This window comes from Lampris incognitus, chromosome 3, assembly GCF_029633865.1.
Source record: "Lampris incognitus isolate fLamInc1 chromosome 3, fLamInc1.hap2, whole genome shotgun sequence".
Taxonomy (NCBI): Eukaryota; Metazoa; Chordata; class Actinopteri; order Lampriformes; family Lampridae; genus Lampris; species Lampris incognitus.
Window position 1 is genome coordinate 117,558,400 of NC_079213.1, and position 144,052 is coordinate 117,702,451.

The window sequence follows — 144,052 nt, forward strand, 5'->3', positions numbered from 1 at the left end:
AGGAAGGAGTTTCCAATTCAAATCTATCCATAAGAAAGTTTCAGTGGGAAGCAGAAGCCATCCATCAAAGCCAGGAAGAACCACCACCTCAGCAGTGTCTTTTTAAGACCCCCTACCCCACCAGCCCTCCCAGGATTTTTCCTTTACAATCTCTGGCCTATTCCCACCCCTACTCTCAGTAATGATTAACATGAGTTCCTTTAATGAAATATCAACTACAGCTGCTTACAGAACTTGACTTGACCTTCACCACATGAATTGTTATCTGCAGTGGCTTCCCAGCCTCAAAATACCGGTCTGCAATTCTGTCAACAAATCTGTGTACACTTCTTCACTTCAGCTGAATAACTATGTTCATGTCCAGTACAACTGAAAATTTGCTCCAGACATCTTCATCTTCCTAAATGTTATTATGACTTGTATTGATGCATGCTCAGTAATCCAGGTAAGGAAATCACAGAGGGTGAATCAGATCATCTGGACACAAGGTTTACTGACAGAAACGTTTCATCATCATCTGAGTGTCACCACCATCATCTTCAGTCCCTGAGCATATCTTTTAATATTCTGTGCCAGTGCATTGTTTGATCCACTCCTACCGCTGCACGTGTGCCACAGTACACGCTTGCATGTAGTGATAGAATGCTTTCACTGACGCGCTTGAGAGACCGTTCCCTGTTCTGCAATGTACCGTCCGAGCAGCGCCCCTCTTCAGACGGAGTATTCATTATGGCTTACCGCTCAGCTGCTGGATGATACACGGTTGACTGAAGCTGTTCACTGAATGTTAGGCTAAATGAAGCATGTGAAGTGGACATATTTAGACTTAAATTAAATGATCTCATGGTGCCTATCTGGAAAGATTCAGTACTCACCTGTCAGGACCAGCTCCACAACAAAAAACAAAGATGATTGATTTGTCCACCACAGATCACTTTTATTTTTCTGTAAGCTAACAGTTGCTTTTATAAATCTGCTTCTGTACTGCAGTAGGTCAGTCAGTACCCCTCAGTGAAACCAGATCCTGGGGAATCTAATTTTAGTCCAGGGGAACCAAGTGGAGAGAACAGTGGTGATCACATGACTTAAGAATGTCCACTTGAACAACACAGTGGTAAGGAGAGGACAAACGTTTAGTAGTGGAAAAAACTCAGCTGATCTCCCTTCTCGGGTTATTTTCAAAGAATTGTTCAAACACAAACTAAAAGTCAAAACCTTGTTTACGTTCCAGGCGGGACAAGGAACTGCACCTACTTACTTGCAAACCCATGTTAGCATGGACACTCCTGCTTGCTCTCGTTGCTGTGCCCCTGGAAAGTCTTTGTAGGTCTGTCTCAGTCATGCAGGTCATATGACGTCGAGTAAAGAAGGAATAAAAAGCCAGCCACTCCCCCCTCCCCACTGAACCCCCACCCGTGCTCAAGATCGGTGTTGAGGACATGTGCCAGCTCTTCCAGAGACAGAAGACCGGGAAGGCACCGGGCCCGGATGGCATGTCACCCTCCTGTCTTAATGTCTGTGCTGACCAGGTGGTCCCCATTTTCACACTGATCTTTAACAGATCGGTGTAGCTGTGTGAGGTCCCCTCCTGCTTCAAGAGCTCCACTATCGTCCCAGTTCCCAAGAATCCCCGTATCACTGGATTAAATGACTACAGGCCCGTTGCCCTAAACTCTGTGCTCATGAAACCCTGTGACAGACTGGTGTTGACCCACCTGAAGGAAATCACAGGCCCGCTGCTCGACCCCCTGCAGTTTGCCTACCAAGCAAACAGGTCAGTGGGGGACGCAGTCAACATGGGATTGCACTACATCTTTTAACACTTTGACTCCCCAGGGACACATGCACGGGTCCGGTTTGTGGACTTCAGCTGACAGACAGGAGGCAGCTGGTGAGGCTGGGGAAAATCCCATCCAGCACCTGAACAATAGGCACTGGCGCCCCCCAGGGATGTGTGCTCTCCCCTCTACTCTTCTGCCTCTACACAAATGACTGCACCTCAGGTGACCGACTGTCTGTTAAACTCCTGAAGTTTGTGGATGACACAACCATCATCACTGGCCTTATCCAGGATGGTGACGAGTCTGCATATAGACGGGAGGTTGATCAGCTGGCCCTCTGGTGTGGCCATAACAACCTGGAGCTGAACACGCTCAGAACAGTGGAGATGACAGTGGACTTCAGGAGGAGTCCCTTAACACTGCCCCCCCCCTCACCATACTCAACAACACAGTGTCTACAGTGAAAACCTACAGATTTCTGGGTTCCACAATCTCCCAGGACCTACGGTGGGCATCCAACATAGACACTATCATCAAAACGGCCCAGCAGAGGATGTTCTTTCTCCACCAGCTCAAGAAATGCAACCTGTCTCAGGAACTGCTGATTCAGTCCTACACTGCAATAATCCAGTCTGTCCTCTGCACATCCATCACTGTCCGGTTTGGATCGGCCACCAAACATGACAGGGACAGAATACAACAGAGTTACGTATGCAGACAAAATCATTGGTGCCAACCTGCCCTCCATTCAGGATTTATACACCTCCAGATTCAGGAAATGGACAGGCAACATCATTGCAGACCCATCAGACCCTGGTCACAACCTGTTCCAACTCCTCCCCTCTGGTAGGCGCTACAGAGCACTGTACTGTACATGTTGTACATACTTTACTGTATATGTTGTACATACTGTACACTACATTGTACGTATACTGGTACACTCTGTCATGTCCGTCTACCTCAGGCATGTATGTAAGTAAGCTGCTAACATCTGTTTCAGCATCTCTGATATATTCTCTGCACTTTACCACCTCTTATTTCACATATATATAAGTCAATCCTTGTGTATAGTATATGTGAAGATTGTTGTGTAGTAGTGTTGTTATTCTATGTTAAGTACACTGAGAGAGTCACGAGACCAGAGCCACAGTCCATGCATGTGCAAACCTACATGGCCAGTAAAGATGGTTCTGAAAAAATGTCCTCTGAACCAGGAGTTGGAGGACAGTAACACCAATGTTGACAGTGCTGCTAAAGAGCAGCGTCACCTGGAAGAGGGACATCACATTCAGAGAGTGTCAAAGGTTTGAGGACTGCAGAGCAGTTGTCGTCAATACTGTGTTCATCCAGTGGGGAGTGGCATCTCCACAGCTGTGATGCTGGGTCACCCCACAGCTGGATCTCCCCACAGCTGTGATGCTGGGTCTCTCCACAGCTGTCATGCTGGGTCACCCCACAGCTGTCATGCTGGGTCTCTCCACAGCTGTCATGCTGGGTCACCCCACAGCTGTCATGCTGGGTCTCCCCACAGCTGTCATGCTGGGTCACCCCACAGCTGTGATGCTGGGTCTCTCCACGGATGTGATGCTGGGTCACCCCACAGCTGGATCTCCCCACAGCTGTGATGCTGGGTCTCTCCACAGCTGTGATGCTGGGTCACCCCACAGCTGGATCTCCCCACAGCTGTGATGCTGGGTCTCTCCACAGCTGTGATGCTGGGTTTCTCCACAGCTGTGATGCTGGGTCACCCCACAGCTGTCATGCTGGGTAACCCCACAGCTGTGATGCTGGGTCTCTCCACAGCTGTCATGCTGGGTCCACCCACAGCTGTGATGCTGGGTCTCTCCACAGCTGTGATGCTGGGTCTCTCCACAGCTGTGATGCTGGGTCACCCCACAGCCGGATCTCCCGACAGCTGTGATGCTGGGTCACCCCACAGCTGTGATGCTGGGTCTCTCCACAGCTGTGATGCTGGGTCACCCCACAGCTGTGATGCTGGGTCTCTCCACAGCTGTGATGCTGGGTCACCCAACAGCCGGATCTCCCGACAGCTGTGATGCTGGGTCACCCCACAGCTGTGATGCTGGGTCACCCCACAGCTGGATCTCCCCACAGCTGTGATGCTGGGTCACCCCACAGCTGGATCTCCCCACAGCTGTGATGCTGGGTCTCTCCACAGCTGTGATGCTGGGTCTCTCCACAGCTGTGATGCTGGGTCTCCCCACAGCTGTGATACTGGGTCTCTCCACAGATGTGATGCTGGGTCACCCCACAGCTAGATCTCCCCACAGCTGGATCTCCCCACAGCTGTGATCCTGGGTCTCCCCACAGCTGTCATGCTGGGTCACCCCACAGCTGTGATGCTGGGGAACCCCACAGCTGTGATGCTGGGTCTTTCCACAGCTGTGATGCTGGGTCACCCCACAGCTGTGACGCTGGATCTCCCCACAGCTGTGATGCTGGGTCACCCCACAGCTGTGATGCTGGGTCTCTCCACAGCTGTCATGCTGGGTCACCCCACAGCTGTGATGCTGGGTCACCCCACAGCTGAATCTCCCCACAGCTGTGATGCTGGGTCTCTCCACAGCTGTCATGCTGGGTCACCCCACAGCTGTGATGCTGGGTCACCCCACAGCTGAATCTCCCCACAGCTGTGATGCTGGGTCTCCCCACAGCTGGGTCTCTCCACAGCTGTGATGCTGGGTCACCCCACAGCTGGATCTTCCCACAGCTGGATCTTCCCACAGCTGTGATAATGGGTCACCCCACAGCTGGATCTCCCCACAGCTGTGATGCTGGGTCACCCCACAGCTGTGATGCTGGGTCTCTCCACAGCTGTCATGCTGGGTCACCCCACAGCTGTGATGCTGGGTCTCCCCACAGCTGGGTCTCTCCACAGCTGTGATGCTGGGTCACCCCACAGCTGCATCTTCCCACAGCTGGATCTTCCCACAGCTGTGATAATGGGTCTCCCCACAGCTGGATCTCCCCACAGCTGTGATGCTGGGTCTCCCCAAAGCTGGGTCTCTCCACAGTTGTGATGCTAGGTCTCCCCACAGCTGTGATGCTGGGTCACCCCACAGCTGGATCTCCCCACAGCTGTGATGCTGGGTCTCTCCACAGCTGTGATGCGGTGTCTCCCCACAGCTGGATCTTCCCACACCTGGATCTTCCCACAGCTGTGATGCTGGATCTCCCCACAGCTGTGATGCTGGGTCTCCCCAAGCTGGGTTTCTCCACAGCTGAGATGCTGGGTCACCCCACAGCTGGATCCTCCCACAGCTGTGATGCTGGGTCACCCCACAGCTGGATCTTCCCACAGCTGTGATGCTGGGTCACCCCACAGCTGGATCTTCCCACAGCTGGGATGCTGGGTCTCCCCACAGCTGTGATGCTGCGGTCTCTCCCCAGCTGTGATGCTGGGTCTCCCCACAGCTGGGTCTCCCCACAGCTGTGATGCTGGGTCTCCCCACAGCTGGATCTCCCCACAGCTGTGATGCTGGGTCACCCCACAGCTGTGATGCTGGGTCTCTCCACAGCTGTGATGCTGGGTCACCCCACAGCTGTGATGCTGGGTCTCTCCACAGCTGTGATGCTGGGTCACCCCACAGCCGGATCTCCCGACAGCTGTGATGCTGGGTCACCCCACAGCTGTGATGCTGGGTCTCTCCACAGCTGTGATGCTGGGTCACCCCACACCTGTGATGCTGGGTCTCTCCACAGCTGTGATGCTGGGTCACCCCACAGCCGGATCTCCCGACAGCTGTGATGCTGGGTCACCCCACAGCTGTGATGCTGGGTCACCCCACAGCTGGATCTCCCCACAGCTGTGATGCTGGGTCACCCCACAGCTGTGATGCTGGGTCTCTCCACAACTGTGATGCTGGGTCTCCCCACAGCTGTGATACTGGGTCTTTCCACAGATGTGATGCTGGGTCACCCCACAGCTAGATCTCCCCACAGCTGGATCTCCCCACAGCTGTGATGCTGGATCTCCCCACAGCTGTGATGCTGGGTCACCCCACAGCTGTGATGCTGGGGAACCCCACAGCTGTGATGCTGGGTCTTTCCACAGCTGTGATGCTGGGTCACCCCACAGCTGTGACGCTGGATCTCCCCACAGCTGTGATGCTGGGTCACCCCACAGCTGTGACGCTGGGTCTCTCCACAGCCGTCATGCTGGGTCACCCCACAGCTGTGATGCTGGGTCACCCCACAGCTGAATCTCCCCACAGCTGTGATGCTGGGTCTCCCCACAGCTGGGTCTCTCCACAGCTGTGGTGCTGGGTCACCCCACAGCTGGATCTTCCCACAGCTGGATCTTCCCACAGCTGTGATAATGGGTCACCCCACAGCTGGATCTCCCCACAGCTGTGATGCTGGGTCACCCCACAGCTGTGATGCTGGGTCTCTCCACAGCTGTCATGCTGGGTCACCCCACAGCTGTGATGCTGGGTCTCCCCACAGCTGGGTCTCTCCACAGCTGTGATGCTGGGTCACCCCACAGCTGCATCTTCCCACAGCTGTGATAATGGGTCTCCCCACAGCTGGATCTCCCCACAGCTGTGATGCTGGGTCTCCCCAAAGCTGGGTCTCTCCACAGTTGTGATGCTAGGTCTCCCCACAGCTGTGATGCTGGGTCACCCCACAGCTGGATCTCCCCACAGCTGTGATGCTGGGTCTCTCCACAGCTGTGATGCGGTGTCTCCCCACAGCCGGATCTTCCCACAGCTGGATCTTCCCACAGCTGTGATGCTGGATCTCCCCACAGCTGTGATGCTGGGTCTCCCCAAGCTGGGTTTCTCCACAGCTGAGATGCTGGGTCACCCCACAGCTGGATCTTCCCACAGCTGGGATGCTGGGTCACCCCACAGCTGGATCTTCCAACAGCTGTGATGCTGGGTCACCCCACAGCTGGATCTTCCCACAGCTGGGATGCTGGGTCTCCCCACAGCTGTGATGCTGCGGTCTCTCCACAGCTGTGATGCTGGGTCTCCCCACAGCTGGGTCTCCCCACAGCTGTGATGCTGGGTCTCCCCACAGCTGGATCTCCCCACAACTGTGATGCTGGGTCTCTCCACAGCTGTGATGCCGGGTCTCCCCACAGCTGGGTCTCCCCACAGCTGGGTCTCCCCACAGCTGTGATGCTGGGTTTCCCCACAGCTGTGATGCTGGGTCTCTCCACAGCTGTTATGCTGGGTCTCCCCACAGCTGTGATGCTGGGTCTCCCCACAGCTGGGTCTACCCACAGCTGTGATGCTGGGTCTCCCCACAGCTGTGATGCTGGGTCCCTCCACAGCTGTGATGCTGGGTCCCTCCACAGCTGTGATGCTGGGTCTCCCCACAGCTGTGATGCCCACAGCTGTGATGCTGGGTCTCCCCACAGCTGTGATGCTGGGTCCCTCCACAGCTGTGATGCTGGGTCTCCCCACAGCTGGGTCTCTCCACAGCTGTGATGCTGGGTCTCCCCACAGCTGTGATGCTGGGTCTCCCCACAGCTGGGTCTACCCACAGCTGTGATGCTGGGTCTCCCCACAGCTGTGATGCTGGGTCCCTCCACAGCTGTGATGCTGGGTCCCTCCACAGCTGTGATGCTGGGTCTCCCCACAGCTGTGATGCCCACAGCTGTGATGCTGGGTCTCCCCACAGCTGTGATGCTGGGTCCCTCCACAGCTGTGATGCTGGGTCTCCCCACAGCTGTGATGCTGGGTCCCTCCACAGCTGTGATGCTGGGTCTCCCCACAGCTGTGATGCTGGGTCCCTCCACAGCTGTGATGCTGGGTCCCTCCACAGCTGTGATGCTGGGTCTCCCCACAGCTGTGATGCTGGGTCTCCCCACAGCTGGGTCTCTCCACAGCTGTGATGCTGGGTCTCCCCACAGGCGTCAACGCTGCAGCACACATTTGAACAGCAACATTTTCAAGTCTTTATAACTATTCTCGGTGTGTGTGTGTGTGTGTGTGTGTGTGTGTGTGTGTGTGTGTGTGTGTGTGTGTGTGTGTGTGTGTGTGTGTGTGTGTATGTGTTTATTCCCGCTGTTTTTGGTTTTGTTTTTTTGTACTCTTGATAAAGAGTAAACCAGAAGAAAAACCTCTGTGTTTACAAGATGGTAGTGAGACCAGCTATGTTGTATGGTTTGGAGACAGTGGCACTGATGAAAAGACAGGAGGAGGAGCTGGAGGTGGCAGAGATGAAGATGATAAGATTTTCACTGGGAGTGATGAAGGACGACAGGATTAGGAAGGAGTATATTAGAGGGACAGCTCAGGTTGGACGGTTTGGAGACAAAGCAAGAGAGACAAGATGGAGATGGTGTGGACATGTGTGGAGGAGAGATGCTGGGTATATTGGGAGAAGGATGCTGAATATGGAGCTGCCAGGGAAGAGGAGAAGAGGAAGGCCAAAGAGGAGGTTTATGGAGGTGGTGAGGGAGGACATGCAGGTGGCTGGTGTGACAGAGGAAGATGCAGAGGACAGGAAGACATGGAAACAGATGATCCGCTGTGGTGACTCTTAACGAGAGCAGCTGAAAGTAGTAGTAGTAGTAGTAGTGGTAGCGGTAGTGCTAGTGGTAGTAGTAGTAATGGTGGTAGTAGTAGTGGTGGTGGTGGTAGTAATAGTAATAGTGGTAGTAGTAGTGGTAGTAGTGGTAGTAGTAGTGATGGTGGTGATAGTAGTAGTAGTCGTAGTAGTGGTAGTAATAGAAGTAGTAGTGGTAGTGGTAATAGTGGTAGTAGTAGTAGTGGTAGTAGTAGTAGTGGTGGTGGTGGTAATAGTAGTAGTAGTGGTGGTGGTAGTAGTCGTAGTGGTGGTAGTAGTGGTGGTGGTAGTAGTGGTGGTGGTGGTGGTGGTAATAGTGGTGGCGGTGGTAGTAGTAGTAGTGGTGGTGGAAGTTGTTGTAGTTGTGCTGGTGGTAGTGATAGTAGTAGTAGTGGTGGTGGTAGTGGTAGTAGTAGTAGTGGTGGTGGTGGTAGTTGTAGTAGTAGTGGGTGGTGGTCACCCCACAGCTAGATCTCCCCACAGCTGTGATGCTGGGTCTCCCCACAGCTGTCATGCTGGGTCACCCCACAGCTGTGATGCTGGGGAACCCCACAGCTGTGATGCTGGGTCTTTCCACAGCTGTGATGCTGGGTCACCCCACAGCTGTGACGCTGGATCTCCCCACAGCTGTGATGCCGGGTCACCCCACAGCTGTGATGCTGGGTCTCTCCACAGCTGTCATGCTGGGTCACCCCACAGCTGTGATGCTGGGTCACCCCACAGCTGAATCTCCCCACAGCTGTGATGCTGGGTCTCCCCACAGCTGGGTCTCTCCACAGCTGTGATGCTGGGTCACCCCACAGCTGGATCTTCCCACAGCTGGATCTTCCCACAGCTGTGATAATGGGTCACCCCACAGCTGGATCTCCCCACAGCTGTGATGCTGGGTCACCCCACAGCTGTGATGCTGGGTCTCTCCACAGCTGTCATGCTGGGTCACCCCACAGCTGTGATGCTGGGTCTCCCCACAGCTGGGTCTCTCCACAGCTGTGATGCTGGGTCACCCCACAGCTGCATCTTCCCACAGCTGGATCTTCCCACAGCTGTGATAATGGGTCTCCCCACAGCTGGATCTCCCCACAGCTGTGATGCTGGGTCTCCCCAAAGCTGGGTCTCTCCACAGTTGTGATGCTAGGTCTCCCCACAGCTGTGATGCTGGGTCACCCCACAGCTGGATCTCCCCACAGCTGTGATGCTGGGTCTCTCCACAGCTGTGATGCGGTGTCTCCCCACAGCTGGATCTTCCCACAGCTGGATCTTCCCACAGCTGTGATGCTGGATCTCCCCACAGCTGTGATGCTGGGTCTCCCCAAGCTGGGTTTCTCCACAGCTGAGATGCTGGGTCACCCCACAGCTGGATCTTCCCACAGCTGTGATGCTGGGTCACCCCACAGCTGGATCTTCCCACAGCTGTGATGCTGGGTCACCCCACAGCTGGATCTTCCCACAGCTGGGATGCTGGGTCACCCCACAGCTGTGATGCTGGGTCTCTCCACAGCTGTGATGCTGGGTCACCCCACAGCCGGATCTCCCGACAGCTGTGATGCTGGGTCACCCCACAGCTGTGATGCTGGGTCTCTCCACAGCTGTGATGCTGGGTCACCCCACAGCTGTGATGCTGGGTCTCTCCACAGCTGTGATGCTGGGTCACCCCACAGCTGTGATGCTGGGTCACCCCACAGCTGGATCTCCCCACAGCTGTGATGCTGGGTCACCCCACAGCTGGATCTCCCCACAGCTGTGATGCTGGGTCTCTCCACAGCTGTGATGCTGGGTCTCTCCACAGCTGTGATGCTGGGTCTCCCCACAGCTGTGATACTGGGTCTCTCCACAGATGTGATGCTGGGTCACCCCACAGCTAGATCTCCCCACAGCTGGATCTCCCCACAGCTGTGATGCTGGATCTCCCCACAGCTGTCATGCTGGGTCACCCCACAGCTGTGATGCTGGGGAACCCCACAGCTGTGATGCTGGGTCTTTCCACAGCTGTGATGCTGGGTCACCCCACAGCTGTGACGCTGGATCTCCCCACAGCTGTGATGCTGGGTCACCCCACAGCTGTGATGCTGGGTCTCTCCACAGCTGTCATGCTGGGTCACCCCACAGCTGTGATGCTGGGTCACCCCACAGCTGAATCTCCCCACAGCTGTGATGCTGGGTCTCCCCACAGCTGGGTCTCTCCACAGCTGTGGTGCTGGGTCACCCCACAGCTGGATCTTCCCACAGCTGGATCTTCCCACAGCTGTGATAATGGGTCACCCCAAAGCTGTGATGCTGGGTCTCTCCACAGCTGTCATGCTGGGTCACCCCACAGCTGTGATGCTGGGTCTCCCCACAGCTGGGTCTCTCCACAGCTGTGATGCTGGGTCACCCCACAGCTGGATCTTCCCACAGCTGTGATAATGGGTCTCCCCACAGCTGGATCTCCCCACAGCTGTGATGCTGGGTCTCCCCAAAGCTGGGTCTCTCCACAGTTGTGATGCTAGGTCTCCCCACAGCTGTGATGCTGGGTCACCCCACAGCTGGATCTCCCCACAGCTGTGATGCTGGGTCTCTCCACAGCTGTGATGCGGTGTCTCCCCACAGCTGTGATGCTGGGTCTCTCCACAGCTGTGATGCGGTGTCTCCCCACAGCTGGATCTTCCCACAGCTGGATCTTCCCACAGCTGTGATGCTGGATCTCCCCACAGCTGTGATGCTGGGTCTCCCCAAGCTGGGTTTCTCCACAGCTGAGATGCTGGGTCACCCCACAGCTGGATCTTCCCACAGCTGTGATGCTGGGTCACCCCACAGCTGGATCTTCCCACAGCTGTGATGCTGGGTCACCCCACAGCTGGATCTTCCCACAGCTGGGATGCTGGGTCTCCCCACAGCTGTGATGCTGCGGTCTCTCCACAGCTGTGATGCTGGGTCTCCCCACAGCTGGATCTCCCCACAGCTGTGATGCTGGGTCTCTCCACAGCTATGATGCTGGGTCTCCCCACAGCTGGGTCTCCCCACAGCTGGGTCTCCCCACAGCTGTGATGCTGGGTTTCCCCACAGCTGTGATGCTGGGTCTCCCCACAGCTGGGTCTACCCACAGCTGTGATGCTGGGTCTCTCCACAGCTGTTATGCTGGGTCTCCCCACAGCTGTGATGCTGGGTCTCCCCACAGCTGGGTCTACCCACAGCTGTGATGCTGGGTCTCCCCACAGCTGGGTCTCTCCACAGCTGTGATGCTGGGTCTCCCCACAGCTGTGATGCTGGGTCTCCCCACAGCTGTGATGCTGGGTCCCTCCACAGCTGTGATGCTGGGTCTCCCCACAGCTGTGATGCTGGGTCTCCCCACAGCTGTGATGCTGGGTCCCTCCACAGCTGTGATGCTGGGTCTCCCCACAGCTGGGTCTCTCCACAGCTGTGATGCTGGGTCTCCCCACAGGCGTCAACGCTGCAGCACACATTTGAACAGCAACATTTTCAAGTCTTTATAACTATTCTCGGTGTGTGTGTGTGTGTGTGTGTGTGTGTGTGTGTGTGTGTGTATGTGTATGTGTTTATTCCCGCTGTTTTTGGTTTTGTTTTTTTGTACTCTTGATAAAGAGTAAACCAGAAGAAAAACCTCTGTGTTTACAAGATGGTAGTGAGACCAGCTATGTTGTATGGTTTGGAGACAGTGGCACTGATGAAAAGACAGGAGGAGGAGCTGGAGGTGGCAGAGATGAAGATGATAAGATTTTCACTGGGAGTGATGAAGGACGACAGGATTAGGAAGGAGTATATTAGAGGGACAGCTCAGGTTGGACGGTTTGGAGACAAAGCAAGAGAGACAAGATGGAGATGGTGTGGACATGTGTGGAGGAGAGATGCTGGGTATACTGGGAGAAGGATGCTGAATATGGAGCTGCCAGGGAAGAGGAGAAGAGGAAGGCCAAAGAGGAGGTTTATGGAGGTGGTGAGGGAGGACATGCAGGTGGCTGGTGTGACAGAGGAAGATGCAGAGGACAGGAAGACATGGAAACAGATGATCCGCTGTGGTGACTCCTAACGAGAGCAGCTGAAAGTAGTAGTAGTAGTAGTAGTGGTAGCGGTAGTGCTAGTGGTAGTAGTAGTAATGGTGGTAGTAGTAGTGGTGGTGGTGGTAGTAATAGTAATAGTGGTAGTAGTAGTGGTAGTAGTGGTAGTAGTAGTGATGGTGGTGATAGTAGTAGTAGTCGTAGTAGTGGTAGTAATAGAAGTAGTAGTGGTAGTGGTAATAGTGGTAGTAGTAGTAGTGGTAGTAGTAGTGGTGGTGGTGGTAATAGTAGTAGTAGTGGTGGTGGTAGTAGTCGTAGTGGTGGTAGTAGTGGTGGTGGTAGTAGTAGTAGTGGTGGTGGTGGTGGTGGTAATAGTGGTGGCGGTGGTAGTAGTAGTAGTGGTGGTGGAAGTTGTTGTAGTTGTGCTGGTGGTAGTGATAGTAGTAGTAGTGGTGGTGGTAGTGGTAGTAGTAGTAGTGGTGGTGGTGGTAGTTGTAGTAGTAGTGGGTGGTGGTAGTGGTAGTAGTCGTAGTGGTGGTGGTAGTTGTAGTAGTAGTGGTGGTGGTGGTGGTGGTAGTTGTAGTAGTAGTGGGTGGTGGTAGTGGTAGTGGTAGTAGTCGTAGTGGTGGTAGTAGTGGTGGTGGTGGTAGTTGTAGTAGTAGTAGTGGTGGTAGTAGTAGTAGTGGTGGTGGTGGTAGTGGTGGTGGTGGTGGTAGTTGTAGTAGTAGTGGGTGGTGGTAGTAGTCGTAGTGGTGGTAGTAGTGGTGGTGGTGGTAGTTGTAGTAGTAGTAGTGGTGGTAGTAGTAGTAGTGGTGGTGGTGGTGGTGGTAGTGGTGGTGGTGGTGGTAGTTGTAGTAGTAGTGGGTGGTGGTAGTGGTAGTGGTAGTAGTCGTAGTGGTGGTGGTGGTGGTGGTGGTGGTAGTTGTAGTAGTAGTGGTGGTAGTAGTAGTAGTAGTACTGGTAGTAGTAGTTAGTTGTTTGTTAACCAGGGAGGGAACGCTGGCCAGTAGTATTGTACCAGGGAGCGGTGGGCGGTGTTTAGGGCGGTGCAGCTGAAGCAGTTCAGTTCGCTCCTCCTCCAGCACTTGTTGTGCCGCAGGTGTTGGTGGCCGCTGCTGACCACGCTGCTGACCCCGCTGCTGACCCCGTCCCTTCACGTCGCGTCTGCGGGAAAGTCACTGCAGCAGTATTCTCGGCTGGACTTTACTCATGGGATGTCGAATATATAGCAATTCAACCCTGTCATATTTGATTTGGCAGTCGACACATTCAATCCATCCATCCATCCCTCCATCCATCCATCCATCCATCCGTCCATCCATCCATTGTCCGAGCTGCTGTGCTGCCGTCAGGGGCGCGGGGATGCTGGAGCCTACGCCAGCAGTCGCTGGGCGGCAGGCGGCATCAATCCGCAAAAACAAGAACAAATAGACTGGTCGAGCACAGTGCTGTCTTCATCTGGGCCTGGACCTCCTCCCTCTTTTTTTTTGTTTGTTTGGTTTTTGTTTTTTGTTTTTTTTTGTAATCAGCCTTCTTAATTTATTACAAAAACACGATTAAATTCATATTCTGTAGGCAGCAGTGGCAGTTACCTGGGTAGGACTATTATCTACCTTTTTATAGAATATTATAATATTCTTGTTATTTGCCTTTAAAAACTGTACTATGTTTTGATATGCATGTGATTAAGTGTGAAGCAAAAAATCTTTCAAATCATAGATCAAAAAATCATCTAGTGGCCATGAAAATGTATTCAGATTTAGCCTATTGATGATTCATTCGCCTCATAATCATGACACACTCCTCTCCACTACATGAAAGTACGTAAGCCGCTTTAAGAAAACAAAAATCGGTATCGGGATACTGGCCCTGTATTTACTTGGTATCAGATCAAAACCAAATTTTGCAGTATCGCACTTCTGATACCAATGAAGCAAATCCAGGGGGCAGCCAAGAACCGCCGCGGCTGGGACGCGAACCCGGGGCTCCCGCACTACGGGCGACTATGTTAACTAGTCGAATAAAGGCTCCGGCCCGTTAGCCCAGGGCTAGCGAGTCTACTATTCCGTGCACGTTACAATGCTTAGTGTAAACGACAAAAAAACCTCACTGGCCGATTGTTCCGGAGGTCGGCCTCTGGTAGTCGAGCAGTTAGCAACGTGGTGCAGTTCAATCCGGGTCCAATCCCACAGCGGGGGGAAATTGGCTCCGTAGCCCATGGGACTGGCGATCGGCCAGTGAGTTTAGGTTACAGTAGTCACCCTCTCCCGGAAGCGCACCCTCGCGTTTTGTTATTCCCGCGCTCCGAAGAGATTTCTGGGGATCGTCCGGATCCCACCGCTGCCACCGATGTAACCGAGCATATTTCCGCTCGCTGCGGGACTGGATCCGTGGTTGTGTAAACCACAAAAGACTCACTGGCCGGTCGGTCGGTCGGCTGGTGGGGTGGCAGCGGTAGGATCCGGAAGTGTCCGGAAGCCCGCAGATCCTCATAGAGTCTTCGGGGCGGCCCCTTTAGCCGAGCGGTCAGAGACGTCGCCTTGTGGTGCGGTGCGCCTCGATTCGAATCCCACAGCGGGCTTGACTGAGCTACGCTACAGTTGTACTGCACCACGAGGCGACATCGGTAACTGCTCAATTACCGATGTTGGGGGTAACAGTCGACCCCCCGACGATTACCGATGTCTATTATATCGCTCGACCATTACCCCCGACACCGGTAATCGGATGTAAAGGGGGCCGACCCCCTGGCTGATCGGCCAGTGTGTCTTTTCTAGTTTACATTAGCATTCATTGCCGTACTCTTTCTGTCCAGATTTGCTGCTCTTTGTCAGCCAGTCGTATGACGGTTGGTCTTAGTTTTGATCTTATTTCTGTCAAGACGAGAACGTGCATTGATCAAGAATAACACCTCAAGTTTGTCTCATCAATCCTGCGCTCAGAGCCGTTACACGCCGTCTGATCTCGTATTAGTTTAGCAATGAATGACGAATGGAGCCCTGCTTAAACTACATCTGGGTGTTTTGATAATGCAAACAACGATTATCTCACAATTTTTTTACTATATTTTGTTTTATTTTAGAAGAACATCAAGAAGCAATAATGTAATGGAACGGGTTCCTTTGTTTTTAGAGCCTCCCTGCTACTAGGGGCATAGTTCCATTATCTTTAGAGTCTTTGCCTTCTAGTGGCATAGTTAAGTACTGCAGTTTCAGCTACTTCCTTTTCCTGTAACAACAAAGAAAATTGTGTCTCTTCAGTGCAGCAATATTTATGCTCCGTCATTAGCCATCACCTACCCTTTGAGTGGCAATATAGGTAAGTAAAACTATTGTCAATCATTGCTAGAATCTTTATTTTGAAGTATTTTGACATATTTGCTAGTTTGTATAATTTTGGTAACATGTATGACAGCACATTTAATGAGGGCATTCAGGCTATACTTTTGATGCTAGCGTAAATACAGTGTTCAATGCTATACGTGATTAGTTACAACTTACATTTTATTCCTGCAAAGACAATGTTAGTGTTATACTTACATTTGTTTCCTGAAAAATAGAGGATTAGTTATCCTAACTAACACTAGATTGAGTAAGCTATTTTGTATTGTATACTGATGTATGCTTTTCTGTATGTTTCTTTTCCGTTTCACACTTCTTTGTTATTAAATCCCGTCCATATACAACACTGGTCTGTTCCTTGGAGGATATGATGCAAGGGAGAGTTTAGCTGGCTGTAAAAACCTAATATAGGACAAGGCTCACATTGGGTGTAGCAGTACAGTGAAGCTGTCGGACTCTGACATGGCAGCCAGAGGTCAGTAACTGATAAAGCCTTTTCAAGTCAAGCACTCATCGACATAATGGAAAATTTAGAGGCTAAAGGTCAAGACAGTGAGGAGAATAAGGCACTCTCCTCTCACTGCGTCTCTTTTGTTTTATTTTATTATACATTTTAAAAAAATTTAACGTTCGAAATAAACAAATGTACTATACTACTACTACTCCTTAAAGTTCTCAACATCTTCAAGAAAGCTGAGTGTTGGATCGTCATCAGGATCTCCGAAAAGATCGTCTGCGTCAACTAGAGCCAGTATGGCAGCAGCACTAGCACTGGCTAAAGCACAGGCTGCTAAAGCCAGAGCAGCCTACGCTGACAAAGAAATCAACATTAAATTAGAGAAAACTCGCTTAGAAGCTAATGCAAATGTTGAAAAGGTCCGCTTCGATGCAACTCTTTATGCACTTCAAGCCAAGAAAGAAGCTGACGCTTTCATGGCCAAAGCAGAGGTAATGCAGTCTGCTGCTGCTCAGCTTATTGCAGAGCGAAGTGAGGAGTTAGAGTTCTTGCCCATCCATGTAACCCCAGAGCAGAAAGTGAGTGAGTACATAAATAAACACTCAAGCAACTACACTGAGCTCACTCAAAGACAGAAAGACATGTCCACTCAGCATTATGACGTCACCCCTCAGCAAAAACAAGCGAAACCTTCACCAGAGTTCACATCTTACTTCAGACAAGATCCAAATCGATACCACTCATCACCACCAGAGAGCAGTAAACCGGCGCCGCAAAGAGATACACTTCAACAATGTCTTTCCTACAGCGAGCCACAACCACAGTGGAGGTGTAACCCAAACCTTGCATTAACTGACAACACCACCAGTGACCTCGCCAGGTTCCTAGCAAAGAGCCAGCTGGTAACTGGAGGACTGACTAAGTTTGATGACAAGCCGGAGAATTATCTCAGCTGGAAGGCTACCTTTCAGAGTACCATTGCAGACCTTGGTCTTACTGCCAGTGAAGAAGTAAACCTGCTCATCCAGTGGCTGGGCCCAGAGTCTTCAGAACATGCAAGAAGGGTCAAAGCAGTCAACATTCGTCATCCATCTGTTGGTCTAGGTATGATCTGGACAAGACTCGAAGAATGCTATGGCTCAACAGAGGCAATAGAAAGAGCCTTGTTCTCTAAAATATAGAACTTCCCCAAAGCTGTCCAGCAAAGAACCTGACCAGCTCCACAAGGCAACATTCCGGAACAAACCCATACCAAAATCTATCACGGCCAAAGCAGTTCAAGATCGACACCAGGTAGACCTTGTTGACATGGGTAAATCGAGGGTCAAGTATGGCCAAGTCACATATAGGTACATCCTGACTGTAATAGATGTGTTTAGTAGATATATATGGCTTAGACCACTGAAAGGTAAACACAGTGCGGATATTGCTAGACACCTTGAAGACATTTACAATGAGCATGGTTCACCAAAAGTCATACAGCATGACCAAGGGAAGGAGTTCAAAGGTGCTGTAAAAAAAACTTACGGAGTCCTTACAAGTAAAAATAATTCAGAGCTCTCCATACCATCCCCAGAGCTAAGGGAAAGTGGAGAGAAGCCACCGTGTCCTAAGGAAAAAAAAACAATGTACTACTTAGTCCGATATCAAGAAGGAGGAGTGAACTAGGTTAAGCATTTGCCAATTTACGCAAAGATAATGAATGAAGACCCAAAGGAAGTTTTGAGTTGGATGTCTTCTTTTCGGATTTTTTATGGAAGACAAAGTCATGCATTATCCAATCGCTTAACTTCTTCACGAGAAGATCTTGAAGAACACTGTCCACCAGGCAACAAAACACTGCCCACCCAAAAGCAGAGGCTTTTGTTTGAGGATGAACGAAATAGGATCAGGAAAAGGGCACAAAAAGCAACACAACGTTGCATACGCCGACGGACTCAATCTGGGAATTTTAATGTCTCTATGTATAGGCTACATGATAATGTGTTGGTCAGGGTCAAGAGTGGTCATCACTTTGTCTCACAGAAACAATTTGCGATACCAGGTGTTGTGGCAAGAAACCTTAAGTTGCACAAATACAAGGTTGAGTTTCAAATGCCAAATAGCCCCACTCCAACACAAAAGTGGTTCTCAGTTTCTGATGTGACCAGTATGACAAGACTAGAAGAAAGGCAGCGCTCAAAGTCTCAGCCCAAATCAGTTCAACAAATGGACCTGCGAATACCTTTGTAGCTCCTCTAGCAATGAACACGATGAGGCATGAGTTCTCGGTTTAGAATACTGACTCTGACTAGGCTGACTCTGTGCCTTGCAGGAAGTAGCTCTCTATGGCCTTCTTGGCGGGTCCGCCCACATACTTTCATAGATAATATATCTTTTCTTCAGCTGGTAGGTTTTTCCTGTCAATGAGTGTTTGAAATGAAACTTTCCAATCATTGAATCTAAGTGTGTCGCCGTTGAATATTGTAGATTCAGGCACGGGAAGACGACTCGCACTGATGGACTCTGCGAACACTCTGATAATAGCTGCTGTGCTGTCTGCTTGCATTGAATGTGTCACAGTTTGTGGCGAAGACTGGTGCTGTAGATTACTTTCCTCCTTGACCTTCACTTTCTCCTTCAGAGTTTCGTCCTTGACTTTCACTTTCTCCTTCAGAGTGGCACGTTGATGGAGCAGCTCAGATATTTCTTCGTCTGAGCTGATACTCTGGTCATATACTTGCTGTCGCGCCTGGGCAGCCCTTAGCTTCTTAATGGTCTCCAGGCACTCTATTTCTCTGCGCTTAGCTTCTAGTGCTCTTTGTCTCTGGGAGGCTTCAGCTTCGAGTTCGTGAAGTTCTTCGATCTTACGCTCTTGCTCTTGCAGTACTTGTAAAAGGACTTTATTGGCAGCAACCTCAGCAGCAGCGTCTTGTACTTTAGTAGAGGACCGGCTTGAATGTCTCGATATGACCCTTGAGTTTCTTTGAGAATGAGCCGAGGACTTGGTGCGGTGAGACGAGCTGCTTTCAGAACGGGCGGAGGACCCGGTATGGTAAGGGCTGGCGCTTAATTTGTCTGCAGCCGCAGCCTTGGATTCGGACGTTTCCTCTTTCATGCCCTGTCCTTCGTCCTCTTGTCCTTCTTGCAGTCTCAATGAGCATCCTTGTGACTGCTTCGCACTTGTCTATTCTGTGGCATGTGTCATGGTCGGGCCTGTCCATACGCCTTAACTCATCATAGACAACGTTTAGATCCTTTGAGGCTTTACTTATCTTTGTGATGTGCGCATGCAGCAGGTCATTTGAGCATTGTTCAATCTGCACTTCTTTGGCATCTTTAGTGATAGCCTTCCTCTTATCATAGCTCACACTAAAACGGTGTTCAAGTCTTCTTACTTGCACATCGTGTAGTTCTTGGCCCCTTTCTGTTAACTTCCGGACTCTTTGGCTTCTTTGTGGCTCTTGTGCGGAATCATGGTTATCAGCTCTTGTGCCTTCAACTTCCTTTTCTATGTCTGTGTCTTGCTGCGGCACATCTTCACCTACACCCTCTCTGCCACCCTCGGCACCTTCTCTATTATTGTCAGAGTACGACTTAAGCTCTGCCATTGTACTTGATATGCTTTAGTTATGTGCTTTAGCTCTAATCTTGTGTTAAACTGAGTGACTTGGTCTATAGTAGATAGATGTTTAGTTGAGTAGCTATCTTCAATAACTGATCTAGCTATTTTAACATATTTGTAGAATAAACAGCCTTACTCAAACCATCAAAACTGACTGTTAAACTTTAAAGAAAGAAAAGCCATTAATGATAACCTGTTGTGCAACAATATATAACGTCTGGAGTAGAATGCTTAGTCTCTTGGTTACAGCACGCTACCATTTAACTTAAATCACAAATGACAAAAGAAAATGAATGCACCTTTCAATATTAGTATGCAAATGTGTCAGTCTCTTGTGTAGAGCCTTACAATGTCTCTTAGTTGCAGCTTGCAACACAATGGTAACACAGAACCTTTTCCCGTGGGCGCTGCTGTGTAGAGGGCCGCGCGCGCACTGCGAGTTCGCTCGTGTGTGGAATGCTGTGGAACGCTGCTCTCGGTACAGGTGCCGTCTTCGTCTGACGTTTCTCATGCAGAGCAGTCGAGCTTTGTACTGTAGCTCCTCTAGCAATGAACACGATGAGGCATGAGTTCTCGGTTTAGAATACTGGGCTTTATTGACTTGGTTGGACAAACCCGTAAAAAACTGCGTACAAAGGAAAAGATGTGAATGAGTGAATGAATAACGTTACATCATGTGTTCTATACACAGTAGTATACAGCCGAAGGCTAGCTACCATTAGCTATTAAGCTAGTTAACACAGTCAACATTACTGTCAAATGTAAACAATGAACATACCTCGTAGGCTGCCTATGACACTAGAGGGGCTAGTAGGTCTTGTTTTGCTTGTAAGCTAACTTTTTCTTTCTTCTTTACAATTCGATCATGAAATAATAAATATCTTAATATTTATTTGCGCTTGAAATATGACCTCGTTTTTTGCGCTTTTCCGTGTTTACATTAATCAATCCCCTGGTAACACATGTCATGAAGATTAGTTCCGGCCCGGTGAACGCCTACTAAATGTGAGGTAAGGTAGGAACCAAAAACCGATGCTGTGCTCAACTGATGTGAAGCAGTTACAACCTTACTCACATCAGGACAGATTGGAGGAGTTTGAATCATCAAACCTGAACATTTGCTTTGACCTGATCCCTGATGGCAACTGCCAATTTGCTGTTATTTCTGATAAATTGGCCATCATTGGAATTTTCCGTTCTGCAGAAACATTGCGTAAAGAAATAGTGGCCAACCTAATATTTAATCCATATGGAGTGGATGTATGTCTTTCGGAGTATGTTGAGGAGACATGGGGGGAATATTTACAGAGGATGGCACAACATGGCACATATGGTGACCACCTAACTCTTCAGAGAGCGTCCCAGATCTTTAATGTTCAGTTCCTTATTGTGTCGACTCTTGGTTTGGATGCCACCTCTGTAATATCACCATCTGGTGATTACTGTGAAAGCCTGCCTCTTTTGGTTCTTGGACATTTCGCTGAGGGACAGGGGGAACATTATATAAGTTTAGATGGACCTATTCCCGCTTACATTCAGGCCATTCAGGAGGCAGAGATGCATAGAGTGCCCCAACCTGCCCCTCTGTCTGACACTGAACTTGGTGCTCTGTCTAATGCCAAACCTGCTTCTATGCCTGTTGTCAAACCTGCCCTGCCTGATGATTAACCTGGCTTTCTGTCTCAGCCTGAACCTGGGTTTCTACCTAATGCTGATGTTCAGTCTATAGCTAACCCTTTGCTTGACATGGTTGAGGATGCTGGCAATGAGCCTGAAGTTCAATGCCTACCTTCAGAGATCTTATCAAGAATTATTGAATTTTTTCTCAAGCAACATATGTCAATGCTTGGGACATTCAATCAAGTCTCACTCTTATTCCGTGAGCTGTCTGCACCATTCCATCCCAACCTATATATAAGAGAAGCACTTGCAGAGAGCCTAGAACTGGACAAAGAAGATGACTGTTCCATTAGTATTATGAAGCTCTACAAGGCTGCTGGACGCAACAGTGGTCTAAGCTTACGCATAAAACAGTTATTTGGCAAGGACAGCCGATGGATGAAAGCCTGGATTCTTCTCAGTAATGTAGCTTTTGGGCGGTACAAAGTTAAAGACATTTACTGGAAGAAGTAATGCCAATTTTATGTTGATGTTTTCCCCTTAGTTTAACTCTCTTCAGTTTTGTTTTTGTTTTACATTTGTAAATGGGTGTTCATGTTCTATGTTGTATATTGGAGTTGAGTGCCAGTCCAGTTATTCAAATACAGTTTTAAGTGAGGACTGAATCGTTTTAACAATTTCCTTGAGAAATGTTTGAAAAAAGTTTTAATTAAATGTTTTCCAAGAAAAAAATGTGGTAAATTTATTTGACAATGCAACATCCAACAGAGACACTGACATGAAATTATGAATTTACATATCTAAGCAAATAAACAATATTCTAAATAAAGATTTTGTACAAAAAAATTAATTCTCAAATTGGCTCTTACAACCATAATTAAGGAGAGCGAGTGCTGCATAGTACGTATCCTCGATGAATGAATATGACGACTATGCCATCCACTATACCTATTTTTGATGAGCAAACTGCACAAAAACTGCAAAAAAAACCTTTTATTTCCAAGAAATTCAGTCCTATTTATGTATTATTACATTATCGGCTGCAGTTATTACATTTTCAAAGGATTTTTTTAATGCTAGGCCAATAACGTAATAACCAGCCAATAACGTAATAACTTATTACATTATTGGCAAAATGTTTTTACGTCATTGGCTCAAAAACCTTATTGGCAAGTTATTATGTTATTTGCTTTATTACATTTAAAATGGCCAAAATTATTACGTTATTGGCAGGTATTATGTTATTGGCAGGTATTACATTATTGGTTGCTACAAGAGGCTTTGAAAGTCCTACAAGCGAGGTATGGAAACCCCTTCGTTGTACAGAAAGCCTTTCGAGACAAGCTAATGAAATGGCCCAAGGTTAGTGCAAATGACCCTCTTGCACTTAAAGAGTTTGCAGACTTCCTGCAAGGCTGCGTTGAGGCAATGCCCCACGTTCGAGGATTTCCATTCTAAATGATTGCGAAGAAAATCACAAGATGCTTAAAAAATTACCAGAGTGGATCGTGCGTAGATGGAGCCGAGTTGTTGTGAAAGAATTGGACGCATCTGGAGATTACCCGAGCTTTTCGTGTTTCACAGAGTTCATTCAAACAGAAGCCCGCATAGCCTGTAACGCCATTGCCTCTCGATTCCTAATCAATAACAAGCCCACGGATGAAAGCGTACCTAAGAGAGCTAGAGCACTCAACACTAGTGCTCATAAGAACAGTCCACTTCAGAGATTCAAGAATCATCCATTTCCAAGCCAAAACCACTTTGCCCCATCTGCGAAGATGAAACGCACAGTGTCACCAAGTGCCACACCTTTGCAGCAAAAACTATGCAAGACAAGAAGGTTTTCATTCATGAAAATCACCTCTGCATCGGATGTCTGAGAAACACAGCAGCAAAGACTGCAAAAGACGACATACTTGTGGCACATGCAACCGACGTCACCCTACCTGCTTGCATGAAGAGAGAGATAAAAGGCCTGTGGAAGCATTAGAGAAACATTCCACTTCCACAGACAATGCAAGCAAGGAAATCCACGCTCACATCGAACACAGTGATCCAACGCTCCTCTGCCACTTCAAGCATTGTCCCAGTTCTCATGTCATCAACAGAAGAGCCCCAAAGAGAAGTTCTCACTTACGCTCTGCTCGACACACAGTGACTCAACGTTCATCTTGGAAGATCTACTTGAAGAGCTAAAAGTAGACACTCAACCAGTACAACTGAAACTTAGCACAATGACGGCTGTTGACACAGTCATAGCAAGCAAAAGTGTTCGTGGTCTACAAGTTAGAGGGCTACACTCTGAAAAACAGATCCAGCTACGCCAAGCCTACACCCGCAACTTCATTCCAGTAGACAAGTCCTACATTCCAACTAAGAAGACTGCGCTGCAATGGCCTCATCTCAAACATCTAGCAAACAAGCTACCTCCACTACAAGGCTGTGAAGTGGGATTGTTAATCGGAAATGACTGTCCATTAGCATTAGCCCCCCTTGAGGTCATCACAGGAAGTGATAACGATCCCTTTGCGCAAAGAACTGAACTCGGATGGAGTATAGTAGGCTCATCCAACCCACATTTGAATCAACAGGGTGCACATTGCAACACGATGGAGTGTGCAGTGTGCAACCCTCACTGCAACACAATGCACAAATACCAGCTCCATCTACCATTGATGTGTTGAAGGTCTTGGAATCAGACTTCAATGAAAGGAGATTTGAAGACAAGGACAAGTATGTATACCAAGATGACATCCACTTTGTACTGCTTTTTAGCGACAATATCAGTCAGAGGGAAGACGGACACTATGACATTGCCTCTCCCTTTCAAGAGCAACAGTCCACCTTCACTACCAAACAACAAAAAGCTGGCTACAGTCCGACTGCAATACTTAAAGAAAAAGTTGAAGGCCAACAAACAGTATCGCGACCAGTACACCGCCTTCATGGAGGACATGATGATCAAAGGTGACGCGGAGCCAGCCCCTAAAACACCTGAAGGACAGACTCTGTGGTACATACCCCACCATGGGGTGTACCACCACAAGAAGCCAGAAAAGATAAGACACTGACCTGATCAACTCCCTGTTGGGAGTGCTCTGTCACTTCAGGAAAGAAGCTGTCGAAGTGATCTGCGACATTGAGAAGATGTTCCACCAATTCTGTCTCTCCTGAATTACTGAGCTACCTAAGGTTCCTCTGGTGGGAGACCGGAGATTTGGAAGGACAACCACAAGAGTATCAGATGGCTGTCCACCTTTTCGGCGCTGTTTCGTCCCCCGGATGTGCCAACTTTGGCCTGAAGTACCTAGCTCGACAACACAAAGAGAATATCCAACAGCATCTGTTGTAGGGTAATGTTATGCAGCCAACAGCGCCCCCTGGGGGCACTGATTGATGTATACTTGCCTTGTGTAACATGCCTCAGTTCTGTTATGGGCACAGCCGGTGAATACACATTACTAAGAGACACAGCCCGACTCTGTTATTTATATGCACCTACACCTGCAACATGGTGTCAGAAGCTGTATTGGAACCCAACGTGAGTCTTACGTTGCCTGTTGCTTGAACAGTGTGCGTTTATTGTTTTACTAAGCGTAGCTAGAAGTTTCAGTTAGCCTGCTAGCATTAGCATCGAGCCAAGACGATGGCTTCCAATATTCTGCCGCCGGAGCCCATGAAGATGACTGGGGATCTTCACAGCAACTGGGCTAGCTTTCCATCGGAGTTTGAGGATTATTTGCTTGCGACCGGGATCGACAAGGCAGAGAAGCCGGTGCAGGCAGCGACGCTCCGGAGGCTAATGGGGAAGGAAGCCTCCATGTTTACCTGCACAACCTGGGACTCACAGCGGAAGAGCAGGAAGACGCGGGAGCGATACTCGACAAACTGGGGGAATACTTCACACCTACCAAAAACGTCATCTTTGAGAGGTATGTTTTTGGCAACCTTAAACAAGAGGAAGGAGAACCTGTGGATGCTGAGACTGAGAGAAAAAGCTGCCACATGTGAATATGGAGCTATAAGAGACGAGCTTATAAGGGACAGGCTTGTTCTGGGAACAACTGATGAGGGCGCCAGACGACGCATGCTAAGAGAAAAGGAGGTGAAGTTGGAGGGAGCTATTGACATTTGCCGTGCAGCGGAGGTGTTGGACAATAAGTTAAAATTCATGTCACTTAGCAGCTCTGTGCCTGGGGAGAGCATCAATGTAGCACATGGACAGCGACCGGAATGGAGACCTACCAGCAGGCCATCCGAGCCCACCAACACATCTGCACAGCCACAGAGAGGCACAGGTGAATGCAAGTACTGTGGCACACCGCACAGACGGGGGCGAGACCTGTGCCCCGCATTTGGAAAGTCATATCGCTTGTGTGGCACCGCTAATCACTTTGCCAAAGTATGCATGAAAAGAGGCCAGCAAGCACGTCAGTTGAACGCTGTGGATGACCCGCCGCTAGGGGACCCGGAGGACAGCGACCGCGATGAGAGGGATGTGTACACGGCTGAGAGCGTGGGGGCTGTGAACACTCAAAGGAAGAAGTGGTTTGTAAACCTGCCACTGCACAGAGGGGTCCAGAGGTGCCAGCTTGACTCTGGAGCCACCTGCAACGTGATGAGCTTGAAAGACAATATGAGACTGGCGCCTAGAGTGCCTCTTCAGAAAAGTCTCACCAGGCTGAGACTCTACAACAGTGAATGGATGAGCTCAATGGGCGTGTACAGCACACAGTGTGTCATCAGGGGCAAGACGCACAGACTGGACTTTGAGGTCGTGTGCACCAGCCAGAAGCCCTTGCTTTCAGGGAAGACATGCGAGAGACTTGGCTTGATACGCTTCACCATTCCCGAAGAGCTGAATAAAGTGGAGCACTGCAAGACAGGTGAGCTAACCAAAGGCTGTCTCATTAACACTTACAATGACGTGTTCACCAGCCCAGTCGAGTCGCTGCCGGGTGATGTTCACTTCGAGTTGGATAGCACTGTGGCCCCTGTCCAGTGCGCACCAAGAAATGTCCCGGTGGCCCTCAAGGCAGCTGTTAAGGCGCAGCTGGACCAATATGAAAAGGATGGACACTTAACCACAGTCACTCAGCCCACAGACTGGATTAGCAATCTGGTCATAGTGAAGAAGCCAGACAAATTGAGGCTTTGCATCGACCCCAAGCCACTTAACCGAGCCCTGAAAAGGTCCCATTACCTCATGCCCACTTTAGATGACGTGCTGTACAAGCTGCCTAAGGCACGTATCTTCACCCTGGTGGATGCGCGCGACGCATTCTTGCAGTGTCGCCTTGATGAGGAGAGCAGCCTGATGACAACGTTCTGGACGCCGTGGGGTAGAAAGCGATGGCTGAAGCTCCCTTTCGGCGTGTCAGTCGCACCGGGGCTGTACCAGAGGAAACAACATGAGCTGCTGGCCGGTTTGAAAGGAATTGAGCCCATAGCCGATGACATCCTCATAGTCGGCTGTGGGGACATGGAGGAGGAGGCCGTTTGCAACCACGACGCAAACCTCATTGCTCTGATGGACAGATGCAGGGAAGTGAAGCTGAGGCTGAGCATAAAAAAGCTACAGTTTCGTGTGAGGGAGGTCCGCTTCCACGGCCACATACTGTCGGCGGAGGGCCTCAAAGCTGATCCCGAGAAGGTCAGGGCAGTCCTGGACATGCCAAACCCCACGGATGCAAAAGGCGTTCAGCTGTGTGTCGGCTTTGTTAACTATTTATCGAGGTTCATGCCCCGCTTGTCAGAGGTGTGTGAACCGCTGAGAAGGTTGCTGGACAAAGGTGTGCTGTGGCACTGGTTGCCCAAACATGATGCTGCTATGAAAGAAATCAAGACGCTGGTCACGGCGGTGCCAGTACTACGTTACTATGATGTCAGCAAGCCAGTCACCATACAGAGCGACTCCAGTCAGACCGGTTTGGGCTGCTGCCTGCTTCAGGGGGGACAGCCGGTCGCATTCGCCTCCCGCGCTGAACCAGACGGAGCAGCCTGTGGGCGCGTGTGCAGCTGAAGGGGGCCATGTGAGCGGGGGCAGCACAGAGGAAGTCGTCAGCAGCCCTGCGATGTCTCCAAGGTCATCAGCCCCGTGGTTGCCGCCATCTCCCCCACAGGCTGTGACCACACCATGCCGTGAGTTACAGGGCCGGTCCTTCTCCCAGCGCGGAAGGCAGATTAAGCCTCCAGAAAGACTTGACCGCTAGGTCATACACTGTGCTGAGATTGACACACACACGCACACACACACACACACACACACACACACACACACACACACACACACACACACACTCACACACACTCACACTCACACGCGGGACAGTGGACATTTAATTAAAAAAAACGAAACAAAAACTGTGATGTTCACTTCTAATGTTCTTATTCAGTGGTCTTCAAGGTTTTGGTTGATATTGACTTGCTGTCTCTTCTTGATGCACTATTTCCATTGCACTATTTTAATATTGGGATATGAGCACTAATGTTCTAATGGCTAATACTATCCATTATATTGTTTGGTATTATATTCTACGAAAGGAAGGGAGATGTTGTAGTGTAATGTTATGCAGCCAACAGCTCCCCCTGGGGGCACTGATTTATGTATACTTGCCTTGTGTAATGTGCCTCAGTTCTGTTATGGCCACAGACGGTGAATACACGTTACTAAGAGACACAGCCCGACTCTGTCTGTTATTTATATGCACCTACACTTGCAACAGCATCAGCCTTTATTGAGAAGAACTTCTATGTGGATGATGGTCTAACCAGCGTCCCCTCAATAGAAGAGGCCAAGAAGCTGGTCATTGAGGCACAAGTGTTGTGCAAAAGAGGAGGTCTACGCCTTCACAAATTCAACTCGAATGAAAGAGAAGTCCTGAACTTCGTGGACCTATCAGAAATAGCAGTAACAACCAAACCACTCAATCTTGGCCTGAAAGCTACACCAGCAGAACGTGACCAGTGGTCACTAGAATACGACACCTTCAGCTTCAATGTCAACTTACCGGATAGGCCCTCAACACGCCGGGGTATATTGTCAGTCATCGCCTCCTTGTACGATCCGCTGGGGTTTTTCACTCCATTCAAAGTGCATCTTTCAGGAGTTGTGCCATAGAGGTATCGGATGGGATGACCCACTCCCTGACGACTTAAACCCACGATGGGAGGAATGGAAGAACGGTCTCCAGAAGCTGAAGGAAGTCTCAATACCGAGATGCTACCGCGCACAAGACTTAGGCAAAACTGTCAATACGGAACTGCACCACTTCTCGGATGCTAGTAATGTGGGATATGGGACATGTTCCTATCTAAGGTCAAAAATGAAAGGGGTGAAGTCCACTGCTGTCTTGTAATGGCCAAAGCAAGAGTTGCACCGACAAAGCTCACAAGCATTCCAAGACTGGAACTTTCAGCAGCCGTGGTCTCCGCAAGATTAAGTGTCATGCTGAAAAATGAACTTGAAATGCAGATTGACGAAGAGTTCTGCTGAACAGACTCTCGGGTTGTCCTGGCGTATATCAACAATGAAGCACGAAGATTTCATGTCTTTGTTGCAAATCGTGTGCAACTGATAAGAGCAAATACAGACACCCTTCCTAGAAACCGGTGGCATCTAGGACGCGTAGTTGAAACCACGGAAGACAGTGATGGTTTAGTACGCCATGTAAAGGTGCTAGTAGAAAAACAAGATCATCCATCTAAACCTTCGATCATAGAAAGGCCCATTCAGAAATTGGTTCTTCTCCTAGAGAGTGAGTGATTAGCGGAGTGACACCTCAACCACTCAGACATGACTATTCATTAGCAATCTAGTATACTATAGCCGTGAAACTTAAAATGGTTAGCCTATATGGAATCATGTATGTTTCCTTTAATATGGTTCATCTGTATTTTCACTCATCATAACATGATTGGTGGGAGCGTAAGTGACCGCAACCCTAATGTCATTTTTTACCTCCGGGTACTTTCCATTTGAGATAGCTTTACCTATGTATGGGGACTTTTATTTTGAAGAATGTTTTCCTTGTCGTCCAACTAGCGGAAGTTCATGTTGGCTCAACGATGGAAGCAGGTGAAGGCATGTACACGTGAGATCACAATATGAAAAGGATCATAGTGTTCACTGCATAACTCGAGAATTAGCCTAAATGTTTATGATTACTGAACAACAATTGATTCGAAACTATTGATAAGCAGTTTAAAACGTTTGAGACCAGAAGACTGTCAGAGATGAAGAGCAAGTTGCAGAGTTTCTGGCAAGTTGCTAGCTGTTCCAAGACATGTCTAAAGATGGCGTTCTAATATTTTCCTAGCCCCTTGATAAGCGGAGTGAGGTACATCATGTTTTACGTTAAGTGTAGCCTACTATTGCTAATGTGTTTTCTTTTGTGGTACATTCCTCTAAATGTATATTATTTTGTGAAGCTATGAAGTAGTTAGCCTGATTGTGTTGTGACTGTCATTCTATTCTTTATAATTTTCATGGTGCTCGACAAGAATGTACCTGTGTGGTGTTTGAAACAATAAATGCACCCGTTGAGACTCACCACGTTTCGTCTTTATTAAAAATATTGAGGGCAGCTACAGACCCTATGCCTACAAACGGCTTATGTCTCTTCAACGCCAGCTGGACAAGAAGGAAGACATAAGAACACACTTTGTCGAGTTCATGCAGAAAATGCTCGATAACAATCATGCAGAGCTGGCACCACCTTGTGACAAAGATACAGAGAGATGGTATCTTCCCACTTTCGGTGTCTACCACCCACAGAAGCCTGGTAAAGTTCGTGTGGTCTTTTGACTCGAGTGCACAGTTTAATGGAGTGTCTCTTAATGACGTGCTGCTTTCGCGGCCAGACCTCTACAACACCCTTTTGGGTGTGCTTCTCAGCTTCCGAAAGGAACCTGTTGCTGTCACAGCAGACATAGAACAGATGTTCTACTGTTTTGTCGTTCAGGAAGATTACAGAGATTTTCTTTGCTTTTTCTGGTATCAGGACAGCGACCTAGCAAAGATGTGATAGACTACCGCATGAGAGTCCATGTCTTCGGCAATAGTCCCCCCCCCCCCCACCCCAGCAGTGGCAATCTTCGGGCTGATAATGGGAGCAAGGAAGGTGGAAGATGAATACGGTAGTGAGGCACGACAATTCATAGAACGGGACTTCTATGTCGACGACGCACTGAAATCCTTTCCTACTGAAGCTAAGGCCATTGATGTCCTACAGAGAGCTCAAAACATGCTTGCACTCTCCAATCTGCGTCTCCATAAGATCGCCTCCAACAGAGTGGAAGTGGTGAATGCTTTCCCCCCAGAAAACAGAGCTAAGGAAATCAAAGACCTGGATCTCTCTGCAGACGAGCTTCCTCTCCAGCGCAGCTTTGGGAGTGAGTTGGAACATGATGTCTGATATCCAAAGGAGTTGAATCAAGTGCAACTGGACTTGGTATATATCCGTCAAGATGTTTTGCCTCTCATCCAAGAGGCTTCCTCAGTTCGTGCCTTTCTGACTAGACCAAGCTAGTCTGACTAGCTTGGTCTAGTGGTGGCTTTCAGGCCAAGATTGAGTGGTTCGGTTGTTACTGCTATTTCTGATGGGTCCACAAAGTTCAGGACTTCTCTTTCATTCGAGTTGAATTTGTGAAGGCGTAGACCTCCTCTTTTGCACAACTCTTGCGCCTCAACGACCACCTTCTTGGCCTCTTCTATTGAGGGGACGCTGGTTAGACCATCATCCACATAGAAGTTCTTCTCAATAAAGGCTGATGCTGTTGCAAGTGTAGGTGCATATAAATAACAGAGTCGGGCTGTGTCTCTTAGTAACGTGTATTCACCGGCTGTGCCCATAACAGAACTGAGGCATGTTACACAAGGCAAGTATACATAAATCAGTGCCCCCAGGGGGAGCTGTTGGCTGCATAACGTCTTCACGGATATACTATACCAAGTCCAGTTGCACTTGATTCAACTCCTTTGGATAACCATGACCTGGATGAATGAGAACATTCACAGACATGATGTCTGATACGTTCACTTTCCACGTTCCTCGGAGCCAGGAGCCCCTCACTTGCCATGGGGTGCTATCAATAGTCAACAGTCTATTCGATCCTCTAGGCTACCTTGCCCCTGTGACTATCAAAGGAAGACCCCTTCTCAGAGAGCTTTCCAACAGTGACCTTGAGTGGGATAGCCCCCTACCCCAGGACACGTATGATGACTGGAGAAGATGGCAAGTTTCGCTACAGGATCTTCAGGTGCTGCGTGTTCCTCACACTTATGTCTCCTTCGCCATCTCACAAGCCAAGGCTACTGAGCTTTGTATATTTCCAGATGCCTCAGTCAAGGGAATAGCTGCAGTGGCTTACCTGAAAGTCACACATCAAGGTGGTCACAGTGAAGTCGGCTTTGTTCTGGGTAAGACCAAGCTGGCTTTAGTACCAGAGCTCACCATTTCCAGACTGGAGCTCTGTGCTGCTGTGCTTGCTGTGGAATTGTCAGAGCTCCTCACAGAAGAACTCGACATGAAGGTAGACAGAACTACATTCTACACTGACAGCAAAGTGGTGTTAGGATACATCAACAATCAAAATAGGAGAGTCTATGTATATGTCAGTAATCGTGTATAGAGAATTAAGGAATATTCTCTACCAGACCAGTGGAGATACGTTTCAACGGCGCACAACCCCACTGATCATGGCTTTCAGTCTGTGACAGCTGGGAACCTTGCGGGTACCACATGGTTGTATGGTCCAACATTCCTTCTACATACAGCCTGAGAGCCTAACACCCCTGAAGAAGGCCCATTTGAACTATTGACCCAGAGTCAGATGTTGAAATTCACCCTAAGGTGACAGTGCTTGCCACTACAGTGTCTACAAGTCATTTGGGTTCAGCACGCTTTGAGCGCTTCTCACAGTGGACCACCCTCATCAAAGCTGTAACCCACCTTCATCACATTTCTTGCGGCTTCATCAAGTCCAAAGAGGACATCAGTTGTGCAGGCTGGCACCTCTGTAAGACAAGTCTCACAGATGAAGACTTGACCCAAGCAGAACACACAGTCACTAGATGTGTCCAACGTGACGCATATGCAAAAGAACTCAAATGCATCATGGCAAAACGAGACTTACCATCTAACAGTTCCCTCCACAAGCTTCACCCAATCATTGATGACAACGGCCTACTATGGGTAGGAGGACACCTTACAGAGTCGAAGTTTCTGTAACATGAAGTCAACCCTCTTCTAATCCCAGGGAAGCATCACATCGCTACACTGCTCATCCGTCACCATCATGCAGCCGTAAAGCATCAGGGAAGACACCTAACCGAGGGAGCTGTAAGAGCAAGTGGTTTATGGGTAGTAGGAGCAAAGAGAGCTATCAGCAGCATCATCCACAGATGCATGACTTGCAGGAGGCTACGAGGCAGAACGGAGCAGCAAATCACGGCAGACTTACCTGCTGAGCGCTTACAGATTGAGCCTCCATTTTCTTATGTTGGGCTTGATGTATTCGGACCATGGGAGGTTATTGCATGCCGTACGAAAGGTGGACAAGCCAACAGTAAGAGCTGGGCGGCTCTGTTTACGTGCATGTCCACTAGAGCTGTTCATATGGAGGTGATTGAAACTATGAGCTCCTCTAGCTTCATCAATGTTCTTCACAGATTCTTCGCGATCAGAGGTCCTGCTAAGCAGCTGTGGTCTGACTGTGTGACCAACTTTGTCGGTGCATCCAGGGAACTGAAACTGGATCCTCCGAGTCCTGGTGAGATGAGTTTGGAAGACTACCTACTCGACCAGAGATGTTTTTGGGTGTTCAACCCACCCCACTCATCTCACATGGGTGGCACGTGGGAGCGCATGATAGGTATTGCACGGTGCATCCTTGACTCAGTGCTCCTACAGGCTGGACACTCTAGGCTGACTTATGAGGTTCTGACAACGTTAATGGCTGAAGTCACAGCTATTATTAATGCAAGACCTCTAGTGCCTGTCTCCTCTGACCCCTCTGATCCTGACGCCTGCAGCTCTCCTCACCCACAAGTTCGGTGTAGCCTTACCTCACCCTGGAGACTTCACCAAGTGCGACATGTTTAAGCATCAATGGAAGAGTGTTCAAGTTCTTGCTGACACCTTCTGGGCTCGATGGCAGAAAGAGTATCTTAACACACTTCAGAGACGTCAAAAGTAGCAGCTAAACAGGCCAAACCTGAAGGAGGGGGACATTGTTCTTCTGAAGGATAAGCAAATAAGAAGAAATTAATGGCCAACGGGTGTCATTGTGAAGGCTCTCCCAAGCAAAGATTGAGTAGTCAGGAAAGTGGAGGTCAAGCTTACCCGTCACAAGATTACTAAGACTTTATCCAGACCCATCTCAGAGTGTATTCTTCTCTTGTCTCCAGAAGATTATAGATTATGTAAATGTTTATTGTGGCATTTTAAATAATGCCAGATAGGGAATGGAATGGAACTGTTTCCTTTATTTTTTAGAGCCTCCTTGTCACTAAGGGCATAGTTCCATTATCTTTAGAGTCTTTAACTTCTAGTGGCATAGTTAAGTACTGCAGTTTCAGCTACTTTTTCTTGTGACAACAAAGAAAATGGTGTGTCTTCAGTGCAGTAATATGCATGCTCCATCATTAGCCATCACCTACTTTCTACCCCTTTGAGTGGCAATATCTGTAAGCAAAACTATTATAAATCATTGCTAGAATTTTATTTTGAAGTATTTTTACATATTTGCTACAGTTTGTATAATTTTGGTAACATGTATGACAGCACATTTTAATGATGGGATTCAGGCTGCTCGCGTAAATATAGTGTTCAGTGCTATACGTGATTAGTTACAACTTACATTTTATTCCTGCAAAGACAATGTTAGTGTTATACTTACATTTGTTTCCTGAAAAATAGAGGATTAGTTATCCTAACTAACACTAGATTGAGTAAGCTATTTTTTATTGTATACTGATGTATGCTTTTCTGTATGTTTATTTTCAGTTTCACACCTCTTTGTTATTAAATCCCGTCCATCTACAACACTGTTCTGTACCTTGGAGGTTATGATGCAAGGGAGAGTTTAGCTGGCTGTAGAAACCTAATACAGGACAAGACTCACACTGGGTACAAATAAAAAGTAAGACACTTGCACGCTGTTCAAAGTGAAAGTGGAGTAGGGAAGACATTGGAGAGGAGTAGGAAAGAGGAAAGTGATGTAGGAGGATGAAGCTGGGACAAACAAAAACTGAATTTATCTTTGTACTTCGTCGGAAAGCATCCGAATGGAAACTCTGATGACTGTAGTCAAAATGTGGAACATGTCAATTTGTTTAGCTAAAATAATCAAGTCTATGACAAATGTTAAATATTGAGCAGTAACTCCGTGATTAAAAATATGGATTTTAACATTATTTTCAAAATCAGTATAAACAGTAGGTGACGCTGAAGCCTCGTCTTACCGTATTGCCTCGGCGTATTTTGAACAGAACGAGACGAGGAAGACGAATGGAGGAACCTGATTGGCTGTTGAAAGGGGCGTGTAGCAACGTCATCCTGGCAGCAGCAAGGAAGCAAGATGGCAGCGGTCACTAGGTGTTCCTTTACTTTGGTGAGACGTTTGGTAAGTGAAAGTGTCGGGCTAAATAAATGTTTTTATCTTTGTCTCTGTCAGGAAAATATGCTGATAAACGTCAACTGTCTCCACGGTAAGAGAAGCTGAGGATGTGAATTGTTGCTTAGCAGCAGGATGTTGAAAGCTAGTATGAGCTGAGGTGGTGAGAAGCTGCTGAGTGGAGGTGAGGCTTTAAATGCAGGAATCAGCCGCTTGCACCGATACACACACACACACACACACACACACACACACACATTGGGTTCATGATGCTAGGTTACAGTCTGTCGCACGGAGCACTGTGGTGCTTAATCTGCCAAAATCACCACCACAAACATATTTGCTTTGGGCTGAATGTGTTATGCGTTAGTTCCAGGAAAGTGCAGCAGCGTCGTAACGTCAAATGGCTTCAGGGACTGCACGCAGTCCAGCAGGAGTTCATGGTGCAGATAACAACAGTTGTGTGACAGCGTTGAGAAGCCACTTGTACTTTCGTTTTGGGTTTGTTAGGGACATTTCACTTTTCGCTATAACTTTTTTCACGTCTCCAAATATGCGTTTTCCGCTCTTCCAAACTTGTTGCTGACCCCCTGTTTGCGAGAGGACGCACTTCAAACCGTGCAAGAGACTATTCAGAGCGATAAAAGAAAGTCGCGTCATCAACATGTTTTGCAGCAACTTACAGCAAAAGAAACTGCAGAAATGTAGCAACATTCTTACATCGACAAAATACGAGCACCTCTGTCTCGTTTTTGAAGGATGGTGTGCTCGGGCGTTTGTGGAGAGGGTAGCATGATCTAAAGGATCTCAGCCTGAAAGACTGACTAGTGGCTTGATAACGTATTGTGAACCTCACAGGGGACATTATTTTAAGTACGAACCAGAGAGCTTTTCTTTGCTCTTAGCATTTTGAAATTTTATCCACAATGTTCCAACTTAGGATAAAATTTGGATACCATGGCAAGGTTTTCCATTTACCATCATTGGTAGTTGGTGCAGTTGACGCATTTCTTTAATAGCAACCAGCATGGCTTTTTTTTATATACAGCCAACTTGTGAACGCAGCATTAGACCCAGAATTAGAATCATATATTTATTGCCAAGTATAAGAACATACAAGGAATTTGTCACGGTATGTTGGTGCAAGAGGAAAAAATTAACAGTGAATAGCAAAGATAAAAGTCAAAAACAATAATAAATAAGGTATGTATACAAGATAAAATAAAATATAAAAAGTAAAGTGCAATAAGGTGCAATCAACACTGGTTCAGAGTTGAACATGAAACCACGTGGCAGCCCCTGATGCCTGGCACTGGGTGGCATGAGCTGTAGTTATAAAAAAGTTACGTGATAATTTTAAGAAGTTATTTACAGAATAATAGTTATGTACAGTGTAGTGCAGGATGATGGTAAAACTGCATCAGCTGGACACGTATATGCCATGACTGCTAGCTAGGTCACATTTTTTGCAGCAAGAGTAGGAAAGATAAAAGGGGGTGGGGGTGGCAGTGTCAGGATCTGTGGGTGTCTCTGGGCTTGTTACAGAAGTCCGCTGCTGTAGGCAAGAAGATGTTATTATGGCCTGAAGTTCTGGTTATAGACCTTAGCCTCTTGTCAGAGGGGTGTGTTTTGAAGAGATCGTGGCCTGGGTGGGAAGGGTCGGCCATGATCTTTCCTGCTCACCTCACTGTCTAAGAGGCGCACAGGTCCTGGAGGGATGGCAGGTTGCAGACAATCTCCCACTCAGCAGAGCTAATGATACGCTACAGTCTGCCCTTGTCCTTTGCAGTGGTAGCAATTCCCAGATAGTAATGGAGGAGGTGAAGATGGACTCGATGGTGGTGTAAAAGTACACCATCATTGGTTTTGGCAAGTTGAACTTTTTCAGCTGCTGCAGGAAGAACATCCTCTGCTGTTCTTTCTTGGTGATTAGCTCCCACTTGAGGTCCTGGGTGATGATGGTGCCCAAGAAGCAAAAGTATTCCACAGTGTTGACTGGGGAGCCACACAGGGTGATGAGGGTGGGTGGGGCTGGGTACTTTCCGAAGTCCAACACCATCTCCACTGTCTTTAGAGCATTGAGGTCCAAGTTGTTTTGGCCGCACTAGGACACCAGCTGGTCAATCTCCCACCTGTCTCACATTGACTCACTTAACCCACCTGGCTCACATTAATTAAGTTCGCTGATGCCGCAGTAAATGGTGATGAATTTCACGTGTTATCGCATGTTCACTGAGACAGGAGTAGCTGCAATCAGAAACCTGTGTAGTGCCAACCAATTTTCAGGGAAGTAAATCTTCAAAGCTCCAAAGGCTTGAATCACATGATATCCAAAATATGTCCTCTTCTTCTCAAAGTCCAACTTAGTTTCACAGAAAATTGAATGTGTTCATCTGGACACAACATTTATTGGGAGAAGTGTTTCATCACTATCTAAGTGACTTCTTCAGTCTGAACTGACTGCAGATACCTCCACCTTTGTAAACAGCACAGTTATATAACGAATGAACCAATGATCAGTTTCATGGGCAAATTTCTGTGACCATTAACTAGAGTTACAATGGCCATGTGTACTATTCACAGAGGATTGGGGAATCTGCAATCACAACATTGTCAAGTCAAGTCAAGTCAGTTCAAGTAAAGTCAAGTCAAGTCAAGTCAGTTATATTTGTATAGCCCAATATCAAAAATTACAAATTTGCCTCAGAGGGCTTTACAGTAACACAACATCATGTCCTTAGACCCTCACATCGGATAAAAGAAACCTCAGGGAGAGCAAAGGGGGGGGATCTCTCTCTGGACAATGTGCAACGATGTTGTGTTTACACAATTTACACAATACAACATTGAAAGAGGGTAACACAATTATAATTGAATTATAAGATATATGAAGAATATGATGAGGAGGATGCAAGCAGTGTCCAGACGCCACGGGAACAGCTCAAGACCCGAGCCACGCAGTCACCATCACCATGTTAAAAAAAAAGAGAGAGAGAGAGAGAGAAAGAAAACAATTAGTCACACATCTTAGTGAGAGGATATAACATTGAAACAGGATAACAAAATTATATGGATTTATGAGATATATAAAAAGAAAATGTGATGAGGGGGATGCCAAGCAGGCGAGTGCTGTGGCAAGGCAGTGACATCAGCTCTGAGAATGGATTTCCTTGCCAGCTCAGGACAATGAAGACTTCCAGAGCGTCTGATCACAGCCTCTTTCAGGATCTTCTGACGGGAAGAGGAGGTCATTACCCAGGATGAGAGCTGCTTCTTTTAACTTCACAGTGGGATGGCAAGCTGCCTGAACACTGCAGGCACTAGTTGTGGGGAAACTGCGGTGTTGGCATGCATCATTTTCATAGAGGAGTCTAGATTGGGGTGAGTCTGAACCACAGGAATATCAGCTGGTTGGATTGGAGTGTGGTCAGATAGGGTCACGTAGCAATTGGAGAGGCTTAGGCGAGGGGGTATGGCAGTGCCGTCCGAGTTTCTCTTGCAACCGTGGACCACCACTTCGGCCCAGGACAACTGGTGGTTAGGTGTCGAGCAGGAAGAAAGCCATGGATGGGCGGATGGGTTCCACAGAACTATGTCCTGGATGGTTGCACTGAGAGGGGCAATCCCTTTGGACTGCCCAGAAGCCACGTCCATGAAGCTGGTCAAAAGGGAGTCTTTCTTATGCAATTTGTTAGACAGCTGTCGAATATCCTCATTAAGGTCAGCGATCTTTCTGTTTGCTTTCTTGAGTAACACATAATCCTCACAGGGGAAAGTTAGCATAATTGTTTTGGTTAGTTTACCCATCAGGCTAAAAACAAGCCTAACCAAGCAAGTAGACGGGAAGGAAATTGTAATCAGCGGGAAGGAAATTGTAATCAATGGGAATGCAAGCCGAGATGTCTTGTAATACCAACAGAGCTGAGATAAAACGGTAAAAGACTAAGAAAACTCCAGGGGCATCCAGGTAGTGTAGCGGTCTATTCCGTTGACTACCAACATGGGGTTCGGCAGTTCAAGTCCCTGTGTTACTGCCAGCTTGGTCGGGCATCCCTACAGACACAATTGGGCGTGTCTGTGGGTGGGAAGCCGGATGTGGGTATGCGCACAATTGGGCGTGTCTGCGGGTGGGAAGCGAGATGTGGGTATGTGTCCTGGTTGCTGCACTAGCGCCTCCTCTGGTCTGTCGGGTCACCTGTTTGGGGGGAGGGGGAACTGGGGGGAATAGCATGATCCTCCCACGTGCTGTGTCCCCCTGGTGAAACTCCTCACTGCCAGGTGAAAAGAAGCAGCTGGCGACTCCACATGCATTGGAGGAAGCATGTGGTAGTCTGCAGCCCTCCCTGGATCAGCAGAGGGGGTGGAGCAATGACCAGGATGGCTCGGAAAAGTGGGGTAATTGGCCAAGTACAATTGGGGAGAAAAGGGGGGGGGACTAGTAAAACTCCTAAAATCAAATCAGATCAATGGGTTAAAATGTCAAAAAATAACTAAGAAGCAGCTAAACAATGCTAAATACAAGCCATTTGCGCTGAGGGTTGAATCCGTACAGTTCTCATTACATACAGCTCCAGCACTACAGAATCGGAGGCTTCAGTGCAGTCAAGTCAGTGCAGGAGTCGATGATCGAATAAAATCTATAAAATAATAGAGGCAAACCATAAAATCAATTAAAATAATCCAATGGTCCCATGGGGTTATTAAAAAAATGTAAAGTTAAAAGCAAGCAGAACAACAAACAAACAAACCATCAACTGGGAACCGGAAGTGGCTATGTAGGAGGATTAAATGCCCAACCAGGGAGAACACTTTAGATCACTGTTACACTACAACCAGTAGTGCCTATCACGCAGCCCCCGTGCTTCACAGGGACACTCTGACTATGTCTTGGCCCACACCTTATTCCTGCATACAGGCAGAAATTAAAACTGACGAAACCTGTTGTGAGGACATCTAAGAATTGGACCAGTGAAGCTATGGAGGATCTTCGCATGTCCATGGACTGCACTGACTGAAATGTTTTCAGGACTCCCACTAATTGTCTGGATGAGTACACTGAGGCTGTGACATCTTACATCAGCTTCTGTGAGGACAGATGTGTACCATCACACACTAGGGTTAGTTACAGCAATGACAAACCCTCGTTTACAGCTAAACTGAGACACCTAAGGTTAGAAGAGGAGGAAACGTTTAGGAGTGGGGTCAATGTCTAGTTTAGAGAGTCTAAATACAGGTTTAGCAAGGCTGTGAAACATGCTAAACAACTACTCTGAAAAACTTCAACAGCAGTTCTCAGGACAAAACAGCCCCTGTCTGGAAGGGCCTCAGACAGATCACCAACTACAAACCAAAAGCCACCCACTCCACTAATGACTTGTGCCTGGCCAACATCTGAATGAGTATTATTGTCGATTTTAAAGATAATCGGTCAGTCCTGACAGCATCCACCAGCTCCTCTTCTCCTGCCTCAGCAGGAGCCTAGGCTTCTCAACAACTTCCCACCTTGAAGGCCCCCCTCCTCCGCTTCTCCAATGAAAACTCTCCATCCTGGAGAGGGATGTTAACAGGCTGTTCAAGAGACAAAACCCCTGCAAAGTAGCTGGACCAGATTCTGTCTCTCCCTCCACCCTGAAGCACTTTGCCTATCAGCTGTCTCCGGTATTCACTTGCATTTTTAGCACCTCACTGAAGACATGCCGTATACCAGGCTGCTTCAAGACCTCCACCATCATCCCTGACCCCAAAAACACCAAGGCCCACAAGACTCGATGACTACAGACCCATTGTCCGGACCTCTGTGGTAACGAAGTCTTTTGAGCGCCTTGTATTGTCCCACCTTAAAACCATCACCAACCAACTACTGGACCCGCTGTAGTTCACCTACAGAGCTAACAGGTCAGTGGACGATGTAGTAAACATGACACTCCACTTCATCCTCCAGCAACTGGACTCTGCAGGAACCTATGCCAGGATCCTGTTTGTGGCTTTTAGCTCCACCTTCAACACCATAATCCCGGATCTCCTGCAGGACAAGCTCTCCCAACTGCGCGTGTCTGACTCCGCCTGTAAGCTGGTCACCGACTTCCTATCTGACAGCACTGGTTCCCTTCAAGGCTGTGTCCGTTCCCCTCTACTCTTCTCCCTGTATACAAACTGGATAACGACACCTCCAGTATACAGTACGTCAAGCTCCTGATGTTTGCAGACAACATCACTCTCATTGGGCTCATCTCTGGTGGGGATGAGTCCATCTACAGGTGGGAGATGGACCATCTAGTGTCCTGGTGTGACCAAAGCAACTTGGAGCTCAATGCTTTAACGTCAATGGAAATGGTTGTGAACTTAAGAAAGAACACCCCCCTACCCATCCACCCCCATCACTGTGTGTAGCTCCCCAGTCGAGACTGTGGAATCCTCATGCTTCCTAGGCACCATTATCACCCAGGACCTTAAGTGGGAGCTAAGTATCAGCTCCCTCATCCAAAAAGGCACAGCAAAGGTTGAACTTCTGCGGTAACTGAAAAAGTTCAACCTGCCAAAGCCAATGATGGGCAACTTTTGTACTGCCATCATTGAGTCCACCGTCATCTCCTCCATCACTATGAGGAATTTGACTCTGGTTTTGTGGATCTTTCAGTGTATTTAACAGAATAACGACACAACACAACAAACTTCAGATATATACACAAGGATTGACTTATGCTGGCGAAATCAGAGGTGATAAAGTGCAGTGGTGCAGAGAATATATCAGAGATGCTGAAATAGATGTTAGCAGGTTACTTACATACATGCCTGAGGTAGATGTATATGACAGAGCATACTGGTGTATGTACGATGTACAGTACAGTATATACACATGGTTGGATTTATTTGACAGTGTTAAGTGTGCATTTGAAAGACAGCCTGCAGAGAGAAATTGTTTTTGTATGTGGTTGTTTTGGGGTACAGTGCCCTGTAGCACCTACCAGAGGGGAGAATTGGAACAGGTTGTGACCAGGGTCTGATCGATCTGCAGTGATGTTGCCTTCCTGTTTCCTGAGTCTGGAGGTGTATAAGTCCTGAATGGAGGGCAGGTTGGCACCAATGATTTTCTCTGCAGACGTAACTGTCCATTGTAGTCTGTCCCTGTCCTGTTTGGTGGCCGATCCAAACCGGACAGTGATGGATGTGGAGAGAACAGACTGGATTATTGCAGTGTAGAACTGAATCAGCAGTTCCTGAGGCAGGTTGAATATCTTGAGCTGGCGGAGAAAGAACATCCTCTCCTGGGCCGTTTTGATGATTGTGTCTATGTTGGATGCCCACTTTAGGTCCTGGGAGATTGTGGAACTTAGAAATCTCTAGGTTTTCACCACAGACACCATGCTGTAGAGTACTGTTGAGGGGGGCAGTATTGGGGTACTCCTCCTGAAGTCCACTGTCATCTACACTGTTTTGAGCATATTCAGCTCCTGGTTGTTATGGCCACACCAGTGGGCCAGCTAATCAACCTCCCATCTATATGCAGACTCATCACCATCACAGATAAGGCCAATGATGGTTTTGTCATCTGCAAACTTAAGGAGTTTAACAGATGGGTTACCTGAGGTACAGTCATTTGTATAGAGGGAGAAAAGTAGAGGGGAGAGCACACATCCCTGGGGGGCACCAGTGCTGATTGTCTGGGTGCTGAATGTGGTTTTCCCCATCCTCACCAGCTGCCTCCTGTCTGTCAGGAAGTTTTGTTTTTGGACCCCCCCCCCCTCTTTTCTCCCCAATTGCACTTGGCCAATTACCTCACTCTTCTGAGCCGTCCGTCCCGGTCTCTGCTCCACCCCCTCTGCTGATCCGGGGAGGGCTGCAGACTACCACATGCCTCCTCCAATACATGTGGAGTCGCCAGTTGCTTCTTTTCATTTGACAGTGAGGAGTTTCTCCAGGGGGACATAACGTGTGGGAAGATCACACTGTTCTCCCCAGTCCCCCCCCCCCCTCCAAGCCGGCACCCCGACCAACCAGAGGAGGCACTAGTGTGGTGGAAATCTGAAAATAAGGAGTCTTGCAAGTTTCATAGATTAAAATTTTTTTTAATGAGCTTTCTGCAGAAAGGATCAGACACAGAATAGGTAGGCAATCTGCAAGGTCTGATGATGAGGGGTCGGAAAGTATATTCTTTATAGGTGATGCTGCAGGCAACCAGCTGATAAGCAGGATGCCTGTACCTGGCTGTTCCTGGAGTAGGCTGGTTAGAGTCGGTTTGAATCACGGCAGATGGTGTGTTATCTGTGTGCTTCAAGGACAGGTCAGTAACAAAAGATGTTTGTGCTGTACAGAGGGCCAGATAGACACATGGTGCCTGGGTGTGTTAGGTTACAGGATACATTAGTATAAGGATACATTAGGTTAAAGGATAACTGGTAAGTTTCTGTCACATTTCCCCCCTTTTTGTCATTTATGACAAACAAAAAAAGTATATATATTACACATGAATACAACTTCAAAAGTGTTAATTCACAAAGATTCAAAACACTTCATCATAAATTCATAGTAGAAAATAACAAAATGGTCAACAATGTGAAAGTAGAAAATGTGTTAAGCATATCAAAACAACGTGACAACATCATAACAACCCATAATCAATTGTGCCGAAGGTGGAGCCAAAAACTTATCCAATATAGGAAAAATTCCTCCACGGCCCCCCTTTTAATTACTTTCAATCAACAATAAATCACCTTAACAAGGCATCAAAGAAAACATAACAATGGTTATACATTCTGGGGAACATCTTACACCACACAGAACGACTGTGAGGCCTGTCTGTCAGTTGTAAGCCAAAGGAAATGCTTCAGCTGTACATCAAAAAAACTCCATATAAACTCAGCAGTCAGACAGAAGTCACAATCATCCCATATCCTCTCAAACCAAGCATCTCACTTCACTAGTGCAGCGACCAGGACACAAGTCCATGTCCGACTTCCCACCCACAGACACAGCCAATTGTGTCTGTAGGGATGCCTGTCCAAGCCGGAGGTAACATTGAGATTTGAACCGGAGATCTCTGTGTTGGAAGGCAATAGAATAGATCACCATGCCTCCTGAACACCCCCTGTCAGGAAGTACTTAATCCACTGGCAGATGGGGACTGGTACACTGAGCCGGGTGAGTCTGGAGTGGAGGATATCTGGGATGGTGCTGTGGAACGCAGAGCTGAATTCCGAAAACAGGACCCTTGCGTATGTCCCTGGGGAGTCAAGGATGGAGGATGTAGTGCAATACATGCACACACACTCACATGCATGAACGCAGTGCAATATATAGATCTGCGCTACTCTGCCTTCTGTACATGGACACATTGCATAAGCCCACACTACCCTATAAATAACACTTACTCTACAACAACTTCTATAAGTAAACTAATAGTTCTCATTTAACATTATGTATATACAATACTTGCCATATTCCCAGTGTTTCCACATTATTGCACCTATTTTTATATACTTGTATTTTTATTTTGTCTTGGTATATTTTATATGTATTACTCTTGTAACGTTAACCTTGCTGTTGCTGTTAATTTTTCCCTCATGCACCAACATAAGTCAAATTCCTTGTATGTTCTTGAACTACTTGGCAGTGAATATGATTCTGATTCTAGTAACAGTTCCATGTAGGGTTGTCGTGCTGGTTGTTGCTGCCAGTGGCATGAGGTCGGATGGTCAACAGCAGTTTTAATTTAAGACAGCTAATTCGCCGTGTCGGTACCAGTTTGTCATGAAGATAACTCCTATTCAGACCTTAAATGCCAAATAGTGATTAACATTTTCCCGAAAAATCTATCTTTAACCATGATCGTGATGTATCTCCCCCATCTTGCCGGGAATCCCAGGCTGTTAACATTATCGGTTTCGTGTAGCATGGATTGTAGTTTACGTGCGCTGTAGTTTAAAGATGGGTTTATTGAAGAATTATGCAACTTTCTCATAATTCCTACAGGACACAAATGAAAAAGCGTCGGATAATCTTCAGTATTTACCAAACAAAAAACCAGCTCTTTCAGCAGTGGAAAAACAGGAATAAAGGAATTTGTATGGTAGAATGAAACAAAAAAGATGCAAAGCATTATTCAAGGCGAGTAACAACACAAGTAGCCTGCAGTTGAAACCCCACCGTGCAGCAAATTCAAATACATACATGCACCATCTGATAGCAGAATGGAAAACCATCGTTTCTGACTTAATAATGCCAAACGTCAGTTTTATCATTTAAAATGTTCCAGCAGAAAGTTAATTCAGTAGCAATTAGGCCTACTAGAATAGATTCATATCCTTATCTTCAGCATGTCTTGAGTTGAGCAATTTGGTAAATATTGACACACAATTGTAAATATTGACACAGACACAATTGGCCATGTCTGCGGGCCGGAAGCCGGGTGTGAGTATGTGTCCTGTTGTCTGCACTAGCGCATCCTCTGGTTGGTCGGGGTGCCTGTTCAGGGGGGAGGGGGAACTGGTGGGAATAGCGTGATCGCCCTACATCACCCTGGTGAAACTCCTCCCTGTCAGGTGAAAGGAAGTGGCTGGCGACTTCACGTGTATCGGAGGAGGCATGTGGTCTGCAGCCTTCTCCGGATCGGTAGAGGGGGTGGAGCAGCAACTGGGACAGCTCAGAAGAGTGGGGCAATTGGCTGGATACAAATGGGCAGAAAAAGGGGAAAAATTCCACACAAAAAAAAACATCCATTCAGTCATCTTGTAAGAGCCAAGTTCAGGAACATGAAGTACAGCGCACCGTGTACAAATGAACTATTAGTAGTCATTTCTGTTTTCATAAGTCATGCTTTATGATGTCATACATTTTAGTGATTGGAGAAAAATATATCCCATAAAGTATAGTTGTCTAGACTGATACACAGCATCCAAACGCTGCCCCCGTCGGCAATGTAAACAGAAGAGGGGGAAGCGAGGCGGGCTACATGCTAAGCTAAGTAGCGCTCCCTTCAAAGATTCCCTCCCCTGCACCTTCCTGGCTAATGTCCGGTCGTTAGCTAACAAAATGGACGAGATAAGACTCAGGCTGTCCTCTCAGAAAAGGCTGCAGAACTGCTGTCTGCTGATGTTTACGGAGACTTGGCTCAACAGCAACTTAGCGACTCAGCAGTCGAGCTAGCGGGCCGCACAGCCTTCCGTGCCGACAGGACAGTGGACACCGGCAAGATCCGCGGAGGAGGTTTGAGTATTTATGTCAGTAACTCTTGGTGCAACAATATAAAGATCGCTGAAAGGCATTGCTCTGCTGATCTGGAGCTCCTTATGATTCAGTGCTGGCCTTTTTACCTGCCCAGGGAGCTAACGGCCATTACCATCACCGCTGTATACATCCCCCCACATGCTAATGCTAAGGTAGCACTTAAGCAGCTACAATGTGCCATCAGCAGGCAACAGACCAAACACCCGGACAATGCCTTTATCATAGGGGGTGACTTTAATCAGGCTAACCTCAGGGCTGTACTGCCCAAATCCCATCAGCATGTCTCCTGCCCCACTAGGGGACAAAACACCCTGGACCATCTCTATACAAACATTAAGGACTCATACAAAGCTATTCCCTGCCCTCATCTGGGGCATTCTGACCACCTCTACCTGTTCCTGGTCCCAGCCTACAAACCCCTAATAAAACGGGTCAAGCCAGCAGTAAAGACAGTCACTGTCTGGCCAGAAGGAGCAGTCTCTGAACTCCAGGACTGTGTTGACAACACAGACTGGAGTATTTTTGCACATTCAGCTACCCATGGCTCCCATACAGACATTAATGAACAGACATCTGCCATACTAGCCTACATTAACTTTTGCACTGAGAGTGTCACAACAAAAAAATCAATCTGCGCCTTTCCAAACCAGAAACCCTAGATGACCAGTGAGGTCCGGCAGCTGCTGAAAGTCCGGGATGCAGCGTTTGAGTCAGGTAACTGTGAGGCCTACAGCGCAGCCAGATCCAACCTCAAAAAGGGCATCGGAACAGCCAAACATAAATATGCCCTATGAATAGAGGACCACTTTCACAATAACTCCGATCCCCGGCGAATGTGGCAAGGCATTCAGTCTATCACAGACTACAAAAGCTCCAATAGTGGTCCCACTGTCCATGATGCCTCCCTGCCAGACAAGCTAAATCATTTCTATGCCCGCTTTGACAAGGACAATACTGACCCAGCCACAAAAATCCCCAGCCACCCAGAAAACCAGGTGCTCACTCTATCAGTTGCAGAGGTCAGAGAATCACTGCGCAGAGTGAACACACGGAAGGCTGCCGGACCGGTCGGCATACCGGGTCGGGTCCTCCGGGAATGTGTTGACGAGCTGGCTGAGGTCTTCACAACTATATTTAACCTCTCACCGTCCCAATCTGAAGTCCCGGCATGCTTTAAGACCACCTCTATCATTCCTGTCCCCAAGAAACCAACATCCATATGTCTGAATGACTACCGACCCATAGCACTCACCCCCATTGCCATGAAGTCCTTCGAGAGACTGATTCTGGCTCACATCAAAAACATCCCCCCCACCACATTTGACCCACATCAGTTTACCCACTGTCCCAAAAGGTCTACTGAGGATGCCATTGCCACTGCCCTGCCACCTTGAACTTAACAACACATACATCCGGATGCTGTTTATAGATTATAGCTCTGCCTTCAACACTATCATCCCCACCATACTAACCACCAAACTCCTCTCCCTTGGCCTCAACCCCTCCCTCTGTAACTAGACCCTGGACTTCCTGACCAACAGACCTCAGTCTTTGAGGTTAGGTGACCACACCTCCTCCACCCTGACCCTCAGCACAGGTGCCCCTCAAGGTTGGTTCTGAGCCCCCTCCTTTTCTCCCTCTTTACCCACGACTGCCTGCCAACTCATCCTTCAAATGTAATAGTTTGCAGATGACACCACAGTCATTGGCCGTATCACCAACAATGACGAGATGGCATACAGGGACGAGATTCATCACCTCACATCATGGTGTACTACCAACAATCTTGTCCTCAATGTGCAGAAGATGAAGGAGCTGATTGTGGTCTTCAGGAGGTCTAGAAGCTGCAGCCACTCCCCATACACATCAATGGGGTGGAAGTGGAGCGTGTTTCCAGCTTTAAATTCCTCGGAGTCCACATCAGCGAGGAAATTTCCTGGACATTAAACACGCAGGCCCTTGTGAAAAAGGCCCAACAACGCCTGTATTTACAAGGAGGCTGAGGAGTGCCCATCTACCCCCCAAAATTCTCACCAACTTCTACCACTGCACCATAGAGAGCATCCTGACCAGCTGCATCTCAGTGTGGTACGGCAACTGCACCTCAGTAGACCAGAAAGCTCTGCAGCGGATTGTCAAGGCGGCCCAGCATATCACCGGTACCCAGCTCCCAGCCATAAAAGACATTTATCACAAACGCTGCCTTCGAAGGGGTCTGAGCATCAGCAGAGATCCCACCCACCCCAACCATGGACTGTTCTCCCCCCTGCGCTCTGGGAGGCACTACAGGAGCCTCAGAGCCCGCACTACCAGGCTCAAAAACAGCTTCTTTCCACAAGCTGTTGCCCACTTGAACCTGGCCACCCACTGAATGTCTGTAGATATTTTTAAATATTTTGTACTCTTGCTCTTTTTTAACTTATTTTTAGTTTTTGGTCTTCATGTGTGTATATCTTATACTGTGTTTGCTGTGTTTGTCTGTGTCTGTCTTGCACTGTTTGGTGAAGCCACAGCCCTCATTTCATTTTTAACATGCACCTGCACATTGTTTTAATGACAATAAATTGAATTGCATTAAAATTAATACATATAATACAAATAATACATGTGGTCTTAATTATAGGGAAGCACTGTCACATGGTCAAAATAAGGTAAGAGGGGCCTCCAGGTAGAGTAAAATTTCTACGACTATGGCCGGACTCGATGAAGCAGCGATCATTGGCAACGCTGTCTTCGGGAGGGGGGCGGAGTCGGCTTGTGTTCGTCACGTGAATGCGTCTCTGTGTGTGTCGGAAAAACAGTGGTTCGGCTTGGATTCGCCTTGTCACGAAAGTGGGGAGGCGCTTTCCTTCGAGACTGCCGGCCGGAGAGACGCAGTTGGCGAACGCATGCAATACGAGGGTGGGTGTTTGAATTAAAATAGGGATCAATTGGCCACTAAATTGGGAGAAAAAAAGGGAAAAATCAGAAATAAATGTATAAAAGAAAAAAAAAAATTCTGGGCTGATCCATGAATGGCAACTTGAATTTTTTTCTAGTTTAAGGAACATCATCATGTCCTCTATCAGTGATGATGATAAAGGGAGTGGAGGGGACTATCAAAGAAGTAGTATCCTTCTGCAAGCAAGAAGAGAACTGAAAACAGTAATGTTTAGCTGCATCAATGTGAAGTTTTCAACTAAGCCTGGCACTCCAAAAATAGCTATCCCTACACCAGGTAGGACCTCCACTCCAGTGACTTAATTCAATTCAATTCAATTCAATTTATTGTCATTAAAAACAATGTGCAGGCACATGTTAAAAATGAAATGAAATGAAATGACATTATTTCAAAAAAGGAGGACCAGAAACTTAGGGCATGACCAGAGCATGTGTGTTAGGTCAGCTGGGGATTGTGCACAGTGGTCACATTTGTCGTCTACTTCATGGTAAAATTTTGAAAGTTTAAATTTAGAGGTGAATTCGAAGTAGAACTTTAAACTGGATTAGACTCAGACGGGAACAGGAGGAGGAGGAGTGGACACATCTGGTCGCCCTCCCCCTCCAGTCATCATCAAGCTCCTCCCACACCGCTTCCAGTGGGGGAAGATGGCTGCGCAAATTCGCGTTTGCAGCGGCCTAGTCCAGTGCCGGTGTTGGAAGATGGCAGTGTGAATTCACATTTGCGGCGGCCTCAACCAGTACCGTCCATGCAGTGTCTTTGTCCACATCTGCGTCTGTAAGTTTTGTCTTCATTTGATGGCTGGAAGAGCTGGCACTGGATCGGCTGGGAGAGCTTGGTCTGCTTCATCCGGTGGGCCCGGGGACCATGGCCGCTGCCTGGAGCTGCGCCCGAGGAGGAAACGCCGAGGATGTTCTAGCAGGACGTGGAAGCGGGTCGAGTTATGCTAACTACTAGCCCATGCAGAAGGGCGGTTCCGACATTCATCCTGGCTGGCGTTCGTTCCCTTGGACAGTGGTTTTTTTTTTTTTGGTTTAGTTTTGAGATATGTGTTAGTTTGGATATGTGTGTTCTTGTAGTTTTTGGATGTGTTTTTGTCTTTGTGTTGTACGGCTGTGATCTGGGGGAAATGGCATTTCATTTCATTTTATGTTTGCAAGTGCATGAAGTCAAATGACAAAGTATTCCTGATTCCTGATACCCAACTCTTTCTCCCAGGCACACTTAATATTGCTAAGAGTATGGTCTTTGAAGGATATAATTTGGTTATAGATCCGTGAGATAAGTCCTCTAGGCGTGAGAGAAGTTTCAAGGAGTGTGTCCATGCCAAATTTGAGTGGTAATATTGGAAATTGTGGGTTATAGGTTTTTAAGAATTGGCCTATTCAAAAATATCAAAAAGGGTTTGAGCCGGGCAGGTTAAATTTAGTGGATAGAGTCTCAAAGCTAGCAAAAGTACCATCAATATAAAGGTCACCAAAATATTTTAGTCCCCTTCTGTTCCACTCCCTAAAAATAGCATCCAGCTTTGCAGGGAGGAATAAATAATTATTACAAATACAAATAGACCCAGTAGGGAGAAATTTTGAAATTTAAAATGCTGATGCAATGGTGTCCAAATTTTAAGCGTGAATGTGACAATAGAGGTATGTCGGGAGGGCGATGACAGTAAGTGGGTGCAAACAAGAGCTCGAAGGCAAGACGAACAGGAGTCAGCCTCCATATGGCACCAGTCCATGTCTGGGTGATGTAGCCACAAAAAAAAGAAGATCTTTTGGATGTTTGATGCCCAATAATAAAACAGAGTTTGGAAAAGCTAAGCCCCCTTTTGACCTATTTCTCTGAAGCAGAGATTTATTTATGCGGGGAATGCAGCTCCTCCATATAAAGGTTGAGATCAAGCTGTCAACTGAGAGGAAAAAAGATTTGGACAGAGAAAGAGGCAAACAATAAAAAGATCAAGAAGTCGGGGCAAAACATTCATTTTCACACATTAAATTCTGGCAGTTCAAGCTAAAGGAATAACCTTCCATCTCTGTTGGTCTGATCTCACTGTTTCCTCTAGGGTTGTAAAATTCTCTTTGGAGATTTAAGGGAATGAGTGATTTTTATAACCAGGTATTTAAAATTAGTTTTAGAAAAATTAAAAACAAGTTCACCTTGGTTGATCATTAATGCAGAGTTGTTAACCGGAAAACACTCGCTCTTTGTGAAATTTAATTTATATCTAGCTTATTTTTTCAATAAATATAATATTTCTGGTACACAAGCAAAAGGGTTAATGTCAATAGGTCGCCTGCATATAAGGACAACCGATTTTCAATACCCCAATGATGAATGCCCTTAATCAATGGGGATGCTTTTAGAGCTATGGAGAGGGGTTCAATGGCTATAGTGAATAAAAGAGGCGACAAGGGGCAGCTTTAACGAGTTCCCTGTGAGAGGGGGAAGTATGGAGAAGATAGAATATTGGTACAGATGAAAGCCTGTGGAGAGGACTAGAGAAGGTGGACCATTGAGAAGAATTTTTCCCCAAAACCAAATTTTTTCAAGACAGCAAATAAATACCCCCATTCTACCCTGTTGAATGCTTTTTCTGCATCTAATGAGATAACTACCTCTGTGACATCTGATGGAGATGCAGATTGAATAACATTTAGGAGCCGACGTACATTAGAAAAAGAGTGGCAGCCCTTCATAAAACCTGTCTGGTCCTCTGAAATAATTTTCCACCAAAACAGTATCCAGTTGGCTTGCTAGCATTTTTGCCAGTATTTTAACATCCATGTTCAAAAGTGAAATAGGACAGTAGGAGGCACAGTTTGTAGGCTCCTTGCTGGGTTTTAGCAAAAGTGAGATTGATGCTTGGGTCAGTGTTGGAGGCAAAGAACCTATAGATATGCATCATCAAACATTTCCAAAAGAAGAGGTCTCACATAACGATGGAGGGAGAGAGTGAGCGCTGAATGATTTGCCAAAAATTTCTTCCAATACTGGGGAAAGAAGCATTGAAAATTTCTTATAAAATTGGGTTGGGAAACCATCTCGCCCCAGAGACTTGCCACTCTGCATGGTTCCAATTGCTTCCGTTATTTCAGTTTCAGAGATGGGCTCAACAAGTCTATCTTTAACATTCACATCAATGGAGTGGGGATCTCAAGTTTTGGGGAAAAAGAATCCACTAATGACTGATCTTCAGTGGGGTCAGAAGCATAACGTTTTGAATAAAAATTACAGAATGTATCCTTTATTTTGTCATGGTCAGTAGTGACTACACCTGGGGAGTATGAATTTCTGCTATGGTTTGACGAGCTGATAGGGGTAGTGCAAGTACAAGGAGATGCAGCGTAAAGCGAAGACAGAGGTGACAAAGGCAAAGGAAAAGGTGTATGGTGAGTTGTATGAGAGGTTAAACCCTAAGGCAGGAGAAAAGGACTTGTACCAATTGGCTAGACAGACGAACTGAGATGGGAAGGATGTGCAGCAAGTTAGGACGATCAAGGATAGAGATGGAAATGTGCTGACAAGCGAGAAGAGTGTGCTGAGAAGGTGGAAGGAGTACTTTGAGGGGCTGATGAATGAAGAAAATTAGAGACAGAAGGTTGGATGATGGGGGATAGTGAAGTGCATTGGATTAGCGAGGAAGAAGTGAGGGCAGCTATGAAGAGGATGAAGAGTGGAAAAGCAGTTGGTCCTGCTGACATATCTGTGGAGGCCTGGAGGTGTTTAGGAGAGATGGCAGTGGAGTTTTTAACTAGATTGTTTAACACAATCTTGGAAAGTGAGAGGATACCTAGAAATAGAGAAGAAGCATACTGGTACCGATTTTCGAGATCAGGGGTGATGTGCAGAACTGTAGCAACTACAGAGGTATAAAGTTGATCAGCCACAGCAGGAAGATATTGGAAAGAGTAATAGAAGCTAGGTTAAGAGGAGAGGTGATGATCAGTGAGCAGCAGTATGGTTTCATGCCATGAGAGAGCACCACAGATGTGATGTTTGCTTTGAGAATGTTGATGGAGAAGTATAGAGAAGGACAGAAGGAGTTACATTGTGTCTTTGTAGATTTAGAGAAAGCATATGACAGGGTGCCAAGAGAGGTGGTGTGGTATTGTATGAGGAAGTCGGGAGTTACAGAGATGTAAGAATGGTGCAGCATATGTATGTATGAGGGAAGTGTGACAATGATGAGGTGTGTGGTTGGAATGACAGATGGGTTCAAGGTGGAGGTGGGATTACATCATGGATTGGCTCTGAGCCCTTTCTTGTTTGCAATGGTGATGGACAGGTTGACGGACAAGATCAGACAGGAGTCTCCGTGGACAATGATGTTTACGGATGACATTGTGATCTGTAGCAAGAGTAGGGTGCAGGTTGAGGAGAGCCTGGAGAGGTGGCGGTATGCACTGGAGAGAAGAGGAATGAAAGTCAGTGGGAGCAAGACGGAATACCTATGCGTGAATGAGAGGGAGGACAGCAGAATGGTGAGGATGAAAGGAGTAGAGGTGACGAAGGCATATGAGTTTAAATACTTGGGGACAACCGTCCAAAGTAACAGGGAGTGCAGAAGAGAGGTGAAGAGTGCAGGCAGGGTGGAGTGGGTGGAGAAGGGTGTCAGGAGTGATTTGTGACAGAAGGGTACCAGCAAGAGTTAAAGGGAAGGTTTACAAGATGGTAGTGAGACCAGCTATGTTATATGGTTTGGAGACAGTGGCACTGACGAAAAGACAGAGGGTGGAGCTGTGTAGCTAAGAGCAGTGGGTTGCCGTCGTCATGCTGTGCCCGGGGACCAACTCCAGTTCTTCTCCCATTGTCTTGGTCAAGGGCACAGACAGGCATATTAGCCCTAACATGCATGTTTCTTTTTGATGGTGGAGGAAACCGGAGCAACTAGAGAAAACCCACCGCAGACACAGGGAGAACATGCAAACTCCACACAGAGGACAACCTGGGATGACCCCCAAGGTTGGACACAGTCCTGGGGTACGAACCCAGGACCTTCTTGCTGTGAGGTGACAGTGCTAACCACTGGGCCACCATGCGCCCTGATTACACAGAAATGTGATGAAAGCTTCATCATAAAGTAGGAGAGAGTTAAAGTGCCATGGTCGGCGAGATAAGGATTGGTTTGGTAAAGTTAGCTCAAGAGTCAATGTGGCGTGGTCTGAGATTACGACAGCCCAATAACTGTATTTTTGAACTGATGAGAGTAGTTTATTGTTAAGCTGCAGACTCTTACTGGAGACTCATCCCAACAGGGGTTTGAAACCCCAATCTCTGACGGGAAAGCCAGCGTTCTTACCTACTGAGCTATATAGTTGCTGGGATTTGTACCAATTGGCTGGACAGAGGAAGCAAGCTGGGAAGTATGTGCAGCAGGTTAGGGTGATGAAGGACAGGGATGGAAATGTGCTGACAAGCAAGGAGAGTGTTTTCAGAAGGTGGAAGGAGTACTTTGAGGGGCTGATAAATGACGAAAAAAAGAGAGAGCAAGAGAGAAGGTTGGATGATGCTGGGATAGTGAAGTAATGAGTACAGAAGAGAAGTGAAGGAAGAGAGTGCAGGCAGGGTGGAGTGGGTGGAGAAGAGTGTCAGGAGTGATTTGTGACAGAAGGGTACCAGCAAGAGTGAAAGGGAAGGTTTACAAGATGGTAGTCTCCAAACCATACAACATGGTTTGTTGTATGGTTTGGAGGTTTGTTGTATGGTCTGTCTCCAAACCATACAACATAACAACCAGCTATGTTGTATGGTTTGGAGAAGGTGGCAATGATAAAAAGCCAGGAGATGGAGCTGGAGGTGGTAGAGTTGAAGATGCTAAGTGTTTCATTGGGAGTGATGAAGAAGGACAGGATTAGGAACGAGTATATTAGAGGGACAGCTCAGGTTGGATGGTTTGGAGACAGCAAGAGAGGTGTGATTGAGAGGGCATTGGCGTGTGCAGAGGAGAGATGCTGGGTATATTAAGAGAAGGATGCATGCTGGATGCTGAATATGGAGCTGCCAGGCAAGAGGAATAGAGAAAGGCCAAAGAGGAGATTTATGGATTTGATGAGGGAAGACAATATTCAAGAGATTCAAGATTCAAGATTGTTTATTTGTTACGTCTCATTATACAAGTACAAGAGAGTAAAATTATTGTGTTTCAGCTCCTCAACACTGCAGCAACAATAGTAACAAAATAACAACAAAACAGAACAAAAAAGCAGTAATAATAATAAATAGTGTGCCTTGTATGTAAGGTGCTCTGTGTGTGTGTGTGTGTGTGTGTGTGTGTGTGTGTGTGTGTGTGTGTTTGTATTTGTTTGTATATATTTGTGTGTTTGTGTATGCCAAGCTACTATGTCTGTGTGTGTTTGTGTGTAAACTGATGATCCGCTGAAGACCACAGGTCAGTACCGTCAGTCCAGCACCAGTCTTTAGTGTCTTTTAATGTTCTTTGTTCAAAAGCCTGGTTGCTTGGTGGAAAAAGCTGTTTCGGAGCCTACTGGTCCGTGCTTTGAGGCTGCGGTACCGCTTGCCTGATGGTAGCAGCTGGAACAGTCCGTAGTTTGGGTGGCAGGGGTCTTTGATAATCCTACGGGCTCTGCTGACACAACAGCCATTGTATATGTCCTGGATGGAGGGAATCTCGTATCCGCTGATGTCCTGGGCCGTCGGCACAAACCTCTGCAGTGGTTTGCGGTTGTGGGCAGTACAGTTCCCATGTCAGGAGGTGATGCATCCAGTCAGGATGCTCTCAGTTGTGCCTCTGTAGAAGGCCCGTAGAATCTTGGGCCCCATGCCGAACTTCTTCAGTCGCCTGAGGTGAAAGAGGCTTTGCTATGTCTTTTTCACCACATGGCTGGTGTGTTCATCCCAGGTGAGGTCCTCAGTAATGTGGACACCAAGGAACTTGAAGCTCTTGACTCTCTCTTCAGCAGTCCCATTGATGGTGATGGGGTCCAGCCTCCCTCTTCTCCTCCTGTAGTCCACAATCAGCTCCTTGGTTTTGTTGACATTGAGAGAGAGGTTATTCTCCTGGCACCACTTTGTTAGGTTGTTGATCTCTCTCCTGTATGCCTCTTCTGTATACAGAAGAAGATGCAGAGGACAGGAAGAGAAGGGAACAGATGATCCACTGTGGTGACCCCTAATGGGAGCAGCCAAAGGAAAGGAAGTCTTATAATTCTACAATAAGCCCATTTGTAAACTCTACAGCCACGTTACACATAACTAAATTTTTATAGCCTGAGATTTCTGCGAAGACCGGGAAAGGAGTATTTTAATCCCAGGTTTGCAAATGGGGAATTTTTTGAGAAAATGTTAATCACTAGTTGGCATTAAAGGTCTGAATATATAAACTTTTTCTATTACAATACAAAACAGTATTAACATTCATCCATCCATTATCCAAGCCACTTATCCCAATCGGGGTTGCTGGGATGCTGGAGCCTATCCCAGTCATTGGGCAGCAGGCTGGGAGACACCCTGTACAGGCCGCCAGGCCATCGCAGGGCTGACACACACACACACACACACACACACACACACACACACACACACACACACACCTAGGGACAATTTAGCACGGCCTATTCACCTGACCTACATGTCTGGACTGTGGGAGGAAACCGGAGCCCCCGGAGGAAACCCACGCAGACATGGGGAGAACATGCAAACTCCACACAGAGAATGACCCGGGACGACCCCCAAGGTTGGACTACCCCTGGGCTCGAACCCAGGACCTTCTTGCTGTGAGGTGACCGCGCTAACCACTGCGCCACTGTGCTGCCCCAGTATTAACAGTCTGGAGTAAATAACATGGATCCTTGCGCCACAGGTAACATCAACAACTGCAAAAAGCCTGTTACACCCGACTTTAAGGCTTGGCAAAAATGTTGTCATGTTACCAGTGTTGAATTCCAAGTATTGGTATCTGCACCTGTACTGGAAAATTCTCACTGATATCCAGCCCCAGCCAGTAGTGATAGTAACTAAGGGTCTGGCGTGTAGTGATTGGAAGGTTTTATCATGGTCAGGATTTCTACGAAGGAGGAGCATTTAAGTCTTCCTGAGTTTTGAGTCTGAGATGCTGGGCAGATCCATCTGGACTTGTTAGAAAACGAACAGAGGTGAAACTGTCAGGCTATTGTGATGACAGTGTAGTGAAAAAGGAGTGTCTGGGACTCAGGACACCTCACATGTGTGCACAGTAGACAGTTACACAACTCTGCCTGCTTCTTGAGGTATGACAGTTTGAAGGCAAACCATGGGAAAGGGGACCCAAAGCGCGCGATATGTCGAGGAGCATGAAGACTAATGAAACAGTGAGAATATTAGTCTCAGTGGGATGGGTGGTCTTGGGTCGGGCTGTGAGTGAAAGTGTTGAGTTCTCAACAGTGTCTCAATAGTGTAAAAGTATTCCACCAGCTTTAAGAGCACAAATGTTACAAAAGCACGGTAACTAGGGTTTAATTCAAAACTGTCACTGTGTATACTCAAACTGTGTGTGTGTGTGTGTGTGTGTGTGTGTGTGTGTGTGTGTGTGTGTGTGTGTGTGTGTGTGTGTGTGTTTTATTGCAGCTCTCTCATCAATACAAACGACGATGTTTCAGGGCTCAAAACTTCAGAACCAGTAAAACCCTTCCACTCCATACCTTCCTGCCTCCACTGCACAATGCCAAGTTCCTCCATACGTCCTGTGGTATGACTGCTCAATCTAACTGTATCATAGCAAGGGTACAATTAAGTTCCTCCATGTGTCCTATGGTATGACTGCTCCATCTAACTGTATCATAGCAAGGGTACAATTAAGTTCCTCCATGTGTCCTGTGGTATGACTGCTCCATCTATCTATCATAGCCAAGGGTACAATGAAATCTATTTCAATTATTCTCACTTGCTTTTTTTCCTTCCTGTTATCTGGTTTTATGTTTCTTAGATTCTAGGTATGATACTATCTGAATACTAATTATTGATAAATGACATGTTTTTTACCCTCCAGCCAGGCATGGACCAATCCTTCAGTTTAAGCTGTCAGATATAGGAGAGGGCATCATGGAGGTGACGGTGAAGGAGTGGTACGTAGCCATAATAACTGTTGATGCACCATTTGTTTGGTCAGTAATGTACTCCTGGCTCCAGTATAGATGGCATGCTTCCAGCATAGTCAAGTCAAGTCAAACTTTACTTGTATAGCACATTTCACACACAGGGCAACACAGTGTGCTTTACATAAAGTAACAATACAATCGTAACACAATCATAAAAGTGCAAATGCAGGGAGCACCCTGGTGGCTCACCTGGTAGAGTGGTACCACATAAGGCTGAGTCCTTACCACAGCAGCCTGGGTTTGAATCCGGCCCAGGCCCTTTGCTGCATGTCATCCTCTGTCTCTCTTGACGATCACTGTCAAATAAAAAGACACAAAATGGCAACAACAAAAAAAGTCTTAAAAAAAAGTGCAAATACATAAAATAAATATGCATATCAACAGGTGTTAGTGCAGTTATACAGCAATTGGTGCAGAATATACAAATATCAAAATATCCCAAGGACTTCGCCATGGGCTGTTGTGAAAAGTAAGGTTTTTACCCTAATTTTAAAAGTGTTCAGTGTGGGGGCCTCTCTCAGGTCCTCAGGCAGAGCATTCTGTCTACTTGGGGCATAAATACAAAAGGCAGCTGCCCCTGCTTTAGAGTTAGTACAAGGGCTTGTTAGAAGACCACTGATGTTGGACCTGAGAGTTCTTTCTGGTTTGTATCTGATTAGCATGTCTTTTGTATACTGAGGTGCAAGGCTGTTTAGAGCGTTGTGTACAAGTAACACAATTTTAAAATCGATTTTAGGACATGCATTTCCGGTGACACAGTGATGGAAACAGCAGCGTAGTTGGATTGCACACTTGGAAAATCACTTAAAAACTTGTGATGGCCTTGTGATGGCCTGGTGGCCTGTCCAGGGTGTCTCCCCGCTTGCCGCTGGGATAGGCTCCAGCATATCCGCGACCCTGAGACCAGGATAAGCGGTTCAGATAGTGGATGGATGGATGGATGGACATACGTATCAGACTATAAAACAGATGACTGAAAATCTGAAGTGATGATGCTCTCAGGTGACTGGCCTACACAACTAGATGAAAGCATTAAATTCCACTGGTCCAACAAGGGTTTTAGATACTTTGGAATTAATATCACCCCATGTATCATAAAATTATGAGGGAGATGAAAGCAGACCTCCAAAGATGGGAGATTCTTCCCCTATCCCTGATTGGAAGAGTGGAAGCTATTAGAATGAATATTTTGCCGTGCAGCGCCCGGGAACCAACTCCAGTTCGTTTTGCCATGCCTCGAACAGGGGCACATATAAACCCTAACATGCATGTCTTTCTAATGGTGGGGGAAACAGGAGCACCCGGAGAAAATCCACCGCACACACATGGGGAGAACATGCAAACTCCACACAGAGGACGACCTGGGATGACCCCCCCAAGGTTGGACAACCCCAGGGTTCGAACCCAGGACCTTCTTGCTTTGAGGCATCAGCGTTAACCACTGGGCCACCGTGCTGCCTTGATTCTTCCTCTATCCCTGATTGGAAGAGTGGAAGCTATTAGAATTAATATTTTGCCTAGACTTCTTTTTTTATTTCAACCTCTACCGATAGAAGTACCTATAGCTAAACGCAAACTCTTGGACAAGCTTTTCTCTAAAGTCATGTGGCAAAATAAGAAACCAAGAATTAGACTAAAAACATTGTTGAATACCAGACATAAAGGGAGTCTTAATTTACCCCACCTCAAACACTACTACTGGGCAGCACAATTAAGAACACTGGATAACAGAAGAGTAATAAATATGGGGCGTCCAGGTAGCGTGGCGGTCTATTCCGTTGCCTACCAACATGGGATTGCTGGTTCGAATCCCCGTGTTACCGCCGGCTTGGACAGGCGTCGCTGCAGACACAATTGGCTGTGTCTGGGAAGCTGAATGTGGGTATGTGTCCTAGTTGCAGCATTAGCGCCTCCTCTGGTCGGTCGGTCGGGGAGCCTGTTCAGGTGGGAGGGGGAACTGGGGGGAATAGCGTGATCCTCCCATGCACTACATCCCCCTGGTGAAACTCCTCACTGTCCGGTGAAAAGAAGCGGCTGGCGACTCCACATGTATCGGAGGCAGTGTTGTAGTACTCGAGTCCAGAATTCGGACTCGAGTCCGACTGGAGTCCTGATTTTCAGGACTCATGACTCGACTTGGACTTGAGCACTGACTCGGACTTGGACTTGGACTCGAGCATTGACTGCATTTGGACTCGGAAGTTGGAGATGAGGACTCGGACTTGTTAATTGATAAAGACTGTTTTTTGTTTGTTAGTTTTTTGTAATAGGCCCTAATAATTTGGCACAAGATATTGATAGCTATATTAATACTGTAACATTATTCAATTTCATACAAGGGCAGGCACGTGTATTCCACCTACATGCGGATTCACGTGCATACCCTCATGTTCAGTAACAGTTAGTGCTAAGATGCCTGTAAAGAGACGCCCCGAATTGTGCGCTTTGCTTACATGGAAATGATGACAACTGTCATTTTTGTTTAATGTAGACCTTTTTTGTTTGTATGTCAGCTTTTTTACGGTGATGGAGTGGAGCACTGGAGCCCATCTTGGAACTCGACTCAGACTCAACCTTGATGACTCGGACTCAAATTCAGGTAATGTGGACTTGACTCGGACTCGACTTGGACTCTTCTATGGGGACTCGGACTTGGACTCGAACACTGGGTACTCGAGACTCGACTCGGACTTGAGATTTAGTGACTCGACTACAACACTGATCGGAGGAGTCATGTGGTAGTCTGCAGCCCTCCCCGGATCGGCAGAGGAGGGTGGAGCACCGACCGGGACCACTCGGAAGAGTGGAGTAATTGGCCAAATACAATTGGAAGAAAAAAAGGGGGAGGGGGGAATCCAAAAAAAAAAATACAACAATCCTGTATAGAGGGGTCTACAAACTATATTATAAAAAGGTTAACAGTAATTTAAATGCAAAATCTGGTTAATAAGCTATAATGTCCGTGGCTTAAACCACCCAATAAAGAGGAAAAAAATACTTGACCAACTGAAAAACCTTAACTGTTCAGTAGCATTACTACAAGAAACACATTGAGAGGAAAAGGGGCATGCAAAACTAAGAAGGGAGTGGATGGAGAAGGTGTTCAGTGCCTCTCATGGTAAAAAAAAAAAAGAGGAGTCACCATCCTACTGCATAAGACTTTTTGTGTTTCTTTAGAAAAAATAATTCAAGATAGAATGGGAAGACATATCATGATCATTAGCACAATAGACGGCGTATATGTATCCATTACAAATACATATGCACCAAATGAAGATGACCTTTCTTTTTACAGTAGCATTGCAAACTTAACTGCTAGCAATGCAAAGGGAATGATAATTTTAGGAGGGGACTTTAATGCAATAATGAATGGAAAACAAGATAAGAACCCAGCAGACCTAGGACTTCAATCAAGTAAAACAAAAATGCTAAATGGAATGCTAACTGAATTAGGTTCAACAGATACAGTTGCAATCAAAATTATTCAACCCCCACTGCAATTTAGGTTTATTGGCAAAATTTACAAACTTTCAGCTGTTTGCAATAAACAGATCAAACAACAATTTAAATAGCTCAACACAACTAATATTACAAGTAGTTTCTCCAAATTCAACACAAAATGCCACTTTTAATGACTACTGCAGTCTCACAATTATTCAACCCCTTCATGACAAGCCTCTTTAGTACTTAGTAGAGCACCCTTTTGCTGTTATGACCTGCTGCAAACATGCTGCATAGCCAGACACCAGCTTCTGGCAGCCTTCCTGAGGAATCTTAGCCCATTCCTCATGGGCTATGGCATCCAGTTCATTAATATTCTTGGGTTTGCGTGCTGCAACTGCCTTCTTCAAATACCACCAGAAACGTTCTATGGGGTTCAAGTCAGGTGACTGTGACAGCCACTCTAGAATCTTCCAGGACTTTTCTGAAACCAAGCCTTGGTGGACTTTGAGGTATGCTTGGGATCATTGCCCTGTTGGAAGGTCCAATGACGCCCAAGCTTCAGCTTCCTCACAGACAGCATGACGTTTTCTCCTAGGATTTCCTGGTACTTGATTGAATCCATCTTGCCCTCCACACGCTGCAGGTTTCCAGTGCTAGAGGAAGCAAAGCAACCCCAGAGCATCACCGAGCCACCGCCATGCTTCACTGTAGACAGGGTGTTCTTTTCAGCGTATACTTCATTCTTCCTCCTCCAGACATACCGCTGATCCATAGGCCCGAAAAGTTCCAGTTTTGTTTCATCACTCCACAGAACGGAATCCCAAAACCTCTTTGCCTTATTTATATGGTTGTGAGCATATTGGAGCTGACTTTTCTTGTGCTTTTGGGCCAGTAGTGGTGTACGTCTTGGAGTTCAGGCATGGAGCCCTTCGGCGTTTATTTTGCGCCTTACTGTGCAAACTGCAACCTCAGTGCCTGCTGCCACCTAGTCTTGCTGTGGGTCTTTTGCAGTCACTCAAGGGTTTTTAACCACCTGCCTCCTCAGGAATCTTGTGGCAGCTGTTGATAGCTTCCTCTTTCTGCCACGTCCAGGTAGTGTAGCCACTGTTCCTTTAACTTTGAACTTGGGAACTATGCTTCCAACTGTATCTCTAGGAACAGTCAGCGGCTTTGCTATCTTTTTGTATCCTTTTCCTTGTTTGTGCAAGGCAATGATCTCTTCTCTTAACTTTTTGGACAATTCTCTTGACTTAGTCATATTTCTAACATGCAATCAAACGTCACTGTCAACAAACGCCTAGCCAGTCCCGGTATTAGATGTGTTCTATCTCAAGCACACCTGATGCAACTAATGAAGCACTTGATTAGTCGCATCAGGTGTGCTTGAGACAACACCTGATTTGCAAATGTCTGCTCTTATGAGGGATTCTATTCAGGGGGTTGAATAATTTTGAGACTGCGGTAGTCATTAAAAGTAACATTTTGTGTTGAATTTGGATAAAACCCTTGTAATATTAGTTTTATTGAACTATTTAGACTTATTGTGTAATTTGCTTATTGCAAACAGCTGAAAAATGGTACATTTTGCCACTAAACCTAATATGCAATGGGGGTTTGAATAATTTTGATTGCAACTGTATATGGAGGCATAAATATCCAAAAGGCTAGGGCTTTAGTTTCTTTTCTAATGTACATGGAAGTTACCCACATATTGACTATTTTAGTATATCCAGACAGCATACACATAAAGTAACAAACTGCAACACTGAACCAATAACACTAAGCGACCATGCTCCAGTAGTTATTGACATTAATTTGACAAAAGATAACTATTTTAAATATTGGTGATTGAACGTCTCACTATTGACAGACAATGCAGTGGTACAAGAAATTAAGCAAAATATAAATGAATACTTTGATCTGAACAGTAATGGAGAAGTATCACCAGACATGGTTTGGAAGGGTATTAAAGCAGTAATAAGAGGGAAGCTTATTGAAATATCAACTAGGATTAAAAGAGCGCGGATTAATTTACAGTTTGAGCTGGAGAACAAAATAAAACAATTGGCAACAAAACAAGTGTGGGGGAGACAAAGATATTTTCAAGGAATTAAAACAGACAAACAAGATCTGGATGAATTATTAACATATAGAGCTGAGGGTGCCCTTAGATTCTCAAATTAAAATGATTATGAAAGGGGAAATAGGGCCAGCCATCTCGTTGCCTTCCAGCTACGCAAAGAACAGGCAAACCGAGTAGTCTCAAAAATCACATATCCAAAATCAAAAAAAGTAGTCTCTCACCCAAAAGATATAGCAGATGCATTTGCATGCTTCTACCAAGAGTTATATGATTCATCTGACGATTCTTCTAAAGAAGAAAAAACGAGAACTTTTTTTTCTTAACTAAAACTTCCTGCACTGTCCCAGGGGGAGGCCACACAAATTGTTAATCCTATTCAAGAAGGGGAAATATCAGCCATTATTTAAGAAATTTAAAAAAAACAACAAATCACCGGGGACTGACGGTTTGCCAAGTGAATTTTATAAGTGTTTTCTGGAGAAGTTGGCACCCTTTCTAGTCAAGGTACTATGTAACTATTCACTGTTGGAAGGAAAGCCACCTAGGTCCTGGGCAGAAGCCATAATTTCTGTCATCCACAAAGAGAGAAAGGATCCCACCCATTGTGAAGGATACAGGTCTATAAGCCTTTTATGCAATGACCAAAAAATCCTTAATGCTATATTGGCTAAGAGAGTACAAAAATATATATAGGAAAGCTAATTACACTAGATCAAACTGGGTTCATACCAGGTAGACAGGGGGCAAATAACGTTACACGTCTTCTAGGCCACATGGCAGCAAGATGGTGCAGTGGTTAGCACGGTTGCCTCACAGCAAGAAGGTTCTGGGTTCGAGCCCCGGGGTAGTCCAATCGGGGAATCGGGGGGGGGGGGGGTCATCCCGGGTCGTTCTCTGTGTGGGGTTTACATGTTCTCCCCGTGTCTGCGTGGGTTTCCTCCGGGTGCTCCGATTTCCTCTCACAGTCCAAAGACATGTAGGTCAGGTGAATCGGTCATACTAAATTGACCCTAGGTATGTGTGTGTGTGTGTGTGTGTGTGTGTGTGTGTGTGTGGGTGTGTGTGTGCGCGTGTGTGTGGGTGGGGGGGCCCTGTGTGTGATGGCCTGGCGGCCTGTCCAGGGTGTCTCCCCTGCCTGCCGCCCAATGATTGCTGGGATAGGTTCCAGCAGCCCTGCGACCCTGAGAGCAGGATGAGCGGTTCGGATAATGGATGGATAGATGGATGTTCTAAACCTGATATCATGTGCAAAGATGCTCAAAAAGCTTTCAGTATGGTTGATTGGAGCTATCTCCACCAAATATTGATATGGGGTTTCACCCCACCTTGATAGACTGGGTGAAAGTTTTATATTTACAACCAACATCAAGAGTTAGAGTAAATAGATGCTGTTCTAACTTCTTTAATATTAAAAGGGGGGTCAGGCAAGGAGATTGTTTGAGCCCTTTGCTCTTTGCAATTTCCATTTAACCATTAGCAGAAATGATAAGACAAGAAGGTAACATCAAAGGAATAAAAGATGAAGGCATAGAAGACAAATTTTTATGGTTGCTGATGACATCCTGATGTATATAGGTAAACCTATCTTGAGAGTACCAGCTTTTCGTAAAATCCCAAGGGATTATGAGGAAATATTGGGTTATAAAACAAATGACTCAAAATCTGAAGCGATGATGCTCTCAGGTGACAGGCCTACACAACTAGATGAAAGGGTTAAATTTTACTAGTCCAACAAGGGTTTTAGATACCTTGGAATTAATATCACCCCATGTATCATAAAATTATAAGGGAGATAAAAGCAGACCTCCAAAGATGGGAGATTCGAGATTTTGAGATACTTTGTTGATCCCCATAGGGAAATAACGCTCTGCATTTATCCCATCCTAGCTGTGTAGCTAGGAGCAGTGGGCAGCTGCCGTGCAGCGCCCGGGGACCAACTCCAGTTCGTTTTGCCATGCCTCGAACAGGGGCACATATAAACCCTAACATGCATGTCTTTCTGATGGTGGGGGAAACAGGAGCACCCGGAGAAAACCCACCACACACATGGGGAGAACATGCAAACTCCACACAGAGAACGACCTGGGATGACCCCCCCAAGGTTGGACAACCCCAGGGTTCAAACCCAGGACCTTCTTGCTTTGAGGCATCAGCGCTAACCACTGGGCCACCGTGCTGCCCTGATTCTTCCCCTATCCCTTATTGGAAGAGTGGAAGCTATTAGAATTAATATTTTGCCTAGACTTTTTTTATTTCAACCTCTACCGATAGAAGTACCTATAGCTAAACTCAAACTCTTGGACAAGCTTTTCTCTAAATTCATGTGGCAAAATAAGAAACCAAGAATTAGACTAAAAACACTGTTGAATACCATAAAGGGAGTTTTAATTTATCTCACCTCAAACACTAGCGCTGGGCAGCACAATTAAGAACACTAGTAGCATGGGTAACCGAAGATTAATTAATATGGGGCTTCCAGGTAGCGTGGCGGTCTAATCCGTTGCCTACCAACACGGCATTGCCGGTTCGAATCCCTGTGTTACCTCTGGCTTGGTCTGGCGTCCCTACAGACACAATTTGCCGGGTGGGTAGCCAGACATGGGTATGTGTCCTGGTCGCTGCACTAGCCTCTCCCCTGGTCGGTCGGGGGTACCTTTTCAGGTGGGAGGGGGAACTGGGAGGAATAGTGTGATCCTCCCACGCGCTATGTCCCCCTGGTGAAACTCCTCACTGTCAGGCGAAAAGAAGTGGTTGGCGACTCCACATGTATCGCAAGAGACGTGGTAGTCTGCAGCCCTCCCCGGATCGGCAGAGGGGGTGGAGCAGTGACTGGGATGGCTCAGAGAGTGGGGTAATTGGCCAAGTGCAATTGGGGAGAGGAGGGGGGGATCCCCCAAAAAATAAAACAAAATGTCCTTGTATAAATATTTTGTGGGGCCACCAATAGTCTTCTCTACAATATTGTCATAATATTTATACCGAGGTATTCACTCAAAAAATATCGTAATATTTGATTTTGTCCATATCGCCCAGCCACAATGCGCTTCAAGCTCTTTCTTTCTGGGAAAGACAAATTGTCCTTGATGGTCTGAAAATCAGCTTTAAGCATTAAAATACTTTTGAACAAATATAATACATAGGCATACTAATAGTATTTTCAGATATTTAAATGGTTGGCACTTTGTTTGAATGTTAATACTTTTAAACAGCTTTCCTCCCCATATTTATATCATTCAACTGTCAGCCTTCCTATGCCATGTGCTTCAGAGCTCATAGCAGGAATTCCTTCAGCTATTGAAATGTTTAGGTGTAGCTAACTTACTTTTAGAGAGATTTTCCCGTCATTATTTTTCCAGATTAGTAAGCAAGCAGTACCACTTGGACTTTTAAGATACATTTTGCCAGTGAGGCTAATTTTTCGGGCCAGCCTTCGTTGAGGAGTTTGGACATCTCTGGTCATTGTGTGGTCTCTCTCTGAACAGGTATGTTAAGGAAGGAGATAAAGTGTCCCAGTTTGACAGCATCTGTGAGGTGCAAAGTGACAAAGCCTCTGTCACGATAACCAGCCGCTATGATGGAGTCATTCGTAAACTCTACTATGATGTGGATGCTACAGCTTTGGTTGGAACGCCGCTGGTTGACATTGAGACAGACTCTAGCCCAGGTAAGATCCTAAATGTAAAGGATGCCTAATTTTACCTTCACATTATAACGTCATCGCATACGATAAACAAATCATTTTTTATCAGAAGTTCTGTGTTTTCTGCTGTAGAGATTTGAAACCCTCAAACACCTGTCCTCCCATGGTAACACTTTTGCTTAATCTAGGATTTTAAGGAGGTTTTTTTTTCTTCCTTTTTCTCCCCGATTGTATCCGGCCAATTACCCCACTCTTCCAAGCTGTCCCGGTTGCTGCTCCAGCTCCTCTTCTGATCCAGGGAGGGCTGCAGACTACCACATGCCTCCTCCGATACATGTGGAGTCGCCAGCCACTTCTTTTCACACGACATTGAGGAGTTTCACCAGGGGGACGTAGCACATGGGAGGATCATGCTATTCCCCCCAGTTCCCCCTCCCCCTCGAACAGGCACCCTGACCAACCAGAGGAGGCGCTAGTGTAGCGACCAGGAGACATACCCACATGCGGCTTCCCACCCGCAGACACGGCCAATTGTGTCTGTAGGGACGCCGGACCAAGCCGGAGGTAACACGGGGGTTCGAACTGGTGATCCTCGTGTTGGTAGGCAACGGAATAGACCACCACGCCACCCAGACGCCCCGGATTTTAAGGGTTTAAACCAGGAAGAATTTAGAGTGCATTCAAAATCAAAACACCACTACTTATATCAGAGAAGGTTGAATCAGTTCATCTGGAAACAACGTTTATAGACAGAAACATGTCATCATCATCTAAGTGACCTCTGCAGGTGTCCCCACCCTTATAAACAATACAGTGTCTCACCTGACTGCAGGTGTCCCCACCCTCATATAAACAATACAGTGTCTCACCTGACTGAAGGTGTCCCACACTTATATAAACAATACAGTGTCTCAAGTGACTGCAGGTACCCCACCCTTATAAACAATACAGTGCCTCACCTGACCGCAGGTATCCCCACCCTTATAAACAATACAGTGTCTCACCTGACTGCAGGTGTCCCCACCCTTATAAACAATACAGTGTCTCAAGTGACTGCAGGTACCCTACCCTTATAAACAATACAGTGCCTCACCTGACTGCAGGTATCCCCACCCTTATAAACAATACAGTGTCTCACCTGACTGCAGGTATCCCCACCCTTATAAACAATACAGTGTCTCAGCTGACTGCAGGTACCCCACCCTTATAAACAATATAGTGTCTCAGCTGACTGCAGGTATCCCCACCCTTATAAACATTACAGTGGCATAACGACCCAAACCAACGACCCGTTTCACAAGCAAATATGGGCTTGACCATTAACTTGACCATTACAATGGCCATGTGTACTATTCACAGAGGTTTGGGGAAGGGTTGCAATCACAGCATTGTAAGATGGTGACAGATGTAGTCTTAGGACCCCCCCCCCCCCCAGTTCAGATGTACTCTTAGACACCCACCCCCACCCCCCGGTTCAGGGATGTTTGTTCCCCCTAACATAGATGGTGTTTGGGTTGTTATACCACTGTATTGATTGTTTATAAGGGTGGGGATACCTGCAGTCAGGTGAGACTGCGGAGGTCACCTAGATGACTGATTAATAATTTCCCCCAATAAATGTTGTGTCCAGATGAACTAATTCAACCTTCTGTGATTTCCTACCTGGATTATTGAGCAGTCATAAAAATACATATTATAATCTGTAACTTTGGAAAAGAGCTAAATTAAAAAACGAAGTACACTGCAAAGATCAAATTGAAAGCAAGGTAAAAAAACATCAAAAATAATCTATTAAAATAATAAGTGATCATTATTTTGGGGGCTAAACAGCTTCTGTAAGACTAAGTAGAAAACATGGATCCAGAGGAGACTCTGCTGAATTTGTCTGGATGGGCTGGATACAGAACTTCCTCCTGCTGCTGAAACCTGTGTTGCTTCACAAGAGTACTGTACCAGATGTCTCTTCAGTATGTATAGGAGTTATTAGATATCAGACCATGTTTGCCCCTCTCCTGCTTTCAGCTAGTGAACATTGCAGCAGCAAGGCTAATCACCAAATCTTTGACCCTCATTTTGGCCAGTCTCATTTGCCTGTTTTAGAATTGCTTTTTAACAGTAAAGTTTGTTATATTTGTCAAATGCACAACGATACAGCGTGGCAGGCATTGCTGGCAATGACATGTTTAGGCAACAGTTTAACCTGAGTTAAGCTGAATACTGCGACCTAACGAAAGGTAAAACTAAAAGAATCTAAATGATGTCATTCGGCACACCTCACCAAGTGCTCAGATCTCATCAGGTCCCCATGACAGGGTTGCTGTTGTGATTACTGATCAGAAGTCAGGTCAAAAGCTTGTCAGTTTCTCAAAATCTGTTTTGTTGAGAAAAGGCGGTTGATGTGTGCATTTTAACTTCTGGAGTGATTCTGAATTGCTGGTTCATCTAGAATAGAGTAAGTATCATCTTTCTTGCTTAACAAGTTGCTACTAGTCTTATTCCAGCTGCTTGAGTATTAGTGCTTTTCTCTATACATCTGCTGCTGATTCCTAGTGGGAACTAGTGGGATCTTATTCTAGCTGTAGCTGTCTTATTCTAGCTGTAGCTGTTTGCTGTTTTAATAGTTTTGTGTGAGGTTTGATAGAGTTTTACGTAAGTGACCAGTTTCTGGGTAATAGGTCTAGTTTCAGTTTAGCTCTTTGGCCAATTGGGTGTTGAGTGGCCAGGGTGTGGCCTGCACTCCTGGCAGACAATTAGCAATCAGTGTTCTTTAAATCACTGCTGCTACTTGGAAACAAGACGAGGGCAAACAGGTCTAGGTTGAACGAATGCTAGAGTGAACAAAGGCAATCGCGACTTTTTCAAGCTAAGACTTTTTGTCAAGCAAGGACTGCTCTTTTTAGATCTGGTCAGTCATCTGTATTTTGTGTACCTAGTATAGACTATGTGTTTCCTTCACATTTCTGTCCTTTCCTCTTCCCAAGGCTGGCATAGATGTTGGGGCACTCCTAGGTGCTGTGACCCTACCAATCTCATCTATCCCACTCTCTCTACTCACGGTGAGCAAGTGGTGACGGGAGGGCTCTGGAATTGCCAGTCTGCGGTGCGGAAAGCTGATTTTATCTCAGGCTATGCATCCTTGCTCTCCCTCAACTTTCTTGCTCTAACTGAGACCTGGATCATGCCAGAAAACACTACCACACCTGCAGCAGCTCTGTCAGATGTGTACTCTTTTCCTCACACTCCTAGAGCTGGGAGGCGGGGTGGTGGTACTAGCCTGCTAATCTCCCCGAAATGGAAATACTCTCTTGTTTCCATTCCACAATTTTCTCCGCTCTCTTTTGAATTTCATGCTGTTACTGTCTCTTATCCAGTCGAACTCACCATCGTGGTTGTGTACCGCCAACCAGGCCCCCTTGGTGAGTTTCTGGAGGAGCTTGACACACTTGTCTCGCACTTCCCTGTTGATGACTCTGTACTTATCATTCTCGGTGACTTCAACATCTAGACTGATAAGCTAGATCCTCTTCTCTCTTTCCTCTCCTCCTTTGACCTTCATCTCTCACCCTCTCCTCCTTCCCACAAGGCCGGCAACCAGCTGGACCTTATCTTTACTAGACACTGTGCTATTTCAAATTTTTCTGTTACTGCCCTCCAGCTCTCTGACCACTATTTCATGTACTACTCTCTCTCTCCCTCTCTTCTCCCCCCTCAGCCCCTCCCCCTACCCACATGGTTTCCATCCGTAGACACATCTGCTCTCTGCCACTGATCTTTCTTCTTCTGTTACCTCGATCCTCCCTACACCTGACTCTTTCTCTCTCCTACCCCCTGACACTGCTACTGATCTTCTTCTCTCTACCCTCTCCTCTTCTCTGGACAACCTCTGTCCCCTCACCTCCAGGCCTGCACGCCCAACTCCACCTGCCCCTTGGCTGTCCGACTCAGTACGTACTGACAGATGGAGCCTAAGGGTGGCAGAGTGCAAATGGGGAAAAGGCAAACTCCCAGAGGACCTTCTCAACTTCCAATCTCTTCTTTCCACTTTCCCCTCCTCCCTTTCTGCTGCTAAAGCTGCCTTCTATTGCTCTAAAATATTATCCTCTGCCTCTAATCCTAAGAAACTCTTTGAAACCTTCCCTACACTTCTTCAACCCCCACCTACTCGTCCTACTTCCTTCCTTCTCCCTGATGACTTCGCTAACTTCTTTGACAGGAAGGTAAACGACATCAGATCCTCCTTTTCTCACCACCCGGTCAGCACTCCTTGCACTAGCCCACCCTCTGCACCCTCCCTCACCTCTCCATGTCCCACCCTATCCCACGTCGCTCTCCTCTCCCTCGACGAGGTCCTCAACCTCATCATATCCAGTCACCCCACCACATGCTGCTTTGACCCGGTCCCCTCCCCTCTTGTTCACATGACTTCTCTTACCATTGTTATGCTGATGACACCCAACTGATCTTGTCCTTTCCTCCCTCTGACACACAAGTAGAGACACGCATTGCTATGTATGCTTGACTGATATCTCAGAGTGGATGGCGACATACCACCTGAAGCTCAATCTGGACAAGACCGAGCTGATGTTCCCCCCGGGGAAAGGTTGCCCGCACTGAGACCTGGCCATCACCATTGACAACACCGTGGTGATGCCAACTCGGACTGCAAGGAATCTGGGTGTGATCCTGGACGACCAACTGTTGTTTGCTTCCAACGTTGCATCAGTTGCTCGCTCCTGTAGATTTCTCCTCTATAACATCAGGAGGATTCGCCCATTCCTCACCGACGAGACGGCACAGGTGCTCATCCAGGCTCTGATCATATCCTGGCTGGACTATGGCATCTCCCTCCTTGCTGGTGCCCCGGCATCAGCCATCAGACCTCTGGAGCTTGTTCAGAAAGCTGCAGCTCGTCTGGTGTTCAACCACCCTAAGTTCTTCCACACAACTCCCCTTCTCATGTCCCTACACTGGCTCCCAGTAGCTGCTCACATCCAGTTTAAGACTCTGGTGCTAGCCTACAACGCAGTGAAAGGAACAGCTCCTTCCATGATCAAGCCCTACACCCCCGCCTGACCACTTCACTCTGCTGCCTCGAGACGCCTGCTTGTCCCATCGCACAGAGGCCCCTGCTGCCAATCGACCCAGTCACGGCTCTTTTCTGTCCTAGCCCCACAGTGGTGGAATGATCTCCCCACTGATGTCAGGACAGCGGAGTCGCTGCCCATCTTTCGGCGCAGGTTGAACACTCACCTCTTCAAGAACTACTACCCTGTTACTTGCTCTTAGCACTTATTGTATTCACTCATTAAAAAAAAAAATCTCTTTCTTGCACTTTTACTTTAGCACTGGTTTTGCTCTTAGATGCTTGTTTAGAGAGAAGGTGGACTTATGATCTCTGATGACTAGTAGTTCTCCTGATTGCCTACGTTAAATGATGCACTTATTGTAAGTCACTTTGGATAAAAGCGTCTGCTAAATTACTGTAATGTGTGATGCTTCTTGTGAATATGTCCTTAACCAATCTGAGATGTTCATCACAACTGGCCCTACCTACTGGGAGTAGAAACTCCTACTGTTTGCACATTCTAAGAGGATACAAAACTTGAGTACCTGGAGCCATCAGAGAACTGTGCTGGCAGTGATGGACATGCTCTCTGAACCTGCGAGTGTGGTCAGTCCTCACAGCACTCTAGTGACTGGTGACCAGTCCCAGTTTACATCACCTTCTTAGTAGAACCTTCAACCACATTTGAATGTACAGTGGATATAAAAAGTCCAAACACACCCCTGTTAAAAAACAGGTTTCTGTGATGTAAAAAATGAAACCGAGATAAATCATGCAGAACTTTTTCCACCCTTAATGTGAAATTGCAAGCTGTAAAACTCAAGTGAAAAACAAACTGAAACCTTTTAGGAAAAAAAAAGAGAAAAAGAAAACTTACCAAGGATGACACGCAAATTCATGAAGCATTCCTCACCACGACCCTGACAGCAGGATAAGCGGTTTGGATAATGGATGGATGGACAATAACCTGGATTCATAAGTGTGCACACCCCTAAACTAATACTTTGTTGAAGCACCTTGTGATTTCATTACAGCACTCAATCTTTTTGCTAAGAGTCTGTCAGCTTGGCAATTCTTAACTTGGCAATATTTTCCCTCTTCCTTCCAAAAATGTTCTAGAGCCATCAAATTGTGAGGGCATCTCCTGTGCACAGCCCTCTTCAGGTCACCCTGCAGAGTTTCTATTGGATTCAGGTCTGGTCTCTGGCTGGGCCATTCCAAAACTATCTTTTTTTGGTGAGACCATTCTTTGTTGATTTGGATGTGTGTTTTGGGTCGTTGTGGTGCTGAAAGGGGAAATTCCTCCTCATATTCAGCTTTCTAGCAGATGCCTGAGGCCAGTTTTACACCAAAATCAACCGGTATTTGGAGCTATTCATGGTTTCCCCCACGTTGACTAAAGCCCTAGTTTTATCTGAATTAAAGCAGCCCCAAAATGATGCTGCCACCACCATGCTTCACCATGGGTATTGTGGGGTTTTTTTTGGTGATGGGCTGTGTTGTTTTTGCACCAAACATACCTTTTAGAATTATAGCCAGAAAGTTCAACCTCAGCTTCATCAGAACCAGAACACATTTTTCCACTTGGTTTTGGGAGACTAGATGTGTCTTTTTGGGTGTTCTTCTTCGTGTGAAAAGGCTTCTGTCTTGCCACCCTACGCCATAGCCCAGACAAATGAAGAACATGGAGATTGTTGTCACGTAGGGCACAACCAGTACTTCTCAGAAATTCCTGCAGCTTCTTCAATGTTGCCATAGGCCTCTTGGCAGCCTCCCTGACCGGCTTTCTCCTTGTCTTCTCAGCAATATTGGAGAGATGCCCTGTTCTTGGTAATATCACTGTTGTGTCATATTTTTTCCACTTGTTGATGATTGTCTTCAGTGTTCCATGGTATATCTAATGACTTCGAAATTCTTTTGTACCCCTCTCCTGATCGATACTTTTAAACAATGAGATCCTGTTCATGCTTTGTAAGCTCTTTGTGGACCATGGTTTTTGCAGTTGGATGCAAACAAGAATATGTCAGAAAAATCCTACAGGAAGAGCTGGGCTTTATTTGGGGTTATTTGATGGCAGGTGTATACTAACTACTATTTAACATGAGTTTGAACACGGTTTGAATTCTGAACACTGTCACATCCCCATTTATAAAAGGTTCTGCACACAAGCTGATGTGTGGTGAGCATTCTGGTGCAAAATGGCTGCCGTGCATCACCCAGGTGGTGCTACACATTGGTGGTGGTTGAAATGAGTTACCCCCCTTCAATATGAAACGCTTTGGGTGTCTAGAAACGCACTATATAAATGTAATTATTATTACTATGTAACCTGGTTATTTAAGTTTTGTAGTTTTTTTTTCACCCAAAGCATTTCTGATTGTTTTTCACTTTATTTTTATAGGTTGCAATTTCACATTAAAGGTGGCCAAAGTTCTGACATGATTTACCTTGTACCTGCCATGTTAACAGGAATGTGTAGACTTTTGTATGTCTGCTGTAAATGGGTTGTTGGCTCTTTGAAGGTCCTTAAAGTAGACAGATTGTTTGTCATGATCACCACAAGGTAAATAAGTTGTTGTGTCAGTTCTCATATGTCCTGTGCTGTGTTTCAGAGCTGACCCAGGAAGAGGATGTTGTGGAGACTCCTGCCATGTCCCACGATGAGCACACCCACCAGGAAATCAAAGGTCATAAAACTCAGGCCACTCCAGCAGTGCGGCGGCTGGCCATGGAGAATAATGTAAGTTAAAGGTGCAGTTGGTAACTTTTTTTGTGTTTTATTTGGTAAAAATGCCATAATACCCCTTCAGCTATCAGTAATATAAATGGTCTGAGAATAAATCGGGATCTCAGTGTTATCCCCTGCCTCTGTATTCAGGAATCTGAAAATGCTACCGCTCCCGTAAGCTTTCACCAATCAGGGCCTCTCTCTGGCCTCTCCGCCCTGATAGATTGAGGGGCTGTCCCTACCTCTTGTCAATCATGTTGCTGTCTGAGTTTCCTGAGCATTCACAAGAAATCCTTAACAATGGCGAACAACAACGCTCAGGCAGCGTCTTTTTCTTTCTTTTTTTTTTGTCAAAAAAAAAAATACCGTTCATGTGAGTTCATTTTTACCGGTGGTAAAAATGAATGTCCTGTGGTACACAGTCATAAGCCTTCTCCAAGTCCACAAAACACATGTAGACTGGCTGGACAAACTCCCATGCCCCCCTCAGCACTTCCGCAAGGTTAAAGAGTTGGTCTGTTGTTCCACAGCCAGGACGGAATCCGTGTTGTTCCTCCTGGATCTGAGGTTCGACAATCGGCCCGAGCCTCCTTTCCAGCACCCTAGAGTAGACTTTCCCAGGGAGGCTGAGCAATGTGATGCCCCGATAATTGGAGCACACCCTCCGGTCCCCCTTTTTTAATATAGGAACCACCACCCCAGTCTGCCACTCCACAGGTACTGTCCCCAACCTCCATGTGACACTGAAGAGGCGTGTCAACCAAGACAGCCCAACAATGTCCATAGCCTTCAGCATCTCAGGGTGAATCTCATCCACACCCAGTGCCTTGCCACCAAGGAGCTATTTAACTACCTCACACACCTCTGCCAGGGATATGGGTGGGGCTTCCCCTGAGTCTTCAGACTCTACCTCCTCCACTGAGGATGTGTTAGCTGGGTTCAGGAGCTCCTCAAAGTGTTCTTTCCACCGCTCAACAACATCCCCAGTCCAGGTCAACAGTTCCCCTCCCCGGTTGAACACAGCCTGAGTCAAGCCCTGCTTCCCCTTCCTTAGTCGCCGGATGGTTTGCCAGAACTTCCTTGAGGCCAACCAAACGTCCTCCTCCATAGCCTCGCTGAACTCCTCCCACACCTGAGTTTTTGCTTTTGCAACCGCCGAAGCGGCAGCCCTTCTGGCCTCCCGGTACCTGTCTGCTGCTTCAGGAGACCCCTGGGCCAACCAAGTCCGAAAGGCCTCCTTCTTCAGCCTGACGGCTTCCCTCACCACCGGTGTCCACCGGCAGGTTCTTGGGTTGCCGCCTCAACAGGCACTGATAACCTTATGACCACAGCTCCTGCCTGCCGCATCTACAATAGAGGCTTTGAACATGGCCCACTCAGACTCCATGTCCCCAGCCTCCCTCGGGATACATGAGAACTTCTTCCGGAGGTGGTAGTTGAAGACCTCATGGACAGGGGCCTCCACCAGATGTTCCTAGTTCACCCTCACTACACGTTTGGGTTTGCCAGGTCTGTCTGGTAGCCTTCCCCGCCATCTGATCCAACTCAGGACCAGCTCTGCTCCTCTCTTCACCTGAGTGTCCAAAACATACGGCCACAGATCTGATGACACAACCACAAAGTCTATCATCGATATTCGGCCTAAGGTGTTCTGGTACCAAGTACACTTATGAGCTGCCTTATGTTCGAACATGGTGTTTGTTATGACCAATCCATGACTCGCACAGAAGTCCAATAACAAGGCACTGCTCCAGTTCAGATTGGGGAGGCCGTTCCTCCCAATCATGCCCCTCCAGGTTTCTCCATTGTTGCCCACGTGTGCGTTGAAATCCCCCAGCAGAACTATGGAGTCCCAAGGCGGAGCCCTATCCAGGACACCACCCAGAGACTCCAAGAAGGCCGGATACTCCAAACTGCTATTCGGTACATAAGCACACACAACAGTCAGAGCCTTCCCCCCAGCGACTCGCAGTCGTATAGAGGCGACCCTCTCATTCCCTGGGGAGAAGTCCAACACAGCGGCACTCAACCAGGGACTTGTGAGTATCCCCGCACCTGCCCGGCGCCTGTCACCTTGGCCAACTCTGGAAAAATAATGAGTCCAGCCCCTCTCCAGGAGTTTGGTACCAGAGCCCATGCTATGTGTGGAGGTGAGCCCAATTATCTCTAGTTGGTACCGCTCCACCTCCCGCACCAGCTCAGGCTCCTTCCCAGCCAGAGAGGTGACATTCCATGTCCCGATGACCAATCTGCGATGCCAGAAGTCGGCACGCCCCGGTCCCTGCCTTTGACGGCTGGACGGCCTGCATTATACCCTACCCCAATGCTCATCCCTGCATGTGGTGTGTCCGCGGGGTGGTGGCTCTATGATGTTTTTTCGGGCTGGGCCCAACCGGGCCCTATGGGCCAAAGCCCGGCCACCAGACGCTTGCCAGCAAGCCACCTTCCCAGGTCTGGCTCCAGGAGGGGGTCCCGGTTTCCCTTTTCGGGGCGAGGTGCTGTAACTCTGCTGGTGTAATTTCATCGGGTTTTTTTGGGAATTGCTCTTAGTCTGGCCCCTCCCCGGGACCAATTTGCCTTGGGAGACCCTACCAGGGGCTATTGCGCCCGACAACACAGCTCCCAGGATCACCGGGTGACACAAACCCCTCCACCACGTTAAGGTGGCAATTCTCGGAGGGGTACGTGTTTTAAGTTACAGGAAAATAATGTGAGTTAGAAATGCTGCTGGCAGGTTCAGCACAGTACATGCTTTAAGTTACGGGCCTTGTAGCAGTTACACATGCGATACAAGCTCTCCTGAATGAGATGCAAAAGCTCCACTAAAGCCATATTTGAGAAATGTTGGCTGGTCTCTTTAATAGTTATGCAGCTCCCCGGGTGCTGCACGGCGGCTGCCCAGTGCTCCTCGCTACACAGCTAGGATGGGTTAAATGCAGAGAGTAATTTCCCTGCGGGAATCAATAAAGTATCTCTGTCTCTTCAGTGTTCCTTTCATAGTGGCAAGTGTGGAAAAAAAGCCCAAATGGATATGAAAAACTGCTGTGTTTTCAAGGCTGTGGTGGTAGGCATGGAAGCACATAGTGTTAGTGCAACACTGTAAGAGTTGTTTCTTACTTGAACAAAGAAATGTGCGCTACAACATCTTGGAATGTGAATCTTCTAATCATGATGGTGTCTGAGCTGGTGTCCCTGTCCACTCAGGATGTGGCCCTCTGCTATCAAATCACCATGCAGCTTCAGTTCAGCTAGATATGTGTTGGGAACCACAACTAGTATAGTGAATACTTCATGCTAACTTAATACAGTGGTGCTTGAAACTTTGTGAACTCTTTAGAATTTTCTATCTGCGTAAATATGACCTAAAACATCATCAGATTTTCACACAAGTCCTAAAAGCAAATAAAGAGAACCCAATTAACAAATAAGACAAAAATATTATACTTGGTCATTTATTTGTTGAGGAAAATGATCCAATATTACATACCTGTGAGTGGCAAAAGTATGTGAACCTTTGCTTTCAGTATCTGGTGTGACCCCCCCCCCCTCCCCGTGCAGCAATAACTGCAACTAAACGTTGCTGGTAACTGTTGATCAATCCTGCACATCGGCTTGGAGGAATTTTAGCCCATTCCTCCGTACAGAACAGCTTCAACTCTGGGATGTCGGTGGGTTTCCTCATATGAACTGCTCACTTCAGGTCCTTCCACAACATTTTGATTGGATTAAGGTCAGAACTTTGACTTGGCCATTCCAAAACATTAACTTTATTCTTCTTTAACTATTCTTTGGTTGAACGGCTTGTGGGCTTAGGGTCGTTGTCTTGTTGAATGACCCACGTTCTCTTGAGATTCAGTTCATGGACAGATGTCCTGACATTTTCCTTAAGAATTCGCTAGAATAATTCACAATTCATTGTTCCATCAATGATGGCAAGCCGTCCTGGCCCAGATGCAGCAAAACATGATACTACCACCACCATGTTTCACAGATGGGATAAGGTACTTATGCTGGAATACAGTTGTAGCCCTGGCTAAAATGCATTTAGACATTTGGTTAAAATTCATTTAGGATATAAATAGTTTTAAAAATGAAGTTCATAATGTTTAAATATGTTAAAAATATATATGGAAGGATAAAATAGAAAAGTCATCTTTACAGTCAAAAGGTTAGAGTTTATGCAAATGAACATAGTTTGCTTAACATGTACAGGACCAAGCACGTGTAGTCAGTCTAACAGCCTAACTTGATTAGTCGCATTGTCAATCAATGTTTTCGTTTGTTTTAATTGGCATGTTCTGAAATGATAGCCAATCCAAATTCCATTCTCAGGTAGAGGGGTAGGGCTTGGTTGTAAGCTATTAGGTCCTGTGCATTGGAGAACGGCGGAAAGCAAGTGGTCACCGTCAAGTGAACAATGCAGATTGTTCGAGAGCAAAATGTGTTCCTAACTTAGTGGTTGACAAACAGTTATCCAAAGGGTTTGGATTTTTGTGATCTGCAAGAGCAGATGGATGGTTTGTGACTGTAAGAGAGAACAGCTCCGTTGGACCACTTTGGAGAACTGTTTTCTGTTGGAGTGCTATTTGACTGTCGCTCCTGTTTCTTCCTTTGCTGCTGTTTTTTCTGCCCTCTGCCGAGCGGCCATCACCCAGTTTCCCCTCGTCTTTCCCCCTCTAAATGTTGCCTGGATCTGTGAGTACTGACCACGTGCTTTTTATTTTGCTTGTGTGACCAAGTGAAGCGGCCGCTACAGTTTCTAGGCCTCTATGCTCCCAAGCCACAAATCAGGCCTGCAACGGGGGTTTGGTTTACAAGTGGGGTGACCATAGGTTGCCGAGTGAGTGTATATGTGTGTGTGTGTGTGTGTGTGTGTGTGTGAGTGAGAGAGTGTGGGCCTATGATTGATGTGTTTATTCATATTTTGTGTTTATTCATATTTGGGATTTAGTCCTATTTGTCTTTATTCATGATGTGATTTTGAGAAATTCTGTTTTATATAAATAAATAGCCTACCATAATTTGGCATTACATTTAAAGAAACCTTGTTGTGTCATAGCTCATAGGTAATTCATGTTTAATAACTGTTAAAAGGATAGATACAATTTGGACAAGATACAAAACCAAAATCTAAGTGATATATCTTTATTATATATCATACATTTATTTGGAGGCACTGCCAGTTATTTTATTTTAAAATAGGGTAGCATTAAAATAGTTTGAGCATACGGGTAATAGCGCCATTTATTTTGAAACCGTACCCAGGCCCCGCCCACAGTACTACTACACATATCAGATTTTTATATAGCTACATGGGACGGGTGTTACACAGTGTTTTCCTTCCTCCAAACATAACACATCTCATTTAAACCAGAAAGTTCTATTTTGGTCTCATCTGTCCACAGAACATTTTTCCAATAGCCTTCTGGCTTGTTCGCATGATCTTTAGCAAACTGCAGATGGGCAGCAACGTTCTTTTCGGAGAGCAGTGGCTTTCTCCTTGCAACCCTGACATGTACACCATTGTTGTTCAATGTTCTCCTGGTGGTGGACTCATGAACATTAACATTAGCCAATGTGAGAGAGGCCATTAGTTGCTTAGAAGTTACCCTGGTTTCCTTTGTGACCTGACCGACTATTACACGCCTTGCTCTTGGAGTGATCTTTTGATGGTCGACCACTCCTGGGGAGGGTAACAATGGTCTTGAATTTCCTCCATTTGTACACAATCTGTCTGACTGTGGATTGGTGGAGTCCAAACTCTGTAAAGATGGTTTTGTAACCTTTTCCAGCCTGATGAGCATCAACAACGCTTTTTCTGAGGTCCTCAGAGATCTCCTTTGTTCTTGCCTTGATACACTTCCACAAACATGTGCTGTGAAGATCAGACTTTGATAGATCCCTGTTCTTTAAATAAAACAGGGCGTCCCCTCACACCTGATTGTCATCCCATTGATTGAAAACACCTGACTCTTAATTTCACCTTCAAATTAACTGCTAATCCTAGAGGTTCACATACTTTTGCCACTCACAGGTATGTAATACTGGATCATTTTCCTCAATAAATAAATGACCAAGTGTAATATTTTTGTCTCATTTGTTTAATTAGATTCTCTTTATCTACTTTTAGGACTGGTGTAAAAATCTGATGATGTTTTAGGTCATATTTATGTAGAAATATAGGAAATTCTTAAGGGTTCACAAACTTTCAAGCACCACTGTATGTACTGGACACCGCATACTCAGATAACAACTAGTATAGTGAATATGTCATGCTCAGTTAGTATGTACTCACATAACAATGAAGCAGAATGTCTCCCAACTGGACACTGTATGGTGAAGCCTTTCCTGCTCTACTCTGACTTATGGAAAACTGTCAGATGAATAGCATCATATTGTACATACCTACATACGTAACACTGATGTTAGACAAAGGCTTTTCTTTCTTTTCACATGAGTTTAATTCAAATCCCCTTTTCTCACTGCTGTATGAACTGGTCCAGATCAAACTCAGTGAAGTGGTAGGAACTGGGAAAGATGGGAGAATTCTCAAGGAGGACATCCTCAATTTTCTGGCCAAGCAAACAGGCGCCATCTTGCCCCCTGCACCATTCCAGGAGATCCAGCCTCCGGCAGCTGCTCCCAAGCCGAAGGAAAAGCCACCAGCTGCTCCTAAACCTACTTTTACTGGCAAGGATGTTACTGAACCTTTGAAAGGTACAGGGTTTCATTATATCATATATATGAATATTCTCATTGGACAGCACGGTGGTCCAGTGGTTAGCGCTGTTGCCTCACAGCAAGAAGGTCTTGGGTTCGACCCCCAGGCCATCCCAGGTCCTTTCTGTGTGGAGTTTGCATGTTCTCCCCATGTCTGCATGGGTCTTCTCCGGGTGCTCTGGTTTCTTCCCACCCTCAAAAACATATGCATGTTAGGGTTAATACTCCTGCCTGTACCTCTGAGCAAGGCAATAGGATATGGATATGCTCTCTGGATATAGTCTGCGGGTAAATATTCAGTGATGACTGCAAGGAAATCTTTGCTAAAAAGAACACAGCTTGTCTTGATGCATGTTCAATAATCCAGGTAAGAAAATCACAGAAGGTTGAATCAGTTCATGTGGACACAACGTTTATTGACAGATACATTTCATTATCATCTAAGTGACCTCATCAGTCTCAGCTGACTGCAGGTGTCCCCACCCTTATAAACAATAGTGTCTCACCTGACTGCAGGTATCCCACCCTTATAAACAATACAGTGGCATAATGACCCAAACCAACGACCAGTTTCATATGCAAATTGCCATGACCATTAACTAGACTTACAATTGCCATGTGCACTATTCAAAGAGGATTGGGGAATAGTTCCAATTACAGCACTGTAAGATGGTGACAGATGTACTCTTCGCCCCCCGCCCCCTCGCTTCAGGGATGGTCGTTACCGCTTCACATAGATGACCTGTTTGACTCCGCGTTCAAACCAACATTTCTCCCTATCCAGGATGTGCACATCCTCATCCTTGAAAGAGTGACCACTGGTCTATAGATAGTGGACTTTGGAGTCCTGGCCTGTAGATGGTGTAGACTGTGGAGTCCTGGCCTGACGTGTTAGCTCTCCTGTGTTGTGCCATCCTCTTGGCCAGCGTCTGTTTCGTTTCCTAAATGTACAAGTCATGACAATCCTCCTGGCACTTAACAGCTACACTATATTGCTCTGTTTGTGCCGGGGGACCTGGTCTTTGGGGTGGACCAACTTCTGGTGCAGCGTGTTTTGGGGTTTGAAAGCAACTGAGACATGGTGTTTGGAAAATATACATCTCAACTGCTCCTGCCACATTCAGAATGTGGCTGGAGTTTCAGAAACTTGATATGGAGGAACGCTGGTTTGAACGGGGAGTTAAAGAGGCCATCTATGTGAAGAGGGAACGACTATCCCTAAACTGGGGTGGGGGGTAAGAGTACATCTGTCACCATCTTACAATGCTGTGATTGCAACTATTCCCCACTCTGTGAATAGTACACATGGCCATTGTAACTCTAGTTAATGGTCCTCCAAAGGAATTGAATCGAGTGCAACTGGACTTGGTATATATCCGTGAAGACGTTTCGCCTCTAATCCAAGGGGCTTCATCAGTTTTTGCCTTTCTGACTAGACCAAGCTAGTCTAGTTAATGGTCACGCCCATATATGCATATGAAACTGGTCGTTGGTTTGGGTCATTATGCCACTATATTGTTTATAAGGGTGGGATACCTGCAGTCAGGTGAGACACTGTATTGTTTATAAGGGTGGGGATACCTGCAGTCAGGTGGGACACTGTTGTTTATAAGGGTGGGGACACCTGCAGTCAGGTGGGACACTGTATTGTTTATAAGGGTGGGGTACCTGCAGTCAGGTGAGACACTATTGTTTATAAGGGTGGGATATCTACAGTCAGGTGAGACACTGTATTGTTTATAAGGGTGGGGATACCTGCATACCTGCAGTCGGGTGAGACACTGTATTGTTTATAAGGGTGGGATATCTACAGTCAGGTGAGACACTATTGTTTATAAGGGTGGGATATCTACAGTCAGGTGAGACACTGTATTGTTTATAAGGGTGGGGGTACCTGCAGTCAGGTGAGACACTGTATTGTTTATAAGGGTAGGGTACCTGCAGTCAGATGAGACACTGTATTGTTTATAAGGGTGGGGATACCTGCAGTCAGGTGAGACACTGTATTGTTTATAAGGGTGGGGACACCTGCAGTCAGGTGAGACACTGTATTGTTTATAAGGGTGGGGATACCTGCAGTCAGGTGAGACACTGTATTGTTTATAAGGGTGGGGACACCTGCAGTCAGGTGAGATACTGTATTGTTTATAAGGGTGGGGATACCTGCAGTTGGGTGGGACACTGTATTGTTTATAAGGGTGGGGGTACCTGCAGTCGGGTGGGACACTATTGTTTATAAGGGTGGGGGTACCTGCAGTCAGGTGAGACACTATTGTTTGTAAGGGTGGGGATACCTGCAGTCAGGTGAGACTGAAGAGGTCACTTAGATGATGATGAAACCTATCTGTCATGTCCAGATGTCTTTATGCATTCTCAAAAATTGAGGTAAGAAAGTCACAGACAGGTGAATCACTTCATATGGACACAACGGTGTGTCCATATGACGTGATTGACCTGTCTGTGGTCTCTTAGTGAACGTTGTTTAACAATCAGATATCGCTCTGAAGGATTATATTACAGCTCAGGTCAGAGCAGTCAGCTGATGATAGAATGTTCAGTAATGCATTGTTTTAAAAACTGCTACCCATTGCTCTATTTGACTCCTGACAGTGGCAAATAGGGCTTGTGTAAAAAAAAAAAAAGAAAAAAAAAGCAATTTTCCTTTAAGTCTGTTATTATGGGAGGACAATAAATCTGAACTCAAGAAGTGTGATCAACTGCACATTATGCTTATTTTTCTGCCCAGGCTTCCATAAAGCCATGGTAAAGACAATGACAGCAGCCTTGAAGATTCCTCACTTTGGTTACTGTGATGAGGTGGACCTCAGTCGCCTGGTGGCGCTGCGAGCAGAGCTGAAACATGTGACTGAGGCTCGTGGTGTTAAACTCAGCTACATGCCCTTTTTCATTAAGGTACCACTTACCGCCCTTGGCCTAAAGTCAGAAGTATTCTGAAAAAGTTGACTTTTGTTGATGTTATTGATTGGTAAAATATTTTGACTTGATATATGGTGATCATATTTTCAACTAGATTGTTTAACACAATCTTGGATAGTGAGAGGATGCCTGAGGAGTGAAGAAGAAGCATTTTCAAGAACACGGGTGATGTGCAGAACTGTAGCAGCTACAGAAGTATAAAGTTGAGCAGCCACAGCATGAAGATATGGGAAAGAGTAATAGAAGCTAGGTTAAGAGGAGAGGTGATGATCAGCAGCAGCAGCAGTATGGTTTCATGCCACAAAAGAGCACCACAGATGTGATGTTTTCTTTGAAAATGTTGATGGAGAAGTATAGAGAAGGTCAGAAGGAGTTACATTGTGTCTTTGTGGATTTAGAGAAAGCATACGACAGGGTACCGAGAGAGGAGGTGTGGTATTGTACGAGGAAGTCGGGAGTTGCAGAGAAGTATGTAGGAGTGGTGCAGGATATGTATGAGGCCAGTGTGACAGTGGCGAGGTGTGTGGTTGGAATGACAGGTGAGTTCAAGGTGGAGATAGGATTACATCAAGGATCTCAGGCCCTTTCTTGTTTGCAATCTTCTTTCAATGTTTTATTGTGTAAATTATTTAAACACAACATTATTGCACGTTGTTCATCTTTGGAGAGAGATCCCTCCTCTGTTGCTCTCCCTGAGGGTTCTTCCTATTTTTTTTCTCCCTGTTAAAGGATGTTTAGGGAGTTGTTCCTTATCCGATGCGAGAGTCTAAGGACAGCATGTTGTGTCGCTGAGGCACATTTGTAATTTGTGATGTTGGGCTATACAAATAACATGACGTTACATTACATTGACTTGAATGAAAGTCAGTAGGAGCAAGACAGAATACATATGTGTGAATGGGAGGGAGGACAGTGGAATGGTGAGGATGCAAGGAGTAGAGGTGACGAAGGCATTTGAGTTTAAATACTTGGGGTCAACTGTCCAAAGTAACGGGGAGTGCAGAAGAGAGGTGAAGAAGAGAGTGCAGGCAGGGTGGAGTGGGTGGAGAAGAGTGTCAGGAGTGATTTGCGACAGAAGTGTACCAGCAAGAGTTAAAGGGAAGGTTTACAAGATGGTTGTGAGACCAGCTATGTTGTATGGTTTGGAGACAGTGCTGCTGATGAAAAGACAGGAGGTGGAGCTGGAGGTGGCAGAGTTGAAGATGATAAGATTTTCATTGGGAGTGATGAAGGACAGGATTAGGAACAAGTATATTAGCGGGACAGCTCAGGTTGGATGGTTTGGAGATGAAGCAAGAGAGACAAGATTGAGGTGGTTTCGACATGTGTGGAGGAGAGATGCTGGGTATATTGGGAGAAGGATGCTGAATATGGAGCTGCCAGAGAAGAGGAAAAGAGGAAGGCCAAAGAGGAGGTTTATGGATATGGTGAGAGAGGACATGCAGGTGGCTGGTGTGACAGAGGAAGATGCAGAGGACAGGAAGAGATGGAAACAGATGATCCGCTGTGGTGACCCCTAACGGAAGCAACTGAAAGTAGTAGTAGATAGTATGGTGATCTTGTAGTAAAGATACAATAATGACATTTTTTCTGATTGGTGCAGGCTGCCTCCCTTGGCCTCATCCAATTTCCAATCCTCAACGCTTCGGTGGATGAAGGCTGCCAAAACATTACCTACAAGGTATTAATATGATGATGATGATGGTGATGACAGTAACATTTGCAGTAAATATATCTGCAAGTGGCAACATGGGGATTTTAGCCCACTGAGGGCAACAGGTACTTTTTAACTATTGGATAAACATGCCTTGAATATTTTGAAAGTGATAGATGGTCAATGGGTTATGGCCATTAGTGTGATAAAATCATGCCCAATCTGAAATTCATTGGCTCACAGCTCTGATTGTTATTTTTGGACAAAGCTGGTACAAAGTATGGGTCAATACACTAATGCTGCATGGCAGACATTTATGGTCTTTTGGTATATTTATACAGATGCTTCCACAGAATACTCTTTCAAAGTTTGGTGTCCATTGAACAAAAGATGTGGGAGTTCTGGCCTTTAAAACAGGTAATATTTTATAGTGCCCCCATGTGGCCACTTGAACCCATTTTCCTGAGGACGTGTGTAAAGTCAAGTCTGTCATGATTTACCATCCCACAGTAAATTGAACAAATGTATGCAGAAGAGAAAAAAAAGCAAAACAATAAAGTCTTAAGCCCATAAATTTACCTGCTAGTGGCAACTCTGACTGCAGAACAACGCTGACTCTGCAGAACAACTCTGACTGCAGAAGAACTCTGACTCTGCAGAAAAACAACTCTGACTGCAGAACACCTCTGACTACAGAACAACTCTGACTCTGCAGAACAACTCTGACTCTGCAGAACAATAACTCTGACTCTACAGAACAACTCTGACTGCAGAACAACAACGACTCTGCAGAACAACAACTCAATGCAGAACAACGCTGACTGCAGAACAACTCTGACTACAGAACAACAACTGACTGCAGAACAACAATGACTCTACAGAACAACTCTGACTGCAGAACAACAACTCTGCATAACAACTCTGACTCTGCAGAACAACACCGCTGACTCTACAGAACAACGGCTCCGCAGAACAACAACTCTGACTCTACATAACAACTCTGGCTGCAGGACAACTCTGACTCTGCAGAACAACTCTGACTGCAGAAAAACTCTGAATCTGCAGAACAACTCTGACTCTTCAGAAACACTCTGACTCTGAAGAACAACAACTGACTGCAGAACAACAACTCTAACTGCAGAACAACGCTGATTGCAGAACAACTCTGACTACAGAACAACAACTCTGACTGCAGAACAACAACGACTCTATAGAACAACTCTGACCGCAGAACAACAACTCTGACTCTGCAGAACAACGCTGACTCTGCAGAAAAATTTGACTCTGCAGAACAACAACAACTGACTGCAGAACAACGATGACTGACTCTGCAGAACAATCTGACTCTGCAGAACAACTCTGACTGCAGAACAACAACGACTCTACAGAAATTCAACTCTGACTGCAGAACAACTGACTTTGCAGAACAACTCTGACTCTGCAGAACAACAACTCTGACTGCAGAACAACAACTCTGACTCTACAGAACAACTCTGACTGCAGAACAACAACGACTCTGTAGAACAACAACTGACTGCAGAACAATTCTAACTCTGCAGAACAACTCTGAGTACAGAACAACTCTGACTACAGAACAACAACTCTGACTGCAGAACAACAACAACTCTACAGAACACCTGTGACTGCAGAACAAGATTTCTGACTCTGCAGAACAACTGTGACTGCAGAACAACAACTCTGCAGAACAATTCTGACTCTGCAGACCAACAACTGACTGCAGAACAACTCTGACTCTGCAGAACAACACCGCTGACTCTACAGAACAAAGACTCTGCAGAACAACAACTCTGACTCAACATAATAACTCTGACTGCAGAACAACTCTGACTCTGCAAAACAACGCTGACTCTGCAGAAAAACTCTGACTCTGCAGAACAACAAAACTGACTGCAGAACAACGATGACTGACTCTGCAGAACAACTCTGACTCTGCAGAACAACTCTGACTGCAGAACAACAACTCTGACTGTACAGAACAACTCTGACTGCAGAACAACAACTGACTGCAGAACAACAACTCTAACTGCAGAACAACAACGACTCTACAGAACAACTCTGACCGCAGAACAACAACTCTGACTCTGCAGAACAACGCTGACTGCAGAACAACTCTGACTACAGAACAACAACTCTGACAGCAGAACAACAACAACTCTACAGAACAACTCTGACTGCAGAACAACAACTCTGACTGCAGAACAACTGTGACTGCAGAGCAACAACTCTGCAGAACAATTCTGACTCTGCAGAACAACAACTGACTGCAGAACAACTCTGACTCTGCAGAACAACACTGCTGACTCTACAGAACAACGACTCTGCAGAACAACAACTCTGACTCTACAGACCAACTGTGACTGCAGAACAACTGTGACTGCAGAACAACAACTCTGCCGAACAATTCTGACTCTTGAGAACAATTCTGACTCTGCAGAACAACACCGCTGACTCTACAGAACAACGACTCTGCAGAACAACAACTCTGACTCTGCAGAACAACTCTGACTGCAGAACAACTCTGACTCTGCAGAAAGACAACTCTGACTGCAGAACACAACTGACTGCAGAACAACTCTGACTGCAGAACAACGATGACTGACTGCAGAACAACTCTGACTCTGCAGAACAACTCTGACTGCAGAACAACTCTGACTGCAAAAAAAAACTCTGACTGCAGAACAACTCTGACTTTGCAGAACAACTCTGACTCTGCAGAACAACAAGTCTGGCCAAAGAACAACTCTGACTCTGCAGAACAACAACTCTGACCACAGAACAACAACTCTGACCACAGAACAACAACTCTGACTGCAGAACAACAACTCTGACTGTACAGAACAACTCTGACTACAGAACAACAACTCTGACTGCAGAACAACAACGACTCTACAGAACAACTCTGACTGCAGAACAACCACTCTGCAGAACAATTCTGACTCTGCAGAACAACAACTGACTGCAGAACAACTCTGACTCTGCAGAACAACACTGCTGACTCTACAGAACAACTCTGACTCTGCAGAACAACACTGCTGACTCTGCAGAACAACTCTGACTCTGCAGAACAACACTGCTGACTCTACAGAACAACGACTCTGCAGAACAACAACTCTGACTCTACAGACCAACTGTGACTGCAGAACAACTGTGACTGCAGAACAACAACTCTGCAGAACAATTCTGACTCTGCAGAACAACACCGCTGACTCTACAGAACGACTTTGCAGAACAACAACTCTGACTCTACAGAACAACTCTGACTACAGAACAACTCTGACTCTGCAGAACAACTCTGACTGCAGAACAACTTGACAGTAAATATTTAAACATTACAGAACACAAGTAACCATGCCACACAAACTTATCACATTTTGAGCTAGAAAGCTATAACACAACAAAGCAACATGCCAGTCCTATTTGATTCTGCGTTGCTAGCAGAGCACAAACTAGTTTTGCTGACCACCATGTCATTGGGTGGTTTATATCGCCAGCAAGACACCACCAGCTGTCAGTCACATGATCAGGCCATGCCGATACAGTCCTGATCAGCTGACTTTCTTCATGTTTAATAAGTTAATGATTTTTTTCCCTTGGTTGGGTTTTAAAGTAGTATTTTTGATATCATGTACACATTTTTATTTTTTTCCAGGGGCTTTACCAAAAGTTATGGGAAAAAAAACATTAACGGTATTGTGGCAACTCAGCTGTGTTAAACTGCCCTGGTCCCAAACCCTGACCCTAACCCTGACCTGCTTCATATCAGAAAACATCCTGATAGAATTTTGTTGGTCATAGAATCAACATGCTGAAATCGTAATATTATTTCTATGATAAATATGTTGGCACTACTAATTTTAGAATATTTGTGATCTAATGATTTGAAGGAAACAAAATTATGAACAGATTATGAATGAAGCTGACAGGTCCAACACATATGCTGATGTTCTTAAATGATTGAATAAAAACATTCTTCGGAACTGCATAAATAGACTAATCAAAGCATTACTTTTCCTGAAAAGAAATAATTTTTTGTCTTGAAAAAAATTTGAAGCCCTACAAAATGTGATATGTTGTGGTCTGAGTTCCAAACACAACAGTGGATCCCACACGGGAATGTCAGCATTAGCAGCCATTTACATAACTTAGTGTGGATGAATCAAAATGTGATGTTCTGCTAAAGGTCCATTCCCACATGGGACCTGCTGTTGTGTTTTCATTCAGACCACAACATACCAGGTTTTGTAGGGCTTTCACAATTTTTAAAGCCTAAAAATAAGTGGGTCAGGGCATCCGGGTGGCGTGGTGGTCTATTCCGTTGCCTACCAACATGGGGACTGCTGGTTCGAATCCCCGTGTTACCTCCAGCTTGGTTGGGCATCCCTACAGACACAATTGGCTGTGTCTGTGGGTGGGAAACCGCATGTGGGTATGTGTCCTGGTCGCTGCACTAGCGTCTCATCTGGTCGGTCGGGTTTGCTTGTTCAGGGGGGAGGGGGAACTGGAGGGAATAGTGTGATCCTCCCATGTGCTACGTCCCCCTGGTGAAACTCCTCACTGTCAGGTGAAAAGAAGTGGCTGGTGACTCCACATGTATGGGAGGAGGCATGTGGTAGTCTGCAGCCCTCCTAGGTCAGCAGAGGGGGTGGAGCAGCGACCGGGACGGCTCAGAAGAGTGGGGTAATTGGCCGGATACAACTGGGGAGAAAATGGGGGGGGGAATAAAAAAAAAAGTGGGTAATATTTTTTTTTGGGGGGGGGCAACACTTTGATTAGCATATCTATGTAATTCCCATGGGTATGGGTTTTTTTTCCAATAAACTAAGTAGAGATACTTGCATATACACTCACTGGCCACTTTATTAGGTACACCTTGCTAGTACCGGGTTGGACCCCCTTTTGCCTTCAGAACTGCCTTAATCCTTCGTGGCATAGATTCAACAAGGTACTGGAAACATTCCTCAGAGAGTTTGGTCCATATTGACATGATAGCATCACGCAGTTGCTGCAGATTTGTCGGCTGCACATCCATGATGCGAATCTCCCGGTCCACCACATCCCAAAGGTGCTCTATTGGATTGAGATCTGGTGACTGTGGAGGCCATTTGAGTACAGTGAACTCATTGTCATGTTCAAGAAACCAGTCTGAGATGATTCGAGCTTTATGACATGGTGCGTTATCCTGCTGGAAGTAGCCATCAGAAGATGGGAACACTGTGGTCATAAAGGGATGGACATGGTCAGCAACAATACTCAGGTAGGCTGTGGCGTTGACACGATGCTCAATTGGTACTAAGGGGCCTAAAGTGTGTCAAAAAAATATCCCCCACACCATTACACCACCACCACTAGCCTGAACCGTTGATTCAAGGCAGGATGGATCCATGCTTTCATGTTGTTGAACGCCAAATTCTGACCCTACCATCCGAATGTTGCAGCAGAAATCGAGACTCATCAGACCAGGCAACGTTTTTCCAATCTTCTATTGTCCAATTTTGGTGAGCCTGTGCGAATTGTAGCCTCAGTTTCCTGTTCTTAGCTGACAGGAGTGGCACCCGGTGTGGTCTTCTGCTGCTGTAGCCCATCTGCCTCAAGGTTCGACGTGTTGTGCGTTCAGAGATGCTCTTCTGCATACCTCGGTTGTAATGAGTGGTTATTTGAGTTACTGTTGCCTTTCTATCAGCTCGAACCAGTCTGGCCATTCTCCTCTGACCTCTGGCATCAACAAGGCATTTTCGCCCACAGAACTGCCGCTCACTGGATATTTTCTCTTTTTTGGACCATTCTCTGAAAACCCTAGAGATGGTTGTGTGTGAAAATCCCAGTAGATCAGCAGTTTCTGAAATACTCAGACCAGCCCGTCTGGCACCAACAACCATGCCACGTTCAAAGTCACTTAAATCACCTTTCTTCCCCATTTTGATGCTCGGTTTGAACTGCAGCAGATCGTCTTGACCATGTCTACATGCCTAAATGCATTGAGTTGCTGCCATGTGATTGGCTGATTAGAAATTTGCGTTATCGAGCAGTTGGACAGGTGTGCCTAATAAAGTGGCCGGTGAGTGTATACTATACCTTTAACTTTTTACAAAATGGAAACGTGGTGGTTTGCTTATGTTGCTTCTGAACAAACCTCTAAATAGTTGAATTTAGTCAGAGTTCAGTTTCATATTGACTAAAAAACTCTTGTTTCAATGAATATTGGTTAAATTTGAGTTGAAACTGATGTGTGTCAGCTATGTTAACCGTTACGGACTTTACTAGATCAATACAACTGTTTTCCATGTCGAAGTCCTATGTCAGATTTTACATTTTTAAGCCTTACATAAAATATAATTAAAATAAAAACAAATAGGAACAGTCAGCTCTGTGATGGTCTGGTGGCCTGTCCAGGGTGTCTCCCCATCTGCCGCCCAGTGACTGCTGGGATAGGCTCCAGCATCCCTGCCACCCTGACAGCAGGATAAGCGGTTTGGATAACAATGGACATAAAACTGAAGTTTAAACATCAACTGTCAACTAAAATGTCACAGCTCAGTTAAACTAACCTGGCAGCTAGATGTTTCAACAGGCCAGGACGTCTGAATGAGGATTGGTACTATTGAGGTGGCTGGTAGGGATGGAAGGGTAGCCATGTCAACTAAAATGTTAACAGCTCAGTTAAACTAACCTGGCAGCTAGATGTTTCAACAGGCCAGGACATCTGAATGAGGGTTGGTACTGTTGAAGTGACTGGTAGGGATGGAAGGGTAGCCATGTCAACTAAAATGTTAACAGCTCAGTTAAACTAACTCTCAGCTAGATGTTTCAACAGGCCAGGATGTCTAAATGAGGGTTGGTACTATTGAGGTGGCTGGTAGGAATGGAAGGGTAGCCATGTCAACTAAAATGTCACAACTCAGTTAAACTAACTCTCAGCTAGATGTTTCAACAGGCCAGGATGTCTAGATGAGGGTTGGTACTATTGAGGTGGCTGGTAGGGATGGAAGGGTAGCCATGTCAACTAAAATGTTGACAGCTCAGGTAAACTAACCTGGCAGCTAGATGTTTCAACAGGCCAGGACATCTGAATGAGGATTGGTACTATTGAGGTGGCTGGTAGGGATGGAAGGGTAGCCATGTCAACTAAAATGTTAACAGCTCAGTTAAACTAACCTGGCAGCTAGATGTTTCAACAGGCCAGGACATCTGAATGAGGGTTGGTACTGTTGAAGTGACTGGTAGGGATGGAAGGGTAGCCATGTCAACTAAAATGTTAACAGCTCAGTTAAACTAACTCTCAGCTAGATGTTTCAACAGGCCAGGATGTCTAAATGAGGGTTGGTACTATTGAGGTGGCTGGTAGGAATGGAAGGGTAGCCATGTCAACTAAAATGTCACAACTCAGTTAAACTAACTCTCAGCTAGATGTTTCAACAGGCCAGGATGTCTAGATGAGGGTTGGTACTATTGAGGTGGCTGGTAGGGATGGAAGGGTAGCCATGTCAACTAAAATGTTGACAGCTCAGGTAAACTAACCTGGCAGCTAGATGTTTCAACAGGCCAGGACATCTAAATGAGGGTAGGTACTATTGAGGTGGCTGGTAGGGATGGAAGGGTAGCCATGTCAACTAAAATGTTAACAGCTCAGTTAAACTAACCTGGCAGCTAGATGTTTCAACAGGCCAGGACATCTGAATGAGGGTTGGTACTGTTGAAGTGACTGGTAGGGATGGAAGGGTAGCCATGTCAACTAAAATGTTAACAGCTCAGTTAAACTAACTCTCAGCTAGATGTTTCAACAGGCCAGGATGTCTAAATGAGGGTTGGTACTATTGAGGTGGCTGGTAGGAATGGAAGGGTAGCCATGTCAACTAAAATGTCACAACTCAGTTAAACTAACTCTCAGCTAGATGTTTCAACAGGCCAGGATGTCTAGATGAGGGTTGGTACTATTGAGGTGGCTGGTAGGGATGGAAGGGTAGCCATGTCAACTAAAATGTTGACAGCTCAGGTAAACTAACCTGGCAGCTAGATGTTTCAACAGGCCAGGACATCTAAATGAGGGTAGGTACTATTGAGGTGGCTGGTAGGGATGGAAGGGTAGCCGTGTCAACTAAAATGTTGACAGCTCAGTTAAACCAACCTGGCAGCTAGATGTTTCAACAGGGCAGGACGTCTGAATGAGGGTTGGTACTATTGAGGTGGCTGGTAGGAATGGAAGGGTAGCCATGTCAACTAAAATGTTGACAGCTCAGTTAAACTAACCTGGCAGCTAGATGTTTCAACAGGCCAGGATGTCTAGATGAGGGTAGGTACTATTGAGGTGGCTGGTAGGGATGGAAGGGTAGCTATGTCAACTAAAATGTTGACAGCTCAGGTAAACTAACCTGGCAGCTAGATGTTTCAACAGACCAGGACGTCTGATTGAGGGTTGGTGCTATTGAGGTGGCTGGTAGAGATGGAAGGGTAGCCATGTCAACTAAAATGTTGACAGCTCAGGTAAACTAACCTGGCAGCTAGATGTTTCAACAGACCAGGACGTCTGAATGAGGGTTGGTACTATTGAGGTGGCTGTTAGAGATGGAAGGGTAGCCGTGTCAACTAAAATGTTGACAGCTCAGGTAAACTAACCTGGCAGCTAGATGTTTCAACAGGCCAGGACATCTGAATGCGGGTTGGTACTATTGAGGTGGCTGGTAGGGATGGAAGGGTAGCAATGCTTTTAATAGAATGAAACCTGGTGCACAGGTTCAGATGTGGTGAACATCCAGACATGTGAATTTTCCCTGATGCAGTGAACACTCCTCTTCTGTGTAGGCAGCTCACAACATCGGTCTGGCCATGGATACCAGCCAGGGATTGCTCGTTCCCAATGTGAAGAATGTCCAGCTGCTCAGTGTGTTTGAAGTGGCCCAGGAGCTGAACCGCCTTCAGGCTCTGGGAGCTGCTGGCCAGCTGGGCACTGCTGACCTCACAGGAGGAACCTTCACCCTGTCCAACATCGGCTCTGTGAGTCTGACACTTCACCAGTAACTTTCTCTTGACTGCTGGCCTTTCACGTCAGATCATGGATTATTAATATGAAATCAAGACAGAGAAAAGTTTTCCAACTTCACCTTGGCTTGACTTGAATTTACGTGAATTTGGGCATGTTAACAGTTAATAGTATCACCCATGTGGAGTGTCTTTAATAACAAAGACTGTTAGAATGTAATGAACATAATGAACATGTCCATGCAACGAAGTGAACTGTGCAGTACTGCGGCACTGTCCTCTGGAACAACCCTTCTTGTAAGTCTTGTGTTCCCATTAAGCACAAAAGTTGATTATAAAAACGATTACAGCTTACTTCACTGAATGGTACGTTCCTTGAGCGTCCTCTAGTGGTATATGGTATATGTGCAAGCTAATTCAGCCAGCACCCTGTTTACATATCTGCTGATGGCATGCAAGTACTAATTGTTCTTTTCTGGTCTGATCAGATTGGAGGCACATATGCAAAGCCAGTGATTCTTCCCCCTGAAGTAGCAATTGGAGCCCTGGGAAAGATCCAGGTGTGTTCAGCAAATCTACATTCCTCAGGAGACACACCATGCACTTGCCTCCATTACATTTACCCCTGCCACATCTGCAGCACTTTGGGATATATCTATACAGTGGCTTCAGAAACTGTCACAACCAGAATCAACTTAACTGGCCAAGTGTGCGTGTGCACATGAGGAATGTGACTCTGGTTCACAGCAGCACTTGCATACATCACTCACACACACGCAAAGACACATCCAAAGAAATAAATGGAACAACAAACAGCACATTGGAGACAAGCATATATGCACAACAGGTGAATGAGTGATTGAATAATCAACAACCTATGCCCATATATAATAAATATATACAATATACCAATACCACAAGTCCACAACCCATCATGCCCATATATAATATATACATAAATATTGCCCATACAATATACCAATACCACAACCCATCATGCCCATACCCAGTGCTGTATACTCCTACTATATTACACTATTATCTTATATACCTGAAGTATACACTATATATTCACCTACCAGCCACCACACTACTTACTATGTTATATACGTACCTATGTTACAATCACAGCAACAACAGCAGTATTTTGTAACCAGTATACAGCAGTTATATGTGTATTTACAATTGTACATTTGTATTGCACAAACATGTGTGTTGCACATCTGGTTTAAAGAGGCAGGGCACATTGTGGATATGTAGGTGAGACATCTTGACCAGAGGGGGCTGTTTACAAAGTGTCATATTTACGTGATAAGTGTGTATTCCTGCACCATGCTGATAAGTGTTCATGAGAGAGATGGCTTGTGGGGGAAAACTGTTCCTGTGTCTGGTGGTTTTGGTGCACATTGCTCTGTAGCACTTGCCAGAGGGTAGGAGTTCAAACGGACTGTGTCCTGGGTGTGAGGGGTCTGTGCTAATTCGGTCCAACCGGTTTCCGGGCTCTAGAGGTGTACAATTCATTCAGGATGATTTTTTTTCTGCTGTCCTTACTGTTCGCTGCAGTCTGTTCCCATCCTGTTTTGTTGCTTCTCCGAACCAGACCGCGATGGATGTGCACAGGACAGATTCCGTGACTGCGGTGTAGAACTGGCTCAACTTCTCCTGTGGCAGACCAAATTTCCTCAACTGCCGCAGAAAGAACATCCCCTGCTGGGCCTTTTTTCTTATGGAGTCCATTTTGGTCACCCACTTCAGGTCTTTGGAAATGGTAGTTCCCAGAAATCTGAAGCGTTGACACAGGGTTGTTGGATATTGTGAGGAGGAGCAGTGCTAAGGGGTGTCTCCTAAAGTCCACTGTCATCTCCAGTCTTGAGCATGTTCAGCTCCAAGTTGTTCTGACTGCACCAGAACACCAGCTGTTCAACCTCCTGCCGATATGCAGACTCGTGGCCCTCCTGGATGAGTCCAATGACCATAGTGTTGTCTGTAAGCTTCAGTAGTTTAACAGCTGGGTCCTTAGAGGTGCAGTCAGTGGTGTAGAGGGAGAAGAGCAGTGGGGGGAGGACACATCCCATGGGCACACCAGTGCTGACTGTCCATATACCACAAGTGACTTCCCCCAGCCTCACCTGTTGTTTCCTGCTTGTCAGGAAGCTAGTGATCCACTGACAAATAATGGGGGATACTGTGAGCCAGGAGGGTTTGGGGGAGAGGATTTCTGGAATGATTGTGTTGAATGCCGAGCTGAAGTTCACAAAGAGGATCCTGGCATATATCGCTGGGCTGTCAAGGTGTTGCAGGATCTAGTGCAGTCCCATGTTGACTGCATCATCCATTGACCTGTTTGCCCGGTAGGCAAACTGCAGGGAGTCCAGCAGGTGTCCTGTGTTGTTCTTCTGGTGGATCAACACCAGTCATTTAAAGACTTCATGACCACAGATGTTAGAGCAACAAGCTCTTGTAGTCATTTAGTTCTGTGATGGAGGGTTTCTTGGGGACCAGGATTATGTTGGAGCGTTGAAGCAAGAGGGGACTTCACACAGCTCCAGGGATGTGTTGAAGATCTGCGTGAAGATCGGGGCCAGTTGGTCAGCACAGGCTTTAAGACAGGATGGGGAGACATCCTCTGGACCTGGTGCTTTCTTGGTCTGCTGTGTCTGGAAAAAGTGGCTAACATCTTCTACACGTATCTTGAGTGCAGCCTGGGTATCAGAGGGGGAGAGTAGGGGAATTGCCAGAGGTGTGATGGGGGTTGTTGTCGTTGGGCTGGAGTGAGTGAGGGGTGTGAATTTGTCCCTCCCAAACCTGCAATAGAAGACATTCTGGTTGTCACCCAGGTCTTTGTTTGCCTCAGCATGGGGGTCTTCTATTGTTTGTGATGTCTTGCAGACCCCTCTACAATAACATAGGGTCATTAGCTGAAAACCTGCTTTTCAGTATAGCTTCTTTTAGCCTCTCTGATCTCCTTTGTCAGTGAATATCTGGCCTGCCTGTACAGGGCTCTATCCCCACTACTGTAGGCATCCTGCTTGGCCTGCCAAAGTTGTCTTAGTTTGGCTGTGAACCATGGCTTGTTATTGTATGTGCAGAATGTCTCAGTAGGCACACACGTCTTCACAAAAGTTGATGTAAGATGTCACAGTGTCAGTTCATCCAGATTCCCAGTTGCAGCTTCAAATATATTCAAATCAGTGCAGTCAGCGCAGTCTTGCAGTTCCTGCTTTGCTTCACTGGTCCACTTCTTCACTCTTTTCAGAATCAGAATTAGAATTATGTTTATTGACCGTATAGGTTTGCACATAACATGGAATGTGACTGCGGTTTCGCGGCTCTCTTAGTGTACTTAACATAGAATAACAACACTACAACACAACAATATTGACGTGTATACACCACAGGCTTTGCAGATTTTAGTTTCTGCCTGGAGGTTGGAATAAGATGAACCAAGCAGTGGTCAGAGTGCCCCATAGTTGCCCGGGGGGCACAGAAATATGCATCTTTAAGAATTGTGTAGCAGTGGTCCATAGTGTTATTTTCCTTGGTGGGACAGTTAATATGCTGTCTGTATTCTGGTAGTTCGTGGTTTAATTTTGCTCTGTTAAAGTCTCCAATAATTATGAAAAGTGAGTCCGTATGTTTTTTTTTTTGTTTTTTTTTTGGAAATATATTTTATTTATTTTCAAATGTTTTATCCCACAAGAATTACAAAACATGTATAAAGTCAAATCAGCTACTCATCCCCAGATACAAAGTATTATTCATCATATGTATTAACAAATTGAAAACCCCGTTCCCATCACTACCAACCCACCCACTTAGGATCACAGGTTACAGAATGCATTCAGGTAAAGAAGGGAAAACATAAGATAATCAAATAATTGTATTAATTATTCAAACAAAAGGAAGAAAAAATGAAGGGGGAAAGGGAAAAAAACAAACAGAAAAAACAGAAAAAAAAACGGGGGGGGGGTGCTCATTACTGTAATAGGACATTTATGGCTTCTACCCTACTCTTTCAAGGGGTTCCTGTAGAGAGTCATAGAAACCCAGAAAGGGCCTCCATATCTTAGCAAAGGTTCCAGATAACCCTTTTAGTGTGTATTTAATTTTCTTTAAATTTAAGAAATCCATAACATCTTTGACCCAATGAGAAAAGGATGGAGGAGTGTGTTGTTTCCATTTTAAGAGGATCAAACGTCTCACAAGCAATGTGGTGAAAGCTATGATCACATGGGCTTTATTTGGTAAGAGAGCACGAGATTGCTGTGATGTTAAACTAAAGAGAGCACAGATTGGGTCAGGGTCAAATTGGATTTCAAACATCTCACTAAAGGCTTTGAAAATTCTTATCCAAAGGGTGGAGAGATTCGGACACAGCCAAAACATGCTCATTAAATCTGCCGGCTGGCCTCTACATCGAGGCCATAAAGGCTCAATGTTTGGATAAATCTTTGCCAATCTAGCATTAGTAAAATTTACTCTGTGTACAACTTTTAATTGTATTAAGCCATGTTTAGCAGACGTAGATGATGTGTGTATCAAATCTAAGATAGAGTCCCATTGGTCATCTCTTAAAGCTATTCCAAGATCAGAGTTCCAGGCTAGTTTTAAATTTTCCATGGAATGTGGATTGATGTTGTTAATGAACTCATAAATCTGGGATGTCAATCCTCTATGGTCTGAACTCAAGTCCAGGATATTGTCGACATGTGATTTTATGGGTTTGTTTGGTAATGAGTTATATGTCTTTTGTACAAAATTCCTGATCTGTAAATAACGAAAGAAGTGGTTCTTAGGTAAGTCATAGACTTTGGATAATTGAGGAAAAGATGCAAATATGTCTTCTATGTATAGGTTATGGATTGATCTAATCCCTTTGTTAAACCATAAAGCAAATGCAGCGTCTGTACAGGAGGGAATGGACATGTGATTTGACTTAATAGGGCAGAGGATAGAAGTTAATTGCAGCCCAAAATGCCTTCTAAACTGAGCCCATATTCTTATTTAGTGATTGACTATTATATTTGAACTCAGGTTATTGCTAAGAAGGGGCAAGGCTGCACCAACCACTGAGCCCAAATGGTGTTGGCATGATGAGAACTCTAATCGTACCCAGTCTGCCTTTCTTGCAATTGGTTTGTCTTCAAACCAGTGAATTATTTTCTGAATATTGTATGCCCAATAATAAAAAAGGAAATTAGGCAAAGCCAGGCCTCCTGAGCGCTTTGGTCTTTGGAGATGGGTTTTGCTGTTTCGGCTAGACTTATTCCCCCATATGAACGAGATGATACTTTTATCAAGGGTTTTAAAAAAGGATTTTTTAATTAGGATGGGGATGTTTTGGAAGAGATATAAAAACTTTGGTAATACTATCATTTTAATTAGGTTAATGCACCCCATTAATGATAATGGTAAAGAGGACCAGCGATTCATATCCTGTTTATACATATTAAAAAGAGCAGTGAACTTTTTTGTAAAAGTAGCTGGAAAGGAGTGAGTGACCTCAATTCCCAAGTGTTTAAAATCATCTTGGACCTTTTTAAAGGGGAAAAAGCTAGGAGGAAGTGCATCTGCTTCAGTGTTTCAAGGGAAGAGTTCACTTTTTTGCAAATTTGTCTTATACCCTGAGATTTTTCCAAATTGATTCAGGATGTCTAGAATGCAGGGGAGTGATAAAGCTGGATCAGAGACATACAGAAGCAGATCATCAGCATAGAGAGAAACTTTAAACTCTAGCCCACCTCGGTGCATGCCTTTAAAGTCCTTACAGTGTCGCAGTGCTATTGCAAGGGGCTCAATTGCTAATGCAAACAATAGGGGGGAGAGTGGGCACCCTTATCTTGTCCCCCTTCCAAGGCGAAAGTAATCAGACTGTGTTATTAGAGATTACGGTTGCAAGGGGAGAGGAATAAAACAATTTGATCCAGGCAATGTATTCGTCTTTAAAGCCAAATTTTTGGAGGGTGAAAAATAGACATTTCCACTCGACCCGGTCAAAGGCCTTCTCAGCATCAAGTGAAATCATGAATTCTGGGCATTTTGACCGGTCCGAGTGGACAACATTAAATAGTTTTCTTAGATGAGTAAGAGTGCCAGCCTTGAATAAATCCTGCTTGATCTGGTGAAACGATATTTGGAATCACACTCTCCAGGCGCTTAGCTAAGACCTTGGACAGTACCTTAAAATCTACATTTAGCAAAGAAATAGGACGAAATGATGCACATAATGATGGATCTGTATCTTTCTTTGCCAGCAGAGATATAGAGGCCTGTCTCAAAGTCATAGGAAGAATGTCTGAGGAGAGTGCCTCTATAAACATAGCTTGACGTTGTGTCTGGATTTCAAAATGAGACGTGTTGCCTCATCAGTGGATAAAATATTAAATTCAGTTTGCAGTTTCAAACGTTCCTTATATAGATCTGGGGTCGGGGATTGAGCATATCTTGAGTCAATATTCAGGATTTGTTGAGAAATCTCATTTAATTTTGAGGGTTTTTTTTTTATTATTATTGTAGAAGAATAAGCTATGATTTGCCCTCGGATGTGCACTTTAAGAGTCTCCAGTAGTGTGGCTTGTGAGATCTCTGGGGAAGTGTTTGTCTCTAGGAAATTTTGTATTTGGGCTGAAATGAAGTCCACAAATGTGTCGTCCAATAATAGAAGAAGGTTAAGTCTCCAGATTCTATTTGGGGCAGGACAATTTGGAAGAACCAAATCAAATATGATGGCGCTATGATCAGATATAATAATACTATTATATGAGAAAGTTTTAACCTTAGGCAAGTAGGAAATAGTCTATGTGGGTATAGGTATGGTGCACGTTAGAAGAAAAAGGAATAAGCTCTGGTGTGGGGAAACTTAAACCTCCAAATATCTGAAAAACCACATTGATTCATGAAGTCACTCACAGCTCCACCTGACCTAGAGAGATTCTGGGGAGTGTTTGATGACCTATCTAAAGTTACATCTAGTACAAGATTGAAATCACCTCCCACTATGAGAAATCCACTATCGAGCTTAGGTGTTGTCAAAAATAATTTCTCAAAACAATTACTGTCATCGCAGTTAGGGGCATATAAGTTCACTAAAATAACAGGACTGGCAAAGAGTTGCCCAACAACAATAATATATCGTTCGTTTGGATCACTAATTACCTGTTTGGAATGAAAAGAAATATTTTTGTTTATTAATATGGCTGCCCCTCTGGCTTTTGCATTAAATTTGGAGTGGTATACTTGACAAAACCAATTTCGATGAAGACCAGAAATACTGGCCTTACAAAGATGAGTATCTTGTAAAAATGCTACATCTACCGTCAACTGCTGCAAATGAGACATAACTTTTTGTCTTTTCACTGGGTTATTGACCCCTTTCACATTCCAGGATATGAATTTAGTAGGGTTATCAGTTGCCTTATTGGATTGACCTACCATGACAGTCTAAGAAAAGAAATAAAAAAGGGAGAAGCAAACCACATTTGGTAGCCCAAAGGTGATGTCCTGTTTGACAGAGCACGTGAATGGGGAAAAGAAGGTAATAAGAAAGCAAAGAGAAGGGGGGAGAAACAAAAAAAAGAAGAAAAAAAAGGGGGGGAATACTCAAATCCCATGTACCTGTAAACCTGTCGACCCTTTCCCTTTTACTGCTATTCACTTTGTGCTTAAATCCTGCACTTCAAGCTGTCTTTATGGAAAATTGAGAAGAACAAAGAAAAATTAATTAAAACTTGGTATCCCGCTACTTTTGTATCTAAGCCATGATATAGTGAAAACGAATTTCCAACCACTGTCTCTATCAACACTTCTGTATCTCAACAAGAAAGAAAGAAAAAGAAAAAATTTAAATAAAATGAAAATTAGACATTTAAACCTATAATCGGGAACTGTTGGTTCTGTCGAAGTCAAAGTAAGAGCCCTAAAACATTCAGTTAGACCGCTAGTTTTCTATTAAAAAAAGAAAGAAAAAAAAAAGGTTCTGAGCAATAAAGTTGTGGACATTGGCAAAGAAGGCACTCTACAAAGTGTTTGACGCAACCTCCGAATACGTGCAACAAACAACAGAGGGCAGCAACACATCACTGCAGCCTTCGGTCTGCCCAATCCAAAAAAGAAGACCTAACGTTACGTCCGTTTCTTTTCTACCTGGTCAGTTTCACGTCATGACATAGCGAGGTGTTAGAAAAATACAAAAAAATAAATTGAAAAAAAACTTGTGCTCCATGGCTATGCACAACAGTCAAGGCACACACTTAACATGACTTTACTAGTCAGACCGAGTTCATCAACTGAGCATTGAACCAAATAAAAGGCTATTGTGTATTCGGCTAGTACTGATAGCATGTGGTTAACCATTAGAGCTAATGACTTAGCATTAGAGGCGTAGAGTTAGCAATCACTGAACAACTGAACAGCGTTATGCAAACACACACCCCATGATAAACTGCTCACAACGCACACATAGACTAACAGCATATGGGAGATATCCTTCAGTTTTCAAGTGCTGGTCAACTTAGCTAGCCAGCAATTTTATTCACTCACCGGACAGTCCAACCAACCCAATCTTGGAAAATGTGACAACCAAGGAATATTTTCCCTGGTTATGGTTATTGAGGGGTATTATGTTGTCGATCGTCGGCTCACCAGAAAGGCAGCTGCTTCAGCCGCAGTGTTGAACTCATGCCTGGTACCATCTGCTATCACACGGAGCTTAGCAGGAAGAAGGAGGCTAAAGTGGAGCCCCGCTTTTCTCAGTTCGGTCTTGACAGGAGTGAAGACGGCTCTCTTTCTGGCTATGTCAGCACTATAATCTGGATAGATGTGGATCTCCGCGCACCTGTAAAACAGAGGGCCTTTCTCACGTGCAAGCTGCATTATTTTGGGCTTCATCTGGAAGTGGTGTATACAGGCTATGAAGGGACGAGGTGCGCCGTCCTGTCTCCTCTGGATGGCTACCCTATGCACCCTGTCTATGGTTATAGGGCGGGAGAAAGCATCGGCACCAAATATTTCTCTGAGACAGGATTCAATGAAACAAGTGGGTTGGGTGCCTTCAGCTCTCTCTGGTATGCCCGTGATATGAATACTGCACCTCCTGGACCTGTTCTCGAGGTCGTCAATCTTCAGTTTCAGTTTTTCATTCTCCCTCACAAGATGACCAGTTGTAGATTCTAGTGCAGTTATTCTCCTCTGGGGTCATTCATTGACTTTTCAATGGTCTGAATTGTCTGTCCATCTCTGGCCATAGTAGCATGGATGGATGAAATTTGTGCTGCCATGTTTGTGATAATTCGCTCCTCCGTGCCCGAGAGTAGTTTCTGTATATCAGCCAAAGTTACCGCTGTGTTGTGGCCATCGTCATACCTGGGTTTGTTGTTAGTTAGCTCAGAAGCTAACCCGGCATGTTGATTACCATTCCCCTCACGTTCTGCTTTTTTGTCTTTGTCTGTTGTTGTTTTGCCCATGTTGAACTTGATATAAAGGACGTCAAGTCAAAAGCCAGTCTTAGAAGCAGGTTCTCCAATGTTTACATGGGGTAAATAATACAGCAGATATCAAATAAATGTCGAATGGTGACAGAGCTTTTCCGACTTGCTGCCTACTCCGCCATTCGCCAAACCAGACGTCTCCGTATGTTTTTGTTCCAAGCCGGTAATCCCGTCGGCCAGGGTTGCAGTGTACCATTCACGCTTGCCTTGGGTGGGATGTAAACACCGACCATGATGAAGAAAAGAAAGCCACTTTACTTTGTCATTGTACAGTTACAGCGAAATTTGTTCTCGGCATGTAACCATCCTATTATCAAGGCTCAGCGTTTTCGGTTTTTACCGATTTTCACCGAAAAATACCCAGATTTTTTAAAAGGAGCAGATCGGTTTAAACTGATTTTCACCCGGATTTTATGTTTCCACGGATCCAAAAGTTGTTCCTGTTCATGTGAGGTTGTGTAACAGTGTCCTCTTGTGGCGAAATTCGGCATGCTGAATGGCTTTGAAAATAAAAACCGAAAACGCTGAGCCTTGCCTATTATATAGGAGCAGCGGGCAGCTGCGGCTCCTGGGGGCCAACTCCAGTTCTCCTTTCCATTGCCTTGCTCAGGGGCACAGGCAGGAGTATTAACCCTAACATGCATGTCTTTACAGAAAGGACCTGGGACGGCCTGGGGTTCGAACCCAGGACCTTCTTGCTGTGAGGCAACAGTACTAATCACTGGACCACCATGCCGAAAACTCCCGCGGTGAATAAAGTGGTTTGCAGTTTATGAACAATGACTCCAAGTTCGGGCTGCAGTATTTACTTAACACAGGACAGCAGAACGTGCAAAGTTCTTGTTCATTCTGTTCAGGAGAAGAAGCTTGTCCATTTTGTTCAGCATGGAGCGGCGATTTGCCAGGTGAATCGCTGGGAGTGCAGATTGAAATCCCAGCTGTTGGAGCCTCACCAGTGAACTTGCCTGCTTACCCCATCTGCATCGCGTAAATGAATAAAATTGCCATTTTTGCTCATCAATCTATACTCAATAACCCATAATGACAAAGTGAATACATGTTTTTAGAAATTTTGCAAATTTATTAAAAATCAAAAACTGAAATCTCTCATTTACATGTGTTTTCAGAGCCTTTGCCTTGGCACTCCAAATTGTGGTCAGGTGCTTTAGGTATATTTGATTTATTTTATGTAGAGTGTTGTGAATACTTTTAAACACTGTAAAGTTGGAACAAGCCCTGTCCCTGATAACATTGGTAGCTGTCTGCTGTCCCACTGTGCTGTTCAAATAGGCCCTATTTTCAATTGTATTTTTAATGTCACTCTGTCATCAAAAGCCCCCCCCCCAATCTATGGAAACAGTCTACAGTAGTTTCCATTGCAAAAAAGAGCCATCCTAAGACCTTGAATGATGAAAGGCCTGTAGCTTTAACCTCTCTTGTTATGAAGTCATTTGAAAAACTGATTAAAAAGGAACTTCTGGACAGGACAGAGCATCTTAGCCCATACAGTTTGCATATTGAACCAACAGTGGGGTTCAGGATGCAACCATAACTCTGCTTAACTTCATTCACAGTCACTTAGAGGGTAGTAAGAACCATGCCAGACTATTGTTCGAAGACTTCTCGTCAGCCATCAATACCGCACAGCCTCACCTGCTAGCGCAGAAATTTGTGGAACGTTTTGGTTTGGACACAAACATTGTTTGATGGATCTTGGACTTCCTCACTAACAGATCTCAGAGAGTGAGAGTGAACTGACAATTTTCTGGCTTGACTTCCACATCAACCGGCTCCCCTCAGGGCTGTGTCCTCTCTCCTCTCCTATAGACTAATCCGCTGACCAATTTGTGTGTTCCACCATCTAGCGACACCGCCATTACTGCAGTGGCAAGTAGCAGTGTTTGCTACTGCCTGCTAAGCGACAACAGTGATAGCAGCATGGGTAGTTGGATTGACAACGTTAAGACAGTGGCCCCCAGTTACTGATGAAGGTACCTTATGGATGGCGATCTTAACGTTATTCAAATTGTACATATTAGTTAGACATCGGTTATGTCAATAGCCAGATAGAGAGAGAAAAATGACCACTTCACCATCCGCCACATTTCAAGTGATGAAGAAACTAACATTTGTGTAGCTAGCTAATATGCTAATGTGACTGTACTAGATAGCTAGTAAATATTCAAGGGTTGCATTTAATCACATACTAGTTATATTAGTAAAACGTTTTAAAAATACGAATGTGTTTTTTGTAGGTATTCAAGATTATTTCATTAATCACCTGGCTTGTGATGAGCAACAAAATGCCAGCTACAGGTCTCTAATAGAGTGTCAAAATTACCTTAGCTCCGGATGGGTTGGCCAAATATTGCATACTTTGCCAGATAATGAACACATCATTCTAAAAGGACCTGACCGATACCCACAGTCCATTAACAACCATCATAATGTTGAATTAACTCTGCAGAGAAAGGATGGCAAAGTTGTAGGTGTGAACTGTGACTGTGTGGCCAACAGAGGGAAGTGCTGCAGTCATACAGCAGGACTACTTTATAAAGTCAAAGATGCTGTGACCCAAGGCTTCACAGGCACAGCCTGCACTGACAAAGTGTGTGCCTGGAACCAATCCACCTGGAAAAATGTGGTGCCAGACACAGCTGAGAACATTCAAGGGCCAGATCATGGACATAGGAAAACTATGAAAGTTACATGATACCTGGAACCATTTTACATCATGTGTTGACTGCACAGCCACAGAAGAATGCAAATATTAATGAACTACCCAAAGATCATGCACAATGTGCAGAACACAAATGTAAACTCTGCAATGTAGTTTTATGAAAGGTATGTCAAATGTGGGAAAGATGAAAGAAAAAATAGAAACAAAAACAAAGGGCCAGAATTGTCAATTTTGGCTAGACTAGAGAAAAATTAGAATAACCAGTAGCGAGTCATCTGAAGTGCCAAAAAAAAAGCAGACCCAAGCAACTGGGTGGAAAGAAAACTGAACTGCAAGTTTTTTGAAAACACAGCCACTCGGTATGGTCAAACATCCGAGCCTTTGGCAAGAAAATGTTTTGAGGACACCACAGGGCACCTTTCTATGGTATTCTTAATCCACTTCTGTTGAATATCTTGGTCCTCTGCATGGCCAAGGAATCTATGTAAACTGTATGGTCTCAGACAGAGGCAATCTTCATGAAGTAAAGGCTTGTGTATTTCGCATTCAGCCTTTTTCCAAACTTAAAGTTTGCCAATACTGTTGGAGCAGCCGAGAACTGCACAGCTTCTTCCCGACTTCCAAGACATTGTTGTCAAATGTAACGTTGAATAATGTTAAAACGATAAAAGTAGAAAATTGTACACTTCTTATCACAGCTTGCATTCAAATGTGCACATATTGTAGGGAAGCACCACCACAGTAATGGCGACTTGTTAACTTCCAGTACTTCTCCGGATTAGTCTATACATCCTGTACACTAATGACTGCTGCAGTTGGTTCAAAAATCATCACATTGTGAAATTTGCAGATGACACAGTGATAGTGAGCCTGCTGAAGGAGAATGAAATGTCCGATGGTCCTATCATAGACTGTTTCTCCAAATGGTGTCAGGAAGCCTTTTTGAAATTAAATGTGACTAAGACCAAAGATGTGTGTATTGACTTTAGACGTAATCCCTCAAACCCAGTCAACACTAAGATTAATGGTCATGAGGTTGAAATTGTTGAGTCATACAAGTACTTGGGCACTATAATTGATAACAAGCTGAACTTTGATTGTAATACCAATTTGCTAGGCAGAAAAAGCCAGCAATGCCTTCTTTGTCCGAGGCAGCTGGCTAAGTTCAGTGTCGACAGGTTGCTGTTGACTTTGTTCTACAGATCTTTTATTGAGTTGGTTATTTTTTCTTTATTCGGTTGGTATGCCTCTCTCAATCTTAAACAGAAGAATGCACTAACAAAGGTGATCAAGGTCTGTAGCAGTATCACAGGTACCCAAAAGAAAAGCCTGCCTGATTTATATAACAAGCGGATGTTGTCCACTGGGGACAAATAAAACCTACTTGACTTGACTTAATGTGCTTATCAAAGGAAAAGCAGGGATCGAACGTAACACCCAAGATTTTTGGCTGCCACACTTTGTGAAATCACAGAGTTGTTGATTGTTATTGTTACTTGATTAAATTGGTGTCTGTGTCTAGCAGGGCCAGTGACCAGCATCTTGGTTTTATCTGATTTTAAAAGCAGAAAGTTTAGTGATGTCCAATTTTTCACAGCAGCCAAACAGGCTTCTAAATTAGTCACTTGAGTATGATCATGAGCCCTTATACGTAGGCACATACAGCTGAGTATCATCAGCATAGCATCCATCCATCCATCCATTCATTATCCAAACTGCTTATCCTGCTCTCAGGGTCGCGGGGGTGCTGGAGCCTATCCCAGCAGTTATTGGGCGGCAGGCAGAGAGACACCCTGGACAGGCCGCCAGTCCATCACAGATCATAGCAGTGGAAATGTATTCCATAACTGCATATAATTTGGCCAAGAGGTAAAATATAAAGAGAGACAAGTAGAGGGCCAAGACCTGAGCCCAGAGGTACACCATTTTTAACATCAGAGAAATTGATGTAATATCCGCGTCCTAACTGGGTCTCTCTCATGCTTGGTAGCAAACGCCAAACGTGCTTTTATATGCATAGTTTTGAGCAACGGCTTCTTTCTTGCCACCATCCCATACAGGCCAGATTTATGGAGAGCTGTGATATGGTTGACTCATGCACATTTAGTCCAGTTTCAGCCACTGACCTCTGGAGCTCCTTCAAAGTGACTGCAGGATCATCTGTGGCTTTCCTCACCAGCCCACATCTTGCTCGGACACTTAGCTTTGAGGGGCGGCCTGTTCTACAAAGTGTCTGCGTGGTGTGACACAGCTTCCACTTTTTGACAATGGATCCAACAGTGTTTCGTGAGACATCCAAACACTTGGATATTGTTTTGTGTCCCTTCTGCATTTTAATCACTTTGTCTCTTACTTCAGTATTCTGCTCCTTTGTCTTCAAGTTCTGATGGAGTTCAGGCCCGGCTAATAAACTTAACACAGAGTGCTTTTTATACCCATAAACAAGACTGTTCCTTTAAGATCTTATAGGTGCACACTAATTATGTCCAAGTGTGTTAACCTGTTTGTTTTAGGAATAATTTTGTCATGTTTAAACTTGAAGCTTTCAGAGCACAAGGGGTTGAATACTTATACAAGCACTATATTTTAGTTTTTCATTTATTAATAGAAAGTCAGCGAAACATTATTTTGACTTTGGGAACATGCTGGTAGAGCTTATGGGTTCACAAAAATAATATTGTTCAGGAACAGATGTGAGTATCTTTTATAATCCAGAAATTACTGATGACTGTCAAGGGGGTTGAATACTTTTGCAAGGCACTGTACATGTAAATCCCAAGTTGATGTAGGCTTCATAGAATTTTGTACACCTCGGTTTATTTCTCATTGCTACAGCAGGCTCAGGCACTAGCACTGCTGGTTTCAGACATCTCTCCATTTGAAGACCTACTACCTAAACAAGATATCAAGTAAAACTGTTTTTAAAGGCTAACGTTTTGACGCTGTAATATGGCATGCCTGATTAGAGCAGGATGAGGAGGCTTTATTTTTTGAATTTATAGATAGTAGCCTAATACTCATACAGCTGCTTGTCCTCAAATTTAACAAACATCTCCATTACCCTTTTTTTTTAACTTGGTGTCTTTTTTGGGGGGGGGGATTTTCCCTCCTTTTTCTCCCCAATTGTACTTGGCCAATTACCCCACTCTTCTGAGACATCCCAGTTGCTGCTCCACCCCCTCTGCTGATCCGAGGAGAGCTGCAGACTACCACGTGTCTCCTCCCATACATGTGGAGTCACCAGCCGCTTCTTTTCACCTGACAATGAGGGGTTTCGCCAGCGGGACGTAGCACGTGGGAGGATCAAACTGTTCCCCCTCCCCCCTCTACAGTCATCCCAATTGACCAGAGGAGGTGCTAGTGTAGTGACCAGGACACATACCCACATCCAGCGTCCCTCCCGCAGACATGGCCTGTCTGTAGAGACACCCGACCAAGCCAGAGGTAACACGGGGATTCAAACCGGAGAACCAATGTTATTAGGTAACAGTATAGACCACTGTGCTATCCAGATGCCCTCTGATATGGTATCTATAAAAGCATCACATCTCATTCAAAAGCATAAAACCATTTGTTTAAATATGTTACACAAAATCCCCACACAGATCTCCATAATGGCCAAAGCAGCTTTTTCTAGTCAACGTTGTTAGACAATGATGGGAAGTTCAACATTCAAAAGTAAGAAAAATTGTCAAACTTGTTTCTTGTTACAGAATGCACAGGTATTTTTACAGCTTTTTTTCTTCTAACTTCATTGGAAATTGTGTGCTCAGGTCTCACTTGATCTGGGAAACAAGTTTTTCTTTCCGAAAAAGGAATTTCTATGTCTCTCCTTAGAAACACTATGACCTACCCCCCCGCCCCCAACCGAGGTGTGCCTCACACTTTGAAAATCCCTGGTCTAAATAAATACACTACATGACATTTGAGATGGGGCATTAATCCAGTTCTGACAAGAACTGTTTATTGGGTTTACAGTCACGATTCTAGGTGTCAGAGGTCAGGATGGAATATAGGGAGTTGGAATGAATTGAAGTATACTTTCTGTCCTCATAGAAATTACTGCAAGTGGTTTTCTACCATTATTCTTCTCACTTAATGTATTCCTATGGTGTCCGTCTGTTCTTTACAGGTCCTGCCAAGGTTTGATTCGAGGGATGAGCTGGTTAAAGCTCACATCATGAATGTCAGCTGGTCAGCAGATCACAGGATCATTGATGGAGCCACCATGTGTCGGTTCTCAAACCTGTGGCGGGAATACCTGGAGAACCCTTCCAGCATGGTCTTGGATTTAAAATGATCTTCTCATAAGGATGGTAGACAAAACACTTCACTCACCTGGTTACACCTGGTTACTCTAACTCACATGGTTACACCCTGGACTTGTGGGGACACCAGACTATAAGTCACCCGCCTTGATGTTGTTTATTTTTTCTTTTTCTGAATGTCACCCAGAGTTGCTTTCCTTTTCTTGTTGCCTTTCTGAAACCCATTGTGTCTGATTAGCAGTGTTGCTGATGAGAGGAACCTAACACAGTAGAACATATCTACACAGTGGGATGGATGATCTGTTAGTTAGTGCTTTACTATGTGTCATTTGAAAAAGGACTATTCAGCCTTACTGAGACTGAAGATTTAAGAATCTTCTTTATGCTTCAGGATAACTTGGAATGATCAAATCCAAGAGTGAGTAGGATTATTTTCAAAACAGCTCACCCCCAACCCCCACACACACAATGCTCTGCTAAAACAATAAAACCATGGATTAAAGAAGCAATGTGTTGTGTAGTGGCCCTGACAAGTCCAGTCAGTAACTAATACTTTAAAGTCCAAGTATCTCTGTAGACACTAAATAAAGGATAATTATGGTTCTTATGATGGTTGTCTGAAGCCATTTATGTGAATGTGCTCGGCCTTCCAATAGTATAAAAGCCCTGTTGTGGTCTCTTCAGTCCAAAACCCAAAACAGTGGTCCTGATCCCAGCATGGGATTCTGTTGACACAGGACATCTATACTTCACATTGGTTGTTTTTAATATGGCGTCTACAACTTGTAATCCTCTCCAGAAGATGATAGGTGGCCTGGACATAGCCACGTTGTGTGTTAGTGAAGCTGCTTCTACATTAGGATGATGTCGTAGTGGGAGTAATAAATATTTCAAACAAAGGACAACTGCACTCTTATTTGAGTTGTGTGTTAAAAGAGCTGTCTGCAGAGAGAGCTTGACTTTTCTACACATGCCAGTGTTTCAACCTCCCTAACAGTTATCCTTCATGAGTTATTGGAAACCGTCAAGACATGAATTTTATTTCATCCTTTATTTAACCTTCATTTAATCAGGAAGGCCCCATTGAGACAAGGAGTCTCATTTTCAAGAGTCCTGACCGAACCAGCAGCTGCACACACACATTGAGGTTGAGCCCAGTTAACATGAATAAACAAGTCAGTGCTGTTAAAACAATATTAAAGACTAAAGATCACATGTGCTACTGCTAGGGGAGTCCATCGCCAGTAAATTGAGTTTCTTAAAGGATAAATGATCGGATGTGTCCTTCTGCTAAAGTTGGTACTGTGATTCTTCGCTGGAAGGACAATCACTGCATTGTAAGATTAACGCTGGTTTGAATGGGGAGTCAAAGAGGCCATCTATGTGAAGAGGGAACGACCGTCCCTGAACCGGGGGGGGGGGGGGTCCAAGAGTACATCTGTCACCATCTTACAATGCTGTGATTGCGACTGTTCCTCAATCCTCTGTGAAGAGTACACATGGCCATTGAAACTCTAGTTAATGGTCACACCCATATTTGCATATGAAACTGATCATTGGTTTGGGTCGTTATGCCATTGTATTGTTTATAAGGGTGGGGACACCTGCAGTCAGGTGAGACACTGAATTGACGATAAGGGTGGGGACACCTGTGGTCAGGTGAGACTGAAGAGGTCACTCAGATGATGATGGAACGTTTCTCTCTCAATAAACGTTGTGTCCAGATGAACTGGTTCAGCTTCATGTGATTTCCTTACCTGGATTATTGAGCATGCATGAAGACATTTATCAAGGGAACTGGTTATGGCTATGTCAAATCAAAATTTCTTATTCCAGGATTCCGGGTAGTATAGCTTTCTATTCCGTTGCCTACCAACATGGGGATCAGCGGTTTGAATCCATGTGTTACCTCCGGTTTGGTCAGGCTCTCTCTACAGACACAATTGGCCGTGTCTGTGGGTGGGAAGCCGGATGTGGGTATGTGTCCTGGTCGCTGCACTAGCGCCTCCTCTGGTCGGTCGGGGCACCTGTTTGGGGTGGAGGGGGAACTGGGGGGGAATAGCGTGATCCTCCCACGTGCTACGTCCCCTGGTGAAACTCCTCACTGACATGTGAAAAGAAGCGGCAGGTGACTCCACATGTATGTGAGGAGGCACGTGGTAGTCTGCAGCCCTCCCCGGATCAGCAGAGGGGGTGGAGCAGCGACCACAACGGCTTGGAAGAGTGGGGTAATTGGCCAAGTACAATTGGGGAGAAAAGGGGGAAACCCCCCCAAGAAAAAAATTCTTATTCCATTGGTATAAGAAATTTGTCAATGGAGTAATAGATCATTAGAAACAATCATAATAAGCAATGCTTGCTTTGGACGCCAACAACTTAGCAAAGGCATGGAAGAGTTGGAAGGAGGAGTTTACACTGTACACGGACCTTACCATGCCCGATACAGAAGAAAGTACAAGAGTCAAGCTATTCTACTATCGCATAGGAGAGCGTGGCAGAGAGCTGTTGAACACTCTGGCAGGTGACAGGGCGTCAGCGAGGGGAACACTGAGCTCAATGGTAGCGCTGTTTGACGGACACTGTAATCCAAAGGTAAACGAGACTGTTGAGAGATACAGGTTTTTTATGAGAAACCAAGGATTAACAGAAAACGTTGATAAATACGCCACAGACTTGAGAATGCTAGCCAGTAGTTGTAATGTTGGAGACATTAAAGACTCACTAATAAGAGACCGGATTGTGTGTGGCACAAATAGCTCTCCAATGAGGGAGTGATTACTCAGGGAAGAGAATCTGACGCTTGAAAAATGTCTGCAAATATGTAGAGCTACAGAGCTGTCAAAAGAACAGCAAAACACTACAAGGACAGATAGTAGAGGAAGTGCATGCCCTGAAACAGACAGCCATGAAAAGCAAAGAAAACGAGATCTGTAAGTTTTGTGATAAAACACATGAGAGATGCAAAAACAAATGCCCAGCTTTTGGAAAAAAGTGTAAGTGTGGGAAAGAAAATCACTTTGCTTTACAATGCAAATCAAGAGCAGAGAAGTCAAGAAATATAAGCCAGTGCATGTTGTCTCAGAGCAGGACAGTGACGCATATAAGGACATTATGACCATAACAGAGGAGACTTTAAACAAAGTAGAACGGAGTCACGGCAAAGGCCAACAACTCTATGCAGGAATGATGGTAGGCAAGACACTAGTTAACTTCCAGATAGATTGTGGTGCTACCTGCAATGTGATTCCAGTACATCTCCTAAACACAGACACACAGCTGGGGCACACAAAGAAAGTGCGTGTGATGTATAATAAAACCAGGCTTAGTCCACTGGGTAAATGTAAGATCAAGGTCAGAAACCCCAGAAACAACAGATTGTACAGACTGGAGTTTCAAGTGGTGGACCAGAAAGGCAGAATTCCTTTACTGGGCAGGAAGGCCAGCGAAGCCATGACGTTAATAAAGGTACAGTACGAAAATATCCTGGCCATTGACAGCATAGTGAAAAAAGAACTGAGTCGTGTAACATGTGAGGAGAGATGTGGCAGACACATGACGATGGAGAAAATCAAAACAGAGTTCGAAGATGTGTCCACTGGGGATGGCTGTATGGAGGGGGAATATCGCATTGAAATAGACAACAGTGTACCACCAGTGAAACTGCCAAAGCGCAGAGTGCCAGTTGCTATGGTAGCACCTCTTAAACAGGAACTCAAGGATCTGGAGAAAAGAGGGATCATCACACCAGTAGAGCGGAGCACAGACTGGATAAGTAGTATGGTCTGTAGGGACACCCCATCCCACTTCTTCTTTGCCAACCTCTTCCTCTGTATACTTTGCTGTACTTCCTCATTCCACCACGAAGTCTCCTTGTCTTCCTTCCTCTCTCCTGATGACACATCAAGTACCTTCCTAGCTGTCTCCCTCATTATTTCTGCAGTGGTTGCCCAGCCATCCGGCAACTCTTCACTACCACAGTGCCTGTCTTAACTCCTCCCTGAACTCCACACAACAGTCTTCCTTCTTCAACTTCCACCATTTGATCTTCGGCTCTGCCTTCACTGTCTTCCTCTTATATATCCAAGACTGCTCTATACACCACAGTAGGAGCCCAATCTGTGACAGAAGAAGTACTTCGGACGGTGCTTCTGGAAGTGGAAGGGATCCTCAACTCGAAGCCACTGGGCTACGTCTATTCCAGTCTCACCGACCTTGACCCCATTACACCCCACGTCCTATTGATGGGGCCCTGACGGATCTCTACCCCAAATCGTCTATCCTGAGACAGAACTTATCTATCGGTGCCACTAGAGGCACTCTCAGGTCTTAGCGGACCAGTTCTGGTCTAGTTTCATCAGGAACTATCTTTCTGGTCTGCAAACCTTCCTGGCCTGCAAACCCCCCAGAAGTGGCACTCCACTCCAGTCGACCTCACTGAAGATTCTGTCATGATGCTGGTCGAGCCGCATCTGCCACGAGCCCTCTGGCCCATTGGGCATGTCATCAAAGTACACAAGAGTGCTGACGGTCACGTCAAGTCAGCCGATGTGAGGATCAAGGACTGTGTCTACACCAGACCAGTAGCCTGGCTGGTTGTCTTAACAGCCATTCCAGATAGTGAAGAGGAGCAGAGCCCCCCCCCCCCCGCCCCCATAGACTTTTGTCACCTTTCTGTGGAGCAAATATACTTTATACATTTGGGGGCGGCTGTTAGAAAGGCTCCATTCACAAAGCTGATGATTGACAGATATTGGCCCCGCCCCCAAGACCAGAATCATTCTGGGGCTAGCATCCCAACAGAGACGAGAGAGAAAGTTTGCTACTAGCCTAGCAATATTACATTTATAGTCTAATATTACGAGAAGACGATCTAAGTTGGAGTTTGTTTTTTGATCTGTTGTTGTTCGATGAGGACCATGTAGTCATCCTGTTGGGGCCGAATTCTGTGGGTGCGAAGACGGTTGGTTAGTCCAGTCTGCACCCTGAATATTCTTTGGCAGTGTGAGCATGGGATAGTGGGAGTAGCTGGAGGGTTGCTGGCACGGTCTTTCCTGGCCTGCCTGCAGCTCTCTGCTGCAGCAATCCTGGCAGCTTCATATGTGTTTGCACCATTTCGGACAGCTGCACGCCACTTTCCTCTGTTCAAAGCTTTCTGTTCCCATGTGTCGTAGTTGATGGTGAAGGCCTTTAACGAAACCTTCAAGGTGTCTTTGAAATGCTTGACTACCATGGGAGCGTTTGCCTTGCTTGGGTTCACCATATAACAGTTCCTTTGGGAGCCGGTGGTCTGGCATGCGAACTACGTGTCCCACCCAAACCCAATGAAGCTGTGATTGCATGAGGATGGTGTGTATTTCAGTTTTTTATTTTTAATAAATTTGCAAAAATTTCTACAAAACCTTTTTCACTTTGTCATTATGGGATATTGTGTGTAGATTGATGAGAAAAAAAGGAATTTAATCCATTTTGGAATAAGGCTGTAACATAACAAAATGTGAGGAAAGTGAAGGGGTGTGAATACTTTCCGGATGCACTGTATATATATCCATTATCCAAACCACTTATCCTGATCTGCTCTCAGGGTCGTGGGGATGCTGGAGCCTATCCCAGCAGTCATAGGGCGGAAGGCGGGAAGACACCCTGGACAGGCCTCCAGGTCATCACAGGGCTCTCTCTCTCTCTCTCTCTCTCTCTCTCTCTCTCTCTCTCTCTCTCTCTCTCTCTCTCTCTCTCTCTATATATATATATATATATATATATAACGTGCATGGATAAGTAGACACGTTGGCCCTTGGTTCACGGGTCGGACCCTTTAGTCGAGCGGTCGGTGATGTCTCCCGCGGTGCAGGAAATACGGGATCGCGCTGCGGCGGTTCCTGCGGCTGCCCCCCGAATTCGCTACAATATACAGTGCTGCTTGAAAGTTTGTGAACCCTCCAGACATGGTCACTGTTTTTGTAAAAAACATTAAAATAAGCTTATTACACATACATCCAAATCCCAATTTGTAAAGCACACCTTCCAAATAATGGACACACACACAAAAAGAGATATATTTTCATTATTTAATTCAACAAAGGTGGTTTATTTCACAAAAACTTAAAATTTAACATGTGCAAAAGTATGTGAACCCTTGTATTAGTAGCTTGTGGCTCCTCCTTTTGAGGCCATTACTTCAACCAAACGTCTTCTGTAACCACTAACCAGTCTCTCGCATCTGCTTATGGGGCTTTTTGCCCACTCCTCCTTGCAGAACTCAGCCAGTTGAGAGAGGTTGGAGGGATATCTGGTATGTACCAACTTCTTCAGGTCTCGCCACAACATTTCAATTGGATTAAGATCCGGACTTTGACTGGGCCTATCCAGAGTACGAATCCTCTTTCTCTGAAGCCATTCCTTTGTAGTTTTGCTGGAATGCTTTGGGTCATTGTCTTGTTGCATAATCCATTTTCGTCCCAGCTTCAACTCCCTGACTGATGGCAGGAGATTCTGGTCAAGAATTAGTTGATATGCCAGAGAATTCATGGTTCCTTGGATAATATGGAGTCGTCCAGGTCCAGAAGCAGAAAAGCAACCCCAGACCTTCACATTTGCACCACCATGCTTCACTGTTGGGAGGAGGTTCTTTTCTTCATATGCAGTGTTGGCTTTTCTCCAAACATGTTGGTTTTGATTGTGACCAAATAATTCTATTTTGGACTCGTCTGTCCAGAGAATGGACTTCCAGAAGGCCTCTGGTTTGTCCAAGTGCTCTCTGGCAAAGTTGAAACGAGCAGCTTTGTTATTTTTTGAGAGCAGAGGCTTCCTTCTAGCAACCCTCCCATGAATGTCATGGCTATTCAATTTTCGTCTGATTGTAGACGCATGCACATTTGTCCCAGATGCTACCAGAGAGGTGTGCAACTCTCTAGAGGTGATGTGTGGGTTGGCCTTTACCTGATTTATTATTTTTCTGGTGCTTCTGGGTGATAGTTTTGATGGGCGTCCACTTCTAGGCAGAGTTGCTGTCATGTTGAAGGCCCTCCATTTGTAAATTATTTGTCTTACAGTGGATGGATGGAGCTGGAATCTTTTGGAGATGGTCTTATAGCCCTCCCCAGACTGATGGGCTATCACTACCCTCTTATTCATGTCCTCGGACATCTCCTTTGCTCTCGGCATTGTTGATTTGTATGGGACCACAGTGGTTTGGTTGGTTTCCTCTCTTTTAATTAGTGCAGGCCAAACCCTTTCCCAAGGATGTCTCATTTCATTGGTCTGCTTAAATGATTAATTAAGCACCCAAATGTGTTTCACCCGAGTCTGTTACCTGCTTGACTTAACCAATGCAGCTGGGGGTTCACTTACTTTTGCACATACACTATTCCATGTTTCATGTAGTTTTTGGGCTAATTAAACAAGTCCCACTAAACAAGGACATGCAACTGATAAACATATATCTGACATTTCATACATAAAAACTGGTGATGATAGAATAAGAAAATCATGGTAAAACAGAAAAATCTAAACTGCTCAAGGGGTTCACATACTTTCAAGCAGCACTGTATATATACTTAGCACAAAAAGTAAGGAAATGTGTGTTTGGTAGATTATTTCTTTGTTGTAACAATGCTGCTTGGAAATAAATCTTACACTGTTGGAAAGCCTGTTTATTTCCCTTTTAAATGGGGCCACATTTGTAAGGAACATGCACTTGTGGGATGAGCAGCAGAGCTGAGTATGTGGGTTGCGCCTATGAAAAACTTGCCAAATCTTCTCTGCCAATGCCAAACAGCTGATTTTGCTGTTGACTCTTGTTTTTAGCTTCTGGTACCCCAGGTGCTGACAATCAGCTGCCTGATATTGTGGTGATACACAGTGAGGATAGTCACCAGGGGCTGCTGCTCCTTTAAGGCAGACGTTCAGAGTGCTGACGTAGGACTGCTTAGAGTTTTCCAGAAAGTGGAGCCAACGAGAGATTGTGCTGTATCGGTGTTGTTTTGTGTGGCGAGTAAACGGGATTGACTCGACTCGATCTCTCCGTCTCCTCCTCCCTGCACTCCCACATCGGTGACCCCGCACGTTGACAACGAACATGTCGACCCAAAGCGATGACGACACCGCTCCGGCTCCGAGTGATGCTAACGGTATGGCTCATGTTAGCGCTATCATCTCAGCAGCGACGGTGAAGTAGCCCGAGTTTTGGCAGCACCGTCCCCGGCCATGGTTTCAGCACATTGAGGCCCAGTTCGGGCTGGGAGGAATAACGCGGGACGTTACGAGGTATTTCCATGTGGTGGCGGCGTTGGATGCCCGGACGACCACCCTAGCTATGGGGCTACTGGAAGCCCCCCCCGGCTGTGGGGAAATACGGCGCACTCAAGGCTTCCTTTTGCAGCTCTTCCAGCTGTCGGAGATGGAGAAGGCGGCTCGCCTGTTGTCACTCAACGGACTCGGCGATAGCAAACCTTCCGAGCTGCTGGAGAAGATGTTGGCCGTTTTGGGCTCGGCGGACCCCTCCTTCACTTTCACCCATTTTTCTGCGGCAGCTCCCAGCGCCTGTGCGCACAGCGCTAGCCGGCTCCCCCTCTCCTCCACCAAAGACTACCGCGCTCTGGGTGCGGAAGCGGACAGGGTTTTCCTCGCCAACCGGCAGCAGTTCGTTCATGCGATGCTCCCCGCCCAGACCTCGCCCCCGCCGCTAGAGGACGCAGCGGGTACGGCGGCTGCGGTGGCTGCCCGCCGCCAGCAGCGTGACAGCAGCGGGCTGTGTTATAACCACAACAGATTTGGTGCCAGGGCCAAGCAGTGTCGCCCGCCATGCAGCTTCAGCGTCCAGGGAAACGCCAGGGGGCGCTCACTAGCAGCTATGAGCGCCGGCGATAACAGCAGGCTGTTGTTTATCAAGGACACCTCATCTGGCCGGCGGCTGCTGGTCGATTCGGGCGCTCAGCGTAGCATCCTGCCTGCATCGGCCGCGAACACCATGGCCGGCGGACAAGGCCCCCCGATGGATGCCGCGAACGGCACGCCCATACGTACCTACGGCACCAGGTATGTGGAGGTGTGTTTCGGCGGGCGGCGTTTCGGCTGGGACTTCGTTATGGCCGCGGTGTCGGTTCCCCTCCTGGGCGCGGACTTCCTGTGCGCCTTCAGGCTGCTGGTGGATGTTACGAACTGTCGCTTGATCGATGCTGTCTCTTTCGCTACATACCCGTGCACACTGGGAGGTGCAGGGACCCTCGGCCTGTCAAACATGCTCGCCGCCGAAGACACGTATCAGCGACTGCTCGCAGAGTTCCCTGACCTCTCCACACCTACGTTCTCATCAGCGGTGGCCAAGCACGGCGTGGAGCACCATATTGCCACCGACGGCCCTGTTATGTCTGCACACATCGACAGTGCTGCATTTGATTTGGTGCTGTTCTATTGTGCTGGGATCGATTGGTGATGCCTGCGGGCTCTGGGTTGTTTGATCGGGTCTACCTGTGATGCTGTGTCAGTCTAAATAAAGAATGCCACGGAGAGGTTGTGTCGAGCGACAGCGCTGTGTCCTGACGTGATTTCTAAATACAATATTGGCGACGAGGATGGCTGATATCTCTCTCCCACCACCTGCCCCCTTCCTGGCGTTACCTGGCGAGCCTCCGGTACCATGGACTCGCTGGCTACATAGTTTTGAAAATTACATCATCGCCTCAGGGCTCGACGACGTGAGCCAGGCTAGGAAGATGGCTCTGTTGCTACACTGCTTGGGAGCAGAGGGTCGTCGTGTGCTCGGGACTCTGGGGAACGTCACAAACTTTGACGAAGCTGTGGGACTTATGAGCACCCATTTCGCTGCTCCACAGAGTGCCCTCCTTCGGCGATTTATATTCCGTCAGCGACACCAACTGCCTGGTGAGTCTGTGCAGCAGTATGTAGCTAATTTGCGAGGGCTAGCTAGCTCATGCAAGTTTGGCGCGCTTCAGGACGAGATGGTTCGCGTCCAGCTAATCGAACACACCAACAACGCAAAGGTGCGTGAGACTCTGCTTGGCATCCTGTGCATCATGTTCTTCATACATTCTATGTCCATTATAATTCTGTTACCCTCTTTCAATGTTGTATTACGTAAATTGCGTGAACACAACATCCATTGCACGCTGTCCGTCTTGGGAGAGAGATCCCTCCTCTGTTGCTCTCCCTGAGGTTTCTTCCTATTTTTTCTCCCTGTTAAAGGGTTTTTTAGGGAGTTGTTCCTCATCCAATGAGAGGGTCTAAGGACAGGATGTTGTGTTGCTGTTAAGCCCACCGAGGCAAATTGTAATTTGTGATATTGGGCTATACAAATAAAATGGATTTGATTTGATTTGTTCCATGTTCATGTCTGTCCTGGGAAAATGTTATTCTTGAGTACAGGCAGTAGGGTTGTTTTGACACAACTATATTCCTGAATAACGTTGGAAGACTGCGTGTTAATCTGTCTTCTACTTTCAACCAGGCAAGATCACGGTACATTTGGTCTATACCTTTTCTCATTTAACACCGGAGTACAAGACGTGCTGCTCTATTCTGCACTACCTGAAGCTTGTTTAGCTCCTGTTTTGCTGAACTTGGCCAGATTGCTAGGCAGTAGTCAAGGAGTGACAAAACCAAGGTTTGTATAACCTGTAAGATGGTAGTTGGCATAAGGAAATCGGAGTATCTTCTTATCATAGATATTCCTCCCCCCATTTTTCCAATGATTTTGTTTATGTGATTCTGCCACGATAGTTGTTCATCCAGAATGACTCCTAGAAGTTTAGCCTCAGTAACTTGTTCTATGCAGCTGCCCTTGATAGATATGCTTAATTGGTTCTGACATCTTAATGCATGGTTTGAGCCAAAAACAATAAATTTCATCCTTGATACATTCAAAACTAGATTTTTTGATTGCCCAGTCCAAAATGAATTTCATATCATTTTCCAAGAGAACATTTACCTCATCCACACTGTTTGATGACACATACACTGTGTAATTATCAGCAAACATAGCTAAGCGAGCATTACTCAAAACAAGTGGCATATCATAGGTAAAAATAGAGTAGAGCAATGGGCCCAAACAACTTCCCTGAGGAACACCACACTGTACTGGACAGTACAGTAGAAAAACTACCGTTAAAGTAAACAGTCTGTGTTCTGTTTGATAAGTAGCTCCTCATCCAATTAAGGGTCAAATTATTAAAGCCATAAGCAGCAAGTTTCATTAAAAGCATCTTGTGGCCTATTAAATCAAATGCAGCGCTAAACTCAAGTAGCACAGCACCCACGATCCTTTTCCTGTCTATATCCCTCAGCCACTGATCAGTCATTTGCATCAAAGCAATACTTGTGGAGTGATCTTTTTTTTGTAGGCATGCTGAAATTCAGAGTTAGGTTTGTTAACAGAAAAATCAGATTAAACCTGGTCAAACACAACTCTTTCCATAAGCTTGCTTAGCACCGGAAGAATGCTGATAGGGCGCCTATTAGCACCTGTAAACATGTCCTTCTTGTTTTTGGGTAAGGGAATAACTTTTGCAGCTTTCCATGCCAAGGGACATACACCCTTCTGTAAACTTAGGTTCAAAATATGGTATATGGGTAACGCAATAGGGCCAGAAACCATTACTAAGAGTTTCCCATCAAGGTTATCTAATCCTGAGGGTTTTTCACTATTTACACTACTAAGAAGTGTTTCTACTGTATTCACTTGAACAGCTTGAAAGTCAAATTCACAATCTATATTTTTCATAAAATGGTCATTGCTCAATTGTCTTAAAAGTTTACTATCTGAAGTTATTGTTTCATTTTTAGTTTCTCAATCTTTCCAACAAAATGTTCATTAAAATAGTTAGCAATATCTTGAGGTTTAGTAAGGAAGGTACCGTCTCACTCTAGGAAGGAGGGTGTATTTTCCCCCGATCTACCCATTAGCTCATTTAAAGTTTTCCACAGTTTCTTTCCATCATGTTTAATTTCATTTATCCTATTTTCATAATACCTTCTTTTCTTTTTTTCTATTTATTTTTGTCACTTGGTTTCTTAGTAAACAATATGACTTCCAATCAGTTGCATTACCAGACTTAACTGACTCAGTTTTCATTTTATCCCTCTGGGTCATCAAGGCTTTCAGTTCCTCATCAATCCAAGCTGATTTTCTTTTCCTTACTGTGAATTTCCTAATGGGAGCATGTTTATCAGCCACTTCTAAAAACCTATTTGTAAAAAGTTCAAGTGCTGCATCCACATTATGTATTTTATACACATTATCCCATTGCACCCTATTTATGTCCCTAATGAAATCATTCTCACAAAAGACTTAAAAGATCTTCAGACAACAACTTTAGGTCCAACTTTTGGAACTTTGGCTTTCCTAACAATCGCCACCAAATTGTGATCACTGAAGCCAACTGGAATTGATATAGCCTTTGAGCACATTTCTTTAGCATTAGTGAAAATGTGGTCAGTATTGTGGCGCACCCCTTGACGTCCTTGCGGAGGCCAGGCCAGACGAACTTGGAACCGACCAACTTCACCGACGCCCGAACTCCAGGGTGCGAGAGGGAGTGAATCGAATCGAAAACCCGACGGCGCCAGGCCACTGGAACAACGGGGCGGGGACGGCCGGTGGAGACATCGCAGAGGAGGGCAGGACCGCCTTCCTGCATCACAGCATCCTCTAGCTTGAGACCGGTACGCGTTGACCTAAGGGCATGGACGTCCGGGTCGCTGGGCTGGTCGGCAGCTATAGCGGAGAAATCCACACCGAGGTGCACAGGACACACAAGGACACGCGACAGACGATCAGCAACAGGGTTGGACTTCCCGGCCACATGCTGAATGTCTGTTGTGAACTCGGAGATGGCCGCTAGGTGGCGCTGCTGACGAGCAGACCACGGCTCAGTCACCTTGGACATGGCGAAAGTCAGCGGTTTATGATCCACATAAGCCGTGAATGAGCGACCCTCCAGCAGGAAGCGGAAATGCCGGGTTGCAAGGTGCAGTGTCAGCAACTCCCGGTCAAAAACGCTGTACTTGCGCTCGCTATTCCGCAGTTTGCGGCTAAAAAATGCGAGTGGCTGCCACACATTCACCACGCGCTGTTCAACCACAGCCCCCACGGCTATGTCAGACGTATCGGTTGTTAAAGCTATGGACGCCGTGGGTGTGGGATGGGCGAGGAGGGCAGCGTTAGCCAGGGCGCACTTAGCTCCGTCAAAGGCCTGGACCCGTTCGGGAGTCCAGTCGACAGGGTCGTTAGCCTCCTTAAGCCGCAGGGCTTCGTAAAGTGGCTGAAGGAGGTGGGCAGCGCGAGGGAGTAAACGGTTATAGAAATTCACCATTCCCAAGAATTCCTGCAATGCCTTAACAGAGACCGGGGGGGGGGGGAAATTCCGCCACCGCTTGCACCTTAGAAGGCAACGGGACCGCGCCTTGCGGCGAAATGCGGTGACCCAAGAAGTCAATCACCGGCAGTCCAGACTGACACTTGGCCGGGTTGACTATCAGACCGTGTTCGTCCAGACAACGGAAAACCTGTTTCAGGTGCGCCAGGTGCTCTTCAGCCGACGGACTGGCCACTAATATGTCGTCGAGAGAAACGATCACGAAAGCAAGGTCACGAAACACCGAGTCCATCAGCCTCTGAAAGGTTTGCGCTGCCCCCTTCAAGCCAAAAGGCATGCGCATGAACTCAAAAAGCCCAAACGGGGTGATCACTGCGGTCTTGGGCACGTCCTCTGCGCGCACGGGAACCTGATGATAGCCGCGCACCAGGTCCACCTTAGAGAAGATAGTGGTACCTGCCAGGCGTATGGAAAAGTCCTGTATGTGTGGGATGGGATAGCGGTCATTGGCGGTGACGTTGTTCAGGCGGCGAAAGTCACTGCAAGGCCGCCACGAACCATCCGCCTTGGGCACCATGTGAAGCGGCGAGGCCCACGGGCTGTTGGAACGCCTCACTATACCCAGACGCTCCATGATGGCGAACTCCTCCTTAGCTGGAGCCCATTTTACCGCGTCGAGGCGCCGCGCGCGCGCCAAAACTGGCGGTCCCAGAGTGGGAATGAAATGTTGTACCCCGTGTTTAGTAACCGCGGTGGAAAAGGCAGGTGGACTCACCGATGGAGAATCCGCCAGCAAGCGCTGAAAAACATCACCTAATGCTAAAAAGTTAGCGTGTGTTAACGGCCCGGCTCCCCCTGTCTCGCACGGAACAGTGGCGAAAGACACAGCATCAATTAAACGGCGGTTTGCAACATCAACCAGCAGACCATTAGCACACAGAACATCCGCGCCGATAATAGGAACAGTAATGGCGGCGACTACAAAGTCCCGCTCAAAATGGCGCCCGTGGAAACAAACAGTCACCAACCTTGTGCCAAACGTCGCAATGGACGAACCGTTAGCTGCACTTAACTGTGGGCCGCCGCCTTCGGCCGACCTGTCTGTCTTAGCAGGAGGGAGTAGGCTCTGTTGCGAGCCTGAGTCCACCAGAAACCGTCTTCCTGACATCGAATCCTTGATGAAGAGCAGCTCACTACGTCCGCCAGCGCCCACAGCTGCTACTGAGCGCTGTCCTGGAGTTTCCCGCCGCCTCAAACGTGCACGGAGGGACGCAGCGCCTCGCCTTGCCGCCGAACCGCTGGTGGAAGAAACAGGCCGCTCCCGCGCCGTCTCCGGGCAGTCACTCCAGCCACCACCGCCGGGTCCGCGTCCCCCGACGCCGGCTGCAGAGGCTCCGATGCCACACTCTGCACAGAGACCCGTCTGGTAGCCAGCAGGACCCGATCGGCCTCCTCAGCCAAACCTCGGCAGTCACCAGCAGCCAGACACGGGGAGTTAGCCAAAGCCGCGCACACAGGAGACGGGAGCTGGCGCAGGAAAACGTGCCGGAAAAGGAACCCACCTTCGTCTGAGCCTAGCAGCGACAGCATATTGTCCATGAGATCCACAGCCGTCCCGTCGCCCAAACCGGATAGGGAAAGGATCCTATCTGCCCTCTCTGCCACTCGTCGGCTTGACCCTTTAGTCTAGCGGTTAGCGATGTCTCCTGCGGTGCGGGCGATACAGGTTCGCTTCCCGGCCGCGGCGGTTGCAGTGGTTGCGTTGGCCCCGAAGTCGCTACAATATTTTAATTAAATTGTCTCAGAGAAGAAAGTAAATATGGACAGCGCAGACCTTTGACATTTTATTAATAGCTATTTGGTGTCCTGGACCATCTAGAGCAATGGTTCTCAAACTTTTTCTGTCATGCCCCCCTTTGGAGGAAGAAACATTTTCATGCCCCCCTCCAACTAAATTGTGACAAAATGGACCAAGTTTAACTTTAAATAACATTGACATCATGAACATTCCTTTCACTTTTCGTTCAGTAATTTCTGTTGTGTCTTTGTAGATTTAAAGAAAGCATACGACAGGGTGGCGAGAGAGGAGGTGTAGTATTGTATCAGGAAGTCAAGAGTTGCAGAGAAGTATGTACGAGTGGTGCAGGATATGTGTGAGGGAATGGTGAGGTGTGCGGTTGGAATGACAGATGGGTTCCTGTCACCAATGTGGTAGGATGAGGAAAAACACAGGAGACGAAGGCGAGTTTAATGTTTATTCCTCAACTCCAAAAACCAAACTGCAGCAGGAACAACCTTGCACCAGCGAGGCCGAAACGTAAACCACGCCCCCAGCCCCCAGCCCTGCTGGGTGAGAGGAACAGCCCCCAGTGTCTGCCACACTATTACGTTAAACTCCCGTCAGCTGACAATCAAACGCTCCTTGTTCAGGATGAGTCTCAATACAAACAACTTTTACACTCAGGATGAGTCTCAACACTAACGACTTTTACACTGAGGATGAGTCTCAACACAAACAACTTTTACACTGAGGATGAGTCTCAACACAAACAACTTTTACATTGAGGATGAGTCTCAACACAAACAACTTTTACACTGAGGATGAGTCTCAACACAAACAACTTTTACATTGAGGATGAGTCTCAACACAAACGACTTTTACACTGAGGATGAGTCTCAACACAAACGACTTTTACACTGAGGATGAGTCTCAACACAAACGACTTTTACACTGAGGATGAGTCTCAACACAAACGACTTTTACACTGATGAGTCTCAACACAAACGACTTTTACACTGAGGACGAGTCTCAACACAAACGACTTTTACACCGAGGATGAGTCTCAATACAAACGACTTTTACACCGAGGATGAGTCTCAACACAAACGACTTTTACACCGAGGATGAGTCTCAACACAAACGACTTTTACACCGAGGATGAGTCTCAACACAAACGACTTTTACACCGAGGATGAGTCTCAACACAAACGACTTTTACACTGAGGATGAGTCTCAACACAAACGACTTTTACACTGAGGATGAGTCTCAACACAAACAACTTCTACGTTTGTATTCAGCCACGCCGAGCAACGTAAACGATCTGCGCCTTACCAGCCTGGTCCCCACGTCGTACTTGGTTTACTTCTATAAACTGGCCATCGATCCAGTTTAAAAGACACGCTGTTTCGCCGAAGTTAAACTTTATGGGCTTGTCCCCGTAATAGCCTAGCCGCTTGCGACTGTTTATTATGTAGTTATTTCAACGTGGCAACGTAAAGAAAAATGTTCAAAACGTTCCCCGTTGAGGATACACGTCATCGTACTATTAAGCGTCGACGCTTCGAGGGGGCCAAGAACAGAAGAAGAAGAAGCCGCGGAAGTGGACGCGTTAAGGAGAATTAGCTGTACTATAGCTAGCTTAACCGTACAACGTTTGAAAACTGCATCTCGGAGGAAAATGGATTCAGCGGCGCTTGAAATCGACGGAAGTGTGATGGAAGGCGTGAGTATACAGAATTTACTTCTGTTAAGACGGCAATTATCCAGTTAATGTGGTAGCAGATATGCTAGGTTGTAGCTAACGTTAGCCAGTAAGAGCTAACCCACTTTTATTCATTTATTTATTTTCAGGGCGGCCAGATTTTAAGAGTCTCTGCCGCGCTGAGTTGTATCACTGGTACATCAATCAAAATCTTCAAAATCCGGGCCGGCAGAAGCACACCTGGATTGAGGTAGCCAGCCAAACGGCTAGCAAGCTAACGTTAGCCTATTCATTGAAGTCAGTCAGCTAGCCAATTTAGCCAACAGATGAGTTCGACGTCTGCACAACGACTTGTTCAATGATGACGTGAAGGATTAAATGGTTTACGTTATTCGTGTTCATATTCATCCATGTGCGTTAGAATATTGTTTTGTTTAAGCCATCCGGTTATTGGCTGGATGTCGCTTTATTTTGCCTGTTCTTCGTCAGTAGTTGGGAAACTTCGTCTATGGGTTTTTTTGTGAACGCCCATAAAATTAAATTCCCCGCATTTTTTAAAACTAATATAGCCCCCCCCCAAAAAAAATTGACTAGCTGGTAGACTTAAATCCTTTTTTGTGTCTGCCATGTTGACTATTTTAATCCAAACTGCTATTCAAGGATGATACGTCACAGTTTAGGGTCGTCGCTTTTTAAATGCGTAGGACTTCTCAGTCAAAATGATATGCTCCATTCTTTTAGGGAGGGATGGCTGGTGCCAGCACGTCTCTAGGGTGTCATTTCCTTGTATGGACAACGTAAATTTTAGATAATTTCTCCGAAGTGCGACAGCAGAGCAGGAATGCTGGTTAAATGTGAGAGACACCTACAGTGTACATCGGCTGTCTTTTTACTGGTTCTAAGATTATGCCTCACCCTGAAATGTCACTACTCTTAAAGGGAGGCATGAAAATTAATGTACAGGGTCCTCAATAGTATCAACTGGAATATCCAATAACCCTAATAAATTCTGATCATACTCATTGAACTGTATGATACTGGAGGATTAGTTTAAATTTGCATGCTGGGTAAATTACTGGTGATATTCCGAACTATTCGGCACTTTTATGTATAGAAAATGAAGTGGAGGGGAAATACATTGAAGGATCACGTTTCATTTTTCAGGGCCTCTTTTTGAATTGCAGTATATATAAAAAGACCCAATCATTTGCTGTAACTCCTTGGAGAAAAAAGAAAATGAAGAATAATGTCTCTTAAAGTGTTCCTCTGTCTGCTCAGACCACAGCATTTATCAGGACTGGAGCTGGTAAGAGACATCTGCACTGGAAGTCTAGAGGGAGGTACCATCGGCTCAACAGAGATCTCTCTGTCTCCTGGGAAAATCAAGTCTGGGAGCCACTTAGCAGACACTCACACAGCAGGGTAAGTCGTCGCTTATCACGGCTTCTGGACAGTCTGGTTTGATATACCTTGCTCATTGATATTGTGTCCCAGGAGTGTGGGACTACTGCTACAGGTGGCTCTACCCTGCGCCCTGTATGCTGATGCCTCTTCAGAACTCTGCCTGAAAGGAGGCACTAACGCAGAGATGGCTCCGCACATAGACTACACTGTAAAGGTAGTATGTAAATCAAAATTATAGAATCTGTATGGTAGTCTTAAAATCTTTTGAATATAATATAACATGTAGTGCTACCAAGCGATTCATAGTTCTTTTGTTTTGGCTCATTTTACAATTTTATTCATAGGAAGTAATATATTGTTGATCCTCAGGTATTCAAGCCCATTTTGGAGAAATTTGGAGTCCATTTTGATTGTGACATTAGAATGAGGTGAGTCTGTCCTGAGCAGACAATTAAAGTCCACATCTTGTTATTTTACATTTTATATTCAGTATCAGGTCATCTTGTGAGGAAATTGTGTGGAAACGGATATGGAAAGCCAGTCTACCAGTGACATCATTGTATTTGTAGTAGTGTTTGAATGTAACAGTAAAATTGTCTTATGGTTGTAGGTGGGTATTTGATTTTGAGATAAAGAGAAGACTTCTGGATTGGGTTGTTTTCCTCATATTTTGCACAATGAATTCTTTCGGACTGATCTCGCTGGTCAAAGGTTAATGCAGATTGGATAAAGTCAGATTTGGTCATATCTGTAAGGTCTGACAACATATATAATAATATAATGTTGCATTTATTGCATTTTGTGGTCACTTGTGTAGTTGTTTGCTATATATGACCCTGACAGCAGACAGTATCAGACTGATGGTGAGAGATGAAGGGCCTGGGCACCTCCCATCATGTGCTAGCCATGCATTCCATTGTGTGTGTGTGTGTGTGTGTGTGTGTGTGTGTGTGTGTGTGTGTGTGTGTGTGTGTGTGGATACCAAGTTTGTCAATAAGGATGGATGAGAGGGATTGTTTTGGTTAGTTAGTGAAAGCTGAATGTCTTTGGTGTGTCTATCAACAGGGGCTACTACCCTAAAGGTGGTGGTGAGGTGCTTGCAACAGTGAACCCAGTCAAAGAGCTGAGTCCAGTTACTATGACAGAGAGAGGCAACATCGCCAAGATCTATGGCAGAGCCTTTGTCGCAGGAGTACTACCCTTCAAGGTATAGTTGGAACTAGCTGATAAGTTGCAAATCTTTACTTGTCTGTTTGCCACTAAAAGGCTATTCGGTAGATCCTCCATATTGCTGACAAAGTAGCTGCACCTGTTTATTGCCCTCAGCTGGCCAAGGACATGTCTGCAGCAGCAGTGAGGACCATCAGGAAGGAGATCAAAGAACTTTACATTAATATCCAGCCTCTCCAGGAGAAAGACAAGGCTTGTGGCAATGGGAATGGCATCATGTATGCTTAAAGTTCATTTCTGTGTTTTCTAGAAACCCATAGTTAATAGATTCACTGTGCTTCAGAAGACACCCATGTCTTATGTCCAGGTGTCAGTGTTTATATTCTAGTTTTCAGATTGTTCCAGCAGGCACTGATCTTTAGACCTGTTGTGTATCTCTCTCCAGAATCATTGCTGAGTCTTCCACAGGCTGTCTTTTTGCAGGGTCAGCTCTGGGAAAGAAAGGTATGACATTGATCAAGTTGATATGTTTCCACTTGTGTAATGCAAGGGGTAATCTCTGGGTCTGAAAAGTGACGCCAATGCAGAAGTGCCTTAAACCTGTGTCTAATGGCCAGCAGGGAGAGACTGCACCCTCTTGTTGCAAAAAGAAGCCTGGCTCCATAGACTCCGATGTTAAAATGCCCAACTTTACAGCAGAAATAAACATATGCATATAAGCCTGGTTCAAAAAACGGCATTGGTCTTTATAGCTAATTTCCCCCACTGTAATAACTGAACTGGGTGGGGGGGTTGTTTGTTTTTGTTTTGTTTTTTGAGTCCCCCCCCCCCCTTCTCCCCAATTGTATCCAGCCAATTTGAGCCGCCCCAATCTCTGCTCCACCGCCTCAGCTGATCCAGGCAGGGCTTCAGACTGCCACATGCCTCCCCCAATACATGTGGAGTTGCCAGCCGTTGCTTTTCTCCTGACAATGAGGAGTTTCACCAGGGGGACATAGCACATGGGAGAATCATGCTGTTCCGCCTCCCCCCAAATAGGCGCCCCGACCAACCAGAGGAGGCTCTAGTGCAGCGACCATGACACATACCCACATCCGGCTTCCCACCCGCAGACACAGCCAATTGTGTCTGTCGGGGTGCCCTACCAAGCCAGAGGTAACACAGAGATTCGAACCGCTGATCCCCGTGTTGGTAGGCAACGGAATAGACCGCCACGCCACCTGGACACCCCGGGGGGTGAATTGTCATACAAGTCGTCCATTTAATATATATTAAGGCTTAAAGCCCCTATTTATAATTAGGGGTGTGTCTACTTTGCTCTTCCTCAGCCCCACCCTCTCGTCCAATATGGTCACGTCCGGTCTCAAAAATCCAAGATGGTGACGGGAAAATCCCAAACTCGAGGCTTCACACCAGTAGTCCACAAACCAATGGGTGACGTCACAATGTCTAAAGTCCATTATTTTAGACAGTCTATGGTGTAATGTTAAGGTTGGGCCACCAGGAGGCAACCCCTCCACATTAAACTATCCTAGCCAGAGGTTACGCTGACTTCCTGGTGTCTGGGAAAAGTTTGCTGGAGCTGTGAAAGTCTTAGCAATTATGTGAATGTTCCTTTAATTGTTGCCATGGTAACAGGGCATACAGCCGGTCTGTAATCTGCTTTGTGGGTTGATGTGATGGTGTGATGCAGTATGTTATGTATCTGTGGGTATGGTGATTTTGTATTTCAGGATAATGGTGTTGTGTGTCCGTGAGACTGGTAGATGTGTTAATATATTTGAGTATTTGTGTTTGCATTGATTTGTGGTTGAATGTGCAACTGTTATAGAACTGTTTATAGGTGGGTACTAACTGTATATAGTAATGCAATAATAGATGATAGTATATGCCAGTGTATTGTGATGTGTACTATGTATGCAAATTGTTTTCCAGTTGTGTATTTGAGTGTATATTATGATTGTAAATACATGACTGTTTACTGTGATGGTGTATTTTCTGCATCTGTGTCCCAGGTGTGTATGCAGATAAGGTTGGTATCGAGGCAGCTGAGATGTTGCTGAGGAATATCAGGCATAATGGCTGTGTGGATGAGTTTCTTCAAGACCAGGTTAAAAAAATTAAACAGTTTCTTCTTTACAACACCATCTTTTTAATGACAGTACTGACAGTGTCAGTACTGTCGGTACTGACAGCTTAATGAGACATATTAATAGCCTCACATTCATTTCCTCCTTTAGCTCATCATCTTCATGGCCTTGGCTAAGGGAACCTCTAGGATTCGAACTGGCGCCGTGACCTTGCACACACAGACAGCCATTCATGTAGCAGAGCAGCTCACTAAGGTGTGTTCAGTTTTCCCCGTCACTCTGACGCCTCCTGTGAGAAAAGGCTGCAGCACTCGACTGGGGCTGGTGATGAAACATTTGTTGACCTGAGTGACAGTCAAGCTGTTCAGAAGGAGGCCTTCACTTACTGCTGCTTTAGTGAACAAGTCAAGATGAACTTACTCACATTGTACTCATCACCATGACAACAGAGATTAAACAGTGGCACTAAGACAGTACTGGTGAAAGGCTTTCCTGTTTAGTTTCACTGACGCTTTGCAGGCCTGACGAGATGTTTGACAGCCATAACTGGCTGGAGTTGAGTCTGGTAGTGAAGACCTAATGCAGCTCCGGTGAACTGTCATCTCACCCACGTCCCCACAGAAGTGACGTGTCTTACACAATTGCCTAATGTACAGAGATGGCTTGGCGAACTGAATAAAAGTGAGTTTATTTCCAGATAATTAGTTTTCCTTCATTTTTATATTTTCAGGCAAAGTTTACAATAACGAAGTCAGAGGACGAGCTGAGCAGTAACGTCAACTACATCATTGAATGTCACGGGTCAGGAATCACCAACTCTTACCTGTAACCACCAGCACACCTTCACACTACTGGATGAGTAGATGCTCGTACTGGCTGCTATCTCACACCCCGTGTTGTCGTCGTCACCCATTTAGCTTCTGTCTCTCAGGGCATTTCCTTTAATACTGTAATAAAGTATTTCATGTTGATCCTCTGATGTAGTGGTGCTGTTCCTCTGTGTGTGTGTGTGTGTGTGTGTGTGTGTGTGTGTGTGTGTGTGTGTGTGTGTGTGTGTGTTTCTGAGGTGCTGTTCCTCTGTGTGTGTGTGTGGGGAAGTACAAAGCTTCAGTAAGCTCCTGCTTTACTTCTACAGGTAGTTTGCTGCATCAGCCCTGCAGCTGAGCAGTGGGTTCACTTCAGCTGGGCAGGATTTAGCTGTGAAAGCAGCACACGGACTGTAGCTTGCATTTCTTCTGTTTTTTAAATATATGAGACACTTTTACAATATTGGATCTTGCATACTTATTTACTCATCGTTCAAAAATACTGTATAAGTTAAGGTGGAGAAAGTTGTGGAGCTGTTGAATTTGTAAATCTGGAGTTAACTGCACCTTGTTTTCCAGTCTGAGAACTGAAACGTACCCAATACAGCATGTTGTATATTTGTGTGAAACTCAGGACTTACTGATTTTTTTTTTTAAATTGCTGTTATAAATTATTACTAAGATTGGTGCAGAAGCCTTCAGCTACATCCTAAACTCCACACACCTTCATTAGTGTGTCAACAGTTGTGAGTGTGGGGCAGCTGAAAAGCGTTTTAACTTGTTGGTATTTGTTTTGGGGTGACGGAGGACAGGGACGAGGTCATTAATTCTGAACTTCCATAAGCAGGGAGAAGAAGGATAAAGTTACCTGTGCTGGTAAATGAAAGAAAAGTGGTGTGTAAAAGTCCTTGTTGGTGCAGATGTGCACAGCAACAGGAAGTGGCGTATTAGTAATTGGTGAATGGGAGATGTAACCTGAGGAAGTTGGAAACTCGCACCTTCCGTCCAGTGGAAGAAGTGGGCAGTTACTGGACCAGCTGATACTGCAGCAGAAACCTGAGCTGGTCACCTGAGCTGCCAGAGTCCAGTCCTGCTGCCGCCTCCTCCCTGCTTGTTGGGCTCTCTGAGGGGAGTCGCCTTGCTGGCGGACGGCTGTTTGCAGCTGGTTAAAGGACGAAGCCCTTGGAGCCCCCTGTTCTCCAGCTGTATGCCGATGAAGCGATGGCAGGCGTGGCGTCCTGGAGGAACCAGGAGCAGAACGAGTGGTGTCCACCTGCAGTAGCTCCTCAACGAGTGTGGATCTCTCTGATAGCAGGTCAAGCCTTCTCTGGTCACTAAACTCAGACTACTAGTTTATTATTTGTACATGTAGTTCCTCAGTGCAGGAGATGGTGTAAGAATGGTTGGTGTAATGACTGTCATGCCACTGCTTCAGGTCTTACTGGCCGTGTGCCGAGCCAGCGTGACGTCACAGCAGCTACACAAGCCGTGCAGACGTTTAAAATAGTTTCAGTGTCAATTCTGCTTAAAACCTGACTGTCAGATACACCAGCTCTATTTTCCATCACTTGCATGAATTTATATATTAATATATGTATATATATATAAATTAATATATGTAAAATTTATATATATATATATATATATATATATATATATATATATAAAACTACACATGAGGTATATGTTGAGCTGGTGTGTATACAGCCTGATAAAACTGGGCAATAAATATGACACATCTGTTGGTCTCATTACTGTTTTTATTATGGGTTTATGTGTCCTTTAATGAGAGACCAGTAGATGTGTCATACTTATTGCCCAGTTTTCTCATGTGTATAGTACTATATGGTTGGTAAGTATTTCCAGCATGGGACGAGGAAAACTGTAACGGTGGCATATCGGATCACGTATAATAATCAAGTGCATGATGGTGTAACTACATTTAGATCAACCACAAGATAATTCATTATCATATTGTATGTAGATTAAAATGATAGCTATTTAAATTAACTATAAAGCTGATTGGGTAAATGGGCTTTGTGTGCAGTACATAGCTACTCCTATCACATCTCTTGGCAGTACTACATGCAAGTAAAACATTGTGAAGGCTTATACCTGTTACATACACAATGTAACATTAATCCAATGCATTAATCCAGTTCAGGGTTGTGGGGATGGGGGTCGGGGGGTTGGGGGGGGCGAAGGCAGGAGGCCACTCTGGACATATTGCCGGTGCATTGTAGGCCCTCACATAAACTAACTCAACCATTCACACCTCTGGGTAATTTACTCTCCAATGTACCCAAAATACACATTTTTGGAACACAAACATGGGGGAGAAAGTGCAAATTCCACACAATGGGCTCTATTTAAACAAAGTCAGTTTTCAGTGGGCTCTATTTAAACAAAGTCAGTTTTTAGTGGGCTCTATTTAAACAGTCAGTTTTTAATGGGCTCTTTAAACAAAGTCAGTTTTCAGTGGGCTCTATTTAAACAGTCAGTTTTCAGTGGGCTCTATTTAAACAGTCAGTTTTCAATGGGCTCTATTTAAACAGTCAGTTTTCAGTGGGCTCTATTTAAACAAAGTCAGTTTTCAGTGGGCTCTATTTAAACAGCCAGTTTTCAATGGGCTCTTTAAACAAAGTCAGTTTTCAGTGGGCTCTATTTAAACAGTCAGTTTTCAGTGGGCTCTATTTAAACAAAGTCCGTTTTCAATGGGCTCTATTTAAACAGTCAGTTTTCAATGGGCTCTATTTAAACAGTCAGTTTTCAGTGGGCTCTATTTAAACAAAGTCCGTTTTCAATGGGCTCTATTTAAACAGTCAGTTTTCAGTGGGCTCTATTTAAACAAAGTCAGTTTTCAGTGGGCTCTATTTAAACAAAGTCAGTTTTTAGTGGGCTCTATTTAAACAGTCAGTTTTCAATGGGCTCTATTTAAACAGTCCGTTTTCAGTGGGCTCTATTTAAACAAAGTCAGTTTTCAGTGGGCTCTATTTAAACAAAGTCAGTTTTTAGTGGGCTCTATTTAAACAGTCAGTTTTCAATGGGCTCTATTTAAACAGTCCGTTTTCAGTGGGCTCTATTTAAACAAAGTCCGTTTTCAATGGGCTCTATTTAAACAGTCAGTTTTCAATGGGCTCTATTTAAACAAAGTCAGTTTTCAGTGGGCTCTATTTAAACAAAGTCAGTTTTCAATGGGCTCTATTTAAACAAAGTCCGTTTTCAGACCCTTTTCCTGTGCGTTTTTACTGTAAACCCTGCTGGCAAAACCAAATGTACCTCAGGGAATAGCGTTTCATTCGAGCTGGGTCTAGTTACTTTAATAAAAGACAATGCGTCCCCCTGGTGAAACTCCTTACTGTCAGGTGAAAAGAAGTGGACGGCGACTCCACATGTATCGGACGAGACGTGGTAGTCTGCAGCCCTCCCTGGATCGGCAGAGGAGGAAGAGCAGCGACCGGGACGGTTCGGAAGAGTGGGGTAATTGGTCGCGTACAACTGGGGAGGGAAAAAGGGGTGGGGGTCGAGAGGGACTCTGCCGATCAAACAGAGCTTGGTAACTTGTTCCACTACCGTCGAACTACGCCGCTGTTTATATCCCTCCCAGTTGCTGCCCGCATCAAATTCAAAACCTTGATGCTCGCTTACCAATCAGCAACTAAAACGACTCCCGCCTACCTGAACTCCTTCATTCAGGTCTAAACTCAGTCCCGCTCACTGTGCTCTGCCAATGAAAGGTGCCTGGCACTTCTGCCAAAGCAGGGCCGTAAGTCAGTAGCCAGACTCTTCTCCTCTGTAGTTCCCCGGTGGTGGAACGAGTTACAAACGCCATTCAATCTGCTGAGTCCCTGTCCATCTTTAAGAAGAAGCTAAAGACCCAACTCTTTCACGAACACCTCCTCATCTGATGGTATTTTTAAAAAATCGCTTCTATGCACCCTATGCATTGCCTTTGTGCACTGCCTGTTGACACCCATGTCCTATTGGACTTGAACCTAATTTTTTGGCCCTTACTTGTATTGTTGCCCCCTGACTAGATCCTTGCTTGTGCTGTATTAACTCTCAGAACATCACTTTGGATAAAAGTGGCTGTAACATTGTAACATTGTAATATACTCATTCCTAATCCTGTCCTTCTTCATCACTCCCAGTGAAAATCTTATCATCTTCAACTCTGCCACCTCCGGTCTTTTCATCAGTGCCACTGTCTCCAAACCATACAACATAGCTGGTCTCACTACCAACTTGTAAACCTTCCCTTTAACTCTTGCTGGTACCCTTCTGTCACACATCACTCCTGACACTCTTCTCCACCCACTCCACCCTGCCTGCACTCTCTTCTTCACCTCTCTCCTGCACTCCCCGTTACTTTGGACAGTTGACTCCAAGTATTTAAACTCATCCACCTTCATCACCTCTACTCCTTGCACCCTCACCATCCCACTGTCCTCCCTCTCATTCACTCATATGTATTCCATCTTTGTCCTACTGACTTTCATTCGTCTTCTCCCCAGTGCATATCTCCACCTCTCCAGGCTCTCCTCAATCTGCACCCTACTAGTCCTGCACCCTACTATAGTGCACAGAGACTCCTGCCTGATCTCGTCCATCAACCTGTCCATCACCATTGCAAACAAGAAAGGGCTCAGAGCCGTTCCTTGATGTAATCCCACCTCCACCTTGAACCCATCTGTCATTCCAACTGCACACCTCACCACTGTCACACTGCCCTCATACATATCCTGCACCACTCCGACATACTTCTCAATCCATCTACTACCACTATTTTGGCTGCTCCTGTTAGGGGCCGCTACAGCAGATCATCCGTTTCCATCTCTTCCTGTCCTCTGCATCTTCCTCTGTCACACCAGCCACCTGCATGTCCTCTCTCACCACATTCATAAACCTCCTCTTTGGCCTTCCTCTTTTCCTCTTCCCTGGCAGCTCCATATTCAGCATCCTTCTCCCAATACGCCCAGCATCTCTCCTCCACACATGTCCAAACCATCTCAATCTTGTCTCTCTTGCTTTGTCTCCAAACTGTCCAACCTGAGCGGTCCCTCTAATATATTCATTCTTAATCCTGTCCTCCTCCATCACTCCCAATGAAAATCGTAGCATTTTCAACTCTGCCACCTCCAGCTCCACCTCCTGTCTTTTCATCAGCGCCACTGTCTCCAAAGCATATAACATAACTGGTCTCACTGCCATCTTGTAAACTTTCACTTTAGCTCTTGCTGGTACCCTTCGGTCACAAATCACTCCCGACACTCTTCTCCACCCACCCACTCCACCCTGCCTGCACTCTCTTCTTCACCTCTCTTCTGCACTCCCCGTTACTTTGGACAGTTGAAGTATTTAAACTCATACACCTTCATCACCTCTACTCCTTGCATCCTCACCATTCCACTGTCCCCCCTCTCATTCACGCATAGGTATTCTGTCTTGCTCCTACTGACTTTCATTCCTCTTCTCTCCAGTGCATACCTCCACCTGTCCAAGCTCTCCTTAACCTGCTCCCTACTCTCACTACAGATCACAATGTCATCAGCAAACATCATAGTCCACGGAGACTCCTGCCTGATCGTGTCCGTTAACCTGTCCATCACCATTGCAAACAAGAAAGGGCTCAGAGCCGATCCTTGAGGTAATCCCACCTCCACCTTTAACCCATCTGTCTTTCCAACTGCACACCTCACCACTGTCACACTTCCCTCATACATATCCTGCACCACTCCTACATACCTCTCTGCAACTTCCGACTTCCTCATACAATACCACACCTCTTCTCTCGGCACCCTGTCATATGCTTTCTCTGAATCCATAAAGACACAATCTAACTCCTTCTGACCTTCTCCATACTTCTCCATCAACATTCTCAAAGCCAACGTCACATCTGTGGTGCTATTTTGTGGCATGAAACCATACTGCTGCTCGCTAATCATCACCTCTCCTCCTCTTAACCTAGCTTCTATTACTCTTTCCCATATCTTCATGCTGTGGCTGATCAGCTTTATACCTCTGTAGTTGCTACAGTTCTGCACATCAACCTTGTTCTTGAAAATCGGTACCAGTATGCTTCTTCTCCACTCCTCCGGCCTCCTCTCACTTTCCAAGATTGTGTTGAACAATCTAGTTAAAAACGCCACTGCCATCTCTCCTAAACACCTCCATGCCTCCACAGGTATGTCATCAGGACCAACTGCCTTTCCACTCTTCATCCTCTTCATAGCTGCCCTCACTTCGTTCTTGCTAATCCACCGCACTTCCTGATTCACTATCCCCACATCATCCAACCTTCTCTCTCTCTCTCTCTCTCTCTCTCTCTCTCTCTCTCTCTCTCTCTCTCTCTCTCTCTCTCTCTCTCTCTCTCTCTCTCTCTCTCTCTCTCTCTCATTTTCTTCATTCATCAGCCCATCAAAGTACTCCTTCCACCTTCTCATCACACTCTCCTAGCTTGTCAGCACATTTCCATCTCTATCCTTGATCGTCCTAACCTGCTTCACATCCTTCCTAGCTCGGTCCCTCTGTCTAGCCAATCGGTACAAGTCCTTTTCTCCTTCCTTGGTGTCTAACCTGTCATACAACTCACCATACGCCTTTTCCTTTGCCTTTGCCACCTCTCTCTTTGCTTTACGCTGCATCTCCTTGTACTCCTGTCTACTTTCTTCATCTCTCTGACTATCCCACTTCTTTTTTGCCAACTTATTCGTCTGTATACTTTGCTGTACTTCCTCATTCCACTACCAAGTCTTCTTGTCTTCCTTCCTCTGTCCTGATGACACACCAAGTACCTTCCTAGCTGTCTCCCTCACTATTTCTGCAGTGCTTGCCCAGCCACCTGGCAACTCTTCACTACCACCCAGTGCCTGTCTGTCTGAACTCCTCCCTGAACTACACACAACAGTCTTCCTTCTTCAACTTCCACCATTTGATCTTCGGCTCTGCCTTCACTCGCTTCCTCTTTCTTGGTCTCCGAGGTCATCCTACAGTCCAGCATCCGATGTTGCCTAGCTACGTTCTCCCCTGTCACCACTTTGCAGTCTCTAATCCCTTTCAGATCGTGCCTTCTACACAAGATAAAGTCCACCTGTATGCACTTTCCTCCACTCTTATACATCACCCCGTGTTCCTCCCTCTTCTTGAAATGTGTATTCACCACAGCCATTTCCATCCTTTTTGCAAAATCCTCCACCATCAGTCCTACCACATTTCTCTCCTTGACACCATACCTACCCATCACCTCCTCATCATCTCTGTTCCCTTCACCAACATGTCCATTGAAGTCCGCTCCAATCACCACTCTCTCCTCTTTGGGTACCCTCTCCACCACGTCATCCAACTCACTCCAGAATTCTTCTTTCTCTTCCATCTCACACCCAACTTGCGAGGCATATGTGCTGATAACATTCATCATCACACCTTTGATTTCCAGCTTCATACTCATCACTCTGTCTGACACTCTCTTCACCTCCAGCACGCTCTTGACATACTCTTACTTCAGATTTACCCCTACCCCATTTCTCCTCCCATTGGCACCATGGTAGAAGAGTTTGACCCCACCTCTGATGCTCCTGGCCTTACTCCCCTTCCACCTGGTCTCTTGCACACACAGTGTGCCTACCTTTCTTCTCTCCATCATATCAGCCAGCTCTCTCCCTTTACCAGTCATAGTACCAACATTCAATGTTCTGACTCTCACCTCCACACTCCTACCCTTCCTGCTCTCCCGCTGCCTCTGGACATGCCTCCCCCCTCTCCTTCTTCTTCACCCAACAGTAACATTGTTTGCACCGGCACCCTGCTGGCCAACAGTACTGGTGGCGGTCGTTGGTAAACCGGGCCTCGACTGATCCGGTATGGAAATCTGACTTACGATCCGCATATTTGATTTGGCAAAGATTTTTATGCTGGATGCCCTTCCTGATGCAACCCTCCCCATTTATCCGGGCTTGAGACCGGTACTATGAATGCAGTGGCTTGCGCATCCTCAGTGACTGAGTTTCCAGCTTGTCATACTATATTATACTTATTATATTACATATTATACTTCATAGTTCTTGTTAGATAGTAGGAAACACATAGATGCATGTTTGTAATAGGCTTACCATGGTGTTCCTTCAGAGTAACCAGTAGTGAACCAGAGAACCGTCTTGTTTGCTTGACCCATAATTTGCTATATACATAAATAGCTAGCCTTACCTGATGGGTAAGCGACATAACTAAGATCAGTCACAAAGTGCATTGCAAATGGATAAGTAAAGTTTCTCAGTACTTAGTAAATTGTGCTATTATTCAGGAGTAGCCGTGTGTTCGTTTACTGTTAACGTTTTTCTGAGAATAACCCAGTTGTTGGAAACTAAATTATTATGACCTAAAATTTACTACTTGAATCAGCACTTTTGAATTTAGGAGATTGCATTTTGGCACTTGCTTTTTTACTGTTTGAGTTTTGAAAACATTTAATGTATTTAATTATTACAAATAAGAATTTAGTCATATTTTATCAAAAAAATTCTACATTCAGTTTCAAGTTCCATGAATAGGGTTTCACTGCCTTTTGGCCTTTCTCCATTGCCGTACAGGCCTGTGTGGCAGGGGGCTGCCATGCTTCTTGTAGTCCCGCGGCTTTAGGCTTGAATTGACTTGAATGGGCGATAAGAAGTGGTTGGCAAGGGTTAAACTTTATCTTTAACGGGGGATAAAAAGTGGTTCTAAGGTTGAACTGTATCGTAACGTGTCACGAAAGCAGTTGGCAATGTTACACGTCATGTTAATGGTGATGACAGCGGCTGGGGGGCGTTAGAGTGGCCGTGTTACGGCTCTTTAAGAAGGGAATCTTCACATCACACTCGCTCACATCTCGAGGCGCCGGGGGCACGGGACGCCGACAAGCTCGAGCCTGAGCCTGAGCTAACGACTCTACCACAGATGTACTGGAGAAGTTTTTAATTGCATGAAAAGTACCGCATACCTGGACTTATCATGTCACAGTTGGAGCTTGTTGGTCTCTTAATGAGACTATTCACACAGCGGTCCTTTTGAGGAGCGTGACAAGTTTGGCTTAACTTGCGACTGGACGACGCAGGACCCCGGCTAACCCACCGCCAGCCGTCAGCTAGCAGCAGGCTAACTAACCTAACCTGACCTGAGCTGACCTAGCCTAGCCTGAGCTAGCCCAGCCCAGCCTAGCCCAGCCCGATGAACCGGGCTCCCAAAGTTTTTATGTGAAGCAAACTGGCGACTTTTGAGAAACGGAGCTGTCATGACGCATTCCTCAGTCCTTTCAACTTTGTTTAAAATGGCAGACGACATTGAACTAATAGGAGCGTCTGAATATATTAAAGGTATGTTAAATCTTAGTTTATGAAATGTGAAGTTTAGAATTTGTTTTTTGTTTATCTGGTTATATGACAAAGATCCTGAAGAAGGGGAGTTTTCCTGTTGTTTTGCTATAGATACTGGGTGATGGTCACTACAGTCAGTTGTGTTTTAGTATTGATAGATACTGGGTGATGGTCACTACAGTCAGTTGTGTTTTAGTATTGATAGATACTGGGTGATGGTCACTACAGTCAGTTGTGTTTTAGTATTGATAGATACTGGGTGATGGTCACTACAGTCAGTTGTGTTTTAGTATTGATAGATACTGGGTGATGGTCACTACAGTCAGTTGTGTTTTAGTATTGATAGATACTGGGTGATGGTCACTACAGTCAGTTGTGTTTTAGTATTGATAGATACTGGGTGATGGTCACTACAGTCAGTTGTGTTTTAGTATTGATAGATACTGGGTGATGGTCACTACAGTCAGTTGTGTTTTAGTATTGATAGATACTGGGTGATGGTCACTACAGTCAGT

At 45.8% G+C, this 144,052-nt stretch overlaps 3 protein-coding genes across 5 annotated transcripts in view; all 3 read left to right on the forward strand.

The window, feature by feature from the left end:
* Positions 1-34,888: 34,888 nt before the first annotated feature.
* dbt (dihydrolipoamide branched chain transacylase E2) lies at positions 34,889-113,627 on the forward strand. Of its 3 annotated transcripts, none has more exons than XM_056277529.1 (11): positions 34,889-34,961; positions 57,682-57,802; positions 58,103-58,178; positions 67,221-67,402; positions 75,056-75,183; positions 81,675-81,888; positions 84,638-84,804; positions 86,432-86,509; positions 95,300-95,491; positions 95,965-96,036; positions 111,774-113,627. In XM_056277529.1, the coding sequence occupies exons 1-11, from the start codon at positions 34,917-34,919 to the stop codon at positions 111,939-111,941; spliced, it is 1,443 nt and encodes a 480-aa protein (XP_056133504.1). In that variant the 5' UTR covers positions 34,889-34,916; the 3' UTR covers positions 111,942-113,627. The 3 variants fall into 3 exon arrangements, with proteins under 3 accessions (XP_056133504.1, XP_056133505.1, XP_056133506.1); XM_056277530.1 differs by lacking the exon at positions 111,774-113,627 and adding an exon at positions 105,616-106,005; XM_056277531.1 differs by lacking the exon at positions 34,889-34,961 and having other exon boundaries at positions 57,777-57,802; positions 58,107-58,178.
* A 14,716-nt stretch (positions 113,628-128,343) lies between these two features.
* Positions 128,344-134,388, forward strand: rtca (RNA 3'-terminal phosphate cyclase). Its single transcript, XM_056277105.1, has 11 exons — positions 128,344-128,741; positions 128,870-128,970; positions 129,999-130,142; positions 130,215-130,338; positions 130,494-130,552; positions 131,190-131,331; positions 131,451-131,572; positions 131,740-131,798; positions 133,310-133,404; positions 133,535-133,639; positions 134,115-134,388. Exons 1-11 carry the CDS (start codon positions 128,697-128,699, stop codon positions 134,211-134,213), a joined length of 1,095 nt encoding a protein of 364 aa, XP_056133080.1. The 5' UTR covers positions 128,344-128,696; the 3' UTR covers positions 134,214-134,388.
* Positions 134,389-142,881: 8,493 nt separating this feature from the next.
* The window catches only part of cdc14ab (cell division cycle 14Ab), a 207,255-nt gene continuing 206,084 nt past the window's right edge, over positions 142,882-144,052 (forward strand). The window contains exon 1 of the mRNA XM_056276949.1: positions 142,882-143,537. Coding sequence (XP_056132924.1) covers positions 143,456-143,537 — 82 coding nt within the window. The 5' untranslated portion in view covers positions 142,882-143,455. The remainder of the gene's footprint in view (positions 143,538-144,052) is intronic.

What these genes read in the sequence shown, in the direction of transcription:
- dbt (XM_056277529.1), top strand. Translation starts at nt 34,917, where the DNA reads ATGGCAGCGGTCACTAGGTGTTCCTTTACTTTGGTGAGACGTTTG. An exon ending in ACATGCCCTTTTTCATTAAG is followed by an intron (nt 84,805 to 86,431) that starts GTACCACTTACC and finishes TGATTGGTGCAG; the next exon opens with GCTGCCTCCCTTGGCCTCAT. An exon ending in GAGCCCTGGGAAAGATCCAG is followed by an intron (nt 96,037 to 111,773) that starts GTGTGTTCAGCA and finishes TGTTCTTTACAG; the next exon opens with GTCCTGCCAAGGTTTGATTC.
- rtca (XM_056277105.1), top strand. Translation starts at nt 128,697, where the DNA reads ATGGATTCAGCGGCGCTTGAAATCGACGGAAGTGTGATGGAAGGC. An exon ending in ACATAGACTACACTGTAAAG is followed by an intron (nt 130,339 to 130,493) that starts GTAGTATGTAAA and finishes GTTGATCCTCAG; the next exon opens with GTATTCAAGCCCATTTTGGA. An exon ending in CAGGAGTACTACCCTTCAAG is followed by an intron (nt 131,332 to 131,450) that starts GTATAGTTGGAA and finishes TATTGCCCTCAG; the next exon opens with CTGGCCAAGGACATGTCTGC.